At 41.0% G+C, this 121,896-nt stretch overlaps 5 protein-coding genes across 6 annotated transcripts; 4 read left to right on the top strand and 1 right to left on the bottom strand.

The window, feature by feature from the left end:
* Positions 1-264: 264 nt before the first annotated feature.
* Positions 265-8,669, top strand: mapre2 (microtubule-associated protein, RP/EB family, member 2). 2 transcript variants are annotated; one of them, XM_075483234.1, is made up of 8 exons: positions 383-536; positions 624-753; positions 3,492-3,619; positions 4,213-4,358; positions 4,456-4,672; positions 4,836-4,981; positions 7,032-7,190; positions 7,336-8,669. In XM_075483234.1, the coding sequence occupies exons 2-8, from the start codon at positions 632-634 to the stop codon at positions 7,432-7,434; spliced, it is 1,017 nt and encodes a 338-aa protein (XP_075339349.1). In that variant the 5' UTR covers positions 383-536; positions 624-631; the 3' UTR covers positions 7,435-8,669. The 2 variants fall into 2 exon arrangements, with proteins under 2 accessions (XP_075339348.1, XP_075339349.1); XM_075483233.1 differs by having other exon boundaries at positions 265-753.
* Positions 8,670-9,459: 790 nt separating this feature from the next.
* spidr (scaffold protein involved in DNA repair) lies at positions 9,460-48,832 on the top strand. Its single transcript, XM_075483231.1, has 20 exons — positions 9,460-9,638; positions 9,889-10,050; positions 10,138-10,201; positions 10,394-10,588; positions 12,188-12,330; positions 14,894-15,129; positions 15,705-15,814; positions 17,297-17,516; positions 22,458-22,662; positions 23,954-24,198; positions 37,352-37,510; positions 39,721-39,808; positions 40,828-40,968; positions 41,062-41,121; positions 41,631-41,829; positions 43,078-43,272; positions 44,358-44,451; positions 44,534-44,648; positions 48,006-48,062; positions 48,627-48,832. The coding sequence occupies exons 1-20, from the start codon at positions 9,624-9,626 to the stop codon at positions 48,738-48,740; spliced, it is 2,817 nt and encodes a 938-aa protein (XP_075339346.1). The 5' UTR covers positions 9,460-9,623; the 3' UTR covers positions 48,741-48,832.
* A 323-nt stretch (positions 48,833-49,155) lies between these two features.
* Positions 49,156-50,605, bottom strand: cebpd (CCAAT enhancer binding protein delta). The gene has a single exon (XM_075483232.1). It carries the CDS (start codon positions 50,372-50,374, stop codon positions 49,475-49,477), a length of 900 nt encoding a protein of 299 aa, XP_075339347.1. The 5' UTR covers positions 50,375-50,605; the 3' UTR covers positions 49,156-49,474.
* Positions 50,606-52,716: 2,111 nt separating this feature from the next.
* On the top strand, positions 52,717-61,288 carry mcm4 (minichromosome maintenance complex component 4). Its single transcript, XM_075482265.1, has 17 exons — positions 52,717-52,792; positions 53,297-53,374; positions 54,028-54,186; positions 54,274-54,437; positions 54,536-54,637; positions 54,729-54,824; positions 55,074-55,169; positions 55,518-55,656; positions 55,802-56,022; positions 56,166-56,286; positions 57,386-57,645; positions 58,499-58,864; positions 58,985-59,112; positions 59,445-59,652; positions 59,809-60,037; positions 60,403-60,536; positions 60,781-61,288. Exons 2-17 carry the CDS (start codon positions 53,311-53,313, stop codon positions 60,874-60,876), a joined length of 2,583 nt encoding a protein of 860 aa, XP_075338380.1. The 5' UTR covers positions 52,717-52,792; positions 53,297-53,310; the 3' UTR covers positions 60,877-61,288.
* A 721-nt stretch (positions 61,289-62,009) lies between these two features.
* Positions 62,010-67,689, top strand: ube2v2 (ubiquitin-conjugating enzyme E2 variant 2). The gene is made up of 4 exons (XM_075483230.1): positions 62,010-62,096; positions 66,479-66,627; positions 66,739-66,864; positions 67,027-67,689. Exons 1-4 carry the CDS (start codon positions 62,081-62,083, stop codon positions 67,171-67,173), a joined length of 438 nt encoding a protein of 145 aa, XP_075339345.1. The 5' UTR covers positions 62,010-62,080; the 3' UTR covers positions 67,174-67,689.
* The last annotated feature ends 54,207 nt before the right edge of the window (positions 67,690-121,896 follow it).

The following is a 121,896-nucleotide window of genomic DNA, read 5'->3' as shown; positions in this document are numbered from 1 at the left end:
CTTAAACCAGAGATGTTCTGCTCATGTTAAGTAACGTTTTAATGGTTTTTATCTAGCTTGATTGATTCATATGGTTAGTAATCATTTATTTTCTTTTAATAATTAAATACCATGTGTGGTCATGATTTCCATTGGCTCGACTTTCATTTGTTTTTGTTGCTATCCGCATCTGTTTTAGTGCCAAGGAAATATGACATGTCACCCTTAGGATTTCAGGATGAAGCCGGGTGGGCTGCATTTTCCTTAAAATCTTATTCGTATCTGTTAGCTGATTTGGTCTCGCAGCATTTGACTGTCGCTTTTGTCTCAGACAACAGAGAGTTGATTTCAATAAGCGACGCGCATCGTGCATTGATCTGACCTGTTGTAATGCTTTTTCTAGCGGTCAGTGGATCAATGTAAATTGGTGCACTGAAATAGCCCAACATAAGAAACAGGCAGCCAACCCAAACGGTCACGTGGTACACAGGGTGCTGCGACGTCACCACGGCAGAGATTTGTGAGGAATAAGCAGACTGAAGCAAAGAGCCCCGGAGGTGCGGCACTTTCTTTAGTATCTGCATCGTTCCTACTCCGTTTTTTCCCGGCCAGAGAAAGAACAGAGCATCTGTTCTATATTTTAGAGACCCAAATGCCCGGTCCCACCCAAGCCCTTTCCCCAAATGGAGAGAATAACAACGACATCGTCCCGGACAACGGAACCAACATCATTCCTTACAGGAAAAATACAGTGCGAGGAGAGCGCGCCTACAGGTAAACCAGTGTAATGCCGCATTTGAAATGTTAATATAAAGAAAAAGATGTTGAAAAGACACACACTGCTGCAAACAGAAACCTGTATTCTGGCCTCCCCCTCGACGTTTCTCGCTTTGCAGCGATCCGTTATTTTTCCCTCCTGTCTCCCAGTGTCATGTCATGTTAGCTCTGAGCGGGTCCGACACTATGGCGCAAATCGCTCTCAAGTTAGCTTAAAACAATCCCCTGCTGCCTCATAAAGCCCCGTCCTTTTTGCTGATAGCTGTACAGCGGTAAGTGTTTTGGTCAGGAGTGACAGAGGGACATTTTCTGGGGAGGTGGGTCGTTACGGACCAGCTTGTCAAATGACAGTAATACACAGACTGCTGCTGCTGTTATTAGAACATTCCCATATCGTGACATGACACTGCAGCCACTGAATAGTCCCAACTGTCAAGATTAAAGGAGATTTGGTGCTGTATTAATATGTGAAACATACAACCTACTGGATAAACCGTTTTCCCTTGGCTGAATTGAGGTATCAGCCCAGCCCTGGTGCTGGCTGGCTACTCCTGCCAGGCTAACAAAGCATGCTAACAGCAGCTCATACATCCGCTTTGTTGACATGAGATGGGCTGGCCCAGTTTCCTTCCTTCCCAGAGGATCACACAGTCGAGGGATGAGGATCTGCTGCTGCAGCGCCTTAAAAAAAAACAATTTAGATACTGAGAGATTTTCATTATTATGCCGCATACCCTGGTGTCGGTTTGGATGTGGATGATGATGATGATGATGATGATTAGCAAGATTTGATGCCATCTTTATTCGCTGCTTTTAGATGGTCAGGGAGGTGTGTTGATGCAGCTTTCCTGCCAGTGCCTGAAATGGTTTACCTGCAAAGGGAATGTAATAAAAAACAGAGCAATTAACTTATGTGCATGTTAAAGAATGCTGATGACTATTTAATTTTTTTCTAAAACGCCAATATACAGAAGCTTTAATATTAGAGCACTGGCTGCTTGGCCTTAAAGGGTCCACAAACACACCACTTTCCCTCCTTGCAGTTTCAAAAGAGGGACAGATACTCTGACGGGAAGCTACAAGCAGGATGTCGGAAGATCTGAAAACTACAAGTGTGAAAATTGTGTATTTATGTTGGAATGGTTTGGATCTACTTTCCCTGATAAAGGGGGACACACTCTGAAAATAAAGGCAAACAATTCTCTGGTTTATCAGCTTTGTGATGTTGTGACCTTTGTAACCTCTCTATCTCGGTCCAGTTGAACGTCTGTGGGAGATTTCAGATCACACAAGTGTGTTCATCTATACTGCAAGGGTCCAGAGACTCATGGATTCAATGCTTAGAAAAAAAAAAAAGCACCAAATCTGGTTTGGGAGCATGCTGTACTGAGATATTCTACGTGTTTCTTTTTAAACTCATTTGTCAGTCGGTACTCTCAGAAAATGTTGGAATGTGAATTTCTGTAGTTTCGGAGTGAATTTGTGGAATTGGACATTTTGTGTAACTGCCTAATCTGTAGCTTAAGGATCAAAGTTTGAGTTTCTTGATGTATTTCTGGCACATTTTATGCTTTCAGTATGTAGGCTTACAAGCAGGGGAGGTGTGTTGGGGCCCCAAAAGCCATCCTTTGGTAACCAAACAATAATGGAGCTGTTTTTCTAAATGGACTAAGCAACAGTTTCTATTTACCATGAGAGAAAAACATAATTAAACCGATGGGCCCAGATGAAACCAAGATTTCTCCTAATGACAAAAGTGGATCACTTCTCTGTTGCTTGTTTTGATTGTTTGATTGCAAAGATTTTAGACAAAAAGATTTCCAAAGTGAATGCCTAAAAGTGCATTAAAAAAAAAAAAATGTACCGGTATGTTGAGATACTCTAATCTACTTTGTGTCTTTATCTCCACAAAATCTAAATTTATCAACAGTGTGCACATCAAGGTTTTTGGTGTCATTTATTACTTTACTGTTCTGCCTTGTTTCTGTGCTGCGGATGTATTCAAGTCCGACTTCAACTGTTATGGGACATAATGTATACAAAGATGTAAGGCAACGATATCGTACTGTAAAATTTTCATTTTCATATGTGACTAATTCTATGGGTCAAATCTTCCATCCATTATCTTCCGCTTCTCCGGGGATCGGGTCGCAGGGGCAGCAGCTTTAGCAGAGAAACCCAGACGTCCCTGTCCCCGGCCACGTCCTCCAGCTCTTCTGGGGGGACCCCGAGGCGTTCCCAGGCCAGCCGAGAGACATAGTCTCTCCAAATCTTGTGTTTCTAAAATGAACTTTGATCCTATTTGAGCCACGGCCGCTAGGTTTCTTCACTCTGTTGACACGCCTGATGAAGTTTGGGTATGTCTAAAGTTAAGTGAGTGGATACTGGTGACATGCAGGGGTAGGTGATCAGTACTGCTTACGTACATGCTACAACAACGGATTTAAAAAAAAAAAAAAAAAAATTGCACTTGTACTTCTGTGCAAAACTGTTGAATGTGAAATCTCATGTCATGACGTAGATCCTGTAGCCAGTTGTGCTGTTACAGCTGTTTGTAATGGTCTTTTCCTGGTAAATGGTTCCAGTTTTCTGAAATCTTCACATATTTCAAAAGTTGGCCGTTATTTTTTATTTTTTTGTTTTCTTTTGGTGACCAACCTGAAATGGTAGGAGACGGAACATTGTTTGTAGATGCATTGCTTTTGTCATTGAGTGTGTCTATTTTTCCATTGCAGTTGGGGGATGGCGGTCAATGTATATTCTACCTCAATAACCCAGGAGACTATGAGCAGGCATGACATAACTGCCTGGGTTAACGATATTCTCTGCCTAAACTATACAAAAGTGGAGCAGCTCTCCTCAGGTGAGAACAGACTGACCCTTAAAAACCTGCTCTTATTTCTCCCTTCTTTTCTTGCTCTTCTGCTGCATGCGAGATCACATCTGTAGAGATCACATCTTTGCCTGTAAAGCATGACAAATACATTTCTGTGTAGTTAAAGCAACCTGTGGACACATGCTCACCTCTCCCTGGCAGAGAGCGGTCTATAAATAAACCTGTAGCCTGCCATGTCCTCCTGCTGTGACCAAGTAATCCAATTTCAATCACTTGCTGCCATTACACACACAAATGCACGGCACTCATTTTCTTTAGTTGCAGGCTAATTGGTTGATTTCTTCTTACATGCTCCTTTGTTAGGTTACATGGGATTTGTTTAGAGCTGTTATCCTCTTTTGAAAATGGATATAGATGTAAATTGGTCTCACTTTATATTAGCCACCTAAGAATTTTCATTAATATTTTTTTGAGTCCATGGAGGGTTTTTTTTCACGCTAAGGCACACATGATAAATGTCAGACTGTAGCTGGACTCGGTTATTTATGAGGCAGGAGTGTACTGCATCATAAGGTTTAAAGGTAAAGATGTGCTTGACTCACTTTTTATTACTTCTACAGGAGCTGCTTATTGTCAATTCATGGATCTGCTCTTCCCGGGCTGCATCAGTCTCAAGAAGGTCAAATTTCAAGCTAAATTGGAGCACGAGTACATTCACAATTTTAAACTGTTGCAGGCATCCTTCAAAAGGATGAATGTGGACAAGGTGGGTGCCCTAAACGTTACTTTAATCTGAACTAAGGCTCACTTGTTGTGGCTTAGGTTGAACATTTTCCCTTTTTTTTTTTTTTTTTTTCCTTTAGATTATTCCTGTTGAGAAATTGGTTAAAGGCAGATTTCAGGACAATCTTGACTTCATCCAGTGGTTCAAGAAATTCTTTGATGCCAATTATGATGGCAAAGAGTATGACCCGGTTGAAGCCAGACAGGGTCAGGATGCCATTCCTCCACCTGACCCCGGTGAGCAGATTTTCAACCTGCCAAAAAAGTCTCACCATGCAGCCAGCTCTCCCACCGCAGGTAAGCATCAGCTGCAGTGTATCTTTCACCCTATTCCAACTTTAATCTACATGGCTACATTTTCAGACCGTTAACATATATGTCCCTATCAGAGCATATGACTGTGAGATCTAAGCTTTGTCAGGCTTTCTCCTTAGTATGATGAACATTTTACGTATTACAGGTGCATCAAGGTCAAGCTCTGTTACCCCGAAGTCTGCAACACCAACATCCAGACCCTCATCGGCCAAAAAGATCCCTACAATTGCATCAACTCCTGTCAAAGGAGAGAAAGAACTGGACCCACAGGTCACACATCTTACTGAGCAGGTATGTTTAAAAAAAAAAAAAGCTCTCCTCATGCCTCCTTCCAGGACTGTGTGCGGTCAACATTAACGGCATTAATTGTCTCTATTCTTGGATTGTTGTGATCACTAAATACTTAATTAGGTTTGTTGTTGGTTGTTTTTTATATCACCCGTTGCATATATATATATATTTAGAGATAGTCTAAAGTAATATTGCGCAAACTTGCTTTGTTGACAGCACAAGCGATCTGTCTTCTGATCCTGATCAAATGATTGGATTATTGCCAAATGTGAAATATACCAAGAATTAAATGCGAAATAAAACAAGTTATTGAGATGAAATGGAAAAAGAACAATATTTATCTCATAAAAGTTGAACAATAACAAATGAGGCTTTCATATGGTGGAATTCAAAATTCAGACATATTGTCTGAATTTAAATAACTTCCTTTATCATATTGAAAATAAAATTGACTAGTGCCTGTTCCCGACGAGAGGAGTCTGTGGCGTTGGTGTTGATTGTGGAGAAAGTGACTTGCAGGACATTTAAAGAGCTTCAGGCAAATCTGTAGTAATCTATCGTGGTGGTTTCAGGCTGTAACCTTACTCTGCAAACTGAACCTAAGAGGACTTCATGGACCAAGGCCACAAGTTTCTTTGTGCCTTTCTTCTTGGAAATAAAAGCACAAAAGACATGGAGATCAGCCACGATCTTTATGGGCAGAGGAATTCATATATATGTATATTGTATATTTTTTTACGTGTATATTAACACATAACAAAATTGTATTTGGATCAAACCATTGAACTTGAAAGCTTCCAAAGGCATTAATATTAAACAAGAAATAAATTGAGTAATACTGGAATAAAGAAATCAAATAAGACAAAGATGATCAAGTGCACCACAAGATGAATGTCCACTTAACTAAAAATAAATATCCTCTTTGGGGGTTCAGCAGCAAATTTGCTGTTCCTGGAAGGAAAAGGAGCAAAGAAATGACAAAATCTACCAAGACATGGTTTGGGGTGAAGGTCTTTTGTTTTTTCTGAAGGATCTGAAGCACACATCCAACTTCACGAAAGAATAGATGATAAGAAAAAATGTTCATAGCAGTGAGTTCTTTTGGCGAGAGCGGAAATCTGCATTTACAAAAATAATTCCTTCAAACTTCACTGAGAAGTTTCCCGATGGAAACGAGAACGGTTCAGAAGTTGCTGTTATTGCTCGAGGTGCTAACAACTGTGTCCATGGTACATTTTCTTTTTTCTTTCATTCTTTTCCATTGTTGACGTTGTGCAACTTTGAAGATTTTGGTGCACATTGTAAATCCAGATGACGGATTACTTTGATTTCTTGTTATATTCCAAATGATATACCTGTAATTCGGGTGGTGTCCATAATTCTCACTTCCACTGCACAGCACCTAGGTGTGACCACCTTTACCCCAAACTTATTGTCTTGTTAATGGCTTTAAAGAATACTCGACTGCCCAAATCATAGTTGCATATATGATCCTGCTTTTACTATATTAAACTGTAGTGAAAGTAAAGTGTTGCAGTTTGGGTTAACCTCAGCTGTTTCAGGCGTGGTGCGTGGCTGAGTAGCATTAAGTGGCTACGATGGTGTTGTTCCACAATGAGATCCAACATGTTAAAGTAAAGGCAGTTTGTGTTGCTGGCCTAATTAAATTGGTACTGTATATACTGTGGAAGATCCAAGCCAAGGACTAAACAAAGCTGAAGCCAGCTGGAGTCTGTTCATGCAATGAGACCCACAGCTGGAAAACATTGCCAACCAGCAGTCAAATTTTATAATGATTTGCACATAAGGGACAGTTTCACAACAGGCCTAACTCACAGATGAATTATCCATGCACTTTTAAGGTCTAATCCACAAACCTATAAGTTAATTTACTTTTTGGTCCAGCATGACGTTTTGACAGCTTATCTTCTGCTCCATCGTTTGTCCAGTTGACCTTGTGACTGCTTATCTGTCACATATCTGCCAGCAACCAAAGTTCAAACTGCTTTGTGTGTTTGATGCTTCAATAGTCTTCTGTTTGTATTGTCAGGTGAACACATTAAAGTTGGCACTTGAAGGAGTGGAGAAGGAGCGGGACTACTACTTCAGCAAGCTGCGAGAAGTGGAGCTGCTGTGCCAGGAACACGGAGAAGAAAACGCCCCATTTGTCGACCGGCTAATGGAGGTGCTTTATGCCTCAGACGAACAGGTCAGCCCGCAACCCCAGATTGATCTGAGCAGGATTCAGGACAGTCTGTGTTTGTTCGTGTTGCTACCGAGTCTTTGTGTGTGTGGAATCGCATGTGCTTTCCTGAAATTATTGGCGTCTTTTTTTCTTTTTTTTTTTTTTCTAGGACCGAGCAGAGCTAGCTGAGGGTGACGGACAAGAAGTGGACCAGCAAGCCCACGAGGAGGCACCAGATGATCAGCAGGAGGAACAAGATGAATACTGACTGCCATCATCCCTCACCGCGGTTACACCCCTCTTTTTAATCTGTGAGAACTGTTAAAGGACTTTTAATTTTTCCTCATGGTTTATTTTTGTTTGTTCTCTCCAAGACTGAGCACATGAAGCGACCTCCTGAATAGAAGTTCCATCACAGGTTTTTATTTTTTCTATCCCTCCGCTGACTGTTCGATGTTTTTTGTGACTTTTGGTGAACTGCTGTGGCCGGTGTGTGGTGATGACCTCCACTAGCAGACAAGCTCAGACCATCACAGAAGTTTCCAAGGACTGTGTGGGCGTAAAGTCAATTCAAATCCTGCAGTAGATGTGGTGAAATGCTGAAGTTTAGACGGGTAACTGTTACCTGTCAATGCAAATTTTAACCTTTGAGCTTTTGTCCTTTTTGTTTTTCCTTTTTTATTTTGTTGTTATTTTGCATATCAATATTAACCACAAGAATGCAATAAGCAAAAGCCCTGGAAGGGCTCATAGTAGCTCTTATTTAACCTTCTCCCATACGTTGCACTGACGCTGACTCTGTATTGGGCAATCTGCCCATAGATCCTCATCATATTTATTATTATTATTATTATTATTAAGCCTTAGGAATAGTGCAAATTCTGCATCACGTCCTTTTGAATTTGGACAATACAGTCAATGAATTGTGAATGAAATGTAGTTAAATGCCAACTTGTGACTGTTTGACAGTTGTTCTCACAAAGACAATGTGTTATTCGCACCATATAACTGGTTTAGTGATAGTTTTATTTGTCATAAAACATAGGGAAGGAAGAGTCATTGTTGTGGACTAGTCTTTTGATGAAGCAGCATTTAAATTTTTCAGCCTCTATCAGAACTCTTGATCTGTCCAGTTTCCTGCCATTTCTTATTTTTTAGAGCTTTTCTTTTTTAAACCACAGGTCTTAGGGAAAGGTCGGTTCACTGAGCAATTTGCCTCACTATATTCCAGTAAGTACATTGTATACCCTTTCTTAATATTGCATTTACTAATATTGACCTGGGCAGTGCACCATGACGCTTTAGTTATATATTATTGTGTAAATGAAAAAGGAATGTAAACATGTACTGTCAATAGTTAATGAATGGTAAATGTTTTTGTTTTTTTTCATGTCCCACTCATTATGCATTCCCCAGAAAAAAGGTGTTGCATGTTTGCATTTTATTTGTGAATAACTTGACCTGCTTTTTACATATTTAATAAAAAACAGACATGTTAAGTGAGCTTTTGTATGTTTAACCTGCTATTTGAAAGATGTCGAGATTCGGATGGATTTCCTGTAATAAAAACACACCTTGAGTTCACGGGAGGTTTGTCATGTAACTCAAAACTGACAGTGTGACAGCATCATCGCTAAAAAAAAAAAAAAAGCTGGAACAACTCAACTTAAGTTGAGTTTATCTGGTGCCAATTTGGAACAAAAGTCATCTGGGGGCACTTAACAGAGAAAGTAAGTTTTATTAAACGCGCAGTCCTTTTGAAGGGTACGTTTAAGCACGCGAGCAGTAAAAATTTATATTATTCACCGTATATATACTATATATTCTTATTATTATTCACCAGAGGAAAAGGCAACGAAAGCAAAACATTGAAACACTTATTTTACTAAAGCAAAACGACAGTGAATACAGTGAGCTAAAAATACAACCAGTCCTATTCTAAAGGAGAATTCAACAAGATAATGTCATTTTATTTTTGTACACAGTGGAGTTGGAGCTTTTATGCATAATGTACTGTTGAAAATTTAAATATACGTCTATGCTGCAAAATTTAACATGGTATTAGCTTTTATATCAATATAAACTAATTTATAAAAATAAACGCTGTACTTTACTTTTAGTCTACCACAATAGTACAAACTTCTCCCACTGCTCCCGAGAAGCTTTGAATTTGACACGTATAACTAGAAGCCAATTCACGCTGAGGAAAAACATAAATAAATAATTTAAAAAAATTGTCGTGATTTTGTAACGCAAACACATAAGCAACCCGCCCGCTTCCGGCCCACTGAGGTGTACAATTAAACATACCCTCTTTAGCTGTAAATGCAAACCGCCAGGCAGCAAACACCGGCAACTTCACAAAAAAACGGGTTAAAGGGTTGTCTCCGTTTGCATGACGTGAGAGCACGCATACAAACAACTACAGTTACCTAAACTTTAATTGTCTTTGTCTCCATGTCTTCTAGAAAGGTAAGAAAGCCGCTACATAGCTTGCTATTCAGCTTCAGTTAACGCTAACCACACCAGTTTAGCTAGCTTTTGCAACCCATGTTATCTGGCTCTGCCTGCTCACACAAGTCCAGTTCACCCACCAGCCACGCTCAGAGCTAACAGATTTGTATAATTTGTCGGTAAAACTACAGAGTATTTTCTCAATGCGACTAATTTAGCTGACTAATTTAACTTCTCAGCTGACATCTCTAACTTATTTGCCCTCTAGCGGAAAAAATACTCCAAGGACATAAAGTGCGTCTTCTTTCCGGATGATGTCGAAAATGGTCCTAAGAAAGTGGGGAGGGAGACTTCATCCCTTTCATCCATTTCGTCCGCCAGGAGCTGGGAGAAGTGTGGAGACAGTTTTTTAGACAGTCCAGTGATAAAGGTTCACTCAAAGCATCATGAAGTTATGGATATATTCACATAACTGTCACATTAGCGATGGGGTTCATACTTTTGGCTTCCGTTGCAGAACCTCCAGTCATCAGGGAGAAAGCTGTCTGCCATCAGGAAGCTGGTTCAGTCACCTGCTTCAGGTAAAGTGTAGAATGATATTAATAGTTTTAGTTATCTATGATTGTTGTAATTTTAAGATCTTTTTTTTTTTAATATGGACTATCATAACATCAATATGTCTTATCTAAACTAACTTTGAATAATGTAATTCCATTAATTACAATGAGTTTTATTCTGACTTCCTTTTCCCCTTTTTGTCTGCATTTCCACAGTGCAGAGCGGTGCTCCTTGCAGTAACGAGGACCCAGTGCACATTGCATGGAGCTCAAGTGACTCTGAACAGTCTGACAGTGAAACCCAGCAGCATCAGTCCAGAGTTGTTTCACAGCAACAACAGCGGCCTCACAGCTCGGGGAAACGCACAGCTCCCATTCAGTCTTGCAAGAGCGAGCTCACCGCCGATAAAGGTAAAGAATGAAGACATGTTGTGTTTCAAGTTATTCCGTTTCAGTTATTTTCATTTTTTTTCCCCCACCCGATTGCACGAGTGAGATGCGTATTAATTGCCAAGCTTGAGGTGAAAAAGAAAACGTGCCAACTAGCCGGACTACCGTCAATGCCAAAACGAGGCTGGAACTCGGCTCACAGGACGCAGCGGGGTTAAGTCAATGTTCATAAATGATATTGCTAATATGGGATGTCATACAGCTTCATGTCAAAAGAGGCGAACTATCCCTTTAAGCTGTTCTTTTGTGGTAATTCACACATGCCAAACAGAGTCGCCTCCGCGTCACATTGGAGTGTGCATGCATCAAAACGGGATCTCGGAATCAACTGAGTGATGACAATGCTGTTGGCGGATCAGTCCTCGCTTTAAAGTCCTAATGTAGAGATCCTGGGACTGCGGACACAGGGTGTCACAAACCACTGTTTAGAGATGGGTGCTTTAGCTGACCAAAAGCTTTGCACATTTTGTTTAAGCTTAACCAAACAGATTTGGGGTGTTGCTGCCCCAGAGCCTGTTTTAAGAAAGCATGCAAGGTAGGATTTGCAGAATCTGAGCCACACGGAGACTCACCTTTCACGTAAACATCAACACGGCCTTGTGATTACTTCCACTTCAGGCCCAAACTCACACCAGCAGTGCCTCAACATTTCATCTCTATATCTTTCAAATAGAACAGTGAAACATCAGCCGGGTGTCCATTGTAGTTTGTGATTATTTTATGAATTGATTTAATTTTTGTTTTCAAGTCCAAACTGATTTAGTACAAATTTGAATGATGTGATTCACCAGCTGTTTCCTGCCTGAGAGCGCAAATGTGTACCAAAAATAATATATTCATGTGGGTATCGTGTACAGGAATTAAATTAAAAAACGTAATGATATGATAAAAGTAAATCCTGGAGAAAAAGCTCTTTACATTTTCCTTTTGTGGTTGTGCTTTTCAGCATGGTATTTTCTTCCTGGAGATTTGTTTCCAACCTCCACTGAGGCGGTAAACGCTTTGAGCAATATAGCCACCCAAACGGAGATAATATGCAGCCTAGTTTGCCTGCTTTAAACCAGTCTTTGGAACTGTGTCCGTTTCCTTTTTCAAAAGATCCCTTCAGTTTTCCTCTGTTAATAAATGGAAACACGGCAACTGTAATCAACATGCACTGGGGACGGTGCTTTTTAAACCTGCCCTCTTTAGTTCTCTTTCAAAGTGTCTTGTCTTCTCTGGTTAAAGTGAGTATGTGGAAGCATTTTTTGTCTTGGATCAGCTGTGTGTGTTTGACAATGAGTCACAGAGGAAAACTCAAGAATGTCAGTTGCCTTCGTCAAGCGCCTAGATATAAAACACATGTTGAAAGAGAAGATAAGCTTATTGCTCATAATGTTCAACTGTTTATTTGAGTTAAAGTCAATTTAAGTCTTTTCCAGTTTTTAAGTAGTTAATTTGTTTAATGAACCTTTAAGACCTGAGAACAGCTGAGCTGTCTGTGTTTCCAGATGAAGACCTTGTAAGACCTTGCAGCTTTTGAAATAACTTGAACTTTCTTTCTTTCTATCTTTCCTTAAGATGACCTCCCGGTTATAGACACTGACAGTGATCTGAATGATTCGGAGGAAGACGTCGAAAAAGACAGTGGGCAACAGATCTCAGACTGTGTGTCGGACTCCGCTGATGACGAACCAAGAGACTCTCCTCCTAAATCTCCGAATGTGAGTGTGTTTTGTGACTACAAAATAATCTACAGGATAATAAAAAGCAGAGCAACATTAAGATCCACATTCATGCATCAAAGGCTTTAGTACACTGGTCCAAAGACACACAGTTAATGATGAGTAATGAAAGCACAGATGTAAATGCATTGCACCTGGAGAACCCATTATCATGGCTGTAATTAGTTTTAAGGAGCACTAGGGGGAGCTCAAACATCTTTTGAAGCTCTATCCAGTTAAATTAATTCATGGTATCATCCACAACAACAAAATATTGTTGACTGATTATGCATGCAGACATCAAAGATTTATATATTGTTATCAGATATTAAACATTGTCATACACTCTTCTGCTGGTTGTCAGTGCGGCAGCTTACAGCATAGTCTTGCAGTTCAACCTGATTAGTTTTGCTGCCACTTGCACGCGTCTGCTGTATGAGTGCTTGTATTTGAGTTTAAATAGAATTCTGCCTCACATATTTTTTTTATTTTTTTTGTATCATAATATCAGTGATCACTTATTTTTATTTAAGTGGCTGTGATTGTGTTTTTATCTGTGATGCCACTAGGTGGCGTGTGTAGCAGTCATACTTTGACATCCTCAGAGGGCCAGACAGGCATTGCATCGAGCACTTTCTACAATCACGTTATGTTCTGTCAAAGTTCACAAGCTGAGATAGCAATAAAACTCTGGCTCTTCCAGAGCAGATGTCAAGACTATGCTCAACGTGTACGGCCTGAAACTTTTTCAACCACTCAAGCAAATGCTTCTTATTGTTGTTTTGGGACAGCGTTGTTCAAGGATGCAACCTAACAGTCGATTTATAAATAATGACAACGCAGTAAAATACCCGATGTGTGGATAGATGGACACGATTCTCTTGCTTTTGATTAGTGTTCACATTGTCACCAGGGTTTGTCTTTTGTGGACCCTCATGCATGCACCACAGATCTGTCTGGCTTTCCTTCTCAGAAGCCATTCATGAGCAGTGTTTGTTCAGGGCAGGGCTGGCATGGAGAGAATGCACAAGGAGTGGTGAAGATGTTCTGTTCAGGTTCAGGCTCTCACACACACACATACACACACCGCGTTTAGTCTTTACACAGTTATTGATCAGCCCGTTGTGGCTAAAATACTGAAATATTGTGGTTTAACATATAGAGTTTTATGAAAATATCCTCACAGCGGGGAAAATGATACATTGCCTGCTGATTAAATCCTTAACCATGTTGTGAACCTTTTCTATGAATGCAAGTAACCAGTAACTTGCAAAGAGGCTCTTGAGTTTGAAGGTTTTATGTCGAGAGGAAGCCTGTTTACAGATTATCATCACTCCCGCAGACCCAGCTACTTCCTCTTGTCACAATTTAATTTGCTGCTATCAGCTCTTTGGGGTCAAACAAGATTTAAGATCTAACAGGAGGCTTGTGGTCAGAAGCCCAAGAGAAGATGGAGTTCTAAGGAGCCTAGTTTTTCAACTAGTTTCGACAGGTTGATTACTGTATATTTGATAATGGAAATTAGCTTTAGCTATTTAGCATTTTGGAGCTATTAGATACTGCTCATTCATTATTGTATGGGCTCAGTAAATATTGACCTAATTACAACAAACGTGTGTATGAGACTTTCTTGGACTTTTTTTATTTGCTGCTCGGAAAGCTTGCCTGCACATTGCCGATTGTAAATCAAACCAGATCTAGCAGGACACAGAGGGGGAAGATCCTTATACAAGGCAAAGTTTATTACTCTTGATAAATGCCTGGCTGACTCAAAGGTTGTTTGTCTGCCAGATTTCTGTGTTATTGTACTAGCTGGTGGAAGTGGACAGGCGGAGCCACGAAGGCGACTTTGCATTTCAAGGCCAAAAAGGATGGCCACTTCCCAGATGCAGTGTGTTGCTCAGTTTGACTCCTCTTAACATCTGTGCGTAAAAGGGGACAACAACCTCCTCCACACCGGAGCAAGAGCAACCCTATAAACGTAGTTTTACTACTGTTTACTCAGGGAAACTTGTGAGTGGATAAGCTTGCAATGAGCTGTGTACTGACAATGCTTTCAGTGCTGGGTGAAAACATTTTTGAGTCGAGGCCAGGAACATAGTGTTCCTTTTTCTCTGTAGCTGGTTAGAGTGTGACGTGTCCTGGCACTCTGCCTAGCAGGGTCAAGTTGATTCAAATAAGAGAGCAGATTGGCTGACAGGGCCTGGTATGCTGGTCTTGTCTGCACATGACAGGAACTCAGGTTTCTTGTGTATTTTTCCATATGAACAGATTCCCTCAGGTTGTGTGAGAAGTGATGCAGCAAAAAAAAGTTTGTTTAGTTACCAGATTTGATGAATCAGTCTGACTCTGTGTCAGTGTACCATATCCACGCAATGTATCATTAAGTTTTGTTTAATTTTGATAAATGAATCTTCTTTCTTTTTTTTTTCGCCGGCGGCCGAGTCACTCAGGTGTTTAAGATCACATTTTAGCTGCTATTTTACATTTCAACATATTGATTGAATAAATGCAGAGGCCATTATCAGCCCATTTTTTTCCAATAATTTTACTCTGTTCATAGGTGCAAGAGCTTGAGATCTCAGGTTATGTGTCTGATGGAGAGAATATTGGCAGCTCACTGACCTCAAGCAAACTGGACTCTGGGAACTTTCCGCTCCAAACTGGTGAGGGCAGCAAAAGGTCAGTCAGTGACTGGGTGAGGTCTGCTCAGGCGATGCTGCAGACACCTCAGAAACTGATTGATAGGCAGCCCAAGACCCCAGAAGACTCCGCCAAAAAGAGAAGAAAGTTTCAAAGGTTTGAATTTTGTCCTTGAAGGCTTTGTTAGGCACGTGCTGACCGAACAATACTCCCACGTTGTTGTTTTTGTCAAACACCTTTTACTCAGATTATTGCAGGCAGCCGTTTGAGGGTATATTAGAAAACAGTTACATCACAAAACTCAACACTTTTCATGTAGGAAGAACTTTTGCACAACAGCTGCATTAGTTTTAATCAGATGTGCCTCGTAAGACGGCAGACTGTATACAATTTGACACTGTGTGTTGCTTCATAACAAGTGTGAACAAAGTCAACAAAGAAACACAAGACATATAGATTTCTGCCAGATTGCAATGTTTCCACTGCAGAAGTGACGATGAAAGGGACACCTGGTGTCATAATGTGGGTGCTAAATGTCATTTAAGCCCACCAAATCTGACAGATGGCTGCCTGCAGTCTTCAACAGCATGCTTTCTCCATCAGAAAATGTTTTGTTTCTCTTTGAAATAAACAGTCCTGCTCAAACGATGGCTCGATCACATGTACTATGTGAGTTTATCACATTACATCATCTCCCTCTGTGTGTGTGTGTGTGTGTGTTTATTCCACAGTGGAGGTCTGGCAGAGAGGCTCAGTCGGCTCCAGTGCAGACAGAGGTCAGCTATCAGTTTCTGGAGGCACGAGTCCGTCTCCGACACCTCAGCTACAACAACCACAACAGGTGATCCGTGTCACATAAACCTTCAGCGTAGAGCCAATTGCATCAAGAACTTGAACACATACATCCCTAAATCATTATTTGTTTACTTTGATTTGTGAGTGGAATGAAGCCTGCCCCTAAGCGAGAGTTTTTTTTTTTTGTTTGTTTTTTTTAAACATACATGTGATTGTATGGAGGGGCCACGCTGAGGAAGTGCTGGCTGCAGTTTGATGACTGTGGCTCTGAACTGTGAACTCATTATCTAGGTGACAGGAAACTGCTTGCCTAGTTCTTTTTTTTTTTAAAACTTTTTCCTTTCCGTGGTGTACTAAACCACATGTGCTCTCTGGTTGTTAAGTTTCTCCTTATTATAGGACTTAAGCTCACTTAAAGATGGCAGTTGATCGTGGAAAAAGAAAAAAAAAAACACCCGAATTTAGCTTAGTTTGTGGGCAGTCAGTGGTTTGGTGAGCATAACGTAAAGAGTTAAACGGAGAGTGTGAAGGTGTATTCTGACCTGACCCAATTTCTTAATGTTATCAACATCTGATTTGTATTTATTTATTTTTTTTCCTCATCAGAGGAGTCTGCCGCTGCTTGTGTCGAGATTTCACTCAGTTAAAATTAACATGGCTAACTTCAGGCTTTTTAAACTTATATATGAAATACAGGGTGCAATAAGATTTCTTCTGTGGGAGCTCGTTAAATTCACACTGTGGACACGTGCTTAACAACAACAGCAATTTTGTGTGTGATGTAAATGTGCGCACATATGCACGTGTAGAAGACTTTGAAATGTTTCCTGACATATTAGTTTTGCCTGCAGTATATCATCAAGGCAGTGGACTCAAATAAGTCGTTGTTCTGAGGGTTTTGCATAATGCAACCTAAATGCACAGAGCAGACGAGAAGCACTTAAGATTCATGTTTAGACAAATGCACGTTAAAACTTAATGGCTCGCTTGCAATCTTCTTGATAGTTTAATGAACCTTTAGTTACTATTGTGATAGATTTTCCCCTCTGGCCAGTAATATAAACAGACAATGTAGTGCATTGATTCTACCTTCTCATGCTGGAATTTCTTTAACTCTTTGCAGTCAAGTTTACACACTGATTTTCAACGCAGCTAAAGTCGCAATCTTAACTTGGTGTGATTTGTATCTGCAGGGCACTGTCACAATTTGCTTCTCATGATTAGCTCTGTACTCTTATGATTCAGGCTGAAGGCACACGCAGGGTTGTCAAAAATTCCAAACTTTGCGCAGTCACCCAGTGGGATTTATTGAGTTTCATATCCTACACGTTTATATACAGCTTAACAGTTATGCAGTGCAAATTGCTGTGATTCTAAAAGTGAATTACTCCCATAATACATAATGACTCCCACAGAGAGCAATAGTCGGTGAGAGTACGAGCACATTCTGTATTTAGACACACAAGTGCACGCACAGCACTTAACAGACGCTCAACATCTGTGTTGTTGTTGTTGCTCTGCTCTCCAGTGGACAGGCCTGGCGTTCTGGTGCTGGAAGTGCTGGAGGTCCACGAAGAGTGCAGCATGCAACTGGCGCACTGTGAGCGCCATCAGCCCCCCGGAGACGGCCACCAGCACAGCAACCCCGTCTCCGAGGAGACAGCTTGCATGTTGGTATTATTCAACAGAGAGACGACAGCCCAGCTGATTCCTGCACCCAGAGATATCATCCACATATACCCACCGTGGTGAGAGAATGAAGTGCATCACACTTTAGTCCCTGTCCGCTCATGTCGACTTTCAGTGTTTAAAGTATATTTGCAGTTTAACAGAGAAATATTTGATCTGCTATAGAGAAACTACTATTGTGATGCTAGGTTAGGTAAGGTTAGGTTTCTTTATTAGTCTCCACAAAGGAGAAATTTGTCTCGGAGACAGGGAGGTTACAGCACCATAAAACACATAAGAGGACAACACCAACAGACAAAACAGACAACAATAAAATGTAAGGTACAGGCTCAGAAACATTGGATGTCCTAACCCACTGCCCCTGTCCCATCTAGTTCAAACCCCCCCCCACACACACACACCCCCAATACCAACCCATCCTCCAGAACCAAACACACATTCACTCTATGATAAATATCTAGAATTCCTTCATTCCATAATTTAAGAAAAATAGTAAAAACAAGGATACATTCATCCATGTATACCCCCCTCTCAGCTAGTACCCTCATGGTCATTACTCCAGTCCATCACCACCTACAGTACAAACACTAACTGCAGAGGTCCCTTTTCGTCCCACTCAATCCCATTTTTTCCCAAGTTTATTCAGTATCTTAATAGACTGAGGTATAAAGGAATGTTTGTAGCGATTGTGTTTACACAGTCTAAACCTCCTCCCAGAGTTTCAAAGAATATATTCCCCATTTAGTACATGATCACCATCTGATGCAATGACATTCGCCTGACTGATAGTGGCCTGCTCAAAGAGCTCCTGTGGGTTAAGGGGGGACATCACCCCCATAATCCTGCCTGCTGTTTTAATGAGGCTTGAAATTTCTGCCCTGTGTTTTACCGTGAGATTGCCAAACCAGCAGGTAATCCCATAACGGAGAACAGACTCTATCGTGGCTCTGTAGAAGATTAACATGATGTTTTTACATACTCCAAAGACTCTTGCTATGAACTGCTTGGACTGGAAGTCACTGGCTTGCTGCGAGTGTTTTCCCTCTCCATCACATAAAAAGGTGAAGTCATTCACCTGAACCACTAATCATGCTCGGCTAACTCTGTGATAAACAGGTTGCAACTTCTCAGTAAAAGCGTCCTGTGAGTTGGCCGATGAGAGGTGTTCTGTGCAAGGGAACAGTAGTAGGAAGCCTTAATACCGCTTTTAATATGGCAACAACACAACTGTATTTACAGTCTGCATGTTCATGCATCAGCCTTCATTTCCAAACAGGAGTGAAGCTAACTGGCTCTGCTACAGGATCACAGGAGTGTGGTTAAACTTGGCTGCAGCTGGTCAAACTGAGCTAGTGGAAAAATCCTGTAAAACATCTTTATAGAATGAGTGATATCACAACTACTTTGTAGCCAGTGGTAGTTCTGTTGAGGTTTGGTGCAACAGGTAAGCACAAGCTGGGATATAAAGTAATACCAATCATTTGTTGACATGGGAGAAATTGTTGCAGTTGGAAGCTCTTACAAAGATATTGAGTTACAGAATGATATGAAACACAATTAAGTTGAAAATCCACTCATTTCAAAAAGTAGAACCAGTGACCAAAATATAACAAACAATGTAGCTGCTGATTTAGAGTCTGTTGAATGACTATTGAATTGATTTAATCAGCTAAAGTAGGAGTTTTGATTTGGAGCGCAGAAACTCTTTCTATTTCACACATTGGCTTGTGTTTAAAAAAAGATAAAAAAGAAAGACACTTTCAGCCAGTTACACAAGACAGACACACTACATGCAATACGAAGCGTGAAGATGGCACAGAAAAGCATGCTGAGGAGGCATTCTGAAAGACCAAATACTTTTAACTGTTTTTAGTGTAATTAAAGTGTTGTAAGCTTGCAACAGTAAACACTAAAGATCCCGATGTAAGGATCCATGGGGGGGGGGGGTTGGTTGGAGATGGAGCAAAGCAGCAGTTGACTCCAGCTGTTGGGAGTTTGGGTTGAGTACGCTCTGGAATATCCAGGCTGGCGGAAGCACAGGGGCCTCCTCAGTGCTCTGACGTCACGGACAGCTCCAGGGAATGCTTCACATTCCTCTTCCTGGCAGTAGTTAGGTCATTTCCAGAAAACCGGGGAAAAAACACTGAAGGATTATTTTCTGGAGCATTTGGGAGTAGAGAGTGGAGGGAGCCAGAGGGCTGAGATTGAAAACACATGGCGGTTTGAGAGTATCTCTGGCTTTAGCACCTCTCATGAGCTGCTTTATTCTATTTCTGTGAAAGAGTAGAGCCCATCAAATACACCTATTTATTGGAATTTTCACAGACTTTTAAGTGTTGTAAAATCCTGTTTCTGCAAATCAGCCAGAAGAGTTTGCTGAGCATTTGGTTTATATTTTAAATCAATCAATAATCTACTTAAATAAAAACTAATTTACTAATAATAATAATACAGTCATAACTCAGTAAAGCTGATGGCAAGCTTAACATTCCCTGAAGAGATATTGATTTATACAACTTTGACAGTTACAGAGCAGGCCTAAGTGGAAAAAAACTGAATTGAGAGGATCAGTACGTCTGGTAAAATTCCTCTTATCAGTTTCCTGCGCGACACTAGGAGGTAAAAGGGGGGGGCTGTTAACCTCCCACATCATTCCTGCAGTGTAGGTTGGCTCCTCCCACCTCCCACGCCTTGTTGTGAGTGGGCCGAGGCCTGAGCGGAAATACCTTAAGGGACTATTCACTTACAAACTGTGACGGCAGCAGTCAGGGCCACTCCTTAACCCGGCTACCTGTGTGATGATGACAGCTGCCCACTCACCTGTTGACAATGGGTTCACACTTCCTGCATGGGTGTTGCTCTGTTTCTCATGAACAGCACATTCTGCTCTGAGAAGATTAGAGGCTTTTACGATCACTGATCTCTGGGCAGATCTTGGTCTGATAAACATCACTTTCAGCATTCATCATAGCACTAGAGCTTGTTTTGGGTTTTTATGGACCAAAGAAGTCCTTTAGGCAAAGAGCTGTTCATCTAATTCTACATAAAAGATTCAAATATCTTCTGATGAAAATGTGCCGTTTCTATTTAAAGTGCCCAGTTTCCATTTTTTTCTGAATAGAAATGTTTGACACAAGAAATATTAAGCGTGCTTAAAGTATAAATGCTTTAGTGAAGTTGACATGAGCAGTGTTGCTCACATCAGGAGACCATCTGGGAATTTGTTGTGGTAAATTTGGTAAATCAGTTACACGAAGAAATGAAAAAATAACAAGGATATTTTGCTATTTCCTATATTCCTCATTCTTTTACAAGGCAATAGGAACATGAGAATAATTCTGTTAAAGCGGATGCTTTGTCCTGTGAGCTTTCATTTGCGTTTTGATATGGTATGAAATCTCTTTTTAAAGTGCAACCATCTGTAATTACATGGATTTAATTCATCAGTGACTGAATAGCAGTAATTCCCAGATGAGTCATCCTGGTGTCACTGGTAGGTATACAGTGTGTGCTGAATGCGTCACCGGCAGGTATACAGTGTGTGCTGAATGCGTCAACGGCAGGTATACAGTGTGTGCTGAATGTGGTGAGCACATGATGTCGGTGGCGTTCATCGTCTTGCTTGCAGGCAAGAATCGGTGCAGGGGATGGAAATGATGCTGGGAGCTGTTGGTACTCTGTAATGTGGTCGGGGGCTGATAACATGAAAGAAATTAATTATAATTTTCTATTTTTAAATGATATTTTAAAATGATTTTATATTAGTTAATTACTTTAATGGCCGTTTACTTTTTTTTGTCAAAAGTCTGCATTATTTCAACCTTTTCATATGAATTGATTAAATATTGACTCTCAATGCAGCGTTGGAGTCACTACAGTAATAACCGCTTCCAATCCTACCATACAGTTAAATGATTGGGGTTCCCGAAAATTTAAACCCCATGTATCTAAATCTGGCATCTTCACGTCTGAAAAAAGTTTCCCACGACGTTTGTATTTCTTTTTCCAAATTACACACTTATCTGCCAGTTTCATTTCTCCTTCTACTCCCATGTCTGAAACAAGCTGCAACATGTACAGCAATTCCAGTCACAGAGTGCACTTTGGCTCAGAGTCAGCATTAAGCTATCAACACACATTTGTCCATTTCACATGTGGGAGAAATTAAGTTGTAACTCAGACCTGGCATAAAGCATGTGCTGTAAAATTGTCTGGCTGTCTTTCAACTTCTTTTATTCTCAGGCTCGGTGAAACTCAGGTGTGTGGCGTTTACCTCGATGAGCTGAAGTAAGGAGAGGCGCAGCTTGCCCGACTTGGCGCAAACTTTGATAACCAAAATATAAGCCGGTTACAGTCAAATAAACGATTAGTACAAGAGCACACTTTGCATTTGATTTGTTGTTTCCATCAACAAACTCTCAGCCCGTTCATTGTGATGAGTAATTTTCCACAGGTGACATCACAATTGAAAAGTGATTTCGATCAAGCTGTGCAGCGCTACGAGATGTTGCCTTTTAAGAACCGCAGTTACATGTAAAAATGTATCTTTTACTTCTCTAAAAGAGGACACATGCATCCCTTGTGCTCGTCGCATGCCTTGGAGGAGGTGAACACATTTGATCTCGTGCTTGCGCAGTGACAGACAGCGAACAGACCTGTGGAGGTGTCTGACACCTTATCTGAGTTTGACATTTAAGCACTCAAGCTGTCAGCAACCCTACATTTATGCAACAACTCGTTCCATTTATTTTACATTTCTTTCTTTTCTTTTTTTTTTTCTTTTGTTTGCATGTGTCAAGTCACTGCACAATCTGTTTACCGTGGCTCAACGCCTTAAAAATGTTTAAAGTGTTCAACTTCATTGAATTTCCAAACTCAATTATGTCCTGCTGTGCATTAAAGACTTGCTGGGTGGAAGTTTAGAGGGCTGCGCATGCAGATATATATGTGTCTTGAGTTGTGTTTTGAGTCTTAGACTGATGAACTTTGTCTCTTTATAGGCAAAGTCTTTCTATAGAGGGCTTCCGCTGTCCGGTTATTCTGAACACACACTTCAGCCAGAAAGTCTACTCTGCTTCCAAACCAATCGACATGTTCCTACCAAGAGTCCCGCTCTCTGCAGAGAGGTGCATGCAGTATCATTTGGGTAAAACATTTGGACTGCTGGATAAATGCATGACAGAAAGCGAGAGCGTTGCCAAACAGGTGTGTATGAGTCAGTGTTATCAGAATTAGTGAGTCTTGCAATCGACTGCATATTCCAATATTAATGTGTTTGTTGGTGTAAATTGTTAGCTCTGTTGAACCTCAAACAAACCTAACTGTGCAGCTTCAAACTTCGTTTCAGTCACTGAGAAAGAAACATCTCATCAGTCCAAGAGATCAGCAGATAAGCGTGTGATGACAGCACCTGTATGCTCTGTGGTTTGCCTGCGAACCATGATGTTCTGCTCAAGTTTGGTTAACGTGCAGAGCAACAAAACTTCGGGACACTTGTGCCAATATTCTTTGATTTAATTTGTCAAATCACAGGTGCAGCTTTGCAGACAGCGGTTTTGCCTTAGGGCTCATCACGTATTCTCTTGACGTAAATCCTGGTGTACAAAGAACAATAAATAGTTTCAGAGGAGGATCCAAGCCAAGCAATTAAGTTTGATCCGTCTGTGTCTGTTCTAGCAATATGAAGGGTGATTTCTGCATTCTCATTTGTACCTAATCTCCTAGCAAATAAAAGTAAATGACCAAGTTATTCTGGCCGCCATTGAGAAGTCCTAAGAAAAAAAAAAAAGATGAGCAAAGCACTCTTTAAAGCAGATTCTTAATGTGGGGTAAAATAAATAGTTTAAAACTAAAGAAGGCCGTTATAGTTGTGCATGTAAATTACTACGTGACCACTTTGACTTCAAATAGATAACACTACGATGTAGAGATTAAATGATTTTAGCAGTTGTAGTTTAATCAATAAGTTAATCAACAGAGAATTAAGTATTAGATGTTTTGATGTTCATGATTATGTCAAAAAGTCAAACCCTATAATTACAGCTGCTCACTACATAAAACATTTATTTGTGCTGTATTTCTTGTGAACTGGCTGTGTTTTAAGTTGAATATAGATGTGCAACTATTACCTTCATTGTCGATTAATCTACTGATCATTCAGTTTCAGAGACTTTTTCTTTTCTCCCATAATATGGCAGAAAATTTAGAAGGGCTTGATGAAATGAATTGTTTTATTCAGCCAACAGTTTAAAGCTAAACGTTGTCCTTTGTTTTGAACTGATGTAAGAATTTCACAAGTTTTCTTCTGTGTGAGGTGCTAAAGTAAGTCCAAATTTAGCATGTGGGATTTTAAAAATAAGACCATGAAAGATATCTTATGTGAATAATTCCAATTCATCTTCTTTGAATCAGTGGTCTGCACCGAGACTGACTGAGAGATGATAACTCATCTACTTATTAAACATCAAGTGAGTTTCCTCTTGTTCCTCGGCCACAGGTCGCTGCCTCTGATGCTCTGTGCAGCTTTGAAGGTTCAGGAGTTTCGACGAGACACCGCGTCTCTCTCCTGGAGGCTATTGAAGGACTTGGCCAGGCTGGCTCTGTGGAGCAGGATGTGGAGGTGGCTGTCCAGAGAGTTTACTCCGTACCTATGGCTGACTGCTCTCCCGTGTCCATCCTCAAACATAAACCCCCCCTTTGGTCCTCCACAGCTCCTCCTCCTGCAGAGAAAAGGGAAACCAGGTACGGCTGGACATTCAGATTATTGATGGCTCGGTCGGGGGGTGCTTTAGTTTGTCACTGAATGCCAAAAGAGACTAGGAAAAATCAATCATGTTTTATCTGCTATGTATGTTTTGCCACAATATAAATCATTCTTTTTGTTCGAGTTGCATGCTGGTTTCCTGGTTCTCGGGCCTTGCATGCATCTCCTTGGTGGCAAGATTTGTCTCAGTGGTCAGGCTATTGTTCACAGAGCAGCAGGCCCCACAGAGTGCTCACACTGTCTCCAGCCATATGGCATTGCTTGACAAAGGACACAAACATTTCTAATTGAATCCAGCCTCTCTGTGAGTGATCAGGGCCAATTCTCTGGAAAGGCAGCATGATGTTTGTACAATATTTTTGCTCTAGCAACCCAGAGTTGAATCAGTGCCCAAACTAAGAACTACAAGTGTATTTTTACAAAAATGTAAGAAATTAAGTTACTTTTTTGTATCGCAAAAAAAATCTCTTTATACAGCTGTGTGGAACAGAGTCGTTTTGGCCTTTGTCAGTATTCAAGCAGAAGAGCATTTAACTGGCACCTGCTGCTTTCACTTTATTAAGTGTTATTATTAAACAGTTTGGGTCTTTTTAATGATCAAATGGGACAACAAACTGAAATTGAGTATTCACATTTTGGACCCACAGTCTCTCAAAAACAACAACATGGGCTGCAACAGATATTTTCAACACCTTTCTATCATTTTGCAAAATTAATAAACTGATTATGTAATTCATCAGCACCCTCTTATCTTGACTGAGGTCATAGATGCAACAGCTGACGCAAAGTTTCCCTGAACAGTTTTCATTGGCCTTGATGGAAAACATCATGATGCGAAGAATTCTTAGAAGCTTGATTTAAAAAAAACAACTATTTACAAAGACTTTTTAGCCCGTGAAAGTATTTCCACCTCAGTGACTTCTTATTGCATTCATGATCCAGGAAAATGTTTTTATCCCCAACAAAATTAGCTGTAAATGGATCTTGTCAGTTGCAAGGCAAGGGCACAAAAGAAAATTGTTGACTACTGCCACTGGTTGACATCATTCCTTTTGCTGCAAGGGTAATGGCAGTCGAGAAGCTGAATATCAGCTGATACAAACATTTGACGGATATATTTATGCATCCCTAGCTGCAGTACATGTGTAGAAGGCTTCTTTGGATAATGCAATGGAGGGAAACGGGATGAGGAGCCAAATCAGAAAAAAATTTGAAAAGTGTGCAATATCATGTGAAACAAAAGAAACAAAGATACTGTATCGTTTTTTCCATTGTTAAAAAAACATTGTTAGTTTACACAGCTTAGCTTAGCACAGTGTTAATGATTCAGCATCTCAGCAGAATGCATCCGGTCCACGGAGAGAGACCGACACAAGGTGGTATTTCACCTTTGTATCCTAATGCAAACAGTATGATTGCTAATTGATTTGGACACTTAGAAATAACGTACATTACATGCAGCTCAGGCTGGGTGCTATAGCAACTTTTTATTTCATGTCGGTATTTTCCATTTACTGATATAATCTGAGGCTGCCTGTTTCCCCTGTAAAGCCGTGCCACTGTGTGTGTGTGTATTTTGTCTCCCTCAAAGTGCAACCTCAGCAAGCCTTTCCCTCTGTGTTAGTTGGCGACAAACTTGGCTGCACTTGCTTACAACCTCTACTCGAGTATTTCTCTAAAAAAAAAAAGGCATCTACATCTTAAACTGTTGTACCAGCAAAAAACATCCCCATGAGCACAAGCACTCTGTTTTCCTCCCTCACCCTCTGCCCATGAGTGCAGCGTCAGTCCTGAAGCTATACAATTACCATTCTCTGAGTTCTTTTAAATGCCAGTACAACCAAAATCAAAATAAAGAATTGGCCTAAGGGGATTTTATCAGATGATGTTGCATTTGTAAAGTTCTAGTTAAGCCGTTATCATAACTGTCATACTGAAACTAAAAAAGTGTAGATAAGATGCTTTATTAGGAATTCAGTTGCATTGAAACACAGTATATGAGAGCAGAGATTGGAGAGCACAGATGTTAACTGCTGGCACTGCAATGCAAATACTTAAAGGGGAACTCCGGGGCATTTGAAGCGCATTTCCATTGCTAGAGGTTGTCAAATACTGACGGTAGGACACAGACCGGTGCAAATCTGCGCTCCCTGTGCGGCGATTGCGCTGTTTGCGCCGCCTGTCATGCTAACCAAATACGTGGTGGCTAGGGGCAAGCGCTAAACCTTCCACGTAAAACAACAACTTGCACACTGCAGAAACGTCACACCACTTTACAAACCATCCGACAATAAAGTCACAAGCCTTACCATCAAAACCATATGCATGGTTCTCACATTACTGGCATGGGGACGTTACAAAACAACTTTATAAACAGCATGTAACTCACCTCTTGTCGGTAGGCGCGCGCATGTGAAAGCCCAAAAGAGTCAATGGACGATAATCCCATATACAAAACAATTATCTTCTCTAGAAAAACTGCGTTCAAGTATTTAAAACATTACAACAATATTACTGGGCATGTATTGTTGTAATGTTTTAAATACTTGAACGCAGTTTTTCTAGAGAAGATAATTGTTTTGTATATGTGATTATCGTCCATCGACTCTTTTGGGCTTTCACATACGCGCGCCTACCGACAAGAGGTAAGTGACATGCTGTTTATAAAGTTGTTTTGTAACGTCCCCATGCCAGTAATGTGAGAACCATGCATATGGTTTTGATGGTAAGGCTTGTGACTTTATTGTCGGATGGTTTGTAAAGTGGTGTGACGTTTCTGCAGTGTGCAAGTTGTTGTTTTACGTGGAAGGTTTAGCTCTTGCCCCTTAGCCACCACGTATTTGGTTAGCATGACAGGCTGCGCAAACAGCGCAATCGCTTCACAGGGAGCGCCGATTTGCACCGGTCTGTGTCCTACCGTCAGTATTTGACAACCTCTAGCAATGGAAATGCGCTTCAAATGTCCCGGAGTTCCCCTTTAATATATAAGTAAGGAATGGTTGCCTTTGGGTGGGATCGTCGACAAAAAATTCAGATTTTCGGGGCCAGTCGCCCATCGGTCAATGCTGATCATTGATCACATGATGTAATTGATGCCTTGTATTTATAAGTCATTAGCAACAAATGCTTCATATCACTCTTTCAAAGCACCTCAGCCTACTGTTGGTTTGTTTTTTTTGGGGGGGGGGGAACAGCTTGGAGCCTAAAAAATAAAAAAAATTGCATAAGAATTGGAATGAAAACTAAATGAAAACAACGCAATTAAGAAGTTTCCTGGTGGACTACTTATTTTTTCCATTTTGTTGTTATGGGCCAGAAGTCTCAAACCCACCGACCTGTGAAGCAGGGCTGCGAGTAGTCCAGCTGAAAGAAAAAACAAACTAAAGTAAACCTTAAGGCCTATTATACCAGAAGGTAGTTGCTCTTTTACAGCGCTGGATGGGGCATCATTTTGAACTGGTCCTGTTGGTTTCTCCACGACATGTTAACACGTTGTTGTTACATCTTGTCCCTTTTATGCGACTGTGTCCCTATGATCCAGAGATTCTGGTCACTTGCATATGACATCTGATTTCTTGCTGTTGACGTCTCACTGTTGCTTGTAGTGCTAATGTTATCAGGTGAGCTCTTTTGAAAACGGTCTGTCCTTCTAATCGGGCTTTTTCGTGATCACCAATCAATTGATTTAGTGTCAATATTGGCTGATAATTGATAGTGCCCGATCAATCTGACACCTTTATTGTGGATTGTGGACACCGGAGAGGGAACAATATCTGCATGTAGCGCTATAGGGAAAGACAAAGATGGTCTCCCAGAATTGATGCACGGGTTTTGGCGTTGCCCCAAATTTTTACAAAGTGGTTGGTGCCTGATCGTATCTGACACATAGAGGTTTAATTTCTGGTTTCATGTTTGATAACCTGACCTTAGTCCAGGGTATATAAAGATTGAGTGTTGAGTTCAAACCGAGACTGTGGTGAGCGCAGATGGAGGAGGGAATTCTTTTGAAAATGTCAACCCACTCATCATTCTGAAATTCATAACTTAAGTTAGCTTTCTCTCTGAAAGGGCTTGCGACAGCGTGGAGACTATCACATTTTAAAAATGGGGAAATTTACCTCTTTATTGTGACGGTTGGTCTCCAGAAAGCAGAGCCTTAGGAGGTAATCGTGACAATCTTTTGAAGGCAGTGAGAGACGGCTGCGAGAAAGGGGCAAAAGTATCAATGTATAGCTCTGCAAATGATACATTGTCTCTGCTTTGCCACAGCTTGAAGGCATTATCATTCAATGATGGAAGAAAAACAGGGCTGTTGCTGGGGGAGTGAATTGGGATTGTTTAAATTCCACACTCGTGTTTGAACTATTTCCAAATTTGCAGTGTTTGGCTATTATTAACATTGGTACATGGTGGCTCAGAACCATAGGGTACTTTGATTTACTCAAACAGTCACTAAGGCCATACTCAGCATGTGTATGTGACGCCAACAAACAAGTTAGTCTGACCAAAATCAACCAAAATCTTTCTTTCTTAACGCTGCACCAACACACCCAGATGACGTGGCTGGGAGCCTAATTACTCTGCATGTACATGTTCATAAACTCAAACAGGCCGAGGCCCTCTAGGCGTCATCCTCCTCAGTTCCCATCTAGTACACAAAAGAATAAGAAGCCAGTAACAACAAAGAATAACCACGAGGTATAGCATGCATCTGTTGTTAAAACGGTAATAAGTGTATATTATTACAGCTGCAAACCCCTTAAAGCTGCTCTCTATCACACATTTTCTGGGTTTTTTCTGTCAGATGACTGAACTCATCAGAAATTGTGACTCGGATGCAGCTCAAAAAGACGACTTGTCTGCAGGCCGCCCTGATGCTTTTGGCATCTATAGAAGTGTCTCCAATTCAAGCTGGGGCATTTTCATACATGAACACCAGAGACGTTTAAGAGAAAGCGCTGGACATGCCTGCGTTGAAAACAGTTTGATCCAGTCCATTTCTGCTGTTCAGACAAGCACATTAAAGCGAGAAGCTTTCTGCTGGACTTGTTTTCTCCAGGCTGGAAACGCAAGGGAGAAGGTGCGAAGCAACGACTTTGTAGAGCGCACAGGAGTGGATGCCCACGAAGGACTAGTTATGCTGTGGTCACCCATTTAAATTACAGTCTATTGAAAAGGGTCTGATTGACAATTTATTTGCATTTTTTTTCCCCCGCTTTTCAAAAGGTCTCAAATTTGCTTCGCTAATGAATGGAAACCCGGCCTTCGATAAATCGCCCGATAACATTCAGTTACTCATTTAGTCACTCATCAAATGTAAAATCTCATCATCTACCACCAACTGTCTGGACTAAGATGTTACCAAATTTCTCTTATTTTAAATCCTTCATCATGGCTTATTGTTTGAGAAGACGCTGTCAGGAACGGCTCTCCTTGTTTGCTTTACGTCGGCTACAGTGCATTCTTCCATCAGGCTATTGAAGCACACTAAACCCCTTTTTACTGAGCTTTATTTATTTATTTTTTTTAATATTTTTTTTTAATGAGCTCCAATCTTCGATAGAGCTGCACCATATTTAAGAATTGTACTCTCTTTGCAATATTAAAATGCGCAATGTCAGTAATGTAAAAGACTGCATGGACTGTAATAAATTGCAAACTGTTATATTCCCAATGGCTATGAATTCACACTTAGCATGTCGATTATTCATGTTTCCAATCAGATGGACCACTGCTGCCACGTATGTCCAGCGTAAGAAATTTGGTGTTTCATTGCGTAGTAATGATGCTCCCATAGGAAAAATGCAAGACTATAAATGGACTGAAAACCTTGGCTAACCAATTCATATCAGTGTCGTTGAAAAAAAACAAAAAAACAACTACAGTGCGAAAATACAAGGTTCTCTGTATGATGACACTGTTGTTCCACTGGGCTTCACTGTGCAATTACTCCAGTTTTTTCAATCCCGATCACCAAAAAACCAACTGTCTTAGTGACTTTGGCTGTCAGTTTGTTCTGCCAGTTGTTTCAGTTTAATGCAAAAGGGAGTGACGTGTTGTTTTTACAGTATTATTCTTTTAGAATTTCTAAATGATAATAATACATTTATAAGAGGGGGAAAAGCTCAAATTGTGGCCAGAAGCCACGGATATTCTTAAATTCTAGTTATGGTCAAATCTAAATTTACAAGAAATAAGCTGAGAAAAGCAGAGCTCCTGTTCTCAGCAATGTTTGTTCAAAGTCTGGTTGCTCACAGCATAATAACCATATGGTTCAGAGCTAAATTCATAAGTCACAAGCTCTGTATGCTCTATTCAAGTAAAACTTGTTTATGGCCCTGTCACACTGTTGCGTATGGCACTAGCATATGCCAGCGTATGAAAATTATCACTCATACGCTGGTATACGCTGACATACGCTAGGGGAACGTTAGGCATAGGTTGCATACGTTTCAAGCACGCTGGCATACGTTGGGATACGCTGTGGCAGAAATAAATTTTTGAACATGCTCAAAACTTTTGTGCGTATGGTTAATACGCTAAGCATACGCTTGGCATACGCTGAATACGCTAGAGGTACGATATAGGTACGTTACTGATAGGTCGAGAACGCTGGACATAAGTTGCCATACATTGGCATGAAGGTGTACCGTACAGCTAGCGTAGTTATAGCCTCCGCCCGTCTGCAGCCTCAATCTCCGCCAGACGGGCGGAGATGGAGGCGGCAACTGACATATCTGAGCCAACCGACGATTCATGGGAGCAGTCAGGAGGAGGAGTTGGGGATCTTGATCGCTCAGAAGCATGTAACTCATCAGCCGCAGGTGCATCAGGCATTTCAGCAGGTTTGGGTGAGAATGATTCTTGTGTTTTTTTTTGCCTTTTCCTCGACCCAGGGCCCGGGCAAACTACGATTGCTTCTTGCGAGGCATGATCGAGATGAATGTCTCGAGAGATGTTGATAGCGCGTCGTCTACTGCAATAATGAAGCAATGTGGAAAGGCTGCTGATATAGGCGCGTTGAAACGTACGCTGGGCATGCGCAGTTCATATGCTACTCATACGCTAGTCATACGCAGAGTACGCTGGTTATACGTTGTTCATACGCTGGCCATAAGCTACTCATACGCTACTCATAGGTTCAATACGGTAAGTATACGCACAATTCTTTATTTTCAAGGACTTTTCGTGCGTATGAAAATGATATTATTAATTTTCATACGCAACTCATACGCTTCTCTCATACGCAACAGTGTGACAGGGCCATTAGCTTATCCACCACAGGCGTAATAATCGACTTTTTTTGAGTTATGTGTAATATTTTTTTCACATATTCTCTTTTTCCCTCTCTTTGATTTTTAATTCCAAGAATATCTGATCCAAATGTTTGGTTCTTCAGCTGCTGCTGTAAACAACACTGATGAGAGGAGGAAGAGTCAACCCGAGTCAACCCGAGACAGATATAGATAATCATAATTTATTATGGTTATATAGTGAGCCGAATGTTGAAGATGTTTAAGATGCCACAAAACAGTGGGTAGCTATCAAGACCAATGATGGATCACAGTGGATTTGCTGCCATATAAAAGATGCCTTTCACAAAAAATTTTACCATTTTACCATTTTAACACTTAAAATACAAAAGATCATTTTTATTTTAACAGAAGAAATAAGTAAGATTCCTGTGTTACAGAATAGGCTTGGAGGATTATGTGAGCGGTCTTGCTGTAGTTAATGAATCCATGAATGTGCCATTTGGAGCAAATCCATCGAGTTTAGTAGCCTGGCTTTCCCCTGGTTTGTTGTTTTTGTGCTTTGCTGAGTAATAAAAGTATTGGTTTCTCTAAAAGTCGAGGGGCCAGAAGGGGACTCTGCGGTGGAAGGAGGAGAGCTCCGGTCAGCTGACAAACAAACCGACTACGCCAGCAGTGGTTGTAATATGATTCTCTTGCCATGCTGCTTCTATGGCTGATAAACAAACGGCGCCTTCTGACCGGAAACACTGCCCTTCCCTCTGTTTCTCCCCAACTCAGCCAGATTCAGCAGGCTGTGTGTGTAGTGAGAGGATGGAGGTGGGGCAGAGGTTAGGAGGTGATTATATGTAGGTTCAGAATATCTGGTTGATAAACAGTGTAGTTGTCCACAAATGGCAACCTATTTTTAAGTCATTTTTAAGAAAACAAAACCAAAAAAAAAAAAAACTTCCCCTGCTTTCTTTTTACACATTTTAATCTGTCACAATCAGTTTTTGTGCCATCTCTGGTTATATGTTCTGGTTCAAACTGCTGCACAGAAATAACATTTGGTACACTGTGTGGCTTGTAGTACTTTTCCAGGATGCATGTGTTGTCTTCATGGTAGTTTACTTTGCAACCCACTCGCCCCCAATCTGTATAAAGGGAAGGACACTTTGTACCTCTCATGTAGTGTCCCCAGCCTCTCTGACTCACTCCCCTGGTCAACATGCTTATTTGATCCTTTTGTTGTTTAGCCTCTTGTGTTAACACTCAGGGGAGACGGGCCAGTATGATATTTATGCCTGAAAAAGATGTTAAGTTCCCGTAACTTTGAAAAAGAATAAACAAGAAGATTAAGTGTTTGCAGGAAGTGAGGAGAAGCTAGTTTTCTTCTTTTTTTTTTTCTTTTCTTAGTGGTGAAGGAACACAATGTGCTGCAGGGATCCTGTTACAACCGTGTTTATCACTCTGCCTGCACTGATTGGCGGACAACACATAGGAAGGAATCCCGCCTGTCCACCCCCCACCAATGAGACTTCTTTGCTGTATTCTTAATTTGTGGGTCGCTTACTTTAAGTGTTGCCAAGTAATTTGAATGTGCGCTGCCTTGCATGCGCTCACAGTGTGACTGTGTGTGTGTTAAAGGAGTGTGTGTTTGTGTGTTTGCACAGACTCAGTGTATTGTACTTCCTGGAAGAAAACCTGACTTGCCGAGAATTCTGTGATCGCTCACAATAACAAATTCCTGAAAAGAGAGCAGCCACTGTAATAGACTTTTTTGGGAGGGAGCGGGGGGTGTCAGTGTTTTTAACAAGTGGTACTGCGATCAGTTCAAAAGAGGGACTGAGTGGGGAGCTGGTTGTTTTATGTGAAGCTGGTGCACGATGAGTCCCATCACCCTTTTTCATTTCTGTCAGTCAGACGTGATGCTGGTCATGCTGCACGTTTTCAGGTTTTAACATGCTCCTTTGAAAGTGAAAGTTGTGTATTTTCCACCCAAAGAAAACTCCAGTTGCATTTGATTTTTTGGAAAGAAGGTCGGATATTGATCTATTGATCAAACATGGTTGGACGCAATATTGTGAAAACCATGTTGAAAAAGAGTTGCTCCAAAACCCTCCACAGATGTTTGACTATGTTAAGATCTGGTGAGTGTGGTGGCCAACCTCAGTTTTCCAAATCACTGCTGTACTCTTTGTGCCAGTTTTAAACTCTTTAATTCACCCATGTGAAACGGGGAAACAATGGTTACTTAAAATCTATAAATGCTCCTTAGAAGTAACCCTGCCATGCAGTTGTGTACAGAGCAAAGGATCCAATCGAATAGACGTTTTTTTGCTTCGGAGGTTTTCAGGGTAAAATGACCTGGAAATATCTCAGTGGCAGGCGCGATCAGAGCGTCAGTGTATCCTTTATTATCTCCTATCACGTAGGAAACACTGGACCAAACTTTGTGAAAGGAAAGGAGCAAATTGCATCACGCTGTTCCTTGAGATTACAACTTTCAAACTGACGCTCGATTCATTTCATGCTGTCATACAAAGTGTGACTTGTGGACAAATGAGGGCAGAAGGGTGAGTGTGAGCAGCTTAGATAGACAACCTCTTTCAACATCTCTCACTTTTGAAGCTCTCCTTTAGCTATCTAAAATACCTGATGATGAACTGTTTTTATTAGATCTTATTGCACCTGCGCAAACCCACATCCACAGCTTAGTTTTTGTTTGGCTATTCTCTCAGACTACTTGACCAGACCCACCAAGTATTCCTGTGTATCCACCAAAAATGTCACAGAACTGCCTTCATGCTCTACAGTTGGGCTCATGCAGTCGTGGTCAAAGGAGTCTTCGTGTTTCCGTCATATTTTAATCTTTCTTAAACAGGGAAAAGGCGTGACGGACGACTCGTCAATGAAGATGATATTCTTCTGGTGGTCCATTGTCCACTTCTTGTTGACTTTGCACCTCTTTATGCATTGTTCAACATTAGCCCCTTTCACACTGCGACCCGCTACCTTAGCGGGTCCAAATTGCACCTTCGACCCGCGTCGAGCAATGTGAACGCTTGGCGTGTTGGTGACCCGTGTCGCCTGAAGCAGAGTTCAGGGGGCGTTGCCTAGTGGCAGAGCGTCACACGAAACACAGAAAATGCTGGGCGTGTACAATGACGTAGGCACAAGCCATGCGTCGGAGGTAGGGTTAAATACACCTTGAGGACTCGTTTTTGCAATTGTATATGCAGTTCATAGAGATGTTATTTTACGGGGTGTGGATGGTTACAACGTGGGATGCCGCCGAAGAACATATGTGGAGAATACAAGAGCACTATAGTCCCCGAAATGTGGCGGTAAATAACGTCCTCTGCTCGGAGGCTGAGGAGCTCGCGGACCTCCTTGTCTCCCCAGTTGGCCATATAAAAAAATGTCTCGAACTTGTTGTAGGCTAAAACAGAGTAAAACTTGTCCTCACCTGTCGCTGTTGTTCTGAATCAGCTGTCCATTCTGTCTTTTAAACTCCTCACGCCACGCCCACGTCCGACCCGCGTCGATTGCGTTCACATCAAACTCGGCTCGGCAAAAAGTCTAGGGTCCGACGCGGGTCGAAAGGCGAGTCGAGTTGACGCGGCAGTGTGAACGCAACAGAGGACACGCTAAATTCGCGGATTAAACGCGGGTTATTCCTCAGTGTGAAAGGGGCTAGAGTTTCACCTGCTGTCCTGAGTTGTGCATCCCAGAATTAGTTTTTCATTGTTTTAATTTCAAATTCCCACATGACTGCAGTTTTTGTTACAAAATACAAATGCCCCTCCCTCTTCTGAAATAGAAAAAAAAGGTCACACATATTGACATGGACTGATGCACAGATTTCTTTCCTCTTCATTTTTTTTAATGTGGAAAAAAAAAATACTCACATTAATAACCAAAACTCTCACTATTGTGTAAAACTGTTCAAATTGAATGCCAGTTACAACATTAAACTGATGTGGAACTGTCGCTATATTCCAGGTAGCCAATTCTATAGGCTAAATTGGCTTATTGGTCACCCTGGTAACCATTAAACTGGTGGAGGAGCCGTTATGGTCGTGTAAGTCTATCCTGAGTCGTGTATCAGATGGAAATACAATACAGTAAGAAAAGCCTGTCTCGATTACTGTTGAGCAGTTCGCTCAAACGCTGGATGTTGTTGGCTTGTTGTGATTTCATCCCGGTGCAAGTTGTAAACTTGTTGTGAGCTGTGTCGACACGTGTGTACACGTCAGTTGGAGTGCTTGTTTAAATGAAGCACACTGCAGCTCGCTGCCAGCTTTTTTTTCTCTCAAGGGAAGAAAGAATTATGTGGACACAAGCCCTTAATCAATTATGACCATATTTTGTTACAGTAACATAGTGGTCACAGTAGTTCATTCTAGGTCTGGACAGTTGCGGTAGGTGTCGTATTTATGTCTTAAAACAATGTGAAAATAGTTTTCTTTCGGTAATTACACTTTTCTGGATGTATTTTCATGAGTGAGCGGATGAAATGTACAACTTGTCACTAAGTGACTAGTCCTTTCGGTGATAAATACCAATCCTGTTCAAGGGGTGGAGGCTGGTCTACACTTTGAACTTCTGTGCTCGTGTTTACAGCTTCATTACAGGCTCAGTTTTGCGTGTCAAACATGACATATTACGACCAAAAATGGATGCGATGGTTTTGGGATTGTGAATTAAGTAAACAGCTGAGAATAAGCTTGGTTAAAACATTGGCTTATACCACCGAAAGTCATGCCAGGAATGTTATTTAGATATCTATATCTATGTGTCTCACATGGATATAGATCACAGACAAACACAGACAGACCCCTCGTTTAGCCCAATCAGGTGGCCGAAAACAACCTCAAAACTTTCCCAGTGTTTGGGATGTGCAAATGCATGGTGGACAGTCCTCCTTCTTCTTAGATGTTTTTTTCTTCTTGCTCCTCCTCCTCCTCTTTCTCTGGCTGTTGCTTGTCTAACCAGGGGATATGAACTCCACTGTTTACTCTCAGGGCTTGTACAGGGCTGTGTCTGGGCTTGACTTACTGATACTGGAGCCTGTAGCAGTTCAGGCTTTTAGCTCGCTGGGAGCAGCAGAGCGCAGGAATATACAACCCTTCCCTGCCTCACAACTTTGTAGGCCAAAGGTCTTTTCTGTCAGCAGCTGCCTGTCAAACCAGACACTGACATTAACGCTCACACATGACAGGACTAAGCCTTAATCGTAACGGTCCAACTGCCAGCAGTTGTGTTTTATTCCAGTAAATAATGTATTATTTTGATCGAAACAGAATCGTATCAATCTGATTCTGTAAAGCAATGATAAACGCTAAGTCCAGCATGAACACTTAGCTGGTCACTTTATTTCCTTTTCACTGCTCATTGATGAATGCATTTACTGCTTGTTATGAATGCTATTGTGTCCATCCTCATTCAGGAAAATGAGCATTTGTTCCCACTGAGTCTGTTCAGTTGCCATGTTTAAACTTTCCATTATTCTGAGAGATTTCAGGACACGACGAGTAAAAGCTTTGCAGTTTTCTGCGTGAAGAATAAATAACGTTATTTTTTCACCAAAGTGTGACATTTTGTGACAAAGTGTGACAAGTGTGACATTTTGATTTTTCTATGTTTGATTTACTTGTTTTAAGAAATCTGGTTATTTGTCTACGGAATTTGGTTTGTGCAATTTTACAAGGATGCAGGCAGCATTCCTTGTTTTCCTGTGATTAACAATATGTCAGGAAAGGCAGTAAGGAAGAAGACCTCTGCTTGTATACATAGATATGAGCAAATATCAATTTAAAGTAGGAAAGTTACGTTTACTTTCACGTTGAAGAAAATTCATGCAACATGTTTATTTGTTTTCCTGTTCTCCAAGGTTATGTGTGCTTGTCCAGGATGGCTACGGGATGTTCAGCGTGGTGCAACTCCAGACCCTGGCCCACAGTGATGAGCTCCGCCAGTACTGCCAGATGTGGCAGGGGAGGACCTGTGTGCTCAGAGGCATTAAAGTCGTGCAGAGGGTCACTCGAGAGAGGTGAGACTCGCTCCCTCCTCTGTGCCCATCCTTTAAAGTAAAGGTAGTTTTTTATCAGAATTGTAGATCATAGCCATCAAATGAAAATCGGCATTTAACCAGAAACACTCTGCTACATGTGGGGTTATATTCTCTTGATCTTTGTCAGGGACGACTGGTCCTGATAAGAAGTGCTGTGAAGTAGCCTCTGAGCCTAGTCCTAAACATCCCATGCATACATATCAGCTTTAGTGCCACTTGTGTTAGCATTCCCCCACAAAGCAAATCATTGAATGCCCTTTTTCTGTCATAAACACCACAATCCGCAACACAATCAGGATGTAATGTTTGCAGGCCCCATGAACCCGATTCTGCTGTTCTACCAGCAGTGCAACTGTGTTTACATGTAAATTGATACTGAAGTGCAAGCTCTGTTTTCCTCGTGAGTTTCCATAGTCAAGATCCCAGATTAGCAGCAGTTAGGAGAACTGACATAGGAACATTCAGAGACCAGCAGGGGGTATGTTTACATCTTTGATATTTTCAATGCCGCTGCCTATAATTTCTCTGGAGGTTATCTGTGGTCAGACAGTGAGGCTATATTCACTGCTTTAAGTAGGAATACACATGTTTGAGTTAAATCAGACATGCACTGAAGTTTCTGAGGGAAATTTTCAACTGGACTTCTAACAATATCCTAAAAATCCACACAAGAGAGAAGTTGTTTGTTGTGTTGGGAAATTTGCTTGATCAATTTCATGTTGAGAGTTCTATGCTTTATAAACTTTGAGCCAAAAATCCAAGATGGAGCTCAGAGGGACAATAAACCCATCTTAAAGTAACCTAATTAGCCATCCTTTGTCAAGTCTCCCAGCCTAACATAAACCCCTGTAAAGCTACAGGAGTTTTTGTGTGTGTGTGTGTGTGTGTGTGTGTGTGTGTGTGTGTGTGTGTGTGTGTGTGTGTGTGTGTGTGTGTGCGCATTGAACAAACAAGACATATCTTGTTAATTAGTGAGTTTTAGAGCATATTTTGGTTTGTTTTTCATCTGCAGAGAGTCTGATTTTTATTATTTTCTTATGCTAAGCTAACATGTAGTTTCATCTTAAACAGACTTATTTGGGAGGGCTTACAGTCATCGTATCTAACTCTCAGGGTGATGTTGAATAAAAGCATTTCCTCAAATGTTGAAATGCATCATAACAAAGTCTTTGAGAGGTGCGAGCTTTCAAAATGATCAGCCTGACGTGCGGTTAGATTAGTGTGGCCTCAATCGTCACTCTGATCTTGACAGGAAGCAGGTTGAACAGTTCTGGATGCATGCCAAATAGATTAAAAGCAAAAGTTGCGCCTACAAGCACTGATCAACAATTTTGCCCTGGACAAAAATAAATGTGTGAATATTGCAAATTATGAACTGTGGCCGCACCTTAGAGTGACTGACTCGGATGTCCTTAAACACAGTGTATACAAGCTTAGGATAAAAATCACAGTGTGTTGAATGAGCTCTGTTAGTTTAACATTAGTCATTCATGAAGAGGCCTAGCTGGACTTGACTGGGCTGTGGAACCAGTTCCACACAAAGAACCACTGTGATTAGAGGCTGACTAACAGGTTGTTAACCACTAGCTGATATGACAGCAACCCCCATGGATGAATAAGTTGCAGTTACTTGAGCTCAACAAGTTCTTAGAAGAGACGGTGAATCAGAATGGAGTTGATACCTGATGTTTTTCCCCTCTTTTTTTTATTTTTTTAAATCTGTATCTCCAGGATCCATTTGACGTCAGTGAAACATCATAAAAGCACAGCAAGTGTGATCTAGTATCAGTCTGTTGTAGCCGGGATCGGAATGTGTTGAGAGAAGCCAAATTTCACAGATTACAAATGGGCACTTTTAATTGGTCGTCTAGCACTTGTCATTTTTCGACCACAATATTATAATTTATGTTGGGTGGGAACTGTCAGTCTATCAGTCTCTCAAGAACCGCTTGTAAAAACTATCTCTGTGCATCTGCTCTGCCAGCCCCAGCATGCTTTCTGTTGATTGTAGGTGATGCAAAAACAAGCTCTGTCCTAACAAATTCTAATGTCGGTGGAAGTGAAACTGGCTGTGAAAGCTCTTGATCTCCTCACTACAGTCCCTTATTCAGTAGTTTCTTCAACTTTCCCCCTCTTCAGTGCCCCTCCTCACTCTCCCTTATTCCCTTTTTTTTGTGTCTCACTTGCAGGCGCTCCAGGCTTTTCAGCCTGATAGACAGCCTGTGGCCCCCTGCAGTGCCTCTCCAAATTCACGGAAACTCACTTAGTATGCCTGATGTAAGTTCTGACAATAGTGAAAATGGTGAATGCCCCTCAATTGATGAAAACTTTATAAGCAAAGGACGGAACTACAGGTTATTTCGTTATCGGTTAAACCGTCGATTGTTTTCTTAATCTTTCATTTGTGTAAAATCTGTGAAAATATACCATCATACTTGTTAATCCAAATGAAATCATACTAAATTGAATTTTCCAAAGTTGGATTAACAGACCCAAGATAATCAGGTTAGAACAAGCAACAAAAGAAACTGCACAAACAAAAAGCACAGAGCTGTAAGGCTGTCCAGTTCTTTGCTCAACATGGCAATTTGACACTCGCTAAATTGTTTGTCAGTTGTTTTGGTGTGTGCCGTGATAGGTTAACAGGAAAAGTCCCTATCACCACATGCTGTAGCAGAGTTGGACATACTTTGGTCAATTAATCGACCTCAAACCCCATCCTCTTGTCAACTCTGTCTGTTGCCGCTCTGCTCTAATAAAATCCGGATTTTATAACCACGGCGTCATCCGACAAAATCATCATTCCAGTAACTTAAAGACGATGCCTGTGCAGTGAATTCGGCTGTATTTACATGTAATATTATCTCCCACAGAGAAAGTTAGAAGTGACAGAATTTCTTTTAGTCTCACACTGTCCTCGTCGTTGCGGCGTCAGACATACTTGCATAAGTCAATAACTCGACTCTGCTCCTATGCGTGTAAACGGTTGCAGTGGCCAAGTCGAGCTGTAATCGTAGCTTGACTCAGCCGTTAAAGCACTGTTTTACCATTTAAATGGGCCGCTGTCCTTGTCCCAGTATACGTTTGTCCGACGCCACAACGCTGTGGACAGTGTGAGGAAACATTCGAAACATTCCACAGGACTGAGTTAAAAGCTGAACATAACATATTCGAGAGGCACTTTGTCTTTGAACTTTTTCTCCTTTTTTTTTTTTCGCAACTATGAAAATAATCTAATTTAAGAATCCAGATATTCTCTTCAGCATGCAGAACTCAGAGGTGTTCTGTGTTCACAGGAAAGCAGACCTCCAGGTCCAGCTCCGAGTTTCTGCTACCTGCTGTCGGGTCAGCAGAGCTCAGTTGAGCCCACTGAAGGGCCGACTCCGTCCCCGCTCTACCTTCACCCCACTAACCGAACCCTACGAGACATACTGCAGGTGTGTACTTTCTCACCACGCACACACACAAATTTGCAGCATCACCTTGTCTGCTACGGTTTAATTTGAAACTTTTTTTTTTTCCTCCTGCAGGGTGAGATGAAAACATGCCGCTGCAGTTTTATTGCTGCCGTTTTATACAAGAGAATTCAGGTATTTCTGCTGTCATTCGTACCACAAAAATCTTTGATTTAATCTCTCTTTAACCGAGAGAAAAGAGTAAATATTAGGCCTCCTAATCTCCTCATTCATCTTGTTGAGATCATTTAAACTAACAAACTGATAAGCCTGAGTTCTGACGTAAAGGGCAGTGTTCCTATTGCTCTGTGTATGAGGCCCTGCTGTTCTTCATCATTGATTAGTCAGACCTTTAAACTTTGACCAAGATGAGATAACAGCTCAGATCAAAGCGGTGGACTTTGCTACGCACTCACACCACGTTTGAATATTGCACTAGTAAACCAGCATTGTGTGCAGCTTCTTAGATCAGTAATCTTGTCAAAGCAGTTTTTTTAAGATTACTCAGACACATGACAGTTTTCATCTAATTTCTGTCTTGTAGCTTTTGTCATTTTTCCTTTTAAATGGTCTTTTTCTAGGTCATTGTGTTTCCAAGTAAATGTTCTGCTTTCTGCTTTCGTCGGCCTCTGTCTTCATTTCAGAGCACCGATGTAGGCCAGGGTGAGATGTGGTTGGTGCTGACAGACCCTAGTCTTCAGGAGGAGCCGCCTGAGAGGCCATGCAGGCGAACAGTGACGCTGTGTGTGAACACTTCCTGTGTGCTCATTTCCTCCGTCCTCGAAGCACTGAATTCCCCCGCTGTTTGCCACATGACGTTCAGAGATGCCATCAGAGAAAGCGGTAGAGCTTTGCTGTGACCATTGAAGTGTTATGTGTTTCACCTCATAGGATTGTCACCCTGTGTGTTTTGTTAAACTGCCACATGAATGTGTTAGGAGCTTTTTTTTTTTTTTTTTTTACTGCTGTAGCTGGTTTAGGTGGAATTTGTACTTTATATAAGGTCCAGCAGCTCCCAGCTGAGGGTTTGAGCCCCACCCAAGGGTTACAGAGTAAAGCACTTATGAGATGATTAATCTTGAAGGAAGTAAGAATAAAAGAAAAGAAAAAAAATTTGCTTTTCTCCAAACCGTCGAAACCTTTTTGCAAAGACAGAGTATATCGGGACAATAAATGTGAGCTCTCTGCAGCTTTTTGTTTTTAACTTTCAGCTTGCCAGCGAACCTCATCACACGTCGGTGTGAACACCATTGTTAAGCTCATTACATGGAAACTGCAGCACAATTCCATAGTAAATGAGAAACTTTACACCGGCTCATGCACAAAAAAATTTAATTGAAAAACTAACTTAATAAAAAGGCTTTGGACTAATGAATTTTCCAGTGATGGAGTTGGCTGGCAACTTCTCTCAGATGGGGAGCCTTGATGCAATTTGCAAAAGGGCTGCTCCAAGCGGCTGAAATCTGTTTACGTTTGACCAGAGTCGATAGCAAAATTCTAGCCACGTTTTGGAAACCTTAAGGAAGCTGGTGCTGCTCCCCGGATATTCAGTGTCTTGTGCAACTCCTCATTTCCCCAATTCTTTGCGAAAAGCAAAGTCGGCATGGACCACAGAGCCTTAATAGCCACATTAATGGGAAATAATCCAAGCTGAAAGAAACAATTCGCATTTATAAACACTGCAGTATGAAAATGGACTGTGACTTAGTTAGCAGTTGATGAGCTGCATGAAATAAACATATAGTAAGCTCATTGAATCAGGATAAAACCTTAAAGCTTTTGTCCATTTCATGTCCATGTCTCTTAGAGGAGTTCCACACACATCAATGTGTGTCTGCAGGTTTTAGAGAGAGCTGCTGTATATGTTTAAAGAGCTAAAGAAAGTCTTTGTTAGTCCAGAGGGAGCTGGGATTAATTTGATTAAGTGAAGTCTCTTGAGTCAAGTTGTTCTGTTGTTGTACTGCTACATCTGTTAAACAGGTCGACTGCTTCCTCTATCACCACTTCTTAACATGACTTCCGGTTTGAGGATAAGCAGTTGTTCATATATCCTTTGTAGTAAAATTTCCTTTTCTATATTTCCATATTTAGGTGGCCTCTTCTGTGTAGAGCAGTCCGTTGTTGAGGTGTGCTTTGTTGAGCCTGAGGTGCTTATTGACTCCACAAACAGGGCAGACTCCCTCTCCCAGTCTCTGACCGAGCCCCAGGTGAGGACCCTGCCTCGGCCTGTGAGACTGGATCCCCTGACTGTGGAGACCACGCCCAACTCTCTGTGCACTCTCTCAGGTCTGTCTCTGCTTTTCACACACTCTGGTGGTTTTCCATGTGATTCTACAGAGCAGGCTGAAAGTTTTGTCTCTCTCAGGGGAAGAAAACCATTTGCTTTTTATATGTAAAAGTTTACAGCACAACAAGAGACTTTGATGTTTCTTCCAGGCACTGTTTTCTGCTGTTTCTTATTTAGTCAGTGTCATCAAGCTGCTTTTGTTTGGGACTGTATGAAATAAAAACACATGAGGAATTGTTGGATTTATGTCCTCTTCAGTGTCATTGGGCAGTAAAAAGAACAAGCTCGTTCCCCATGAAGCTTTCTCTTGAGGGCGGTTTAATGATGTGACAAAGAGTTACAGTTAGAAGGCACATTTTCTATAATTCCTTTCATCTTTTTTTTTCCCCTTTGTCTTATTTTAGTTACAAGCACATTTGCTTTGTGTGCCATTTTAAGATTTTCTTAATTTCACCAACATTGGTCATTTGCCACCAAATGTAGTCGCTCAAAGATGAATAAACTTCCCAGTTTTGGGTGTGTTAAAATTAGTTAAATCAAATTTATTCTTGTGAATCTTTTCTTTTTTTTCTAATTATGTTAATGCTGTGTAAAAACGGATGATAATCTGCATCTGCTGACTTCAGATCACATTTAGGGGCAGAGATCAAGCTGTGAACCCTGTTGGCTCTGTCCTCTCTCACCGTAGATGTTTGATCAGGTGGCTGTGTGAAAATAAAACAAACCCTTTTCGACACAAACCCTTAGTTCACTTTTAGTGCGCAAATCATGCTTTCTGGAATTGACCGGTGTGAGCACGAAAGTACAAGAAGTTATTATCTGGCTTAAATCCAGTCTCTTGTTTGAGGTCCCATGTTTGCATTTGTAGGGGAGCAACTGTGGTCGTCAAGTGAGATGGTGTTTAGACAAGGAGTACATCTCTGCTGCATTAATCACAGCAATCTCTGATAAATATGACCGGGATGCGTTTATCTCACGACACACCGTCACAAACGTATACAGACAGAAACCAATATGTAGATCATTTATCAGCATTTCCTCTTTCTTTTAGCTGCTTTTTTTATAAATGGATTCCTGTCTGCAGGGGTTATAGTTGGTGTGGATGAGAACACGGCGTATTCTTGGCCTGCCTGCAATCTCTGTGGAAGTGACAATTTAAAGCTGTCTCCCGAAAGACCGTAAGTTATGGTTATTTGTGGGGGAAAAGAAAGTCACCACGGCAGCTCCTAACATCGTGTTTTAATTATGTACTTTCCACAGTCAGCAATTCCACTGTGATTCCTGTAAATCGGCGGTGGACAAGCCGGACACAAAGGTCCAGCTGGAAGTGTTCCTCAAATCTTCCTCGTTAAGTAGCTGCACTGTGAAGGTTAAGGTGAGAACATTACAAATCCCGCACGGCATCGGCTTCAAATATCAAACTGGTTCAGAGCTATTTGAGTATTGCATAGTGTTTAAAGTAGTAACTCATCATTTTGGGAAGTATCGATGAGAAGATCAATCCCTACAAGGAAAAATAAGCCAGTAAGCTCTGCTTAAAAGCAGGAAACTGATCAACTTGCTCCATGTAAAAAGTAACTTAAACAACTAGCTCACTTTGAAATGAATTTGATCTCAATCTCAGTGTCCATGCAAACCTGATTTGTAAAAACTAAAACTTAAGCTTTGTATTTAGTTTGGTGTCATACAGTTTATTTTCCTGGACCAGTAAAGGCTTTTCTAATTACCTGCCAAGCTGTTTTACATGAAATGGCAGGTAAACGAACTCTGTGACCCCACCAAGGTTAAAAATAAGGCTGCTGTGAGAAAGCTCTGTTCAGGCCTTTCACAAGAGCTGTTCAACATAAGCGATATGTTTCAAGGCTCAAAAAATGTTGAATGTTTTCTTTTGCATGCTGTAAACTTAAGTTACTGTTTGGCATATTTAATTGAATTCAATGATGTTGAACCATTGATGTACGGGGCCTTGAATTAGATGCAGAAAGTGCCCTTGTGTGTCATTTTTTTACAGTCAAACATTGCATCGGTTTCAAAAGCCATATTTCTTTGACTAATCCTTGAATTTTTTATGGACATTTTAATGAAAATTTGTAATTAGATTTTCAGGAATTATTGTGAAATACAGCCAGGAAGCAAGAGCAGGTATAATATACTTCAGTATTTGACCATTTTGAACACTCCTCGACAGATAATTTTGCATGTCGGTTTATGCACTTATTACAGAAACTAGATCTAAAGTGTTAATAGGTCTGCACGCCACATGTGGTCCGAGCTAAGTTTCTGCTCATATGTGACTGATATGATTTTTTTTTAGGCCAGCAGAAAACCGGCAAGACGCTGGACTTAGTAAGCTTTGAGGCGGGGGGATAATTCCTGTATCTAGTGTTGCTTTGTTTTTTGCGTATGCGGATCGGTTCAGGTTCATGCTGAATTCTGATATTGGCCACATCAAAAAGAATAATGTGACCAGGCCGACAAGAAATTGGATCTGAGCAGTAAATCGGAATTGAGCATTGAGGCCTGCAGTGTAAACGTAGTCTCAGTAAACCTTAAAAATTTTAGATGGGTAAATGTTACACTGGAAAAAGTCGTCCCAATTTCCAGTTTTATGCTAAGCTAATTGTCTCAGATGTCATATTATCAAATACACCCAACAGTGGTAACGATCCTCTCTTCCAACTCCCAGCAAGTAGGCAGATGAAATAAAACAAAAAACAGAGTGCAATTGTGTGCAAATCTCATAAACAAACATGTTATTCAAAATAGAACAACGGAAACATATTAGCTCTTCATGAATTTACCGACGGCAACGCGTCTCAATAAAGTTGGAACAAGGGAAACTAAAGGCTGGAGAAGTAAGTGGTGCTGAAAAGAAACATCTTGAGGAACATGTTGCAACTAATTGGGTTAATCGGCAACGGCTCAGTAACATGATTGGGTCTAAAAAGCACCTCAGAGAGGCAGAGTCTCAGCAATCTGAAAAAACGCCTGCATCTCTGATGATATGGGGCTACAGATCTCTTCCTCACTTGGAAAAGCTCCATCCATCCTGAAAGGTATATACAGGTTTTAGAGCAACACACACTCCCATCCAGATGACGTTTTTTCAGGGGGGACCTTGCATAGTTTAGCAAGACAGTACTGAACCATATACTGCTTCTGTTACATTAGCCGCTTTCGGACAGACCGTTCTAAGAACGCAGTTATCAGAACTGTCCTACTCGAATTTCGTTCTGATAACTATCACTGTTTCAGTCTGCATTCGCACATGAGTCGGGACCAGGTCAAACGGCTAACGGCTAACGTAACACGTCAGTGACGTGTTACGTTAGCCGTTTAGCGCCACATTCAACAACAAAACAAAACAAAACAAAAACCGGTAAAAGTAAGGAGAGAAGAAAAAACACCACCAAGAAGCTAATATGGAGAGCGGGGAGGCCACCGTGTTCATGGTCTGCCTGATGGTGATATTAATCATGGACGATCACATCAGGCGTCTAATATTGAGGCTGGAAGAGCTCACAGAGAGAGTCAGGAGACGAAGGATCGAGCGCAGGCCATACCTTTTCATTTCATGAAGTAAGAAAGGAGAGCAGAGCGCCGCAGACAAAGGAGACAACGTGTCAGTTTAACTTATTAAACACCCGCCTGTTCTGTCTGTGTCGTATGAGTAAACATTTCAGCCGTGATAGCATGACATGGGGCGTAGCTACCAACCACCACACACCTCCGTCAGATGCGTTCTATAGAACCATGAAAAGACCCGACCTCGGAGAAGGAGCTGAAGTGGTTATAGGAACTGAGGGAGAAAGCCCCGAGTTCCTGTATGTCCAAATGCGGGAGAAAATGGCATGGCAAAGACATGGCTTCATAGTAGAAGAGTCTGGGTGCTGGACTGGCCTCCCTGCGGCCCAGAACTTTCACCAACTGAAAACATTTGGAACACCATGAAATGCAATATATGTCAAAGACCTGAATTGCTGAAATTCTATATGAGACAAAAATGAGACAACATTGCTCTCCCAAAGGTCCAGCAACTGTTCTCTTCAGTTCCCAGTCGTTTGCAGGCTGTTGTTTGAAGAAGAGGGGATGCTATACGGTGGTAAACAGGGCCCTGCACTCTAACATTCTGTTGTGATATGTAGCAGCTGTCAAATTGAAGATAAGCCAACACTTTTCATGCAACAGAAAAATGTCTCACTTTTTGAACATTTGACATGCTTTCATGCTCTGTTGTGAATAAGATATTTGTTTAAGAGATTCACAGATCATTGCATTATGTTTCTGTTTACATTGTCCAAAATGTATTTGGAACTGGGGTTTTCAAAGAACAGAGGGTGAAGTGATCAATTAGCTTAAACCTTTTGAAAAACGGGCTTCTCTGAATGATCTTTGACTGAGACACTGAATCATCTTACACTCTCTGCTCCACGAATGAGTCCACCTCATAAAGATACTGCACACTTAAAAGGTTGGAGAAATGATAATGCACGCCTGTATGAAGGTATTTTACGACCGAAAAAACTTGGCATTGCTGTAATCAAAAATCTATGTGAGCCAGACTGATAAAGTTATCAATGTTCTGATCAGCCTGCTCATATTCCAACCCCCTCCAGCTGTTGCTCACCAGAGCCGCAAAGTCTGTTTGTGTAGCATTTGTTTTTCATTTACAACACCAAGGTGATAATTAAAAAGACATTACTGGCTCCATGTGTTTTAATCTCCCCGACAGCTGCAGCAACAGACAGTCATGTCTGTACTGAACGCCTCAGCTCTGGAAGGTGACGAGGTGAGTTAACTTATCAAGCTGTTACATAACTGTGGGCTCAACTAGGGTGCATTGATCTTCTGTCCATGTGCTGAAGTCATGTGTTCATGTCACTGTGATTAAGGGGGGGGGGCATAATGATACAAGGAATGTATTTAGTCTGTGTGTGTGTGTGTGTGTGTGTGTGTGTGTGTGTGTGTGTGTGTGTGTGTGTGCATGCATGCAGTGTTAATGCTGTGGTATTCTTGCTAATTCCTTACATAACCTGTAGGCGCTGGAGCTATTCTTAATCAAATGCATTGTAGTTTTTTGTTCTTTTCTTTTCTTTTTTTTCCCCCATGCGTGTAGGTTAATTCTTAATCCCCAGAATTACTTCTGACCAGTGTGAGACGGGTAAAGAGTATGAGAGTGCATTCAGATCAAATGTCATCAGATTTGAGAACAGTAGCTTTTTCTTGTTGAAAGAGGGATTAAGTCATACTCAATGCAAATGGTTTGAAAACATAGAAATGTTCTAAACAAGGTCAATAAAGTATGACTTTTTTTTTTTTTTTTTTTTGGATGAATTGCCTGATTCCTTTCCAGGGTTATGATGTGGAGAGTGTCCTGGGAAAAGAGGTGGGTCCCATCACTGTGTACGTCCGAGTCGTCACCAGGAAGCCTGCCCCCTGGATCGGCCTGGAGGAGATATGCCTGTGAGGCTTCAGCTGGCTCCAAGGCTCAGCCCTCTGGGCCTTGGTCTGAGCCAGTTTTCTCCTCCTCTGAAGGCCCCACTGACAGCTCCAAGCTGCACTGAAGAAGACAAGGTCTTGTTTATGTTAATGATATGTGATCCTGTGCAGCAGGAGTTGACAGCCCAAGGGTAGACGAATGGCATGCGGTCTGTAAAAATCCACCCACGTGCTTCATTATCTGGGATGTGACTCTCAGAGCAGGGCTTTTAACTCCCTTTTTCAACCCATCTACCTCTATATATATATATGAAATTACTGATGCTGTGTAAATAAATGTCTTATTTTTTGCTGACTTTGCTTTCCATTTCCTGTTGCACTTCTTGTGTGAAGTTGTTCCCTCCACACCACTTGACATGCAAAGACTACTCACAACCAGACAGTTCTGCACTTTTTCAGTGACTTTATTATAATTCCATAAACAGAATGTTTAAGGTTTCATACAAACTATATAAAAGATCATGCTCTGGCTCTTATACAAAGTTTGGAATTATAAAACATGTACCATATCAGGTATACCATCATGTAAATGCAGTGGTAAAATAATTTAATACAGACAAAATCCCACATAAAATATGGCAGCAACAACATATTTTCCAGTGCCATTATGGTAAGCTTAAAATACATCTGGTACAGATGGTAAAAACAAGTGTCTGTTGAGGTATGTCTCCTAAAAGCTCAGTTCATAGAAGATTGAATCTGTCACCGCCTCTCTAAGCTCGTGGAGCCCGCAAAGGTGGAGTTGGGCATTTGCTTGAAGAAATCTCTGAGCCCGGTGAGCTCTCTGGTGAGCTGCTCGATGGTTTTGTGAAGCTTGTCGTTATCAGCGTTCAGTTCCAGCATTTTCTGCTGCATCTCCATGTTGCGCCTCTTGGCTTTGTCCCTGCTTTTCCTCACTGCAATGTTATTCCTCTCTCGCCTCTGTCGATACTCCATGCTGAACCTGTCCACCGACTTCTTCCCCTTCTCCCTGCCGATTTTCCTGGGGGAAGATTTGGCGGAGCTGACAGCTGACACGGGCTCTGGGGTTGTCGGGGGTGTCGGCTGCCCCATCGGGAGGCTGACGGAGGTCTGGGCGCAGGTCTCAATCTGGGAAGGCAGGGATGAAGACATGTCGCTGTCACTCCAGTCGGGCTCCTGCTTGATGGGCGCGCTGAACCCCCCCTTTTCCAGCATGCTGTCCAGCTTCCTCTCTGCGGTGTATGTGGATGACAGTTGCAGCTGTTGCTGCTGCTGCTGCATGCCGCCGGGCAGCACGGAGCTCTGCATGTTGAAGAAATCTGCCTTCTCCTGCTTCACAGTGTTGAACAGGTCAAGGAAGAGCTCGTCGTTGCACAGCTCCAGGTTTGGCACAGATGTCATGGACTCGATGTACTGGCTGAAGTCGATGGCACTCTCGTCGTCGTACATGGCAGGGGTGGTGTTCAGCTCCACCATGGTGTTGTCCTCGCCCGCGCCATCGACCCTGGTGCCCGGCTTGCAGACCCCCTGCTGCGCGCCGCCCACCTTGGTGCTCTCATAGAAGTTAGCAGGCTCCATCGCCCAACTCATGTTGCATTGTGGAGACACGCAGTGAGAGTCCAGGCTGTATATGTCACACATGAACCCTGGCTATTCGTCCACGTGGTTAAGAGAGAAAAAAAAAACTTGTTAATAAGTAACCCACAGGTGTAACGGTCTGTTTCTAGGTAACCTCGCAGTTTTGACTCCTGCGCAGGCGCCTCTGTCCCTTCTTAACAGCTAGTTCAGTCTGTTTCCCTGGGCTGTGATTGTCAGGGTCCTGTCACCGTCAACACTTAGAGTTATCACTTCTCTGGAGCAGCAGCGAGTTTCGCGGAGAGCTTTGTATCGTTCCCTCCGCTGACGTCACACACGCCGCCCTCTCACGAGCCAGTCATGTCTAAAAGGAGGTCACGTGGTGTCAGTTAACTTCACATTTGAGGGGGGGAGGGCGTGTCGCTCTTGCCACCCACTTTTTTTACTATGATTCTATGAATGGTTCGCAGTTGTTTACATACTGCAGGCTGTGCTCTGGCTCTTTGGGACCATCATTAATTTATCGCCAGGAACACGAGCAATTGACTCCTACAAGTGACCGTATTCAGATGCTTTACAAGGAAAATAAACATTACACAAACGATAGATATACAAGTTCCATATTAAGATCAGAGTTTTAACAGAGTGCCAAAAAACCCCAAACTTGCCAACCCATAAATGTGAAAAGTTCATGTTGGTATTAAATTATATTTAGTCATTATAGTAGTACATCATTTATCATGCATATTGTGCATCATATTTCAAAATTAAATATTTACTTCTGTTTTGAATGGCTTCATTTATAACAACTATACCTTTTTTCCTAAACTGTTTTGCAGTTTTAAAGGGACGGAGCTGCCAAAATGTTTTGGAGTGAGGATACAAAGTGGTTTCCGATAGAAATGCTCCAATTTTGTGACTAGATACAACATCTGCAGAAGATGCGTTCGGTTCCGCAGTCAAACAAATATAATTCCATTTAAACTTTTAAGATACATTTTTTTAATGTTTTGGTATGGCGCATTTGCAGGTATTGAATACAAAGTGTCAGATATTAAACAGTGATACGGCATGTTTCTGGTAATCTTTTATTAGCAGTGGTGTCTTTAAGAGGTTCCCTTAAATCACACATGTACTGACACTTCTCGGAAATGTTTCCCATGTTTTCCACTTAAGAAGTTTGCAGTACTCTTCCTCTCTCGCGCTCTTCTCCCACTTGGAAATTGCACCACTTGGTGGACGGGGTGTGTGCCTACAACATATTTCTGCAAATATTTGATGGGAGTAAATAGGTAGTCTTCTGGTTATGTGTGTACACCACATGCATATGCATCGAGACAGATAAAAGACCTGACCTCCTGCGCTGAGGGTGGTTCTGTGGTTTGGGTTCACTTGTCTCCTTGGAGGGAGTACTCCTTACATGCAAGTAAAAATTGTTCTGCAGGAGGGCTTTTATCCTGTGACAAAGCATTTCTGTCCTGAAAGATGTCAAAATCTAGTCCTCCGAAGGCCTCAAACTTCAAACCATTTGAACGCGTAGGGGAAGATTTTGAGCCAGCATAAAACAAAATGTTTTTTTTTTTAAATCCACCAAATTATGGAGTGAGAGGAATGATGCTCCACCCCTCCAGAAGTTTTCATTTGACCTCCCGAATTAATGCAAAGTCACATCCAAGCTGCTCCAGCAGCACAAGGTGACATGTCCCACAGATAATTTCATCAAGGTTCTGCACCTTCATGGAGCGTTTCACCTTTATAATACATGAACGACCACAGAACCATTTGAGGAATGATTCTCTGATATAACTGTATTACCTAAACTGCCTCTTAGTTGAGTGAGAATAGCAGCTCATTCAAGTATGGCACTACTGTATAACAAAAATGATAAAAGTGACACCGGATATGAGTTAGTACAGTAAAAAGAATTAGCTTAAAGTAAACAGGCATTATAAAAGCAAACTATAGAAAGTGGCTTAAAGTAATTTCTGCTTCTCTCACTTCTTACTTGAATTTTCTATCTGCCCCTTCGGTTTTTACAATGTTCGGTAACTTTACATTTTCATGTCTTGTTTACTCTTCATACTTCAAACTTCTTACTTATTCATACTCTGAATTTTCAGAGTTGTGGAAAAAAAAAAAAAAAAAGAAGTAAAAGTTGGACCAAACCAAACCTACTCGCGGGGGTATAAAAGCATTCAAAGCCTCGTGCAGGAAACGCACATCACTTTTAGGATATCAGAAATAAAAACACCAATATTCTATATCTATATTATATCTACTACTTGATTATTCAAAGTAGTCGTATTTGTTCCATTAAAGTGACAGGAGCAGAAACTCATCAGGAATCCCCTCTCAAATAACGGAGTCGTTCCGGAAAGAGTAGAACAATTCTGGCTTTTCATTGGCCTAAAGTTCCCCGCGAAAATTACGTCACCCACAGTTTCGCGCCAGTTCTGCAACACTTGGACGTAGACACAAGAAGCGGTAAGCAGACCTACTATATTAAGTTGTTTGTCACAAAAAAACATTAGTTGTTGTAGTTTTGTCACCGTGTGAATTGTCAGTCGAGTTCATCTGAATGCAAACGGATGTTTTTTTGTTGCAAATAAGCGAACTGTGAAATGCCTTATTGTCCCCCTGCATCCACATGTCAAATGGTGGACCAACTGTTGTTAGATCGCTGAATTTCGCCTTAAAAGCAGCATTGAAACGACTTGAATAGCACATAATGAAACTTAGGCACGCCAAAGGTTAAAGTACCGAAGGCTCATAGTTAATATCTAAATAACTTGGTGTTTAGATATTAACGTTTAAAGCAGTATTTTTATGACTCATGGCGGACCAAGTGCTGACAAAAGAAAATATCCATCAGGAAAATAAACTAATTTGGGATTTAACATGAGACACGTGTACAGTGACAAGCAGCTATGTTTTCCACCTCTGTGCAAGACCTTTTAAAAGGCCTAACTCTCTCCATTTTATTAACAGATATCCCTGCAACAATGTCTTCTCCCACTTCGACTCCTGGTGGCCGCAAGCGTGGACGGAACACCAACCCGCCCACACGTAGGTTTACTCTCCTCCAGGGGTGGAACAGTGATTTTTAATGTGGGGGTGTTACAGGGGGGGCACATGAGCGCCACATCAAGCCCATCGTTAGACACGACGCTGAAGTTGGCATCCGATTTGGCATAAAGGGCCATTTCACTGCATTTTTTTTGCATTTTGATCGCCCTAAACTAGGTCCTGTATGGAAACTACAATTGTTACACTGCTCAAATCTGGATGGAATTATCCTAAAGAGGCTGTAGATTCATTAAAACCTTGTTTGGGATTTGTGAAACCTTTCTCTGATTTGTAAAAATGCAGAACAGGGCCATTTCACTGCATTTTTTTTGCATTTTGATCGTCCTAAACTAGATCCTGTATGGAAACTACAATAGTTACACTGCTCAAATCTGGATGGAATTATTCTAAAGAGGGTACAGAGACTTTAAAACACATTTTATGATTTGTTAAAACTTTATTTGGTTATTGAAAATTCAAAAAGGTGAAATCATCTTGCTGTAAAAGTGGGGGTGTCGAAACACCCCCATCCCCCACGGGTGCGACGCCCCTGCTCTCCTCTCTTGTGTTTGTCATCATGGGAATTGTATTGCTTGTATGTTGCGGGTCTCTGGATTACACTTGGTTAGCTGCATGCCTTCTTTTACCCATAGCGAGGAGTGAGGATCCCACCTCGCCTCCCTCTCAGCGGCGCAGAGGCCAGGACTCCTCCACTGGGGACCTGATGCCAATGCCAACCTCTCCGCCCACAGACATGCTCAGTCCTGCAGCCCTGCAGGACACTTCTCTGTTCTCCAGCCCACGTGCATCAGGTACTCCAGTGTTCAAGGTACTCTGGCCTTTATAGAAGGTGAAACTCATTGGGAGTTGTAATCCTCTTTCTAATGTGACTTTTACAGTCTTGCCAAATGAAGTGGACATGAGCTCGCCTCTCATGTATGGGACCCCCAGCTCCAGGGTTGAAGGGACCCCACGCAGTGGAGTACGTGGCACACCAGCCAGGCAACGCCCTGATCTGGGGTCAGTCAGGAAGGCTCCCCAAGTTGATCTTCATTCTGAGCCGGTCAGTTGAGGAGTCAGCAGTATGGTGCTGTCATTTGTTTTATTTGCATGAAACCAAAATCCACCGGAAGTAAACGTTGGTTCCCTGTCCTCTCTCAGCCAAGTGTGGACGGTGCTGTTGCCAGTGAGCCAAATGCAGGCCAGAGACTGGTGATCTGGGGGACTGACGTCAACGTAGGGACCTGCAAGGAGAAGTTCCAGGTACGAAATGAGTCGCAATGTTGTCCGCCCTGATATCTTCTCATTTTAAGAAGAGTTAATGTCGCCATGTTTTGTGCTAATGTGCTTCCAGAGGTTTCTCCAGAGGTTCATCGACCCAACATCAACTGAGGATGAGAATGCCGGTCTGGACCTGAACGAGCCTTTATACATGCAGAAGCTGGAAGAGGTGGGGTACTCATTAATGTATTTTATTGGGATTTGTTGATCAGATCCTCCATGCAGGTTTAGGTCAAACATGCTCTTCGTGATAGATGTTTTGTGGTATTGATATTGTGGCTCATTTTTGCATTTTAGTCATCTTGACCGTTGGTTTTTTTTGCCTTTTTTATTTGGTGTCCTTTTAGTTTGAATGAATTTAGCTTCTGTTATTTTTAAATGAATTAATGGACTTGTTTCTTTCCTCTGCATTTGTCAGATCAGCGTTGTTGGGGATCCTGTGCTGAATGTGAACTGTCGGCATGTGCAGTCCTTTGATGCTGAGCTGTACAGGCAGCTCATCTGCTATCCACAGGTAAAATCCTCTAGTCTTTAAAAAATGTTCCCAAATTGTGTAATTTAATTGATGCACAATATTTTTCATGACATTCACCTATATTGTGGTCTACTAGCATTCACCAACCTATTATTCCACCTTAAAAAAATTATAGTGGTGATAGAAAACTCCTTCCAATTTAAAAAGAAATAGTAAATTCCCTAAATACACAGTCCAGGATGCAGTGATTAAAATGTTATTAGTCCACCTTTATCCACAGGATATTTACTAAAGGCACCTACTTTGTCCCCTTTGTTGTTTATATCATATTTTGCTGGTTTAACAGCATAATGATGCTCATTAATGAGTTTCTTCGTTTCTTTGCAGGAAGTCATCCCAACCTTTGACATGGCAGTCAATGAGCTTTTCTTTGAGCGTTTCCCAGACTCGATCCTTGAGTACCAGATCCAAGTCCGCCCCTACAATGCCCTGAAAACCAGAAACATGAGGAGCCTGAACCCAGAAGGTGTGTGTTAATTCATCTAGGCCATGTCACCAGATGAGTACACATGAAAAATATGCCTTCCCATCTTTCATGTGGGATTTCTGTGAACGCTGAAGTGTCGGCTTTGGGCTATAGCTTCTGTGTGCCTTATGCGCTTCCTCTGCAGACATCGATCAGCTGATCACCATTGGCGGCATGGTGATCCGCACCTCGCAGCTTATCCCCGAGATGCAGGAGGCTTTCTTCCAGTGCCAGGTGTGCGCCTTCAGCACCCGCGTGGAGGTGGATCGCGGGCGTATCGCCGAGCCGGCCGTGTGTCGCAACTGCAACACCACCCACAGCCTGGCGCTCGTTCACAATCGCTCAGTCTTTTCAGACAAACAGATGGTGAGTTTATGGGCTTGTTTATAGGGCAGATTGCTTATCATCCTCATTGATGCCTAATCTCAGTACGTGTCAGGTGGCAATTGGTGATGTGTTGCTGCTGAGGTCATGACATCTGTTCACTTATTGATTTCTCTGTGCAACAGATCAAAATTCAAGAGTCTCCCGAAGACATGCCGGCTGGTCAGACCCCTCACACTACGATTGTGTATGCTCATAACGATCTGGTTGATAAAGTGCAGCCAGGAGACAGAATAAACATCACCGGTAAGACCTCCTACATCTCCACAGGAGGAATGCAAGCCACGTCATTGTCATGCCATATTTCTTTGATGAACTAGCCTGTTTTATTTAGTTCTGTTAAACGTGCAAAGTGTCACATTTGGGTAAAAAGCTGAAGATACTTAAAGTTTAGACGCTGAAGCTGAAACTGGACACGGCATCGAGGGCAACCCATTTATACTTTGCAGCTTATTCACATATTTCTAAATTTCTTCGCCAACTAAAATGGCAACAACATCTTTTATAGTACAGCTATGTGCAACGCAACGATTCGGTCCATCTTCGAATCCAATAAACAGACCTGATGGGCATCTGATCAGTACAGCTGGCTGAGTTACACTGCCAGCGGAGGGCTTTTGTTGCTACCTGAAGCAAAGTTTCAGATCCTTTTTGCAACTTTTCAATTGGCACCAAAGAAAATAATTTAGTGGCAGCCAGTTTTACCGAGTAGGTGTGATTGGTCCCACTGGTCGACGTATAGCGCGGGACAAGGAGCAGAATAGCAGCTGAGAAGAGCCCCCACCACACGTTCTCTGCTCAGAAATCTGACCAGCTCTGGCCTACTAATGTATATGCATGTAGAAAAGGATTTTAAGCAGGTAGGTTGCTCTCCAACCGCATATCAACGTTTCAGTTGCTCCTGTCTACTGCAGTGCTTCCTCTTCGGTACCTTGATATGAATTCTTGTGGCCAAATTAAAACAATTACTCTTAAAGAGTTGTGATAAACCGCAGAGACGGCGCCCTCAGGTGAAATAAAAACCGTTTCGGTCAACCACTGCCCACTTGGCACGTTTATGCAACACCTTGTTGTGAAGACCGACTCTATTTTGAATCATTATCCCGCACTTCATGCTCTGTTCAGTGGAATGGGAATCGCAAAATATTTCCCATCGGTTGCACGGTTTTAAAAACAAGCATTTTCTGGCTTGAGCTGCAGTCTGATCGAAATACATTTTGCAGTGATATTCAAACACAAGAACTTTGGCTCTTCACACCGGAGTAACGGGAGCACACAAATGTGTTTAATATGTCGCTCGTCTTTTAAAGGACACTTTAATTGCATCCCAACTCTGTCCACGCAGGTATCTACAGAGCGGTCCCCATGCGCGTTAACCCGCGTCAAAGCAATGTGAGGTCAGTCTACAAGACCCACATAGACGTCATCCACTTCCGGAAGACGGACGAGAAGCGCCTGCACGGTTTGGACGAGGACGCCGAGCAGAAGCTCTTCACAGAAGACCGTGTGCAGACACTGAAGGAGCTGGCGGCCAAGCCCGACGTCTACGAGCGCCTCTCCTCCGCCCTCGCACCGAGTATCTACGAACACGAGGACATCAAAAAGGTGAGAAGCACTAACCTGTACACGTGCACACACGCACCAGGAGTGAACACTCAAACAGCCCCAAGATCTGTCTCAGATTTTAATATCGAAGGGGAGTCTTATGTCTACCATGGACATGAGCGCCAGTTAGAAAAGCAGATATTTGATATATGATAAAATAAGAAAATCATTGATTTGATGGCGTTCATCAGTGACTACAGACATGTAAGTATGCCATATTTTGACAGGAAATGTGTAAATCCCCCCCCTAAAAAGGAGATCCTGGTCGCTGCGCAGTGAAGGCCATAATGCCACAAGGCTTGAAATGCTCTCAGAAACATTTCCCTCCTTATTCCATTCTGCTGCTTAGAAAATCTCCTTCACCTTGGCCCTTTGGCTAAATAGTTGTAAAGATCTCCAAAGAATGTTTATAACATCTGGGGGGACCTTTTCTCTCCTTCCTTCCTCTACCCCAGGATGTTAAAGGCATTGCAGCCTGACCATTCTCCCACTGTGTAGGTCTGGATATGCTGAATTACCTGGACCTTTGCCGCAGTTAATTCCCTAATGTTTTCCCATAATTCATTGCTTTTTCCTGTCTTCCTTCCTGTGTAGTAATTGCTTTCAGTCTTGCTCATTTTTGTAAATTCTATTTCCAACTAACCTGCCGCCACCTCCTGAATAACTGCAGACACATTTTGGCACGAAACATGCGCAGCAGCAGTCAGGATAAGTGACACTGGCTCAACTTTGTCAAAGTATTGTGTTATTGTGACATAGATTATCCTTCATTGAGAGTTTTTAAAATGTTTTATTTGGATGAAAGTTGTGCTCATGGTCGTGAATGTAACACGAATCTGCGTGTTGCGTCCAGGGCATCCTGCTGCAGCTGTTCGGCGGCACGCGTAAGGACTTCAGTCAGACCGGCCGGGGAAACTTCCGTGCAGAGGTGAACATCCTCCTCTGTGGAGACCCCGGCACCAGCAAGTCTCAGCTGCTGCAGTATGTCTTCAACCTGGTGCCCCGCGGCCAGTACACGTCAGGAAAGGGCTCCAGCGCTGTGGGTCTCACCGCCTACGTTATGAAAGACCCAGAAACCAAGCAGCTGGTCCTGCAGACTGGAGCGCTGGTGCTCAGTGACAACGGCATCTGCTGCATTGACGAATTTGACAAGATGAGCGACAGCACACGCTCGGTGCTGCATGAGGTCATGGAGCAGCAAACCCTCTCCATTGCCAAGGCATGATTGACAGGTTTTTAAACGTGTTCGGATCCATTTACGGAGCGTATAAAACTCACATGTGTTTGGTTGACTTTCAAGATGACTTCAGCTATTTCCTCTCTTTCTGCTTGTCTGCAGGCTGGAATCATTTGCCAGCTGAATGCCCGCACTGCAGTGCTGGCAGCCGCAAACCCTGTTGAATCTCAGTGGAACCCCAAAAAAACCACGATTGAGAACATCCAGCTTCCTCACACCCTGCTGTCCAGGTGAAACTACTGAGAAGGAATGAGTTTGATGGTGTAAAAACTAAGACAAAAAAAAGCCAATCAGATTCAAAGCCACACAGACTAACTGCATCAGTAAGAACATGTTGATGAGTTACAACAAAAGTTGTGGGACTGCTCATCATATGTTTACATTCTTCTACATCATATTTATTTTCCCTTGTTCATTTAATGGCATATCTTCTTTTTTTGTATAATTGCAAAGTTGGCAACTGTTTGAGGTAGCCAACATGTCCAACCGTAGTCCTTCTTTATGAAGTCCTTGTGCGGTCTTACTGCCGTCCCTCCTGACATCGCTCGTCTCGCTCATTCAGATTCGACCTCATCTTCCTGATGCTGGATCCCCAGGATGAGGCGTACGACCGGAGGCTGGCCCACCACCTGGTGTCCCTGTATTACCAGACCGAAGAGCAGATGGAGGAAGAGTTCCTCGACATGGCCGTGTTGAAGGACTACATCGCATACGCACGGACGTACATTACTCCAAGACTGAACGAGGAAGCCAGCCAGGCCCTCATCGAGGTTCGTTCACGGTTTTACATTTATTTATTTTATTTTTTTGCCAGCGTTTCCAACCAGCTTTGGTTTTTATTTTCCCCTTTTTTATTTATTTTTTTCCTTCATGTTAATGTTGAAAACATTAATACGGTAAAGCCAACCCTGTTTGTTTGTCCTCAGGCCTACGTTGACATGAGAAAGATCGGCAGCGGTCGCGGGATGGTATCCGCCTACCCGAGACAGCTGGAGTCTCTGATCCGCCTGGCAGAGGCGCACGCCAAGGTACGCTTCTCGGAGAAGGTGGAGACAATCGACGTGGAGGAGGCTAAGCGGCTGCACAGGGAGGCCCTCAAACAATCGGCCACTGACCCCAGGACGGGATTCGTTGACATCTCTATTCTGACAACAGGTATGAAACCTGGCTCTCTGCAGGCTGTCATGGGATATGACTTATTTACTGTGATGCTTCTCGCGCAATCTTAAGAAGTATGAAATGACTAAAGGCGATCTTAGTAGTTTAATTTTTCTTTGCTTATGTAAGGACAAAGCAATTTATTTATTTTTTTATATTTTTTTTTAAACAAAACAAAAACAAAGATGGCGTTTAAAAATTTAGAAGCTGAAACCCCGAAGAGCGTCGGCAGCTTTTTGGCATTAGAGTCGAGTGTTGCTGGGGATGTAGGTTCTGTATCCAGGATGTCATTACGTTTTCTGACCTTTTTCATAGAATCTGTTAAATAACAAGTGCAATTCAATGCATTCGTCTGATTACAGGTATGAGTGCCACGGCTCGAAAACGTAAGGAGGAAGTCGCGCAGGCCCTAAAGAAGCTGATCCAGGCCAAAGGAAAGACTCCCGCCATGAAATACCAGCAGCTGCTCGATGACCTCAGGGGACAGTCTGAAACCGTAAGCATTTTAATGTTTTTGACTGCAGTTTTGATTATGAACGCAGAAAATGATCCAGTATTGAGATAAAACAGCAGTGTGGGAAGGTATTGTCTACGTGATTAGCTTAGTTCTTAACCAAAGAACACATTGTACCTCAACTCCACAGACGTAATTGACATTAATTTGGGTCCGTTTTGCTAATTAAAAAACGTATTTTTCTCACTTCCTGTAACGACCTCCTCTCTCGTCACCCCGTTTGCAGGCGATCACCAGGGAGCTGTTTGATGAGGCGCTGCGCACTCTGTCTGACGAGGATTACTTGACGGTTACGGGAAAAACTGTTCGTCTGCTTGCTTGAGGCACACCCTGCAATTATGTACAGTCCTTAATTCTAAGTCCCGTGTCCATGTCCTTTTCTCCAGGCTGTAAAATGTTTGTAAAAATCGCACCAGCATGCATCCTCTGTGTGTATTCTCAGATTTGGACACGAGTCCAAATTACCCAGTGACCCACTGAAGAGCCGCAGTGCTGTTGGGATTTAAAGAAAAGGGTTTGGTCAACACACGTGCCGTGAAAATTCCATGAGTTGATATTTAAGAAGAACGTATTTTGTTTGTTTGTTACCCATTTTTTGAAGTGTTGCTCTTGCTTTTTGTGCTCTTCCGATGTGTTTTCTTGTGCCCTCACGAGTCCTTATTGTTGCAGCAGTGTAGCTTTCATAGACTGTATATTGCTAGAAAAAAAAACAATAAAATCTTGTTCATTGAAAATGCTTGTAATTTAATTTTTTTTTTTTTCTTTCTTTCCATGTACTTTTAATTTTTTCTCGTTGGGTAGTTTTTTGTTTAGTGATCCACCAGCTGGTCCGGGGCTCTCAGGATTTTTTTTATTTATTTTTTTTATTGTGTGTAAAGCAAAGTTCCTCAGAAGTACAAAATTAAAACATGCCATGAGTAAAGGAGATTCATAAAAGGACTTACTTAGACAATGAAACTCGCAAAGGAATAATTCTAGGAAGAAAAATGGATTATTGGTGATGGATGTGTTCCCTCTTTAATAAAGTTAAATAGGCATTAAGTAGCGGGCATCTCAAAGAGCTTCATATGAGCAAATGTATGTAACCTTGGACCTCTGATCTTGTCTGTTGCCACATCAGGAATTGAATAGCAGGGAAAATTTTGAGATTCATTTTTATGGTCAAAATTTGAAGCTCTTATGCAGCAAAAAATAATACAAAATCACCATAATGGTAAAATACAGTTTGATGCAACAAAAAAATCAAACAGTGAAATTTCCTGTCAATATCCTCTGAAGGGGGTTTGAGCGCAGGTCCCTGAGCTGCAGTGCAGTATCTCAACAGTCTTAACATCAGTAATATTTTAAATTATTTTAACACACTTGAGAGGTTACGAAAAGCTGGCGGGTTCGGAGCCACATAGTGTTTGTCTATCGGTGCAGAACAGCTTGCAGTGCGCTGATCGGCCGGTGTGATGCTGCTGCTCGCTTGGTTTTAAACGCTGTGACGTCACAGCTCTCTGTGCTTCTGGACTCGGCTGAAGAAGATGGCGGCCTCCTCAGGTTCGTGTGCTTTCAGACATCTACAGAGATCCAAAGTGCGGCAGAGGCCTGGGCTGTGCCGCTTTATCAGCGAGCAAACGATGTGATTTGCCAGCCTTAGACGATTATAAAATAAATTTTAGCAGTCATTTTCACGGAGATGTAACCTCATGGCGGAACACTGATCTTGACGGGAGCCATCTATGTCGTGGAGCTAGCCTAGCTAAAGCGAGGCCAGTCAATAGCTTACCCCGTGAGTTGGCTCAAGCAGCACAATGTGTCGGAAACAAGCATCAGTATGGCTAGTGACTTTATCTAAATTAGTTCGTTATAGTTAGCACGACACCATTATAAATGTATAATAGTTCGTATTATTGTCCATAGGGCTGGATTGTAAACAATCGAAGACGGCACTGGCAAGCTTAGCTTACTTAGCTACTAGAATATTCCAGCACCGCGCGGCAGTGAATGTCGAACTGGCTGTATCCGGGTAACTAGCTACTTTATATATTCAACACACAAATAAACATTTTGTTTTTTTTTATTAGGAATTAAACAGCAATAGATTAACAATGAGAAACTGAGCGTGCAAAACATAGTAGGCTCCTTGTGACACCGTATACCGCAATAAACAACGTTGACGGGAACGTTTTTATGCAGGAACTACTGCCTTCGTCAGTCGCACTCCGTGGCCTGCTTAACTAATAAATTTTTAATATGATCTGAATAGTTTAACCGTCACCGCCATGCCTTTTCACGAGGCAGATGTTTGCCATTGTTGGGCGGGGTGGGGGGGGCGTAGAACCGCTCCGGGTGGCTGAAATGTAACAGCTACTGCAGATGGCACGCTCTGTTTCAGCAAATAGTCTGAGCCCACATCTGCTTTAGCACTCAACAGGATGCGTGGTTGGCAAAAATCCGAATATGTGAATGTTTCAAATCCAAAATGATTAAGTTTTCTGAGGTTTAACTTGAGCTTCGTGACATTCCTCTGACGTACATGTTGAATCACACACCGTGGTGTTAAAACGGCAAAGTGGTGAAACTAGGAAGTGACTTCTTAATCGAAACTGCCTCCGCATATTTGAAGCTGACGCGACCTGTCGGCTCAGTTTTAACGGCTGTCGTTTTAGTTTCTACACTGTAGTTTTGCAGATGTGATTAGGATGAGGCTGTTTAACTTTAGTGTTAATTGAATTATTCATTTGACATATTAATCACAGCTGACAGCCCTGATTTGTTCCATTGTTTGCATCGATATACATTCATTCATACAAACATACATACATACCTACGTATGTATGTATGTATGTATGTATAGAACTGAACTGGACACATACTTTAAATGTTTGCACTTACAATTGTATTGTCCTCCTTTGTGTTTGAATACTGAGGACTCAAAAAGAATTAGGCGAGGTCAGGAAACATTGAACACAAGAGGAAAACATAAATACTTAGTATTAACAAGAAGGGCTCACTGGGAATCGTTTAAACTACTGATACTCTGGTAGGAAATCATGTAAAATTGTGGTGGTCTTTGTACCAACATTACCTGACACCAACCAAACGGCAAATTTAATTTTAGTATTCATTTCCTGTCAATGTAGTGATTAAAGAGTTGCGCCGAGGACTAACGAGTAGGCTGTTTTAAGGCAGGAAGAACAAAGTCGACTGCAGATGCAACCATTTTTAAACCCAGACTTTGCTGGATATTAAATCCATTTAACACTCCATATTCTTTGTCAGTTTCTAATCAGCTATCAGTTTCTTAAATGTAATGCTTTGTAGTTTTCATTGTCTGAAATGACAGTAACCTGATTCTCAGCAACATGAAAGGGAAAAAAAAGGGTGATTTGCAGACATTTCTTTGGGTTCAAGGAAATATTTGGAAATGTGGCGCTATCTTTGATAAATGACAGAGGAAACTATCAGCAGATTTATTGACGGCACGAGTAATTGCTCTGCACGACGGTTCTCTCGTTGGCAGCTGAAATGTGCTGAGACCGGTATATCTGAAGTAAGCTAAATTGACCATTAATGCTGGTCCATGTGCACGTGTTTGTTCTTTTTGACAAAGGACAGAGAAGTCTTGAGCAATTCCTTGTCTGGAAATTCCTCTTAAGAAACTTGGCGACCTCATCTATTGAGGCCATAACTGAGCAAATGTGAAGTGATTAATGAAGTCTGACTCTGATGAGCTGGATCGAAGGAGGTGAAATGAATGATTTAGTCACAGAGGGAGATTACTTTTCACTACGTCTTCTGCTTTAGTCACATGGGGCCTTTTTTTTGTTTTATTTTTGTTTAAATTTTTCTTCTCGTTTCCCCTTTTTATTAATTTGTCTTCAGGATCGTGCTTATTTATAGCAGCAGTTTTTCCATCAACCTCCTCTATCCTTCAGTCATGAGCTCAAAGTAGCTTAGAAATTTCTCTGGCTCGAGTGCCTGTAAGGCCATGTGTTTGAGTCCAATATCAGCTGTCTGCCGTTAGGTTTTCCTTTAGTAGCTAAACGCTTGAATAGTTTTGAATGATGTTGTTATGAAACTGGCTGTTATGACACTAGTCATAAGATGGCTGGGTGTTACCCTGAATGTTTGTTTAAAGTCAGCAGTATAGGCCTGTGTACCTGAAATCTTCTGACAGCTTTCCAAACAGTTGTCGAGACAGGAGATTTTTGTTGTCTTGGCAGCGACTGATTTTTTTTTTTTAAATTTATTATTTTTAAAGTGAATGTGGTATCAAATTGGAGTCTGTCCCACAGTTGGAAGAAGAACTGTGCTGCGTGCTGTTCTCTTATTGCAGCAGCCTATCGTGTCGCTTCTTGTACCAGTCCTGTCTTCACATGTTTAAAGCTCTCATGTTCCCATTGTGTGGCCTTTATGACTTTATGAATAAGAAGATGAATGCGTCTGCGTCGGTTTCCCTGAAATGATCCGTAGTTTGAGCTGTAGCACCTTACAAAGCAATTCAATAATGAGTTATTGTGAAAAACCGAATAGGGAGTTGAATGGAAACGGTCTGTTTTTGCCAAGTAGCTGTGTGGGTGTGTATGGGTGGGTGTGTCAGGTATTCAGCAAATTATTTTGTCATGCTAATATTCTTTTGATTTAGAACATTTCAAATCACAGTTTGTTTATTTATTTATTTAATTTTAAAATTTGTGACTTGTCAGATGTTGGTTTTTTTTACTTTGAAAATTAAATCAACATTTGCCTTTTTCATCAAAATAGGAGTTTATTTTATGTCCTTTTTGGCAGTCACAACTAGAGCGTAACTGCCAACACCCATAAGCAAATAATTTCAGATAAGGGCCCTCCCTCCTCCTCCAGAACATTAAAACAACCTGCCTAACATTGCGGGGGTCCCTCGCTCTCATGTCAAAACCCCTCTGACCCACGGGGGGCGCTGGCATCTACCCTATAGGGGGGTCTTGTTGTGTGGACTCTTTATCGTGCTCCTTGAGCTTTCCTGAGCAGATTTTCCATTGTGGCGAGCTGGACGTCCAAGTGCCAGAGGGAGGTTTCCTTTTTCTCTGTGTACTTGATTTTCAAGAATGTTTAGATGGCTGCAAAATGTTTAAGTAACAGCCCATTAATGCTGAGACCAAACACTTTCCGGAAGAGGATTGATTTGTGATGAAATGATCGTTATACAGATCGGTCAGTAATTGATTTGTGAGAATCTTTAAAAATAAATATGTAGCCTAATTTCCTCTTTTTCGTTTTAAGAAATGTGACTTTTTTTTTTTTTTTAACAAAAATGCCACATTTAAAGCTGCGGTCGGCAACTTTTTTTTAGTCATATTAGCTTGAACTGTCATGGGATTCTGGAAGTAGAATATTAAATAGGCTGTTTAGGAAAAATAACGAAATCTGTAGCTCCCTCTGAAGCCTGTAATCATGCTTACAAAAACCGAGCGCTCCCGGCTGTTTTTAACCAATCAAGTTAGGGTGGAGGAATCCTACCTGTCAATCACAGCTTGTGCACACGCTGCTGAGCGTGAGTCTGCCCCAGCTTGTGTGCGCTCACACTGGTGTGAACTCACGTGCACAACCTCGTCCACAGAGGGGGAGGGGTTTGGGGGGCGATTCGGAGCTTGTTAGAGGTTGGGGGAGGGACCTGTGAGTTGTATCAGTTCGAATTTTCCGACTTTAGACTCGCAATTTTGAAAACTTGCCGACTGCAGCTTTAATAGATTTTAGAGGAGTGAATTGTGAATTTTGTTGGGCGCCATTTGTGTTGCCATAGATTTTAAATAACATTTTTTTTATATACTTTTCAAACAATGGAGCAGCTTCACGTTATTAAAAAAAAAATGTCTGGCTTTCAACGCACGGGCGGCACTTGATTCATGGTCGTCATGTGTAAAGCTGTTCGTGTATTTCTGTTTTGTGTGCCGCAGGAGTTAAAGTTCCACGCAATTTTCGTTTGTTGGAAGAGCTTGAAGAGGGCCAGAAAGGCGAAGGCGATGGCACAGTCAGCTGGGGCCTCGAGGATGACGAAGACATGACTCTCACACGATGGACAGGCATGATCATTGGACCAGCGAGAGTAAGTGTACTCGGCATCTGATTCGTCATTGAGAATGCAGGCTGAAAATACTGTCCATTTCTGTGTAATGTAACCAGTTGCAAGTATCTATTCCTTCTTCTTGTTTTTCAGACCAACTATGAGAACAGGATATACAGTCTGAAAGTGGAATGTGGACCTAGATACCCAGAGACAGCACCGACTGTTAGATTTGTAACAAAAATTAGCATGAATGGGATAAATAATTCCAACGGCGGGGTGAGTTTGAACACAAATATCAGAGAGTTGTGTATAAGTGATTAGATCAGATTGTTTTGTAGCTGTGAGCAATAACGTCAGCGGTCTTGTCACAATGACTGACTCGGTCTCTGTTGTCTTCTTTTCTTCTTCTTCTTCTTCTTCCCTTTCCCTGTTTTACAGGTGGATTCACGTAGCATACCAATATTAGCAAAATGGCAGAATTCTTATAGCATTAAAATTGTTCTTCAAGAGTTAAGGCGTCTAATGATGTCCAAAGAAAATATGAAGCTTCCACAACCACCAGAAGGACAAACCTACAGCACTTAATTGTCATGGATTGTTTCGACCCTCTGTCTTAAACCTTACTCTCTTAGAAATATTGTGTAAAAACATCAAGAGGCTCACTTCACACATCGACAATATCGTCTACAAGAGCAAGATTGGACTTTCTTATTACATAGCTCATTTAAATGAAAAATGTCCCTGCAGTTAAGCACTGAATAGCTAGTTATGACTACAAGACCACAATTATCTGCCTTTAATAAAGTTAGTTTGACAATGACTTTTATGTTCGACCTGTTCCAGCTTAAAGAGGGAAGCATGATGCCACACAGGTTGTACCGGAGTCCCAATAGTTGTATGTTCAGATGACTGATCACTGAGGAAAAAGCAAGATGGATGTCTGAAGGCATGTTCTGTAATTAATACCTAGTCAAAGAGAAGCCACATTTTTGAGTTGTTAGTAAAGTTTAGCAGGTTCATTGAAATATCATGCAGATGGCTGAAAAATGAACTGTGGCTGTAGTCTAAAAGTAGTGTCACAAGGCAAAGATTTTTTTTTTTTATAAATATATATGTCTGTATTTGACACAATACCAATATGTTTCTGTTCTGCAGCTCTTTGACATGTAACAGACGTTGAAGCCTGTTCTGTTCTGAAACCCTTGCATATAACTTCTGGTGAAAATGGCAGGTGTATGAACTTGTGATTTTCTGAAATTAAAAATCACTGCGAAAAAAACAAACAAAAGAAAGGAAAAAAGAATCTCCAAGTTGAAATTTGTGACTCCCAAGCTCCTACACTTACTCAGGTTTTCCACCAGAGGGCGTCAGCTGACAGCTCAGCCTGTCACTGCAGCAGCACACTTCAGGCATTGTGTAACAGAAATGTGCATTATATTTACATCATGTGAGAGAGAATACACAGCGGTTTTATTTACTAACATATCTACCAAGTGAACATGCTTGCTTCATAGTAATTCTTATCATAGTTGCTTAATATTTGGTGTCATATTTTATTTAGCAGTGAGAAGCGAGCCTCCTCCCTCTGAGACTGTGACCTTTTTAGCTTTTCAGCTGTTTGATTATTCATAAAATTGAATTGGCCAAATATGAATGTAAAGGGGGATCACGGCAGATCTTTCCTCTACATTTAGTTAATTTATCTGTTAAGCTCTAGTTTAACATTCTTGCCACATCTTTGAGTGTTTAGTTTTTGAGGTAGATGACATTTTTGTCCCCACCGATATTCCGTTTGGGTATTATATTGCGAAGAAGGGGTCGGGAGTGTCTTTTAATGTTTGGGAAGGCTGAGGTCCATTCACAAAAATAGAAGTTGCCGTTTACATTTTTTTTTCTTCAGAGCTTCACCCTTCAGTAAAGGCTTCAACCATGGTGTAACTTTATGAACATTATTTTGGATTTGAAAGAATTCTAGCTCCTACCTTTAAAGATCTTGAGAAGTCTCAGAAGACAGTAAGACTGTGGTTGACTTCTGAAAATGAGCTGTTTCGTCCGACTTGTGTGACGACCTGGCTGTGCGTCCACCTCAGTGCAGCTTGGCTTGGCTCCGTTTGGGGTGAAAATAAGTGTGTACCAGACCGGCAAGTGCTCTGTCAGGTCACACATTGTATGTAATCTTACGTCAGCTGACCTGCATAAACACACTTACACTGAAGTAAACTACACAGTGAGAACAACAAGAACATATAATATATCAAACAGAACATGCTGAAATGATGGATTTCTTTGTTTGCAGTCATTTTTTTTCTATAGATTTCTACTTTCAACACATTTGCAGCAAGTAAACTTTTGACAAACTTTTGTCATCCAGTCCAGTTGGAGTCCTGTCCACTAGATGGCGCTCCGCTCTCACTTATGTCTACATACTGGTCCTGAGAAGTGGCTTCTGTTTAGAGGACATGACTTGTCAGAAAAGGCAATGACGCTTGCAGGCTCTGTTTGTACAAGCAGTCATTCTGAAGAAATTTACTGTTTTTGTTTTTTCCCAGTTTGCTGCAGGAAGCTACAGCCTGACTGCATTTGGGCCGCTGTGCTTTCGGCCGGTGCCTTCATGTGTATGGGGCTGTTTAGGTTGTAATAAATAACGAGCATTTGTACTATGAAGCCATGAGATCGGTGAACTCAGGAAACATTTCCTATTATGCATTGTGTGTGGGCATCTGGGCGTGAGATGAGTCAGTGTTTCTCTGCGGAGGATGACCTCGCTCCTCCTCAGTCTGTGCAAGATAAGATTTGACTTAATAGATGTGACAGTTAGTATATGGGCACAGCTATTCTCTCCTTGCTTGTTGTTTTGTTTTTCCCCTTGGAAGTCATAAATACAATATCAGAAGTGGCTTGTGTTGTAGCCGGTTCACTCAGCTGCTCAGTCATACCCTTATATGAAAGCAACAGACTCGTGCCTTTCTTCAGCACATGCATTTCAAGGGTGCACATTTTCTCATCCTGGCTACACCTTTTTTTTTTTTTTTTTTTTGGAAATCTCATTTTGTTGTAAAAAGAAAATCCTCACTTGACTACTTAACCTCCAGCCCCTTCATCCTAATCTTAATTTCAAACTCAGACACCTGCGCAAAAGCACCAGCTGATGGAAGCTCACTGAGCTCATTACTCTTGTACCAGCCGTTCTATTTTGGTTTCTTTCTAAGGTGCCACTCCGCAAAATATACTGACTTATATTCCTGTGACTTGGAAAGGACTGAAGGCAGAGAGCCAGAGAGAGCTGTTCAGTGATCTAAGATTGGAAGGAATTTGCCGGGGGGACGTGCGTCTCGTCTGCTGGCAGACTGCTGGAACCAGGCCTCTGCTCCCAGAGCTCTCACCTTCTGCCCCAGCAGGCCAAAAGGTCGCGTCTTGCGTCTGTTGATACTGTAAAAAGCTTTGTCTTCTTTATGGCCACCGAAGAGAGACTGTCTGTCTTCCTGAGAAACCCCATTTGTTCTCATTCTCCAAGTCCTTGACACGATTTATAGTCAAGCCAACACAGAGGAGAGCTCGTGTGATCTTCAAATTTAAAATGAAATCAAGTTACACTCAACCCCCTCCCCAACGCCCAGAAAATCATTAATGCATGCATTTGGCAAACCTTATATTACCAACCTGCCAGCATTGTCAAATAACAAATAGCATGAAGAAAAGCAACGTCTAAAAAATGAAATGCATAATGTTGCAGGTAGAAATTGAGGCCTTACATGAAATTTTTTTATTGCACATATTTTGTGGTTTCTTGTTTTTCTTTGTGGCCTCTGCGACCTGACCTTGGACAAGCAGAAGACAATGGATGTATTCCTAAAAGAGCTGGCCAACAGTATAACCTTATAAGGGAGATCTAAAGAAGTCCCAGCGGTCAACTGTGAATGTGAAGTTAATTTATGTAGCTGTGTCTTTGAAGGGTAACAGCCCGAGGTGCTGGGAATACCGTGCAAACAGGTGTTCTTCAGCTACCTGCTCGGTTTCTCCATCGTTTGCTGTGCTGTGCAGGTAGCGCTCAGAGGAGCTTTATGATTGAAAGTTGACGCCTGCTGTGGCTGACAGAAAAAAGTGGGCTGTGAAATCAAAACAACAAGCTTTAAGGAGCTTTTAAGAGTTGAGGAACACGGCAGAGTTCACAGTGAGCAACCATTTTCACAGTATGTGATCTTATTTGAAAAGCAATCACTTCAGCTTTAAGGTTTCTTTCCCCACATACTTAACAATCATGAAAAGTGAGACTGACTTTTGGCCTTCTTTTATCGATTATATGACATTTCTTTCAGCCAAAAAGAATAAAAAGCTCTGTTAATCACCTGGAGTAGCCAATCAATGATGAAGCTTTCTTACAGCACTGTTCAAATGTCCTCAGTCACTACCTATATTTTTATACACTGAGAGGAAAACTGGAAATGAGTACAGTGATTTATTCAAACGTGAAAACAGAAATGGAAATACAGTGTATAAGGTACCAACGTTCATGCAATTCTAACAAGCTTGAAAATCAACATTTGGTATGATTACATTTATTGCTCAACACGGCCTGAACCCTATAGACTAGCTTTCTTGGGATTTCTTTTGTTACATTCTCTGTCAAGATGGTCCCACACTGCTTCTATAATAGTGAGGTCCATTGTCTGATTCTCTGTTGAGGTTTCATCCCTCCACAAGACTTGTTGACACCGATTTTCTTTTCAGTTCTTGGGTCATTTGACATAGCTGAGCCTTTGCTCCCTGTTTCCCCTCCTGAAGAATGGCTTCTTGACAGCCACCCTTCCACAGAGACCATTTCTGATGAGGCTTCAGTGAACAGAAGATGGATCAGCTGAAGGTCCAGATGCATCTCTTAGGTCCTTTGTCAGGTCTTTGTTGGATATTTTCTCTATCTATTTTGTTTTTAGAGATATCACTCCACTTGTCCAGTTTCCACACAGTGCACACCATGATGAGATATGCCAAGTTTTCATCTAATTGCTATTCGGGAATCACCTTGTTTCAAAAATGATATTTTACGTCTGACTTTCAGTGTTTGTGACAAAAGTGCCTAAAGATTTGATTTAAAATCGGTTCTTTGTTAAGTCGTGTGTTATGTGTGGACAACACTGGTTTATCCTTTGAGTTAGATCAGCGTTAAAGGGCTTAACTAAGATACAAAACCCGTATTCCTCTTAAGATGACCAGGTACAAGAACAGGAATAAAAATGAGTGGTGAAACAGCCAAAGTATAAAGAGAAACTTTGGGTTTCTGAAGGCCTTCAGAAAGCCTGGAGGACTATTGCTTAAAACGACTTTAAATGACCACAAGAAAATCTGGCTCCAAAATGATGAAGAATGAGGAATGGGTTACGACTACTGCATGTTACTGTAGCTTAGCTTTTGACCCAAGGATTTTAACGCTGACTTACTCTGGAAGAAAAGAAAGAGATAGTGAAAATGTACAAGTAGCAATAACCTTATTTGCTCTCACTAATTGCACTTAGACTTTATTTTGGGGCTTGGAAAACAGCATGTCTGTTGGGTGTTTAAGTACTGTACTTGACATTAAGGTAAATGAATGCCCCACTGTCACTGAGAGAAATGTCTGTTGCACTGCTCTCTGGGATATTGATGCACTTCACACAGCCATCCACATTCAGACGCAATGCTGCAGCAAGAGCTTCTGGTCATTTTATGCCCGCTTAAGTTGAGAGATCTGCACTGTGACAGTCTGAAGCTATAGCAAAGCTTTCATTTGAATCTAATGCCAGAGCATGATGTATGTGTGCTCTTTGGAACACGAAGAAGCACAACCTAATCTCTGGTCGAAGTGACACAGAACAGGGCTTCTTACAAAATGTTGCAAAAAGCAGGAAGAAAAAAAAAAGAAGAAGGCCAACTCGTCTGTGTACTCACTGCATTCCAGGTTATTTATACAGAGAGGAAAAAACTGTAGACTTCATGTCTCTGCTTGGTGAGAACTATTAAATTACTGGTGGATGTTTTTAATTACTTCACATAAATGTTGGAACACAACACTTCTCCAGTGTTTGGAAGAGGAGGGGGGGTATATAATGTCTCACATGTTTAGGGAAGCTCTGGCTTGCACTTAATCACGGTGGTCCCTGTGTGATTTTGACGTTGGAAATGTGGCTTTGTGAAAGAAAAGTGAGCATTCCTTCTGCTGGCGCAAGGGAGAGGAAATGGGTAATAAAACCAGGAGGGAAAAAAATCCTCGGCGGCGTGCTGGAGCCAGTGATTCTGGGATCCACTTAATTGCTCTTAAATGAAAAAGATTTTTGGCTTCCCATTGGCTGTGTTTAAAGAAAAGTCAAGTCAAATCCCACATGTATACCAGCCAAGCGGTGACTTCTCATCCAGCACTATGAGCACTAATCCCTCTCTTTCAGTGGTGCCATCGGTAATATTATTATTAATATTGAGAAAGCTGCTGCTCATAGCCGGCAGATGCCAGAGGAGGCAGAAATTCAGCTCTTTTGCTCATTTACCAAGGCCAGAGGAGTCACTGGGGAAAGAGAATATCAATACTAGTTTGTTGAATGTTTTATCTCAGCCTTCATAAGCCTTCTTCCTGACAAATATTACAACAGAAAACCAAGTTTGCTTTGGAATTATTACTGACAACACTTTTTTTGTCTTAGCTATTTGAGAGTGGTTTGTTTTCTTTTTTTTTTTTTCTTTTTATCAAAGCAGCTGTAGTCATTTGCATGACAACAGCTGCTTTGCAGAAACTATTCATCTTATCAAACTGCACTTTTAAGTGTCAGAAATTAATTACCCAATAGGCAGCAGAATGGCCACAGTAATTGAGATGTTATTATAGATGCATTGCAGTTTATGCAGCATTGTGTTTGCTTTATACACAATTCAATGTGTGGGTGAGTTGACATGCCCCAAAATGACATCCGAATATTATTTTGTTACCTTCCACCACTCAGTGGAATTTCTTTTTACAACCTCTTGTTGAATACAGTATCTTGTGTCATCTTATTTGGGCTTGCCATCACTGGCCATTTTTGTCTCCAAATGTGACGGCCGGGTGTGAAGACGCCACTCAGAGAGCTATTAAGGTCTGAAGTGCCACGCAAAGCTGTCATGTCGTGTCAGCTGCTCCTTTTGTACTCATTAATTGTTGAGAGGAGTGTGTCACATCCTGTCAGGCTGACTGCTTGTGTCCCTTTGGTCACCCTTCAATGCCCAGTGCCCGTCGATGCTATTGTGGCAGCGCCGGCCGAAGAGGAGAGGAGATGTGGCCCTGCAGGATGTGAGACAATACTGGGAAGGAAGAGGAGGGAATCCCGGAGCTGTGTGCAGAAGCCCGGTCAGCCGAATGTCTCTGAGAGCACTCCCCTGTGACACCCTCCCACCCCCTCTTCCCCAGAGGATAGAGTTTGTCATCCTCTACAGATAGTTTTTTGTTTAGCTAGGCTACATTAACAGGTTTGTTTATTCCTCATTTTAGAGTTGATCATTTATTTTGGCTGGCTTCATTGGCTTAGGCTGTTTAGCAAATAAAGGGAGTATGTAAGCCTTTAATGAATAGTTAATAACACACTAAAAGAGGAGAATACTCACAAATAAGTCAAATAAGTTTGTATGCCCTCTTGAAAAGTAAGGAATTAGTTTTTTCCAGGTCTAAATAAGTATGGAAAAAAAGCAAAGCAATTATGAGAAGCATTTGCTTTGAAACATTATTATCCATATTCTGTTTTCTAAAAGATGAAAATGAATGAATTTCTCAAAATGAATTGGCTGTGTCTTTCATAACTATGATATAAAAAAGACGGATGTAGACACCTTGATGTCACCTCTTGCTTTGTTTACCCAGTTAAAATCTTGAATTTAGCATTTTAGCGATCTACATCTTGGTTTTTGAGATACATGTTGATTTACCAAGAGCCCACTGTCACGTGCATGATCATTATGGATAAATGCCCGTTTATACTTCCACAAAGGTATTTGTTTGCACTGCACACAGGCCATGGAGACAGGTATACTTTCAACGCAGATGGACAGATGTGCAGTCCTCTTTAAAGCTAATGACACAAAGCCGATAAATTCGATAAATACCAAAGAACACAGGTGTAAAGCACAGACACCAGCTGCTCACAACAAATCTTCACAATTCAACTCTTAGATTCACTTTATCACAAAGCAGATGTTTGACCACTTTGACCTTCGTCTTTTTGACAGTAAAGCTAAAGCACCAAGCACAGCGCCCACATAACTAAGAGCAGCGCACAGTAGAGATTATTCCACTTTGTTCTAATCCTACTCCCAAGTGGCAGCAAAACACTATATTTATATTATTAAAACAGTGTTGTAAAAAAATTAACAGCTTACAGATGTGTGTCTTTTCATTGTTAATCATGATTAATCACAAATTACACAGCACAGTTGTGCTGAGTTGGCTTACTTTATTTTGAATAATTCCACTGCTTGGCTGCATCCAAGTCACACATCTTCCTGATGTCAGGTCTACGCATGTGAATGCACTTTCCACTGTTCATTGGATGAATGGGCGGCAGCTCTGAGGTCGTTTTGATTCCAGGAGCACAAGCATCCCTGCGAGCCTTTCATTTCAGCAAGTTTTGCCCCGCGTCTCAACCAGCATGTCACAGTGTTGACTCAAGGAAAACTCCTGAGTTAAGTCACTGGGCAAGATCTGTGTTATGTTGCTGAGACCTTTGTCTTGGCAGTAAAGTGGACTGGATGTTTTACCTTTGTTTTGATGGGGGTTGGAATGTCAGTTGTTTTCTGATAGAGTTCGTTGAGCATGATCTGTTGCTTTAATACATGAGCTAATGCAATATTTATTATTTTTTTCAGTATGGGGGTGAAGGTAATAAAATTGAGGAGTCCAAAAACAATGGAATGGTTTTAAAAATGACGATAAATCATCAAGATATCATTGATTCAAAGCCAGTTTGACTAAAACTGTTGTGATATGATGAAGACATAACCATGTTTCATTATTCATACACACACACACACACACAAAGACAACACAAAACAAACTGCAGTGTATCAATTATGGTGTCTTTTTTTTACTTCACATCTTCAAATTATTACAGTTTTGGTCATTTATGGCACACATTTTCTTCTTCTTTAAGACATCTGGTAAATAACAAATAACGGTGAGTTACCAACTAGAATATGTTGAATCAGGGATTTAACTCCACATCCTCTGTTTCTGATCATAATTAACAGAACAGAATAATATCTGAGTTAAAGTGAGTTTGCATTAACGATTTATCATCTCGTGAGCATACTCCATCCTCACTTTAGTTTTCCTCGCTAACAACAGCATACAAACATGCTCATGAAGATAATAATAACACCCTTGTGTGTATCATGGCTCTCATCTTTTCTGAACATGTTTGCCTGCTGACAGTTGATGAATAGAACTATGCAGAAAATACACAGATACAGATAGGAATGTAAAGCCTGGCTGCCAAGCAGCCCTGAAAATTTCAATAGAAAGTATATATCTGAATGTGCGGCACAGCAGTCATAAACATTCATAGACACATCCCCAAGTTCATGGCCGATGTCATGTCAGGCTCATGCACACCCACTCCAATAAAGATTTTCTTCATAGTGATTGGGATTCTCTGACAGAACCATGAAAGTCTGTGCTCAAATGGCAGTTTCTTTATTAGATACAGAAGTATCTTTGTCTGGCCCAATGTGATGGACCAACATTGCCAATTAAAAAAAAACAGCTTGTATCTGCTTACAATAACATTTTAGTATCACATTATGTTATAAATCTTTTATTCACCTCTCACCTACTCATCATGGATGATGAATATGCTTAGTTTAAAGTGGTAGAATTCACCTGCTGTTAGAAGTTACAATTTTAATCTCTGTGAGGGGATGAAATGTAATACATATGTAAGATTTTCTTTCACCTCAGAGTGACCCAGTGTGCTCACGTTAAAGCAAAGTAATTCTACAATGCTCTCACGTTTTCACAAGCAGTTTCACCGCATACACCGCTGCTTTGGGATACGAGCAGTGACCGTCTCTCTGACTGAACAGGCTGTCGGAGTGGCTGTGCTACGCCATTACAGACCACTGCTCAGGAATCAATGCTGAAGCAGTGATACACTACATGGCACAGACTGAGATTTAATGAAGAAGAATCTGTGGCGTCGGGATGCGGTCACAGTTTGCCTCTGCTGAGTGGCTGAAATGCAGTCACACAATAAGAAAGAAATGCAAGACCGACCTTTTAAGGTTTTGCCTCTGGCCACTTGAAAACGTGTCTCTCAACCACAAAAGATGATGCACTGGGTTGCAATACAGACGAGCGGGGGAGCAAAAAAGATGTCCAAATATTTCCATGGCTCCTGTGGCCTTCTGCTTGCATAGTCCTGGCATGAGCTCATCGATGTGCGGCTAGTTTGTGCTCCCTCAGCATTGCTCTTTCCCAGTTTGTATGTATCAATGTCAATGCTAACTAGGCATTGACAAAGCCCTCTGGGCTCCCTATCCCACCACCCTTTAGACTGTGGCTCCATTTGGTATTGAGTGTAGTGCTTCTCATGAAGGGAAATTAAAGTGTGTTACCTAATGCTAAAAGTTTGGAGGTCAAGCTCTCAGGTTTGACTTAATATATGGAACACTTTACTGACTACAGTGCTCATCCTCAGCCAGCAGTCTGGATGATGGCTACATTCATCATCACTTGTAGTAAAGTATGCATTCTGTGGTCTCCAATGTCTTTTTAAGAGTGCTTAAAGTATGAAACTCTTGTTTCTTTCATTCCTACTAAGTGGCTATTTTTGTAAGCTCAGATCCAAGTGGAAAAAGTAGTCACATAATGTTGATAGGACCCTCTGTATCAGGAGCATACTTTTCATCTGCAACTCAAATGTGGCTCTTTTGTGGTATCTAACCAATGAATAAATTGACATGAAATGTATTCCCGATAATGCAAACACTGGGAACAGAGGAGCCAGAAATAACTCTCCCAGGCAAGATGTGGAAGAGATTAGGCTGAACCAACTAAATAAGTGAGTGGAGGCGGAAGGTTGGAAAATGAGATGGGGGTAGGAGGGAAAGGAGGCAAGAGGAGGTGAGGAGATGGTGTCTGCAAGGCAAAGTGTATGTGTGTGTCGGGGGTGGTGTAGGGAGGTGAGCCGAGAAGCAAGAAGTTAGCAGAGAGGGGGGTGGCCCTGTGAAAAGGAACTCATAAAAGTCACATTTGTTGGTGATGCATGAGGAAGTGAAGCCAGATTTGGCACATGTGTCTGTGGTGCTAAATTAACTGTTAACACAAATAATCAAAGTGCAGGGCCCATTGAGCACTGGCGCCAGTGAAATGAGGGGGAGAGGCTGGCTCATTTCTCTCTGAGAAGTTGCAGCAGACTTGCAGCGAGCTAGCAGGTGGAGGTCTACCAGGGGCTTTCACAGGATGGAAGTGCTTACAAAACAGGCTGACCAGCCCGGTGACAGAGGAAAGCACCATCGCACTCCTGCTTTCCAGCTATTGTGTAGAAGTGTGCTTCTCTTTTGAAATGTTTCTTTGTAAAGCCTGACATCTCAGAGAACCGGAGGACATGGCACCAGCAATTACCTCTACGACTGGCTGATGGTAATTAAAATGCCACTATTGTGACCTTGAGAATTTTTTTTATTCCAGTATTTCTGGGCTGCACGAAGGAGGTTCAAAGAGCTGACTTCCACATCAGAGCAGGAAACTTTGGTGTGCTGGTACATAGTGAAGACCACCCGGTGCTTCTCACACCACAGATACAGATATGCTGTAATAGGAAAATAAAAGCTCATCAGTTTGTTGTTGCTGTTTGTCTCGCTGTCATACAAGAACAGTGAAAATAGGTTAAGTGGTATATATAGTGGTATGTATATAAATATATATATGTATAAAAAAGTATGCATATATATATATAGATATATATATATACATATATATATATATGTGTGTGTGTATGTATGTTTGTATGTATGTATATAATGAAATCAATGAATGAATAAAACTGAACTGTGTTAAATAGTAAGTAGATCAAGATGTAGCTGCCTGCAGAGCACTTATTAAGTTACACATAGCATCTTTGATGTCTTTATGCAAGATTAAACGAATAACCTGCATTTAAATTTATGATCAAAGAGTAATCTTTGTCTTATGAGACTGTTTCAGCCAAAGCTCTCAAGCTCTCTTCTCGCCAAAAAATGTCGTGAGGGGAAAATAAATATAACAATTTGGAAAAAGTAATACCCTGTAGCTTTGTGACATCAGCACAAAAGAAGCATGGCCCCTGATGCTCTCCACTTCCCATGCAGCCCACAACTGGGCCGTAGACTGAGGTTGCCTGGCGCCACAGTCATCATGTGTGTCAGTCATCTGCAAAACTCACTGTTTTCCTTAGAGGATGAGCTAAGCTCCTCCTTTAGCCCTAACGATTTATTTTAGACTCCAGCGTCCAGAGACCCCCTTTCTTGAAATCCCAGTTTATCTTGGCCATGTTGTTTCAATATGAACCAATCAGCTTAGCCTCCAGTGGAATGTCCCCTGAGACTTGCCTTGGTTTCCCAATAGGCCCATTCATTTTGAGGACACAAGTTTAACATCTGGTTTGTATTAACGCTCCTTTCAATGGCTCTCATCTTGGGCTCAGTCACACAGCAGGGACGGGAGTGCAATCAGTCGCTCACACTATCACATGGAGAAATTATTGGCTACCTTATGAGTGAAACTGATTACAAGATAAAACTGCAAATTGTTGCTCCTTTTGCCAAAGAAGAATGATACTAACTGTATGCTCCAGATGTTTTTTTTTAAACACAAAACCATCTAGGAAGTCATCCAAGGAAACTGTTTAGGAGAAAGCAGACACTTTCAGAAAATATTTGACAGGTTACTGGATGAACCACTAACCACCATCAATCACTAATGAACTTTAACCACCAGAACCAACTGGTAAATCAGTTGTCAGAATCAGAGCAAATGCTTTTTTTTTTCCTTTTATTTTTTCTTCTATTGCCGCCGAGGGACTTCTTTATAGTTCTTATCACTGTTAAAGAAATTATTGATTTTTGTTCGAAACATTCACTGGACCAAAGAAGGAATTGATTCGAGACTGATATCAATCAAAAATGTTGGACTTGGATTGCAACTGGCTGGGAACCTCTCGAGCTCCTGCCTCAGGGTTATTCAAGGGGAGAAGTAAGTTAATAAAGGCTGGTCTGCCCCGTGGTCATTTATGTGAAATTTGCTGAATACGTAAGTTTTTTCTTAGATGGATTCAAAACATAGGAGCTCTCAAGATAGTCTGTTCCCTACATTGTTTATTCAACTTTCTGGCACAAAGTGCAGTGTCACTTAAAAAAATCTATGACAAACGTTTCAAGCTTTTTTTTAATATACTTAAAAACACATGACGGTTGACCAAAAAAAAGGACAGCAGAGTTTTAAAACACTTATTAGAGATCAGCACAGGGGTTCCCATGATTAGACTCTGACTTGCATACGAATAAACACTTTTGTGGAAACAAAGTGTTTGCCAGACAGAGCCAGACATGCTGTCACCAGCCTTTCTGCTCTGCTAAGCTGATTTGCTGTAGCTTGATAATCACAGCAAAGATAGAAGAGCATCATGAATCTTGAACAAGATTTAAAATACAATTTCTATACTTTTACAGTTTGACAATATAAGCTTTTTAATTATCAAGCCATACAGGTACCCTTTGTATTGTGTTAGTTTTGGGCAGAGCTGGAACAACAGTTTCCAGAAATTGTTGTTCAAATAAGCTAACAAGCCACTGACTCCAGCTTTTGATCTTAAAGACATGAGAGTGGTATCATGCTTAAATCTCTTGGCAAGAAAGGGAGCAAATATATATTCTTCAATAGCTTATTGTAACAGTTCAAAATCCCCTATTCTTGTGTAATGGAATATGTCTCATCTTAGTTCAGGTACAGTTTGAGCACAGGCTGTTGGTTGACGTACAAATGTGTGAAAACTATTAGGCTTTGTGCCACTGCAGAGTACTGCATTGACATGCCTAAGTCATTCCAGACAAGAACACTTCAATACTCCAGTAACTTGCCGCCATATGCAAGTGTGTGCAGATTTTCCATAGCAGGGGGTTTGTCCTCTGAGAGAGCACACAGTGCACCAGCAGGTGCACATCTCAGGTAAAGGCTCAGCTGCTGATAAGACTCCACTTTCCCTCCTCGCTCCTCCCCACTATGAGCATGTCCTTCTACCTTACCCTGCTTCTTTCTCCCTTTATTATCTGTACCGCCCTGGAGTGCAGTTTGTGGAAGGGCTGCCAACGTGCATGCTAAATGAGGAGCAAGAGGGCAAAGCAGACAAGAGTGCTACAACTCACTTATGTGGTTGTTGTTGAAATTTGAAAAAAATTATCCTTTGGAAGAAACCTCACAATTAGGCAGTGCAAAGAAAAGAACAGTCTTCGGGCTGCAGTGTTAAAGCACTCAGTATTGGCCTCGTCATGGAAGCATCTCAGAGGAAAATAACTATTGTGCTTTACAGCTGTAAATTAACGTTGTTCTCTCAACTGTTTCTTTGCCTGATGGAGTTCGTGTTCAACTTAGCGAAGCCTTTGAATTTATAGAAGTGAATTATGAGCTTCTTATCTATTGTTTTTACTGCTCAAATTGTTTTCTTGGTATTCTTAAAACAACACCGACATATTGTATATGTCTGCTTTATCAGTATATACTCTGCTGATTCTGTCTGTTGTCGCTGGAATGAACTACACAACCAGAGACGGTTCTGTCAAAGATTTTCAGATAATAACAGAAAATCATATCTTTTAAACCACATTACTCATTTATATGCAAGACATAAAAGCAAGAGGACATTTCACTTCAGCTCACCTGAGCTTAACACGGCACAGTTTGTCGTGTAAGGACTTTACAGAGAAGCATTACACACTTCCTTCTTTCTGCTTGAACAGGGTTAAGTCAAACACACACCTCACAGGTGGGACACAAATCCACATGCCTGATGTGGTTTAATGTTCATCACCTCTGTCTGGTTTCTTACTCACCAGACTATATGTATAATCAAGTTTCACAAGGTACTAACTTATTCATCTATGGCAAGAAGAAGAGGTGCACTTTTCAGCTCATTACAGTTTTGAGAGTTTGGGTTTATTTGATGAATTAAACATCTGTTTATTAATTTGCCATTCTTACTATATTCTGAAGGGTCCCAGGATGTTGAAGCTTAATCCAGTTGACATTTGGCTGGATCCACCTTCGAGGGTCCATCATAGGGCTAACACAAAAAGACAGCCAACCATGCGTGCTCACAGTCAAACCTGTGGCTAGTTTAGTAGGACCAATTAGACAAACAGTCATGGCACAAGAGGGAGAGAGGAGGCCGTAGCAACTGGTACAGGGAGTAGTTTATTCTATCTGTGCATTTACATACCTAATCTTGTGTTTATTCGTGTGTATGAGCTACATCAGCTTTAATTCCTTTCGTTATTATTATAGAAAATGGCAGGGAGATGTTTAATAGCACAAGCAGTCTAATGAAAGAGGAAGAGAATATACAGTGAATACAAATCAAAGTTGTTACTGATGAGATTATGTAAACTGAGCAGAATACCAGCATAGCCCGCCAATGAACTGACTAAATAAAATAATGACAACAAACTTAAACTGTAGATTGAATGAAGTTGTATATATAGAGAAAAACGACAATGTTAGCCACTTGGGCAACTCTGTGAGACTGTAATAATAGTGTTAATATTCTCACAGTAGGAATGCCTACATGCTGTTTTTGGGCCAAGTCTACAGTGTTCATTTTCCTTTTTTAGACCATTAGTATGCTAACCTTTTCTAATTAGTGTGAAACACTACAGCGCCACCGAAGCTGAGAAATAGAAATTTTGACCTGATAATGCAAGAGGAAATGATGATAACCACACTTTTTTTTACAATCCTCTGAGCAATCTTTTAAGTTCATATTTTGAATGATCACACCAAAAAGGGTTGTTTGAAACAGCAAAATTAGAAAAAAGAAGATTTCACACATGCTTGAGACAGTTTTTACCTTTTTTAACACACTTAACTGGAGGTGAAAACACCTTTTGGCTATAGATCTAGAAAAAATTAAATCACAGCGGATAAATGATCAAAGAGAAGAAACCTTTTCAAATCCAACAGAAGAGCAAATTTTTCACCATCTAAAACAACTCAAACCTAAAACCTGTTCAGTGGGAGGTAAATTATGGATATTTACACGGCATCAATTCTGCATCAAACAGTTGTTTACACTTCCTCCAACATCAGGTTGCAACTTTCTGTGGCAATATGGACCTTGTTACGTGAACCTGTCTCATCTAATGCAGTTAGGTGTTGTAAATATCCACAATATAGCATTGGCTTGAACTGCTATGACATTTTCTAAGTTTGAGTTTGTAGATTGTGAAAAGTGAGCTTTTGTACCTTTTGTTACTTTTGAGAAAGCTTTTGTCTCTCCAGAGAGCTCTCTGACTACTGCAGATAAAACACCGACCACTTATAGATACTTCAAACAACTCCACTTTTTAAAAAAGGCAATAAGGAAACATTGCTTTGTGGTTTATAAAAACTTCAATTTGCTCTATACTTTTTGGAAGACTGGGCTGCTTCTGGTGGCCCTAAAACTCAGTGAGTCACAAATCTTGGTATTAATCATGTTGTGTGGATTACAAATGTCTGTAGCAGCTGTTTTTTGAAGTCCAAAGCTTGTTGAGATTTTCATGTCTGGATTAAAGGTGATTGACTAATCAAATGAAATAGAAACAACGCCATAAACAGAGCTACCAAGAAAGCAGGGGAATAGCAATGAATGCAACATACACAGACAGAAACAAAAATAAATGATCATAGTTATGAGTTCAGCTATTGAAAAACAAACACCACATTCCCAAAATTACATTGTGAGTTAATAATCATAACAAACTGTGTGTAACGCCAGGATGATGGCCATCTTGACTTCCTCTGGTTTTTCTTGCTTCGGGATATGAATGGTAGTAAGATCGTGTCAGACTTCATATGAAATCCTGGCCATTCTCAGGCCTTGGCGTCTCCCTGAAGCCCAAACATTTTGACCTCTGACCTTTAGGGAGGTTTGGTTTACAGCCAGAGTTAACAGTGCTGATAGCATGCTGAGAACCTGCCCATTTGATCCAGGGGAGAGCATGCTTGGGACTGTTTTACAGCCAGTGTCATTTATAATCCTGTAGATAGCTGTGTACATGTTTTGTTCCCCCTTTCCATGAATTTGTACTGACATCCAGCTCTTAAACATCAGTGTAATTACGCGGCAACAGATGTGCCATTTCTAGATGTTAAAGAAATGACACATGAAACACACATTCAATGGTTTGCCTTCTCTTCACCACAGAGAGTGCTTGCTGGACAAATTCCAGAGGATTCATACACTATACACATAGACAAATAACTTTCTGTGGTTGACACAGGACAGGTGTGAATCTCTGATTATCTGCTAACTCAGTATAAAATCAGCTAACCATCAAGAGAGCCATTTGTAATAGCTTATAAATCCTATTAACTTAGTGGTCATAAGAAGAGGGCTGTTCAACCCTTTCACCGATTCTAGGTGAAATTTTTACACATTTAACACATCAAACAAACATTAAATCTACCTGCCTAATATTACGTAGCTCTCCCTTGTTTCTTCTGATGTGCTGCACCACAATATTAGGTGAATATCTCATAAGTTTTGTAGGTTACAAGGTGTAGCCTCCTCAGATTGAACATGTTTTCCTGCTCATCTCATGAACGGTAGTCTGGACTGAGATCTGGGAGAATTGAAAGACAAGTAAACACTTAAGATCTTTATCATGTTCCTGGCAGCATTCCTGAAGATTTAAAAAAAAAAATAGACACTTTGTTTTTATCATTGCCAACATTAATTAAGACTTTCAACAATTTGTGTGGCTCTTGTATTTTGCTGTCAGACTGGACCACACGTGCATCTTTCAGCATTGGTTGTTCATGATCTTTTTTTTGATAAACCAGTTAGTCTTCTTTTTGCTAACCACTACACACTGGGAACACCTAAAAGAATTGCTGCTTTGGAGATACGCCGACCCAATTATCAAAACACCTGAAACTCCTTATCTAAGTTGCTCATTTCCTAATTTTCCCGTGTCCAACACATGAACTTCATGGACTGATGATTGTTCACTTGCTAGACCTCGTCATTTTTTTAAAGCACTCTGTAGCTCTTTCGTTGAGACTAGTGGTGTCTAAATGCCCACTGGGACAACATAGGAATTCTTTTGTTCCAAAAGCAGTTTGATTTTAAAAAAGGATATTTTTAGCTACTGGAATTAGTTTGTATGGGCTCCAGCTCATCCGCACCCTGAATGGGATGAAACAGGTATGGAATATGAATGAATGAGCTACTGGAATGTTTGGATAATCATCTTGAAATTGAGTTAGAATTAGTTGGTAATGCACTAGTTTTGCATTACTGTACGCATTTGAAAATCAACTTCATCATGTTGAAAAACATGTCCCATTAATTTGTCACAATAATATTATTGCTGCATGATAATGCAGCGCAGACATTTCAAATAAAAACAAGCTTTGTTTGTCTAAGTTCTTTTCGCAAACAAAAGGAAATGTGGATGTTGTTAAAGCGATCGTATGTATTTAGAAGCTACTCCCATCATAAAGATTGCATTTAAGGATTTGACTCAGAGGTCATGGATTTCAAAGTTCTGTGCATGCCTATTCTGACTCTGAATAAGTCTTATAGCTGTGGTAAACATGTAACAATTGCAGAATACTAAAAGAAAAAATAAAGCATATTTTGTTTTCTAAACTTAATACAAAAAATAATTACATGAAAAAGAAAAACTTGGAGTAATGGTTTGCTTTAAAAATTCGTCAGTGGCATGTGAAGTAAATGTGATTTGTAGTACATCTGCAAAATTATGTTAAACCATCAGAATGACCTTTTGAGTAAAACAGTGAGGGAGCTCATTAAAAATGTAAAAGGTCAGTAAATGTTGTATGAATTCCATTTTACATGAACTTTACATGCATACAAGGCAGTTTAGTGTGAAACATATTGTAACATAACAAGTAAATATGGAAAAACTGGAGTTGTATACAGCCATGCAGCCTGCTGTTACTGTGTTCACATTTTTGTCACATTTCCCTATGACAATGGTAAATAACCAACGCTCAATCAGTGTGTTTTGCTCAGGTCTCCCCCTGGATAATATTAAGCCACTGATGCAACGACTGATTTAACAATGGACATCCATCATCTTGGCAGCCAAAACCCTTTGCAATACATTTGCAATGCAACAGCATAGCATAACTCTCAATTGATGAATGATTTTAAAAACAGGAAACCATCTTATCTGCTCCCAAGAAACAAGATATTTGTCAAACCCCTGTTCTGGTGTCCTTCCTATGCCACAGAGTTTAGCTTAATCTGTTAACGGTTAACTTACTTTTATTTTGCTTTCAGGATCATTTTTGTTTCTTCAATTGAAACAGAAACCCTGTTGTGTTGATTGTTGACACCAATATGATGCAGTGGTGCTTCTAGCCCCATAGGCCATCTGTCTTATTGATGGCCTGAAATACCAAAGCCCTCAATTTGATGTCAAAAACTAGAAATTGAGGTAACAACAGACACTACAACAGGTGTTATTTTAACATGACATGTCCAACTTTCAAAATGTACTTGGGTTACTCACACTGAGTGGTAAGAAGACAGCGGACTCAATGAATGCGGCTGTAAAACACTGTAACATGCCTAAAATGGGGATGAGCTGTTTATGTAGAAATTATTCAAAGACACGGCAATGAATCATTTCTATATATTTGCATGGCAAGTATTTCTGCATGGGACAATGGCCATATTATTGTTATCAAAAGCAAGTAGAAGAAGAGAGTGGAGCAATCAGTGGCTGTTTTGGCAAAGGCGCATTAATCCACCTTGTCAAATAACCAAAAGTATAATAAGGCAAAGCAATTTTGGGATTGGCAAGGGCATAACATTAGAATAACACTTGTGTGACTTTTCCAAGATGGAAAACACTGATGAAGAACAAAGATATTTGGCTATGCTGATTTTGCTTGTGTTCTCCTTGCCAAGTAGTTTTCGCCTTCTGATATGCAATTTGTTGAAGTTGGTCGGTAGATGGTATTCAAGATGGTTGCTATCTCCATCTTGAAAACTAGATGTCAGTAACTGATGCACACTGTTCCTTTAAAGCTCATAAATTCACAAAAAAATTGTTTTATGCATAACATACTGTATTCATGCTTCAGAAGCTTTCCATTTTCCCTCTAATAATTGAGTACAGAACATTTGCATAGCCTCACCAAATAAGAATTAATCAAATTGACTGGATGAAGACACATGAATAAAAGGACTACGGATTTGAAATTGTGATTCCACCACAACTTGCTTAAAATGATTTCATGTACAAATTCAACATGAGTGATTGTAAATTAATGTGTGTAAATGCAGTAACTGAGATAAAGCATACTTAATTAAAAAGCAAATTCATAAGTGAAAACAGAAAGTATTAACTTGGTAAACTTGATTTCAAGATTGTTTTATGTAAGGGTGTTGGTATATGGACTAAAAAGAGATAGTAGAGCGCTCTGAATCAGATTTTATTTTGTGTTACTGCTTTCACAAACATCTTTTGAACCCATAATATGTGCTCTTAGTGGCGCAGCTCCAGAAACATCAACTAAAGCCATTGTAGATAAGCACTGTGGCCGTCTGGTCTCTGGATTGGGCTGTGAGTGGCTCATATCTAGGCTTCCTCATAATCATTAGAAAACTATGCTTTTGCAATGAATTTTTCCTTCATGCATGACATGAAATTGCGAAGATAGTTGGTCTGATATTTCGAGGTAACACTGCACAATGTCTTTGATGCTGACTTTTGGTGGTGCCTAGTAAAACAATCTGGGCACCAAATCTAATGGAACACCATAAAGAGAAATAGAGGAGTCTTTTTAATCAAACAATACTTTATGAGAATGAACCTAATAAGCTTTAAGCGTCCATTAAGAGGGCTCCACATTAACTACCTTATCCCAGACTTTTTTACAACACATTTATTTCCCAATTAGCAATAATCCTGCAAATGGCTGGCTGAGGATCATGCGACCCTCTCTGGAATAGGCCACAATTAGACGCATTGTACTGAATTAGCATTGTGGAGCCTGAAGTCGCGCTCCTGTGAGGGCCAGTGTTTTATTTGTCACCTGGGAGCCCTGCTCTGAGGCCAGGTCACAGCTCCACACAGCAGGAACCCTGTAAATTGCCTGTTGCTGCCGCCTAGGCTGACCTGCAACAGGGCTGCCATTCAACCATCTTGTGAGGAATGTCTCCTGCTCCAGAGGGGAGGGGGGGTTGAGCGGAAGATGTGGTTTAAGAGAACAGACGGATGAACCGTGTGCGGACAGTGTTTCCTTTGAAAAGCTATTGAAAGAATCCTTTCACAGGGACTGTGTCAGCTGATTACAACTCCTTTGACTCTTTTCTCTGAAGTCAAATGTGCTGCAACACTTCAACCTCTGACATAGCTGTATTATGTTCCACTGTCTGTATATTTAGCGCTTGCAGTGAAGGAAAATTTATGCTTACACAAAAGACATTTTTCCTCATTACTGAACATATTCAAACTTGTTGAGTTGTAAATTAGTGGTAACTTCAACGTTGTATGAAGCGGATAGTATTTCCTCCAGACTGACCATATACACAGAAGTAATCATAATCCAATAATATATTAACTTTAATATTATAAATATGCCTCAGAAATGAGGTTTAAAAGATAACAATTGGAAAACTTGTTATAATTATCACTTTAAATTTCATGCGAAACAAACTCCTGATGATTTCTATTTACACCATTTGAATGTTTTTACCTGAATTCATGAATAACAATAAAGATAGATAAAAGTATTGGCAGTCATTTTGTGATTATTCAGCCTCATCAGCCCTTAGTCGATGTACAAAAATCATTTTAGTCGTGTGTTTAGTTATTTGTTTGTCTATTTGAGACATAAAACATGGATTTCACATTAAGTCCGTATTTAGTGGGAGGTTTCTTTTGCGCCTGCAGCATATCTTGTGTTGTATGCAAAGCAATGGTGATGTTTTATTTGGTCAATTGGCGTTAACTGTCAATTTTAAGGGAAATAATAATGTTTTCCAAACCATAACCATGTTGTATCTCAATGTCAATGTGAAGTGTAAAATGAAATTAGGTTTGAAAGGAACTGGTCTGGATGGGAGACAAAGTCAGATCTCTTGTGTGACATTAATTTGTTGGATCACTTCCTCTTTGTTTATCCTGTGGCGACATTTTTTTGGCTTTTCGATTTAAAAAAGTCCTGCATTTAAATCTGTTTGTTACTAGGTGCATGGAAAAATGGTTGTGCACAAGAGGTCTAATCCATAGATTTTCTTTTGTGACAGTAATTGCTATGACACTGTTTTGTGAAGCATGTATACAATGTACAAGTTTTTATAAAATGTACAAGTTTATCTCACAAACAAATAAATCATACAGTTTAGTCAAGAGACGTTTCTCCAAAAAAAACATAACAAGTACCTGTTCCCCATTTTTCTTTTGGTCGTGGGTTATATTTATTCAAAAATCTGTATGGACAAATATGCATAAATAAAAAACACTCTTTAAGCTGTCCCTAGATAAGTCAAATGACGCGCCAGTGCTCTTACAAGTAATGTTTTTTTTTTCCTACCATGTGTCATAATGTCATACTTGTGAAATTAATAAAGTGCACAGTGAAACATTGTGATAACACCTCATTAGCACTTGGTGAAATGATTGTGGTGTTATTACATAAAACAAAATCTCACCAGGAGCCAGAAAAACTCTGAGGTGATTAAAAAGGCCAGACAGAATTTCTGGCTGAAGATGGAAAAATGGCAAAATAACACTCAGACTCGCTTTCAGCAGCCAAAGGCACCGGGACTTGTGCGTCATCAAATTACCACGAATGTTGCCAGTCTCAATTGCAGGGTAACGTAATGAGTGTGCTTTGCTGTAATAACGAATAATTGCAATTCTAATGGCATAGCATACTTGTCTTCAGCTCTGTATGGTTGCATCATACCTCCCGCTGTTTTTTCCTTCATTCAGAATTGGCTTATCAGTAACTTTTCAGCCTTCTGAGACAATGTCGTTATTCAAAAGACAGTAAGTGTCATGTGCATTACAGTAGTTGCATAAGCCTGTGATTACATTTGTTGTCCTGCAGAATCCCTATCATATTCCCATTCTCCATGATACAAGTACAGTTGGAAGGGCGGGGGGGTACTTGAGCAAGAGTTTCTTCGTCAATTGATGCACGCCTCCAGTTTGCTGTGACAGTGAATTGTCCATGACTGGAGCACAATTAGCTGCCGCCACAGGGGGTTGATTTTAACAATGCTGTTGTTTTGCTCTTGCGGTTCAGTTTTTACGACCATCTAAAGCATGTGTTTTCACTCTGTTTTGTATTTAAAAGGTACGTAGTAGGTAGAGACGATGGCATGTAAGGTAAAATAGAGAAAGACATAATGATAAAAAATACATGTAATTTATTATACAGAGTTAAGTGATGCGGTCTGCATTGCCAGGAAAATGATATAATGTGCTGTCTCTGTCAGAGTCAGGTGTTTGACTTGTGAGTAATTTGTAGATGCAACAACCTGCCATAAGCATCTATGCAGGGGCAACCTTTGCCAGCTTGTGGTTAGAACCTGTGAGTGTGCGTTACCCGGTGGAAGCAACGCAGTCACAGTCAAGAGTTGAAAGGGTGAGGGAGGTGGTGGGAGCAGGGTGGCGTAGAGCAGCCAAGGATAGACCTCCAGTGTTTGTGCAGGGAGGGAGGCCGGCCAGCTCTGGTTCTGGGGGGGCGGATTTGGGGCTCGTGGGCTGGATGGTAAGGGGGGCAGTAGTGGTGGTGGCGGGCAGGAGGGTTTTCTAACATAGAGACTGTAACTCATTGTAGCCTGACTCCACTGGCTTGGGTGGCAAAGATCATGAAGTCCTGGACATTCATCAACCTGCCGAGGAGGGCCGACTGGCTGGAGCCAGGGCCTGTTTTCTTCCCCCCTTCTTTTCCCTCTCACCATGTCAATGGGATTCAGTGCGACTGTGCCGAAGCAGCCGCCCTGAGGAGACAGACCTGGGTCAGTGCAAATAATCAGGCCTCTGACGCCTTGCCTCGTTACTGGGCAGGGGGTGGTGGGGGGAATAACCTAAAGCTGAGAGTGGGGGATCCCAAAGGAAACCAGGGACAGGACTCGGGCGGTGGGTCTGTCTTTCAAAGAGAAAAAGGTCATAATGTGGACATTCCTACAGAAGGATAACAACCTAGCTTCCATTGAGATATATGCTCTCTGTTGCTGAAGTAACATCTGAAAATGAAGATGCTTTGCCATGTATAATGTTCTAATAATCCTGCCTTGGACATGAACATGCATACATGGCAAAAAAACAAAAAAAAAACAAGAAAAAACAAAGATGACATGGCCAACGGATCAGCTTTCTGTGGTAATATTCAGCAGCTTAATCAAGATTTCCACATGTACACATAAAGTTAAGTCCGTTAATTCAGAAAATTGTGCCTACATACCGTGTGAGATTGGTTTGTTTATGTCTCAGTCAGAGTCAGACTGCTTAACATGAGTTTTGAAGCTTGTAAATCTGTGAAGGAAAATCATTAAAATGTATTTTAGTTTTATTTGTATTTAAATATAGTAAGACATTAATAAAGGAAAAACCATAAAACAAACATAAAGATTATAAGAGAGGTTAAAACCTGTAGATATAGCACACTTTTTAAATGTCACTACTGAAAAGAAATAACGCCTCTATTGTTTTAAGTTGACCTAAGCAGAAGAATATGGTTTTAACAGGTATGAGATGTACTGGAGAGCCCGTAACAGCTGTTCAACTCTAGCCAGGTCTTCTGGTGAATCGCAAATAACAGAAATCTTCCTATTTTTGCAGATGGACAGGATATTTCTAAAATGTGAACTCAATTGAAAAATTAAGTCATTGTTTTATAACCTTTATCGGGTTGTTTATACCTTACTCTTACTAGGTTGGTGCCTCACCTTCACCGAACAGCGAGCAAAAGCAAAAGTGAAGTGTCAAAGGAAAGAGATTTTGTGATAAAAACTCCTTTCATTGCAATTTTATGAAATGCCATGAGAATGAACTTTCATTCGTAGTTATTCTTTATTCACGTACACAGACAACAAAAGAGAGAAATTTGTGTCCCACAATAATATAGTCGATAGATTACCTTTTGTGGCAGTTGAACAAACTGTCTTGACTCTTGAGAAGTCATCACCAAGATGCATAAAATCGAGTGGCAAAAAATTAATAGAAAGTAAAACTGAGTTGTGCATCGTTGTATTTACCGTCATTTTGCCTTGTCTGAAGATGATCTGTGGCTGTTCTGTTAAAATGTCAATTGTAAAAATCTAGCAAGAAGAAATGAAATCATATTCAATCCAGCCTTTGATACCAGCATCGCAGATTTTTAAAAATAATGTGTAATGTGTGGGCAGTTAGCACTGTTGCCTCACAGCAAGAGGTTTACCAGTTTGAATCTCGCTAGAGCCTTTCAATGAGGGGTTTGCATGTTTTCTCTTTGCCTGCACAAGTTTTCTTCAGATATTCTCGCTTACTCCCACAGTCCTTACACTAAATTTACCGTGAGTGTGAGCATGCATGGTTATTTGTCTAATTTTCTCTGGGTTTACTCGGTGATGACCACACGACCTTTCCAGGGTATACCCAGCTTCTCGCCTTATTGCAGCTTTGATAGACTCAAAGCTCTCCATGCCTCACGTATGTGCACTTGTATAGATGTTGCAAAACAATTAAACTTTGTTCTCATTATTGACACATAAAAGAGGAAGCGAAAAGTCAGTGTGTACTCAATTGTGTGCAGTCAGATTGTGTATAATACCAGTCCCTCTATGAGTCTGGTGAAAAAAAATGATGTTTTTACACTAGCCTGTCAGTGGATTGTGTTCCCAGACACTGTGATTGGGTTTATTGTTTTATTCTTTGGGTGGGCAAAATTTTTTACAAAGAAGATGTTTTCACCAATGAAAAGACTCTATACCAGTGAATAAGCTCTTTCACTTTCCTGAGACAGATTCTTGAGATTGATAGGACAGTAATGAGAGCTCATCATGCTTTCTCTGCATTGTAATTTATTTGATCATATTTTTTCCCACATGTTTGAAAAACATTATAATTGTGTTGATTGGAAACATGGTGTCAGTCTAATCTGGCAACATATAGTGTATTTTGCATCATTTCATGTTCATCACTGCAGTCACATTATAGGCTTTCAACTTTAATTTTCAGGGTTAGAGGTCTGAAGTCAGCAGCAACCCAAAATTACACAGCAAAGAAAAGCGCAAAAACATAACAGCTGTTGTAATAAGGCTTTTAAGCAGCTAACAGTTGGGTATCCACTTCATTTCTGTAGCGTTGTCATGCGTCAAACTGGCTGACCTTTGGTAACATCAGATGGGAGGAAACTGCATCGAGTGTGGAGCTAAAACATTAGTCTGGACATGAGGGCTTCACTCTGTAAGTCATCAGCAGTCTTTCTATGACTGGGTCCCAGTGATAATGGCGCTGAGTCAGGGCCTGAGCTCTGAGCATGGGAAAATGTAAAGAGAGGAATGTGCGGGGGAAATTCTGCCTGCCCTGATGACACTCTGGAGTCTGCTATGTGTCCTCTCTGAAAAGACCTCCGTTCTCACTGTGACTCAAGCCTCATGTATTTACATTTGTCCGGTGATGTTGCCAATAATTTCCACATTTTGTATTTATGTTTTAGCTTTAATGCTTCTGTCTACTTCTGCTCACTATAACTGACTACTTGTAAACAGCAGTAGCTCTGTAAAACCTCGCAGCAAATTCAGTTTCATTTGGGACTTGTCGAAAAGCCTTGTTTCTTGTTTCACGATCATGTATCATTTTATCTACTTGGAGCTGGGAGATTTGATTTAAAGCATACCAAAATACTCAGACTGTGACCCGCTTCCACGCTCATGTCTCCATTTTCAGCAGCGGATAATTTCTCTGCAAAAGTCATCATTTATTTTCACGTCGACGTCATTCTCCTCTGGCTCATTTAGCATCCCGCTGCTGAGCCAACTGAGCTCATTATCCCTTTGGATGAGAAAATTCAGACATTTGTTGCACCTTTTGTGCAAGTTAACAATCCCCGTCTCTTGCTACTCATCACTTTCAGTTTGGAGTTCTCACTTCCAAATATCTTTCCCTGCTTCCCCTCCTTTTCTCTCCCCTGCAACATCAAACCCCCTCTTCTCAACAACCTCCCCCAGGGCCTCATGGGAGCTCAGCAGTACAAATTTCCGTTTATACCAGTGGCTGGGCCTGACGACACCGCAGCGCTCTACCCCACAGATTGACGAGCCCTCTGATGCCGATTTACTGTACATGGCAGCCACTCTGGAGCCGCCGCACATCTGGAGTGGAGTACGCTTACTGAAAACAGGGGCCAACCTTGGCCCAAACAAGTGTAGCTGAGCAAAACCGATGAAAGGCAGCACCCTTCCTCCACCCCTCCCCGCCCCTCCAGAGCACAGATCTCTCAAGCTATTACAAAGACCTTGGAAGGACTGGATTCTGTAAACATAAATTTGAGAGAGGCATTAAGAGACATGCTGGAGCTAATGATGTGATTGTGGTGGGAATGTCTTCACTGGAGCTGCTGAAATCTCCTCTTTGAAAGTGTGACTGTATATGTGTGTGTGTGTGTGTGTGTGTGTGTGTGTGTGTGTTGGAGTGAGCACTGTAGGTTCTTATAAAATCAGGGAACCTTTAGTTTTGACGAAGTTTGAAACAGGAGCTCTTCCAAAAGTGACAACTTTAATGAGAAAAAAAGAAATTCCACACAGATTGTGACATGTTTATCTTCTTTACATTTTACAGGAGACTTGTTGTATTTGACTCTGAGAGGTGACTGAAAACACTGAAAAAATGATGACTGAATGTAAAAACATAAATAATTTGATGCCTCGCAGATTTAGAATGATTTCACAAACTGAAATGGTATCCAATAACAACACAGGAAGGCAGTCGGCTTCCTGAAGGAGCCTCATGTTTTGTAATCTCTTCTTTTGCAACTCACAGCTGACACTGTTCCTCACATAAACTGAAGTTTCATAAAGCCGAGAGGAGGTCAGTTCAGGTAAAGAGACACTGTTAAAAGGCTGCCGATCAGTCACCGCAAGTTTCTTTTTAAAGCCAATAATTATTTAATTTCATTCTTATGTGTTAAACCTTAAAACAGCTCTCATGCTGTGCTCTACGTCCTGCCTGTATTGCTCTCAGATCTGCTTGTTACTGAGCTCAAACCATAGGGACGACGTCTTCTGTTCACCATATTGAAAGTGTGTTACCGTGTTTTTGAGAGAGTGTCAGCACGTCTGCGTGCGTGCGTGTGTGTGTGTGTGTGTGTGTGTGTGTGTGTGTGTACGCGTGAGGTAAAAAGTGTCAAGGAATTCATTGTCTGTTCTCCACCTGTTATTATTCTGGTCCCAATCAACCTGCTAGCCAGTCTGGAGCCAGTGGCCATCTGGAAACACTGCTCTGTTTATAAACTTGGCAAGGATCAGCACTCTGGGGCTCTGACCTCCCACACAAATCTGGAAACAATTAGAGCAAGACAGTCTGGCTGATTACTGCGAAAGGGCCCAGCGTGGATCCCACTGACGGCTGTGGGGACGCCAAAGCCTTGTTAGGGAAAATGCAAACTCAGTGCTACACCAAAACCCTCGCACCAACGTCGGACGCGCGCACACGCGCACATGCATGCTCACAGTTTCCGCATTATGTAGCTTTTCATCTGCAGTCTCTATTTTTGTATTTATGACTTTTTCCCCTTCACAGACGGAGGGACACACTAAACCACCCACATGCACAAACAAACACTATTATTGATCTTTTTGGATTGTTCATGGAGTGACGTGTATCTCTCTTTTATTTAAGGAAACAAGCTGCCATAACCTCTGTCGACATGTTGACTCATGCTTGGGAAAACCGCCAGCTTGAAGAAAAAAAAAATCTAAATTTAGGATATGGCTTTGAAAAAAATAAGAAAAAGAAAAAAGGAAACATCTTTTGTTTGATAATGCGTTTTGTTTTAGATCAAATTTAACCTTGTTTTTAGACGGATTTACACACATTCGTTGTGCCTCTGTATAGATGAGTTTTCCAGATTAGAGACACAATAGAAAAATATGTTTAACTTGCAAATGAGCAGGGACTGAAATGAAGATATTAGCTGCTTGGGCTTATCACTTGGATCCCTTCAGCTCACATCATCCTGATGTGTGATAGTGCGACTCCTTCTTCAAGAACAAATGCTAGAGTTTAACCAAACTTTTGATTAAACTCTAATTAAATTGATTAAAGTCTTAATTTGTGGTGGTGCAGATCTTTCCAGCAGACATTCGTTATGTTTTTCAATGAAACACACACATTTAGCTGTTTAGAGAATGCCCCAAAATCAAGAAACTCTTATGTTAAATTCTGTCTGAAGTATTGTCCTCTTTCTTGGTATAGATGGCCGGTAATTAGCAGGAAAATGAATCATGATGATAATAGTGATGGTGAATAATTGTTCTTCCCATTTCTCATTTTGTCCCTCTTGTTCCCCCTCCTTTTTCATTACACATTAGGTCTTTTACAAGGATTTATGGTATTCTGTCGTACAGAGCGTGTGAATAAAGCAGGAGGGGCTGCTTTTAATAAGCAAAGATTATAGGAAATGGGCCCAAAGCCCAATAGAACATTTCCAGCTGGAAGTCCAGCCTCTGTGCTTAGCAGGAGAGCAGCTCAGCTATAGTTTAACAAGGAGGGAGATGGAGATTGAATGCAGATACAACATTACATGGTGCTTTCTCGTTTCGGTTTCATTACCTGTGCTGTTGGCCATGCTGCTCCTGTCCTCCCAGCAGAAGAAGAAATATCGGGGTATAGAAATACTTCCTAACCATCAAAAATAATCTAAAGTATCAAAAGTGGAGAACCTCAGAAAAATGGCTTTTAATAGTAATAATGATAATATACGAATGCATAACTTGCTTTTATGTTTGTGTTTTAGTCCAAGGGCTCCCAACCTATATGTCCAAACCCCTTTAAGAATCACAAAATTAATTTGAGGGGCCATGACACAATTTAAGCAATGCCATAAAATGTACATAGAATTTTTACACATTTATTAGATTGCCCTTTCACTGTGAAATTTTCAACACTGTCTTACAGCAACTGGAAAGTGGTCAGAAAAACGTAATAAGAGAAGATGAGATAAGATAAGATAAACCTTTATTCGTCCCACAAGGGGAAATTCCAAAGTGGAGTCTGCAAAGCTGCTGTAACTGGCTGCCACCCGCATAGCGCCATCTTAGATCTACTGAGATCTAGATAATCTACTTATTCATGTGAAAAGACAGGAAAAAAATATTAACTGTGTGGAGAAACGCTTTCTCTGCACATTTCATGAAAAGTCTCAAAATGAAAGTGTGTATTTTGAGGTCCTATAGTTTGGGAGAATGAGCTGTACAACTGTCAAGCTAACCAACTTGGTTTGACTTCTGTTTCCATCCATCCATCCATTTTCTATACCTGCTTAATCTGTCGGTCAGGTCACGGGAGCTTATCCCAGCAGTCATTGGGCGAGAGGCGGGGTACACCCTGAACAGGTCGCCAGTCCATCACAGGGCCACACAGAGACAAACAACCACACAAACACGCTCACACTCACTCCGAAGGACAACTTCTTTAGAGACACCAATTAACCTAGCATGCATGTTTTTGGACAGTGGAAGGAAGCCAGAGTACCCGGAGAAAACCCACGCATACACGGGGAGAACATGCAAACTCCACACAGAAAGGCCCCAGCCGGGAGTTGAACCTGGAACCCTCTCGCTGTGTGGTGCTAACCACCACACCACCATGCAGCCTCAACTTCTGTTTGAGCCACATTTTTTTAAAGTAGGTTTACTCTGAAATGTTAATTTAGGATTCAGTTGCTGTTTCTTTGCTCTTTGAGCCAGTATTTTGTTTCTCTTTTACACATTATTGATTCATTAAGTTAAGACAGGAAAGTCTATGGTCAAGATTAAGAAATGATTTATGTTTAAACAGACATTCATCCATCCATTTTCCATCTGGGTACACCCTGGACAGGTCACTTTAATATTGTATTACATCAAAATATCATTTTTCCTGGATTACTGGCTGCAGAGTCCTGTCACCTTGCCCCACACATAAAAGATGTTGGATACTAAAGAAAAGAAAGAATAAAATGATTCATGAAAACAGCATCAGTGTTCATCACTGTCAATATAGAGTTTTCTTTTTCATGACTATTCTACGTTTTGGCTGTAATATTAGATAATCTCAACTCTTTATTGAAACTGCAAACTCAATAACAACTCAGAGACATCTAAAATTCGATAAGAAGTTACAATAGAAATTCTTTTTGCAAGAGGTCACAAACCAATACGATGTACAAATGCAGAAAGACATTGCACTCACTGAGAAGACAAAAATGAATGCTACCGTATATCATAATTAAGATATCCAGCAACAGGTGCTTACATAAATTCTCTTAAACAATACAAAATGTGTCTATATTCCCACCTGCTAATGTATAGTGTTTTTATGTATATTGTGACACATTACCAAAACTGCAACTGATAATCCCTTGAAGAGAGAAAACTGTTCAACACTTCTATCTCAAATTGTATATGTAATTCAGTAATGATGAGGCAGTAATGAATGATAATGAGATCTGGCTTCCATTTGCATACAAAGCATTACAGTTCCACAGAAAGTAGAATAAAAACTAATGTGTAGCTGTCACATAAATGTGATTAAGTAAAATGTAGGATGTTTCCCACTTAAATGTGTTGTGTACTATACAGTCCCATGAAACAGAAATAAAAAGAGAATAATTCCCTTATATACTTATATATAGTACTGTATATCAGCAGGTGTTTTAACACTCTTTAATCATTTACATAAAACTGCTCTTCAAATTCAGCAGAAACAGTACAATAAATACTTGTCACATGTCTCAGCTTAAAGGTCAGAGGAAAAAGCTAGATTTTCACAGGCAGTTTTTAATAAATGTCAAGTGACTTATGAATCACTGTCACTATGATAACGTGACATGGATTCAAACATTAGTAATAGCTGAGTGAATCATTTCACTGCTGCAGTAGTCACATCCTCAAACCTTTCAAATGCAGAACATTCATACAATTCAATATCTACACATTAGATTAACAATTGATTGTTCAAACTTAGCCAAACATGTTCTTTAAAATAAGCCACCATGCCACTGTTTAGGAAATAAAAGCTTCCTTGACAGTGGAAGTCACATTATGTACAATGAGGAGCTCATATTATCTACACGCTGACCCTTCTCTTTTTTGGAAACAACAAATGTGGAACAGAAAAAGAGTGAAAACAGGATCTTGATCGGGCAGCGCCTGGTGCCTGTAGCTGGTGTATTTTTGACGTAGCATAGGAAGAGCAAGGGCAGTGTCCTTCCTGGTTCTCTGCAGCTTCCTGTACAAACGGGAGTCTGATTCAGAGCCACTTGCAGCATTCATTCCCCATGCCATTGTTTCACTGGCCATTGATCTTTGCTTCCACTGACAGCCCCGCCCTCCTGATCAGGGCTGTGAAGTATCTGAGTACTCAGTACTGTAACTGCAGAGTTATTCATCATTCCTGTTAACTAATAGCTGTTTTCTCTTGAGTGTTTAAGTTAATGCAACTTTATGCATCTGCATATTCAAAGGAAAATATTTGTTAGTACATTTACTTGACAGATATAGTTCTTTGCGTGTAGTCATGTTTCTAATTAATATGGTTGATTGTGTAGTTTGGATGGAGCTACAATATGTTGAGAGTACCACGACGATGTAGATTTTCCACCTGAATGGGACTGTCCATGTTTACTTTACTATTGTACAGGCCTGGCTGGCCGCCAAGATGACCAGTACATCCACCAGCCCCACCATGAAAGGTAAGAGGTAAAAGGGAAAAATGGGAACTGAAGCTTGGGCAGTCAAAAATCTGCCTTAGTGGTAAAAAGAACTCAAATTATGAGTATGTATATCAAGCTGTAAATGGTCAGTTCCAAAGAGTTTATCCCTTTTCACCCACTGAGTACCCCCAAACTACTGATTAAAGTGGACTACATATATTTCAATCAGCCTCAAATGATAAAGGCCCCTTTTGCCGCTAACTAATAATGACATTCCAATGCTTTGTCAGGACCCCCTTGCATCAAACTGTTGGCCTAATGCACCGGGTACCTTTTCACATCATCCTTACAGGTTTTCATCTTGTTTTTAAAACTACATGATTTGGGTTTGACATTTACAGTATAACAAGTGACATTTTGTACAAATCAGGTACAATCAAACCAATCATGGGGTGAACCGAATGGCAGCCCATATTGTTCTTACAAGATTTCAAAAAGCAACACGACTAAAAATATATGCATGGATGCTGAAATTATAATTTCATTAAGCATATTAGTACCCATTCATTTAAGCTTAACCTTAAACAGTGGATAAATGGAAAGATGAGCTGTATTTTTTATCGTTTCTCAGAAAAATGTTTGCACAAGCATTTTCGAAAAAAACAACATATTTTTATATGTGTTTTGGCCTTTCATTGACACGCAAATGCAATTTTAGGATGTGGAATACCGGAGGCCTTTGGTACGTGTTATTATGATGAGGTTTGTTATAACAGAATGGTTTCTAGTTGTTACAGAAATCTGTCATGAAACTCATACAAGAAAAAGAGAAATGGTTTGGCACGATCTTGAATTTTAAACAACCTCACAGTGACAGTTATTTAAAACATAACTTGGACATACTTGGACTTGTAATATCTTTTTAATCATATAAGAAATGTATTTATTAATGTGTTGGATTCATTTTACTTGTAAGAGATTTATGCAAAGTATCTGGATACTCCTTCCACTACTGCTTTTAACCAATCCTCCTCTTCTCCATCACTAACAACCATGTGAATCATTGCTTGTGGCGCACAGCAGGTCTTGCTCCCTACGTGTTTAACCATTTTGCAGTCACATGCAGTTACATGGGGGAAAGTCTGCCAGGTTTCATGTGAAACATTATCAGTAAGCTGCCATGCTCATCAGTTTCACACAGAGTTACTAAACATATCACAGCTGCGGCTGTGGCAAGATTGCCCTTAATTGAAAACCTTGTTTTTTGTCAGGAAAATGCAAGCTCTGCAGAATCTAGACAGATCTCCCACATTAACGTAATCTTTTTCATTGCCATGTCGCTCTGACCTAAAAAAGACACACATGTCTGTATATAAACAGCACTTGCTCACTATGATGAATGAAAGCACCTGTCTGCTTGGATCCAGGTGTTCCCCGCAGGTGATGTTGCACTGCAACTCTGCTCCAGCTGGTGGCAACAGGCCCTCATTTCATCAGGTGCAATAGCCACCCTGCGCTTCTCTGCACTGCAGGTCTATCTGAGTCCTACTATAAGGCTGTTCTGTTGGCCACAGGCAACAAGATAAACATCACTTCTCCAAAAGGCTTCCATAAATGATTCAAATGTTAAAGGGCCTGTTGTTCGTAAGCACGAGGCATTTTACTAGCCTCAAACTGTTTCCCATTTAGCTCTGAAAATAGGCCCAGAACAAAGTTACTGTCATCAACCTAATTTATTTATTAAACCGCTGTTTAGCAAACTAAAAGGGCCTCATTACAGCAATTTTGAATTCCCTCCGAGCAGCGATGGTTAATCCTGACATTGTTGTTTCATTAGATGAGTTCATTTCTCCTCCTTTTCTCAACAAAACAAACCCACTTTTACAGAAAGTATTGAGGCCTCAGTATAACACAACTGCTCTAAGACTTAATTGACATGCCTGCCTCCCAAAACAGTGGCTGAAAAACATCCAGTCAGCTGAAGTATGAAGCAGGTCTGACATTCTCCTGGAAAAGCTCCACTCAGTAGGTTTGCATCATTCATAAGCTACAGTAGCTTTGCCTGACACACAACATTCAGGATTTTTACTGTTCAGACTGAGAGGATTTATTCCTCCAATTCATCCATTAAAATAACCAGTGGTGTAAAACTACACTTATTTGCAGAGCACCATACAGAGTTTGGCTTCAGTGCACTGCATAGTGAGCACACATGCTGGGATGCAGGTTGGGTCTGAAATTGGGTCTGTGCAGATGTTCTAGATTTGGATAAATGACAAATTCATGTCACACTATGGAGACAGTAATGCATTTTTAATGTCAAAATTTGAATTTTACGGTAACTTGTGAGAGTAGCAGCAAAACAAATTGTGGTGTAGAATAATGACACTTAAGTCACGTACAAGTAAATGTAATTTTGTAAATGTCTGCCAGTAAAATCATCATTTCAAAATGATGACTCTTTCTAAAAACACCTTTTACTTTTGATTCTAAAAAAATCAAGAATATTCTTTCCATCAATCACCATAAATAAATGTATTGATGCAAGACTTTAACATGTGATTAAATACTTTTTTTTTTGTCTATTGAGCTACTTCTACTTAATTAAAACAAATCAATACAGTCCCACCACGATTAATCAAAATAATCAAAACTTAAGAGCTACCCAAAGTTATTATTATCCATTTAATAGGAGGAGGCCCAAACTGTGAAATACGCGGAAATTAATCAGGAGAATAAAAAACTGTTCTTTGCAATAGAGGATGTAAAAGGTGCTGCAATATGGCAACGAATAAGAAAGAGAAAAGCAGTGAGGCAGACACACGAGCACAGAGGAGCAGAGCAGCTAAATACGCTTGTTATCAAGTCAAGTCAAAAGAATTCATCACAGCAGCCTAAGCTGAGCCAATACGGCTGACAGGAGATGCACTCTGTTATGTCCAATGAAATCCTGTAGGTGGAGTGGATCCTCCTTCCTGTGTGTTCCCACCATGCATGAAAACTGGTCATCCGTCCGCCATCTGAAGCACACTGGTCTGTGATCACCAACCCTCTTACTCATAGTCTGTGAATATTGAGTGCTACACGGTCACACTAAATCTGCCTGATTCATGTTTCAATTAGAGGCAAGGGGAAAAGGGTTAGTGAGGAGACGTTGGGAGTGGGTAGTGTTATTAGTAGTGTAGTGGGAATGTTTTCAATTTGATTATTTTGGATAGGAGTTAAGGGAAGTTCCTCTCATAGCTCAAGCACCCCATGGACAGCTGGAATCAGGGCAGAGAAAACAGCATAGTTAGAAGACAGGGAATAAATATCAGAAAGGCAGGGAATAACCAAGAGGCATGAATTATTCTTCTGAACGTTTATGGAAATGAATGAGTAAGCTTAGATGTGAGACAGATATTAGTTTCATTCTAGACTCAGTTTGGATTTTTTTTACTATGATGAGAGAGCCAGCTGGCGGCTGTGGACCTTGTGGAGGTGGCAGGTGTTTCAGCCTTGAGTGGCAGGTGGTTATCTATGCAGATCTATGCAGCAAAAGTCAGCCTCTGGATGAATCCATACTTTCTTATAAGAGCATCTCAGAATTCAAATAGACCTACTAGTTCATGTATTTTACTTTTTTTTTGTATCACTTTGGAGCTAATCTATGCATATATATATCTACGGATGTGAGTCAAATGCATGTAAAAAAGGGGCAAAAAAGACCAAGAGCAAGAAAAAAAATAACCCAGCAGGTTTAAACAGGTTTCACTTTAAAGCATCAATGATTCTTGATCACAATGCAGAGCCTTAGTTTAAAAGCACAAACTTATTTTTCATTTCAATTCTTTGGTCAAGATGAAGAAACACAGTACATCTTCCTGTTGAGAAATCAATCTCACCTTTGTCCTGAAGCTATGATCTCTAAGACAAGCTCTGAAGCTATTTACTAAAACAGTGGTGGCTTCTGGCTGCATGTTTTAACTTGCAATATATGCCTCACAGCTCGCAGCCCAGGAATGCAGAGCTTTTCTGCTTGCTTGGGGTGGTGCTGTGTGTCGCTGTCAGTCTATCATTATGCCGACATTGACACAAACGCACACATAGATACATGCAGGCACATGCACAAGTAAACAAGTGTACACAAATGCTCTAAGGTACTGCATTGAGCACTTCCTCCTGAAAGAATTAACCCGCTTTGAGTGCTGAAAATTGTCGCAAGATTATATTGCAGAAACCGAGACTCAAAAAGCCCTGCAAAGTGTTTTGAGCTGTGATAAATTATGGATGACTACAGATGTTGTGCCAACATTAATTTATTGTATCTTATTTTCAGACCACACCGTTGAAATGTTAGCTGTGCTACACACACAACATGCACTTACACAATGCTGCATCGACATGATGATCACACCTGTAGTCTGTATCTCCCCAGCTCCAATGATGAGTGAGACTAAGAGATGAAAAGGAGAAGGGTGTTGCATTACAGACGATATTTCGAATCAATTTGAGGAGAGAAACCTGCCCTTCTGAAAATGTAGACTATTACACCCTTGCCTCAAATGACAGATTATACTTCTTAGAAGCTTGAAAAAACAACAACAAATGACTTCTCTCCTTCTCCTGTGAGAAGTTCAAACTCCTGACTACTTATTTTACAGACAGTTTTTTGACAAAAAAATTTAAAATGTTAATGTTCTCAGTAGAAATATATACACACACACATATGTATATATTTATATTTCATGTATGCATGACGTACATAATGTCTGAGCAGTGACTTGCTCATTTTGTCAGACCTTGAAAGCTGCTGTGAGCATTAGACTGACAGGCCAACAGGGTGTCTCCTTCCCTGAGAGATAATCCACTGTTCAGGTCACCCTCCCTTTAAATCTCAGGGGCCAGTCTGTGTCATCTCTATTCCTCGTGCATTACCTTCATGAGGTGAGATAACACATTAGGGGACCACAGCACTAAGGTAGTTACCACTGTTTAAAGTCTTAATGATAACATTTTAATGACATATATATATATATATATATTTATTTATAGTTACATGTAACTGAATATAATTGATAAAGTTATATTGCAACTGTTCTTACGCAACTCTAAGTTTGGAGTGAGTTGCTGCCTCAAGTTGAGGAATTTTATGCATGTGGGGTAGAAAAGAGTGAGACACTGGCTGCCAGAATGTGACAGCGTCTGCTGCAATGTGGACGTTGCACTGGTAGGGTCTGCCTGTGAAGAGAGAACCGTAAAGCTGAGTGATTTGTTGATCTACCGTTCAATCTACGTTCCAAAGCCTCAGTCACGAGCTGTGGGTAGAGATCGAAAGAATGAGTATGCAAATAAAATCAGCCGAAATGAGTTTCCTCTAAAGGATGGCTCGTCCCTCCCTTCGGGATAAGGTGAGAATCGTTGTAATCCCAGAAGAGCTCAGATCACAGCTCCTCTGCATCCAAAGGAGGCAGTTCAGGTGGTTAAAGCATCCGATCAGGATGCCTTCTGGACAACTCTCAATGGAGGTGTTTTGGGCATGTATGTCTCACTGGAAAGAGACCTTGGGGTAGAACCATGACCCACTGGAGAGATTAAATCTCTCTGCATGCTTGGGAAGGACTCAGACTTCTGCCCCTGTGACCTGGTCCTGGATAAGCGACAGGAAATGGACTGATGAATAAATGTTCTTATACAGCCCTAAATTACCCAAACCCAGTTTCAATGTATTACAATGTAGATACACTGTGTCGCTGCATCGAACAGATCAGTGTGTGGATGCAAAACAATTTCCTCCAGCTAAACTCAGACAAAACTGAAATCATTGTCTGTGGCCCACAGAAACAAAGAGAAAGTGTTATCAGTCACCTTGAGACTCTCTCTCTAAAACCTAACTATCAAGTTAGAAATCTCAGGGTAATATTGGACTCAGACCTGAACTTTAACAGCCACATTAAATCTGTAACATCAGCAGCTTTTTACCATCTAAAAAACATTGCCAGAATCAAAGGAATAGTGTCTAAACCAGACTTAGAGAGACTGATCCATGCGTTTGTCTCCAGCAGGTTAGACTACTGTAACGGCCTGCTCACTGGGCTCTCTAAACGGGCTGTAAGACAGCTGCAGTACATCCAGAATGCTGCTGCTCGAGTCCTGACTAGAACCAGGAAATACGACCATATTAGTCCAGTGCTCAGGTCTCTGCACTGGCTTCCTGTCGCTCAGAGAATAGACTTTAAAACAGCTCTGCTTGTGTACAAGTGTCTTCATGGTCAAGCGCCAAAGTACATCTCTGACATGTTAAAGCCATATGAACCAACTCGGGCTCTGAGAACCTCAGGGAGGGGTCTCCTGCTAGTGCCCAGAGTCAGGACTAAACAAGGTGAGGCTGCGTTTCAGTTTTATGCCCCTAAAATCTGGAACAGTCTTCCAGAAGATGTGAGACAGGCCTCAATGTTTAAATCCAGGCTGAAAACAGTTCTATTTAGCTGTGCATATGACACCTGAAAGTATTTTATCTGCACTCTTCACTTTTTAATAAATTAATGATTATTTTAATGGGTTTTAAATTTCTTTCTTTTTTAATTTCTTTCTTTTATTTTTTTTTATTCCTTTTTAATGGTTTTATTGCCTTCTTGTGATTTTATGTAGCTGTAAAGCACTTTGAATTGCCCTGTGTATGAATTGTGCTCTATAAATAAAATTGCCTTGCCTTGCCTTGCCTATTTCTAATGGTGCTTTTTTCTTTATGTGAATAAGATTTTATATCACTGATATTGATCTTAAAGCTGATGATGTTGTCCAGGACCAGAAACAATCCACTTTTACCTGCTTTAGCCCATTACCTATTTTGTGTTGGAAAATTTAGAACAGGAAAAAGTCGCTATTGTAGATAATTTTGAATCAACGTTGCTGAAACCCCTTATATACAAAGCTAGAACACAGCTGCTCCTTAGGTAGTTAAAAGAGTAAATTCAAAAACACTCCATTTCAAATTTGTTCACTTGCCAATGCCCTAAAAATGATTCTGATCAGGGCTAAATATCCCATATATAGTGGATGTGTGACAGGTTTAGAAAAATCATCTTCTTGCCAGGAATGTACGTGTAGTAGTTGTCTGGACTCGATGCCTCTTATTAGGATATTGCACAACCTTGAGACTATAGGAGACTGCAGGGAGTTTTTTTGTATTGTCATTGCAGTCTATGGCTTGTGTGTGTGAGTGCATGTGCCTTGTTTTCCCTCATTTGATTAAAATGTGGGAATCTGTTGATGATTCAATGCAGTTAATGTCTTGTATTCTCAAATAACTATCTTACCATATTTAACTTTTGTTTTCATCGATCCAAATTTTTCTCATATTGCATATAATGACAACTAAGAATCTGCTTGCTTCAAGATCTTCAATGGCCACCAAAGCTGGAAGTCCTTTATGACTGAATAAAGCTGTAGAACATTAAAAATGAAAGTTGCCACAGTATTGGTCATTCTCTCCCCTCCTTGAGTTGGAGGGCAAAGTTGACAGTGCCTAAATTCTTGGCTAATTAGTTGGACTGGCTATGTTCTTTGAGGTTGCAGAGGTTAGGTCAGGTGAAAACAGTTAACATGGTTCCTAATATAAGTTGTATTACATTTTCCTCGGGTCAATTTTTCCTTTTTAGTTTGATCTAGGTGTTTAAGGTAAGCTAATGAAATCCTAAATGAGCCTTGGTGCCTGTTTTCAAACTCTCTGGATTTTTTTAAAAACTTGCTCCCAGGCTCTGGCCTCCAATTCTATCACAGTGGAACCAGCACAACATTCCACACACAATTCAAGAAAAATCTCCAAATTCTTTCCTCCTCTTTCAATTTTTATGATAGTGTCGTGTAAGATATTTGCAACTTTATGGATCCACTGAGGCCTTTATGATTTATGACTGTGTGTACTATACTGTACTGTGTATGCTGGGAACTCAATATCATTCTGTCGATACATCAATGCAGAGTTGTCCACATTCACACTGTAATGCATTTTAGAATCGTAAAATGTTTACATCTATAGTCATATATGTTGGCCAACTTCAAAATCTACCTCTGGCTGATTACTTAATTACAGATAAAGATACATTTTTAGTAAAATAAATGATTAGGTGACAAACATTTTTATTTCTTGATGCAGAAACTGTACTGGTTTGCACAAAACAACTTTACACTGCTTTAACAACCCTGCAAACAGCAATCTTAGGTCCTTTTTTTCCCTCGTAAAGTATAAAATTGAAACCAGAACAAACTTTTCTCTATTTGTATTAAGAAAAATACCAATTTGATTAATTATTAATCCATTTTTGGTTACTTTAAGCCTCACTGGTAAATATTTGAAAATTATACAAAAAGGACTAGTACCTTGCTTTGTCTCAGGCTTTTACTGCAGTTTCTTTTAAATAATTAATTTTTTTTGTACTTTAGTCTTTACAGCCTGCAACCAATTGTGTACTCTTGCACTTGTTTGATATCTAGACTAACCCTTTCTAACAAGTGTTGTCATTTTATTTGCTAAAGTCCTCTGCATGGGCCACAATTGCTCAAAAAATGATGTGTACAAAGCTACATAAAATGCAACAATGGCACAAACAAACAACAGCAACAATACAACAACAACCTTGAATAAACCCTTCATCAGATAAGAACCTTTGTGACTGATGGAGGCTTTTTAAATACTTGTTTTCACTTGGTTAAAGATGTAGGATTCTGAGTTTAGAGTGCCTTTGAAATAGTGGGCCAGGATTAAAAGATTAAAATTTGCTTTAGGCTCTCTAACACTTTTTATTAAATTTGCTTAATAATTTATAAATTGATAGAATTAAGGAATGTGTCTGCATCTATGAATGTAAATGCATTTTCTGTTATATATTTCCCTTTATTACAATGTATGTGCGTGTTTTTGTTGTGACACACAGAATACCGTAAGCAATATTTTTTTCTGTGTGCTTTTATTTGTCCCAAACGAGTAAATTGTCCAAGGTCTGCAACTCTTTTGGTAGATTCATGAAACTTCTATTCAAATGAGTTTCACAATTTGAATGAAGATATGTTTTTGTTTTGAAAGGAAAGCAATGAAGTTTGTGAGCTATAAACTCTTAACCCCTGCCTTTGGGCTCTTCAGAGTGGAACTTCCTGTTGTTTTCTTACAGGGATTGAAAACTGAATGGTGTAGGAAAGCATTCTTTCACTCTTTGCTGTGGGCTTTGCAGCCTAGATAACTGAAGGCAATATGAAAATACTTTTCAGATAAGATATTCTTAAACCTGTCCTCAAAACATTTCCTTCAATATGTCCTAATAGAGGACTAAGTGGACTTTATATGTGTAAGATAATGGCTGTCTGTATTCCATATCATATGAGTTTAAAACTACATAGAAAGTGAGCAACAGGATGACAATTCTACACAGCTTAGCAAATTCCTTTTTAGCAGCTCAATTTCAGTTTAAACTGCTCTATTTGTGTAGGTATATTTCCCACAAGTGAGATTCCTGAGTCCACCAAGCAAGTACATGTCTCTGGAGATTGAGTGACGTCCCCTGTGTTTAAGAGGATTTTATTTTGTGAAGCCAGGTAGATGGTGCATGGCACTAATCTATTCTGACACTGCCTCACTGGTGGATCTGCTATTCATTCAGGTAAAGCAAACAGAGAAGAGAAGGTAGATAATTTAACTTAGGTGTCCACGGGGGCCAACTGCAACGTAACCATCTTTCTAGATCCACGTCATAATATTTCATCTATTAGTTGTTAAAAATAATGAAAAAAATATAATAGCAGTGTGTAGTTTAAGTTGACAGTGAAATAACCTGCAGATAAAATCCTCCATGGAGGCTTTAAGAGGTGTATTTAAATTCCTGTGACTGCATGTCGGTGGGCATTGGCACGATCTGTGATTCTCTAAACCAGCATGAGGGCTGAAAATCTTTCATATTATCACACTCTAGAGTGTTTTTTTTCTCTCCCTCTTTCAACACAGGCTGAAACAGGCTCTGAATCTTAAATGTCATAGCTTAGATCAAACTGCAAACATTCTGATATGGAATTTTGATAAGTTTTGGCTAAACACCACAGAGAAGAGCAATCACACTCTCTGCAGCATCTGAAATAAGTCTGCATGGTACATCTTTGCACCTGAAAAATGATTGCCTTGGGCTTTCCACTGCCACTCCTCCAAGAAGAAAATGTTTTCAGTGAGTGAAACACGTGGTGACTCACATATTCTTCATAAGATTATTTCTACTTTAACACAGTGAACCTTTTCCTTTGCGTTTTTCCTCACTGAGACACGTGTGATAGATGACTGCTGCTCCACCACAATGACAGGAATCCCACCTGACATGGCCAGGCTTGCAAGCTTACATTTGTTGGTGATTAGCTGTACAGGTGCCTCCCTGGACGTAAACACAGGAGAGGCTGAGTTTTAATCAATCCTCACACATGCGGGGCAGAGGGATAAATACAGTAAGGGTCCAATGAACAAGCAACATATTTCTATTAAGAAATACTACCACCTTTCCACTAACTCTTCACTGGAAAATTCTAATTCTTTGCTGGAAAGCTTCAAAGCTGGCTAGGATTTATCCACTCCCGTAAAAGCTAACATTTTGAATTTTAACTAAAACTGTTGAGCACTCCGGGTGATATATGCCTTCATTTAAATCTGGTAATGCTTTTAGTACTTTTTAGGGAAAAAACATAAAAGAGACAATCCCTGGTAACTGTAATTGCTGTTATGATGTATTATCTACCACATTAGCCTCCATGACAAGCATCCCAACAAACCTATAATTTTATGTTCAAGCCCTGGGATTTTCCAGTTCCTCCATCCTCTTTAGAAGTGTAAGTCATAGTATGCCGATCTGGTAGGCTTTTCAGAACTGGGTGGTGACTGAGTCCTCCAACTTGTCCTGACAACTCGGCAGGTTGGGTACTTCTCAATAGAAACACCTACACAGCGTCACGTCTGCTACCTGCACCTGCCACAGGCAAGTGCTTCTGCCTTACAAAGACATAACTTAATGCCGGTGCAGGTCCCAGCCTGCATCCACCCCTCCTGCATCCTCTTACTCAGCCCTGTCTTGTTGTTCTCCCAGCCTCACTGTGGGACCACAAAGAAAGTAGGAAAAAGTTACTTGACCTTCTATGGTCACTCCCTTTGCCACAACTTTTTTTGCCACACAAGAGAGCATAACTTTTGCTCTGAGAGAAGAGTTGGATTGTTTCCAGCATTTGGAGATTCTGTTGGAAAAAGTAAAGACCTCCTCCCAGCTGATGTACTGGCTCACAAAAATGAGAATCTCTAACAATACTGTTTACAAGCAGCTCAAAACGTGTCCTCCACATTAGCATATCCAATTTGATTTCTGTACAGGCCCTGTATGCTGTCAGATCACGAGGGAATAGTCATATTTTATAAAGGGCCTTTTTCATAAATGCTACAATATTACTGATTACAATATGCTACAATATGCACTGATTTAGGGTTTTTCATTGTTCAAACCACTGCAAAATGAAAGCACTTTGGTAACAGTGAATCACTGAGACAAAAGTCAAAACATGATCCCTAGCTGCTCGTGATAACTCCCTGATGCATGCCCAAACAGATATATTTTGAATTCCTTCTCCTTTATCTCTATCTTCCTCTGCATCTGCTGCCAGTTACATCATCAGAATGCTTCAGTTCCTGTTTGCTCCTTCCTCTGAATGGCTGATCATCCCATGGTAGCAGTCGAACAGATCCATGAAGCCATAAATTTAGAAGCTGCTTTTACAAGTGTCTGAATGGATGAAGGGCAGTTATTATTGTCAGTGAGATACATCATGTGTCAGAGTAAAAGATCATTATTCTGCTTCTGAGGGTGCAATTAAATTAATCATGAGAAAGTGCATTGAGGGCATGACAGAAGTGCAGGATTTGTAAAAATGAATATGTAAGATCATTTTCAAAGTCAAGTTGAAGCACAAGTTTCCTACAAAGTGTTTGCCATCTTTTACTTGAAGGACATGGCAAAAATATCACTGTCACTCAGCACCGATCATTGCTCAACACTGAGTATAATTTACATGAAGACATACAAAATGTGCCATCGTATTTCATATACCAAAAACAAAAGAGATAACAATTAGGTGTCAAATAATGCTAGCATCTGAACACATGGTAGGTTTTGTGTAGCTGTATCATCATTTCGCAGCCAAGTCATTGAAATGTCAGTGTCACTTTCTTACTTAAAACATGAAGCTGTTCAGGGATAATTTCAAACATTTATAGGAGTTCATGCATTTTCAATGATGTTTTCAAAATATGGTTTAAAGTGAACTATATATTGCCAAATGAAAAGCCTGATCTAAATCAAAGCTTAATATGCAATAATGCAGTGATGTCCATGCTCTGTGGGCTGCTTTATGGGTTGTTATTTGTAGCTATTGTGTAAATGTATATATTCCTTACGGTATTAATTAAAGAAGAGGATATTTCTTAAAATCATCAAAGATTTTCTCAAAGGAAAATTCTTAAAACAGCCTTTCATTAAAGAAGAAATTAAAACCGCACATATTTAATGTTTACTTGGTAAGTGTGTAAAATCACTTGAAATTGTTGGTAAGTATGGAACATTTGGTTGATTTAAAATTTGATGTTTTTATTTGTACTTGTATGAAATAAAGGAGGCAGACTTGCTTCCATTGCAATTTTAATAGCTTAGTCTGATTTAGTCTGTTTTCATATTTTGTACATAAGTACATAAAATTGAGTTAAGTTGAGTTTTTCCTTAGTATCTGGTCTAACTTCTTTAGTAATATGAAACAGCATATGTTTTTTATCATAAACACTCATTTAATAATTACCAAATGTTGTAGTATTGTTTGAAAATGTATCTGGGGCATTGCTGAGTCCCACTTATCTGGTTTGTTTTGTAAGCTCGTGTGGGCTTAGAATATAGTGTGTACACAGTAGGGTCATTCATTCAAACCAGAGAGTATAATTTAGAGCTGTTTCTGTCAAATAATTTAGTTTGTAGCGTTGAATTGGATTTATTATGAGAAACTCCTGTTATTTTGTTCATGTCCTGGCCTAACACTGCTGTAGCCAATTTTCAGACTGAAAAAAGTCTCAGTGTCCAACCCAGTTGCTGAATATATGTATATGATGAAAAATGTTCCTGACTTGCAGCAGGTGTTTCGAGCACTCAGTCTATCATATCATTATATTTTATACTCCGCTGTCTCCTCTGAAGGATGGACAAGAAAATAGGTCAATAAGATGACCCCATAAAAAGAATAGCTGTGCTATTCTTTCTGTGCGTTATGAGAAAAATGTAGTTTGTCACTGTTTTTTCTCCCTCTGCCTTGCCTTTAAATTGCTCTTCCTCCTCCAAGACGCCTAATACCTCTGGGAGAGCGGAGAAAAAGAGGACAGCTACACCTGCGGCTGCTGAACAAGTGTATCACTGTCTGGGCGCTCTGTTCTGACTTGTCAGGCCCTCTCACCTGGAATGTGCCAATGAGACAATCAGGTGCAACAGGCGCGTGGCGGCTTGCTGCAGGGAGAGATAACCTGCTCTGAGACAGGGAGCAAAAACCTGAGAAGGACTTTCCACCCTGAGTCAACACCTTCCTAAAGCCACAAGACATGCCAATATAGAGAGGACCGTGTGACACATCACGGAAGAGCGGAGGCTGTTTTCTAAACAGCTCTTCTCCAGGAGTAATGTCTGTAGATTCATCATTGCGTAGACTTGTTTGACTATCCCAGCATGACTCACTCAAAGGGTGGAGTGCTGTGAGATTTTGTTTAGCCTGAGGGAGAGAAAATTTCATTTCTATCAAGAAAAGGTCACGAGAAATGTTCCAGCTTCACAGGAAATGCATCAACGCACATAATTGGATAACCTATCAGTTTTAGGGGTACAGTGATTGAAGTGACACTATTTGCCAGTGATATTTGGTCAGCCAGATTGAAAGTGAATGCGATATGCTCAGTGCCTGCACATGACTTTCTGTGGCAGTAGTATTAATATTTTATTAGCATGCAGTTGACAAATGTCTTGTGTTTAGATATATTGGCACAAGAGTTGTTAAACTTTAGATGCCAGTGACAGATTATACTCATGTTCAAAATCTAATTGTAACTTACCAAGAATAACACTGTTACACTGTTATTTTAATTGGCAAGTTCATGCGAAAATTTAAACCCCAAACTGATTACTTTTCAGAAAGTTCTCCTCAATGTTCAAGTCTTCCCTCTTATCAGTTATCCCACCACAATTATATGACTCAAATCTTTGGTCGTACTGTGATTATGTAGTTTTTTTTCGGTGTTTTTTATGTGAGTCATCATAACCTTTTACCTCTCGTAATTTCAGATTGATGGTTTGATAACAACAGGTTTATATGTATTATCTTGAGGCACTTTTGTAATACTGCAGGATTTTTTCCTGACTGAAGGGAATATCATTTACCACTGAAACCCAAGCAAGACGTTTTGAGGAGAAAACGACCCCTCTCAAGTGTTCATTTTTCCAGAGTGTGTGTGTTTTTGTTGTCTAGGTTTTCCTTGGTGGCAGTGAACAAAGCGTTCTACTGTGGAGTAGTTTCAGCAATCGCAGACACAGTGTCTGTACAGGGAGTTCCTGTCCCTGGCCCAAACCCACAGACCAACAGCAAAGAAGGACAAGGTCAACCATTGCTTCTGCTTTCTCTTGGCATCATTGCCGACAAACTTTACCTCACGCTCAAGCTGTATTCCTCCAGACCTCATGTCAGTGGGTTTATGTGCAGGGAGAAATGTAAAATCTAACAAATCCTTGAATATGTTTTCACTGCAGTACTTTTAAAATCAGTTTAAATAGTGCTCTTAATAGCTTTCTTTTTGTTAAATTCTCGTATCAAATCGAAACATAACAATCCACAGATAGAAAATGGAGATCAAAATGATAAACATGAACAAGGTACCACTGAAGTTTTATGAGGAATCACAAAGTAGGTCTCTATTTCAAAAGAAGATTTCAAAAGAAAGAACCTTAACTGTCATGTCTTATCTGAATTTTTGAATACGATTTTAGAACCAGCAACCAGATAACTGAAGCAACTCATGTTGGTTTGTTTACTTTAGCTTTCGTGTGGATTACTAAATGAGATGTATAATATTAATTCGGGAGCTTTTGAAGTGCTGGATAACAGATAATATTATCCTCAGTTTTTCATTCGTTTCCAATCTGGGCTTACCTAAAATAAGCTTCACAAGTGAGTCTAGCTCAGGGCATGAAACCAAACTAAGTATATTGTTTTTGATCTGCTGCGAAACTTCTGTGAATAAAAGCTTCATGATAAACAATCAGATACGACTTTTCCAGTTAAACCAAATGAGCTTGATCTCTTAGATATTTGTGAAATAACCACAACTTCCAAACTCAGCATTACATTTTTAAGGCATATCATATGGAAGGCAAGGATCCCTCCACTGTCTTGGTCACCAGGGTGATGAGTCATGCCCTGATGGTGATGATGTCGCCACAGCTTTTGTGAAAATTTTGAAACTTTATTTCACTTTTGCATAACTCCCTGTTGTTAATGTTTTAACTGATGTCGTTAACTTGTTCTCATTACATTCATTGTTTAGTCACACACTGTTTGTCATAACTCTTAATGTGAGATATGCACAAGGTCAAAACAAAGGCCCTGACATCATTCTGGGGTTAACTTATGAACATGACAAGGTCCTGATAGGATGGAGTTTATTGTTATTTTTTCATCTTCTTGTTTATGGTTGCCTGGTTAATGTAGGGAACCAAAGTGTTTTGGCCAGGTTTGGGAATCAAAATTACTTGGTTTGGTTTAAGAGAACATTGTGGTTTGGTTTGAAATACACTTGTAAATAAAGTAAATCCAACTCATTGTTTAAAATAACGATTTTATTCATGTAAAGCAGTTAAGCCGCCTAAATCTAACCAATCAGGGACTGAAAGACTGAAATATAAAGCAAATCAATCTCCAAATTGCTGTCCTGCATGTTTAAAAAACCCCAAGCTTCCCACGTAAAAGTCTTGTAGTTGTTCCCCACCGACACCTTCCTCTTTTTTCAGTCATTATACTCCCTCAACTGAAACAGGGAATTCACAAGTTTAGCATAACAAAGCTACCGACTTTCTATTAGCATTATTTCTGTCATTTCTGTCAAATGAGACTCTCATTTTGGTTTTCATGTTTAGGTTATGTTTGTTTTCAGTCCAGGTTTAGTTTTTTGTCATGCTTTAGTTTCCCTTCACTCTGTTTATTAGTTCACTCACGTCACCTGTGTTTTTTCCTCAGCTGCACTCACTCCCCAATCACTCCCAGCCCTCTATTTAGTTTCCTGCCTCCCCTGTCGTTTTTGTCGGAGCTTTGTGTTTGTTACCTGTCTTAACCTGATTCCCGTAGTTCTCCATGTTCCACGTCGTTTTTTGCAAGCAAGTATTTATTTATCCCTTGCCATGTCAAGTCTTTTTGTTTGTTGTTCATAGTTTTGATTTTTGAATCCGGCCCAGCCGCACCTTTTGTTTGTTACTTTGTTTTTTGTGAAATAAATCACCCTTTTGACTTTGAAGTCCGCATCCGTGTCCACCTTTTCCATCCACCACATCCTGACAGAAAGCTCCGACCACTATGGACGCGGCGGACTCCGACCGGTTCTGGGACCTCTATACGGACCTGTGGCGAAGCATTGACCAGGACTCTGCGTTTGCCAGGCTGCGAGCTGCTGCGGAGCTCCTGGTCTTCCTTTCGGCGAAGCTGGGGCTCCGGGAGTGGAACCACCTCCTGGAGGGTGTATGGAACCACGCCGGGACCGTGCAGCGCGATGCCTCGCTGGACGTTTTTGGCTTGGAGCCGCACGAGGTAATTGAGCTGTACGGCGACTCTCCCTCCTCTTCCTCAGACTCCCAGGACCCGCAGCCCCCGGACCCAGCAGCCACAGTGTCCAGCAACCCACCAGTCCCCGAGCTGGCCCCGGCCCCAGCCGTTCCCGAGCTGGCCCCGGCCCCAGCCGTTCCCGAGCTGGCCCCAGCCATAGAGGCCTCCGGGCCTGACCCCGAACCCGACCGAGAGGCCTCCGGGCCTGACCCCGAACCCGACCGAGAGGCCTCCGGGCCTGACCAAGAGCCTGACGGAGAGGCTACAGGGGCCGACGAAGCCTCGGAGCCCATGGGACCCCGACCCATGGACTCGCCTCTTCGGGTCCCTCCCTCCCACCCCCAGACTTTGGGGATGTCTGGGATCCATCCCTTGAAGGGGGGGCTCCCTCCCCGCCGGATGTCTGGTCAACCGTGGGATGGTCCCCGGCTCCTCCTCCCGCCACGCAGATGGAAGTCTGGGGGCCAACCAGACCACCGCCTGCTGCCACGTCATCGGGGGTCCGGGCGTCCGCCGGATCACCGCCTGCTGCCACGTCATCGGGGGTCCGGGCGTCCGCCGGATCACCGCCTGCTGCCACGTCATCGGGGGTCTGGGCGTCCGCCGGGCCGTCTCCTGCCGCCACGCAGAGGGAAGTCTGGGTGCCAACCAGACCACCGCCTGCTACTACATCATCGGGGGTCCGGGCGTTCGCCGGACCACCGCCATCTCCTGCCGCCACGTAGAGGGAAGTCTGGGTGCCAACCAGACCACCGCCTGCTGCCACGTCATTGGGGCTCCGGACGTCCGCCAGACCACTGCCTGTTCCGGCTATGCCGTCTCCGGTCTGGGCGTCCGCCAGACCACTGCCTGTTCCGGCTATGCCGTCTCCGGTCTGGGCGTCCGCCAGACCACTGCCTGTTCCTGCTATGCCGTCTCCGGTCTGGGCGTCCGCCAGACCACTGCCTGTTCCTGCTATGCCGTCTCCGGTCTGGGCGTCCGCCAGACCACTGCCTGTTCCTGCTATGCCGTCTCCGGTCTGGGCGTCTGCCAGACCACTGCCTGTTCCTGCTATGCCGTCTCCGGTCTGGGCGTCCGCCAGACCACTGCCTGTTCCTGCTATGCCGTCTCCGGTCTGGGCGTCCGCCAGACCACTGCCTGTTCCTGCTATGCCGTCTCCGGTCTGGGCGTCCGCCAGACCATCGCCTCCTGCTGCCCGAAGCCGGTACCACATGGCCGTCTTTGGTCTCCCGCCTGGCCGGCTTCGACCCCCTCCCTCCCACCCTTGGACTGTGAAGGGTTGTCTGGGATCCACCCTTTGAGGGGGGGGCTCTGTCACGCCCAGAGACTCTCATTTTGGTTTTCATGTTTAGGTTATGTTTGTTTTCAGTCCAGGTTTAGTTTTTTGTCATGCTTTAGTTTCCCTTCACTCTGTTTATTAGTTCACTCACGTCACCTGTGTTTTCCTCAGCTGCACTCACTCCCCAATCACTCCCAGCCCTCTATTTAGTTTCCTGCCTCCCCTGTCGTTTTTGTCGGAGCTTTGTGTTTGTTACCTGTCTTAACCTGATTCCCGTAGTTCTCCATGTTCCACGTCGTTTTTTGCAAGCATTTATTTATCCCTTGCCATGTCAAGTCTTTTTGTTTGTTGTTCATAGTTTTGATTTTTTTTTTTTAATCCGGCCCAGCCGCGCCTTTTGTTTGTTACTTTGTTTTTTGTGAAATAAATCACCCTTTTGACTTTGAAGTCCGCATCCGTGTCCACCTTTTCCATCCACCACATCCTGACAATTTCCATGTCAGACATCTTTTTAAAAAATGTTGTGTGTCACTATAATGTGATCAACTTTAAAATAAGTTGAGGCTATTTCATGTAATTCTTTAAGACTACACTTAACAAAATTTACTTGAACAAAATTTATTACCAGCAGCCAGCTAGCTCAGCTTAACGTTAAGACTGTAAACAGAGGGAAACCATTGACATGGCTCTGCCCAGTGGTAACAAAATCCAACCTTAACTGTGCCAAAAGTTAACCACACATTTAATTTCTTGAAAATACAAACTGTGACAAGTAGCTATGATGAATGTGGTACACTTTGGCTCGTATGTCGAGCTGAGCTGTCTGCTAAGCGTAGCATTATATTTAGACACAGGAGTGGGATAAATCTTCTTGTAAAACTCTTGTGACGTTAAAAAGAAAATCTTTTCATAAGAAAAAATAGAATATTGAATATTAATTTTCTCTAAACTTGATTAAGTGTCAAACGTAACAGAAATTATTGAAAGTACAGCATAGAGCACATACTGCATAGATGTGCAGTCAATATTGTATATACTAAACGTTTCATCAAAAAAAAAAAAAAATCAATCTGGTGTACTAAAATCAAAACTATTCCTTTAGCTTTTAAGACTTTACAGAACAAAGTGCAGCCTGTATGTTCTCTGTGTTTTCTCTCCCTCTGTAGCTTCTTCAATAGCTGCTGGTCTGTTCCAGCCAATCCATTTCCCAGCAGATCATAAACAAAAGATCTAACTGAGATGTCTGGTAAAAAGAAAAATGTAAAGAGTGTACCACTGAGAAGATCCAGGTTCTTTTAGTGACTTAAAAGTAAGGTAATGAGTCCATTTTTTAAATGTTTCACAGTCCACATCATTTTAACTCTTTGCTTGGGCAACCAAAGATTACAAGACAATTATCAGAGGCAGGAATTCCAGACTGTGCTGCTGCACATGATAAGAAAAGCTCAGCAGTTGCGGAAGATAAAAGCAGAGACACTCACCAATGAAAACACCACAAAAACTTATCAGATTGCAATAGACTTTGTAGATCCTCCCTAATCTGCGTGTTTTTTCTTTGAAAAAGCTTTCACTGTCACATTAACTCCCTGCCATATTTGATTTGTCACTCTGGTCTGTGCGGGAATCCACACTGCTGTTAAAATAAAGCTTTCACTCATAAACAGATAAACAGCAATTGATTTCCTTTTTTTTTTCTTCCGCATTAGGTACTTCAGGGCTGTTCAAAACATGCAGGCTTATATTTTTTCTAGAAGTGAGAACAGCCTAAATTCACTGTAGAAAATTAAAACACAGAGTCATAAGATAAATATCCTGATTATACCCAGATGTTTTAAGAATAAGAAAAGAGACAACATCATCTATTGTCAGCACAAGGGGCACAGAGTTTCACAACTCTGTAAGGAGTTTAAATGATGAACACGATGCGCACATACTTCTCACAGGATATTACACATGACTATATAGTCATTTTTCCATGGTGCTGGTGTGACAAAGCACTTACACATCCTTACTTTCAACAGCACTGGGGGAATATCTGGCCTTTTGCAATGCTACAGTGTCCAGCGTCATTTTAGGTCCAGATTACAGTCCACAGAGCACACGCTGGATCTGTGAGGTTTGTCCTCCACAAGACTTCAGTTGCAGTATGTGGAATCTAACCTCTGACCTTATGCTAGGACTGACATCTTCAACATGTTTGAAGTCAGAGAAGCACGATTTTGAAATACAATATATGATGTGTGCCAAAACTGGCATCATAGGTGATGGCATTTATAACTAGACTAATATGCATGCTATATTTTTCAAATACTCTGAAGGCTGACACGGTTAAGTAGTATTCTAAGAGCTACAAAAATCAAGTTAAGAATACTGAGCATGCTGACAGAACTGAAGTGTAATTATCATATAACGTTCAAAAGTGACCTGACAGAGGTGTCAGTGGTGTTTCTGGAATAATGGGAATAGATCTAGCTTGTTTTTGAGTCCTTTATTGCAGTCAAAGCAGCTGAAATATGGCATAAAACCAGCAATTCATTATGTGGTAACATGTGGACTGAGGACTTTTGTCATGAAACTCCCAATACTGTGTAATTACCAATAAACTGTGCTTTGTGAAAGACTGGAGGATACATTTGCATACATTCTGTATTTATTTTTGTTGTCAACCAATTCAAACAATGTTTTTCCACAAAAACTAATAAGAAATATCACTTTTCCTTCATTACACTGGACATGGGCAATTCTATCTCACACACATTTATCAAACAAACAGGAAAAAAGCATCAGTCCTGCATCAATCTGCAAATCAAAATAGTCCCCAACAGATCAACTTTTAAACCTATCTTCAAAAAAAATCGACAGTTTTCAAATGTTTTGGGCTATTGGTTAGCCTGCTTTAAATAATTAAAGTCCACAAATCTGTACTCCTGCATCGTCTGGACTTACGTTTTAGAGACACATAAACTTGTTTGTGCTTTTTAGCTTCAGTGTGAAAAGTTGACAAGATCAGACATCCGACATTTTTTAAAAACATTTAGTTTTAAAAAACTGATAAAAAAAAGAAGAGAGAAATCTGAAACATTTAACATATTTTGAGACCTTTGGACTGAGCTGTTTGCTGTCTTTATGAAGTTAAGTTATAGAATAGTGTCTTTATATCTAACATAGAAATCATTATCATGAAAATGTTTAACAATTTCACAGGCTTCATCAGCCGAAGTGACAGAACACTGGTAATATTTAATAAATTAAACTATATATAAGTTAAACTCCTGGGACATAAGGAACAGAAAATGCATCATTCTACATTAATATTACCAAAACAACAATTTCAAGTCATTCCAACTTTGAATTATGTAATGAAAATTGTACCTTCAGATGTAATGCTTTGCTTTACAAGTCTTTGATGTAATACCCGTCTGAATAAAAAGCACAACAGGGCCGCACTTCATGATAATAACAATACAATTATATGACATTATTGGCCATTGCTGCCTATTTGATCAAATTGTGCCCATGCAATCAGACCCCCTCCCCTAGGAGCTGTTGTCTACACCACATCCGAGTGAGTAATAGCAGCACCAGACACTGATGTACTCTGGGCTACTTCCCCACACCTACCCCACCGTGTCATCACAGTCAGGGCTTCTCGCTGTGCTGTAATTACCTCAGGCTGACACACACAACAAGGGAGATGCCTTCAAGTAAACAAAGTCCAGATTTTGGCCCAGCTTACTTCAAAGCTGGCGTATGCTGATAACCAAGCAAACCCTGGAGAGCCCCACTGTCCCCTCCCACGGAGAGGGAGGCCAGGCCTTGCAGGGCGCCGATAGCGGCGGTGATGTGAGAGGGAGAGGAGGTGTGAAGTGGCTTTTGACAGTACAGCACCTGCTGCGTTTTCACTACAGGGCAGCTCCTTGCCATTTGTCTCGAGTGACCGGTTAGCTCATTCTGCGGGATTAGAGCTGGGGGGAAGGTCAACCAGGAGGCATGTTGATGGGGAAGGCTGGTGTTGAGAGAGGTGGGGGGATGTTGTTGT

Source organism: Odontesthes bonariensis, chromosome 14, assembly GCF_027942865.1.
Source record: "Odontesthes bonariensis isolate fOdoBon6 chromosome 14, fOdoBon6.hap1, whole genome shotgun sequence".
NCBI lineage: Eukaryota > Metazoa > Chordata > Actinopteri > Atheriniformes > Atherinopsidae > Odontesthes > Odontesthes bonariensis.
This window is presented reverse-complemented; position numbering and strand designations above follow the sequence as displayed.

What these genes read in the sequence shown, in the direction of transcription:
- spidr (XM_075483231.1), top strand. An exon ending in CAGAGGGTCACTCGAGAGAG is followed by an intron (nt 37,511 to 39,720) that starts GTGAGACTCGCT and finishes TCTCACTTGCAG; the next exon opens with GCGCTCCAGGCTTTTCAGCC. An exon ending in GCTGCACTGTGAAGGTTAAG is followed by an intron (nt 44,649 to 48,005) that starts GTGAGAACATTA and finishes TCTCCCCGACAG; the next exon opens with CTGCAGCAACAGACAGTCAT.
- mcm4 (XM_075482265.1), top strand. Translation starts at nt 53,311, where the DNA reads ATGTCTTCTCCCACTTCGACTCCTGGTGGCCGCAAGCGTGGACGGAAC. An exon ending in AGACAGAATAAACATCACCG is followed by an intron (nt 56,287 to 57,385) that starts GTAAGACCTCCT and finishes CTGTCCACGCAG; the next exon opens with GTATCTACAGAGCGGTCCCC. An exon ending in CATCTCTATTCTGACAACAG is followed by an intron (nt 60,038 to 60,402) that starts GTATGAAACCTG and finishes GTCTGATTACAG; the next exon opens with GTATGAGTGCCACGGCTCGA.
- cebpd (XM_075483232.1), bottom strand. Translation starts at nt 50,374, where the DNA reads ATGTGTGACATATACAGCCTGGACTCTCACTGCGTGTCTCCACAATGC.
- ube2v2 (XM_075483230.1), top strand. An exon ending in TGATCATTGGACCAGCGAGA is followed by an intron (nt 66,628 to 66,738) that starts GTAAGTGTACTC and finishes CTTGTTTTTCAG; the next exon opens with ACCAACTATGAGAACAGGAT. An exon ending in TAAATAATTCCAACGGCGGG is followed by an intron (nt 66,865 to 67,026) that starts GTGAGTTTGAAC and finishes CCTGTTTTACAG; the next exon opens with GTGGATTCACGTAGCATACC.
- mapre2 (XM_075483233.1), top strand. Translation starts at nt 632, where the DNA reads ATGCCCGGTCCCACCCAAGCCCTTTCCCCAAATGGAGAGAATAACAAC. An exon ending in CGAGGAGAGCGCGCCTACAG is followed by an intron (nt 754 to 3,491) that starts GTAAACCAGTGT and finishes TTTCCATTGCAG; the next exon opens with TTGGGGGATGGCGGTCAATG. An exon ending in AGTGGAGCAGCTCTCCTCAG is followed by an intron (nt 3,620 to 4,212) that starts GTGAGAACAGAC and finishes TTACTTCTACAG; the next exon opens with GAGCTGCTTATTGTCAATTC.